Source organism: Anabrus simplex, chromosome 1, assembly GCF_040414725.1.
Source record: "Anabrus simplex isolate iqAnaSimp1 chromosome 1, ASM4041472v1, whole genome shotgun sequence".
In the NCBI taxonomy this organism is placed as follows: domain Eukaryota; kingdom Metazoa; phylum Arthropoda; class Insecta; order Orthoptera; family Tettigoniidae; genus Anabrus; species Anabrus simplex.
The window spans coordinates 1,079,113,778-1,079,257,956 of NC_090265.1; the positions used below are offsets into that span (position 1 = coordinate 1,079,113,778).

The 144,179-nt window shown below is 39.2% G+C and overlaps 1 protein-coding gene across 3 annotated transcripts; it reads left to right on the forward strand.

Annotated features, from left to right (window-relative positions):
* The first annotated feature begins 17,529 nt into the window (after window positions 1-17,529).
* On the forward strand, window positions 17,530-109,220 carry LOC136858012 (BRISC and BRCA1-A complex member 2). Of its 3 annotated transcripts, none has more exons than XM_067137207.2 (4): window positions 17,530-17,880; window positions 52,354-52,667; window positions 66,351-66,638; window positions 106,463-109,220. In XM_067137207.2, the coding sequence occupies exons 1-4, from the start codon at window positions 17,802-17,804 to the stop codon at window positions 107,225-107,227; spliced, it is 1,446 nt and encodes a 481-aa protein (XP_066993308.1). In that variant the 5' UTR covers window positions 17,530-17,801; the 3' UTR covers window positions 107,228-109,220. The 3 variants fall into 3 exon arrangements, with proteins under 3 accessions (XP_066993308.1, XP_066993309.1, XP_066993310.1); XM_067137208.2 differs by having other exon boundaries at window positions 52,555-52,667; XM_067137209.2 differs by lacking the exon at window positions 66,351-66,638.
* Window positions 109,221-144,179: the final 34,959 nt, after the last annotated feature.

The following is a 144,179-nucleotide window of genomic DNA, read 5'->3' on the forward strand; positions in this document are numbered from 1 at the left end:
GAAATGTAGAAGTATTCTTACCCTGAAGAGTCCTCCCTCCCTTCCGAGCTCTCTCTATCTCTCTTGCTTCGCGCCCCTCCGCAACTCCCTCTCTTCTAGAGGGGAATTTCGGTCCACGCAACCGCTGCGCGACTCGCGGTCGTTCTCCTCGGCCGGTCGGGTCATTCTCCTGTTCGCACCGATTGCAGTCTGTTATCTCCCGGGCTTGCCTGGAAACACGTCGAACCCGGCACGCTAGCGCGGAGGTAAGAGAGAGAGAGAGAGAGAGAGAGAGAGAGAGAGAGAGAAGGACCTTGGTATTTTACTGTCCCCTTAAAATGTCGAAATTTGGCAAGGTGCCTGAGGTAAACACAAGATTTGTCACTGTGTAATGATAGGAACTTTGTGCTTTGGATTTAATCCTCATTTAAGATTTCTAGTTGATGTGTTTGATTCAATTAAAAGAAAGTACTTTCATGGCCGAAACATTCCATAGTGCGGTTAAGTAGGTGGTTTTTCTACGTTATTGTAATCCACTACGGATTTTCTATGTGCCTTCGGGCGTTGCGTTGGTTAAGATACTGGAAGGCCATGTTTAATTTATCCTCAATCTCATCGAAAAATATGATGATCTTTCATATTCCTTATTGATCCCCGGCTTATGTTCGGGAAGTTGCAATGCGAAACCCTTCACGTATGCATGTGAACTTGTACCTGATAGAGAGGGCTGGCTCCCTCGTTAGTATTTTGTAATGATTTTGAATGTATATACGGGTATTATCTTCTTAAAGGTAAATTGTTGTTATTTGATGTTCTTAAAGGAGTTAAAGTTTTCGAACTTGTAATTAAAGAAGCTTGGTGAGATCTCGTTGTTAATTGAAGTTGGTATCTTTCGCTTAATACGACCTTTTATCCAGCCCCTTCGGGCCGCCGCTTTTCCTAACCCGTACCTGCCGTACCATGGACAAAAACAGTAACTGCACTTATCTGTAAGCAATGGAACAACTATCGAAGGATTTCGTTGATCAGTATACCATGCAAGGCAGTTCCAAGGGAAAAGGTGTTGGCTGTACTGCAGGTTTTTGGGATTAAGGGTAGATTATTAAAATCAATCAAAGGCATTTTTGTTTACAATTGGGGCTAGGTGTTTGAAATTTATATCATGTTATTATATTTTAATATTGTAATTATAATTTCAATGTTAATTGTTATTGTCATAGGGTATACTGAGTCCTTTGCGGCTACCTCAGTTGGGAGGCAGTTTTGTAAATAAAAATGATGGTAGAATGAATTCGTGGTTCATGCTCGTTATAGGAGTTAGACAAGGCTGTAATATTTACGTTCGTTGTTGCTACCTTGAATGGATCATGTACCATTAGATACAAAGTGTTAGGAGGGATTGGGTTTGGTGGAAATGAAGCAAGCAGTTTGGCCTATGCCAACGACTTGGTCCTAATGACAGACTGTGCTGAAAGGCTGCAATGTAATATCTTAGGACTTGAAGATAGATGCAGTGACCATGATCTGAAAATTACCTTTTCGGAGACTGAAGTGATGTCAGCTGAGAAGAAAACTAAAAGAATTAAATACCAGATCTGGAGTACACAGCTGGATCAGGTAGATCAGGTACATGTGTATTTCCCCAGGATGGGTAGTATATTCCGATTGAAAAAAGGTGCAGCAAAGCTGATGCAGTGAGCTTGCAGTTGCGATCAACAACATTTTCGGAGAGGTCAGCTTCGGGATGAGAGTATATTTACCATGTATTCATACTGGTCTATCTTCACATCATCTTTGCTGTATGAAAGGTGGTTGGACTCAGGATATCTTATTCATAAGTTAAAGTAATGGGCATGAAAGTAGAGACATTGATCGCTGGTACAAACAGGAGGGAAAATGTACTCGGAATGTGGAGGTAAAGAATTAAACTCAGTTGATGAAGCTGTATATATAAAACATCCTCGGTGGTGGGGCTGTGAGGTGAATGGAGGAGGTTAGAGGAGAGGGAGGCCAAGAAGGAAATAGTTAGAGTCTGTTTCTACTGAAAGGTGACAGGAACGGAACTAAGCGAGGCCACATACCTAGTTACAAATAGAAAATTGTGGAGGCATTCATTAATTTTATTGAGGCCTGAAGGGCATAACAGTATATATTGTGTGTGTGTCATTTGTTTCCATTCAATTAAATGAACTTTCATTTCATTCAAACAGTAGGCCTAAGTTTACAAACAACCTGCTCCTACCAGAAAAATTTTTGTTTTTAGAAATTAGTGAAATATACAGTAAAGTATGAAATTAATTTGTACAGGGACTTACATTCTCATGACTAAAGGAGGACATCTGTTATTATGAAATAGCCTAATACCGAATACTTTATTTTTATTTTTCAGATGCAAGCTGTCGTTGATCACAACAGGAAAATCAGGGATATATTTGTAGGATATCCAGGTTCTGTCCATGACAGTAGAGTTTTTACGAATTCTCCAATAGGGAAAAACTTGCCTGAAAATTGTGGACAATATTATTTACTAGGAGGTAGCGGATACCGTCTCCTTTATTTATTGGTCACTTTAAAGGACCGAGGCAACCTCACCCCTCAGCAACAAAATTATAATGTAAATCTGTCAAAAAATCGTATGTCGTTGAACAATTTTTCGGCATATTAAAACAGAAATTTCGACAAATGTATCATATGAAACTAAGATATATGTTTTGCATTGTTAATTTGATGAGAGCAGGCTGTATTTTGCACAATATAGCCATTATCGATGAGGTTCTCTTAAATGACAACGTCCCTGATAATGTCTTACCTCTACAAGAAGGATTAGATATTGAAGATGATGAACGTGAAGATGACAGTGATGTTAGAGAAATAAGAGACCATGTAGCTAATTCATTAAGAATGTAGTTTTGCTGTTGGAGAAAGTTCAGTACTTCATAACAATTTCTGGTTATTTACTTGTTTAAATTTTATGATTTATCACTGATGGTTCATAACTGTTAGGTTTTTCAATCTGCCAAAACTAACTTTGATTAAATTAATTTATAACCTGAAAAAGAAAACATATGCTAACAGAATTATACCTGGGAAAGGAATAACTTAATTAATTGCAGAGGAATTTTCCGCTTTAACGAACAGGAAAATCACAGAACACAACTGTGAAAATAGGTAGAGTGTGTTGGATCGGAATTACAAAAAAATACATGGACAATAAGAATGCAATGGGGAGTGGAAGAAAAGTATTTGAGTATTCTGAAGAGATGGATGAACTTCTTGGCAGCAAAAAGAATATCCACCCTGAACGGATCCACACCTCAGACACTACGGTGCAAAACATGACAATGGGGAAAATGACGTGGAAAGTGGACACAAAATTACAACTTAATTAAATTAAATTAATTTTTCAGGGATAAATCTCTTACCATATGTTTCCTTTTTTGAAGTAGTTTATAAACTTATGTACTGAAAATTAGTTTCGGCAGACTTTAGAACATAACAGTTAGAAATTAAGTGAGTCGAAACTAAAAAGAGATCGGTTCAGATATCAAAAATGAATACTAATTGTTACTATACCCTTCAGTTCTCATTATATTGGAATGCCTGTTTCTCCAACAGCAAAACCTTTCTTTCTTTGAGTAGTATTCTCTTCTTTTATTGCTCCACCCTTCTTTCTAGAAGTGCCAATTTCCTCTCTTCCTGCTCTAATCTCTTCTTCTGGAAGTCCACCCTGTCTTGCCGCATCTGCTACCAAATACTCGCCCTTTTGACACCAGACTTCAGAAGGATCTTTTGTGCACAAGGCGGAGTTACTCCACCGCTTCCCATCGCAGTATTCCCTGTAGAGGGTACTTCAACCATGGTATCCGAACTGAGGACCAGTTCAGGATATACGTTCTTTTTGTTGCCAAAAAGTTCATCCATCTCTTCAGCGTACTCAAATACTTTTCTTCCACTCCCTGTTGCGTTCTTGTTGTCCTCGTATTTGTTATAATTCCGGTCTAAAAACCCTCCACCTGCTTTCACAGTTGTGTTCGGTGATCTTACTCTTCGTTATGATAGACAATTCCTCTGCAACTGTCCTCATTGCCCTCATTGTTCTCATTTTAAAAGAACACACCTTTTTCCTGTGTTTTTGGACAAGTCGATTAGCAGCCTTGTGGTATTGACGTCCCTGGACACCTTCACCCGATGTCCCAGGTGTTCCCTCATGGATGACTAGGAATTCACTTAGGCCTGAAAGTGGATTGAACAGTAAGTTACCATTCTCTTAATTTTGTAATTCTAGTAAATATTGGTATACTTTAAAAGTGTTTTACTGGTAGGCTTAAGGAAATGTAATAAGTTTTAATAAATCATACAAGTGTGCTGTTCATTTCTGTATTGATCTTCCAATTAATCTACTGTTAAGGTCGGTATTACACTGTGAAAGAACTTTCTTACTATTTTGATAACATCAGTTCAGCTTAAGCCACGGTCGAGCGCGGACGTATAGTGTGGTGGGTCCCGGAAGTGGGAGTAAGGAGGGAGAGTGCTGAGTGCTGGAAGGTTGTGTGGAGTTGCATCGACAATGATTGGTGTGGAACAATATAGAGCTACTATAGGAAGATGGCAGGGGAGAAAGAAGTGAAATCAGGTGGGTGTAAAATGGAAATGGAGATTAAAGGAGAATTATTGCTTTCAGCGGCGGTGGTTATGATGTTGCTATGAATTGGGGGGTCGAGCTGAACCCAGGTCCGACATCTAGTAGAAAAGAGGAATGGGTAGACTTTGAAGAATTCAGAAGCCTAGTAAAAGAAGTGGTTGAAGAAGCCTGCCCCTTTGAGCAACTGAAAAATATGATTCAAGAACAAATTAGGGAGTTTGAGAAAATGAAGGTATGGTTACGGGAAAGGACTGACGATATAACATCTCAAGTGAGGAGTAACGCCGAAGAAGTGGCAACATTGCGAGAAAAAATAGGACGATTAGAAGAGGAGACGCAGAAACTGAAAGCAGAAGTGGAGGCTAACACTTTAAATCGAAGGAAGAAGTGCATATTTATATATGGTGTGCCGGAGGAGTGGAGAGAAGACAGAGTGCTTACAACCTATAAAGTAGTGGACTTAATACAGGGGAAATTGAAAGTTAATTTTAGTGAAGTGGACATAGACGATGTGCAGAAAATGGGAAGAATTAGGGGCAACAGGCCGATCAAAGTTCAACTATTTTCTACGCTGATGGCTGCTGCTGTGATAGGCAATGCGGGTAATGTGCAGAGGGAAAAATATGGATTAAGAAAGACGTGGGAAGGGAGGCGATTAGGAATGAAAAAAATACTTAGAAAGCACAGGATTCTTGCTATAAATCAGGGGCTGAGAGCAACTATCAAAGTACAAGAACTGGTGGTGTCAGGCAGCAACTGGAAGAGAATCTGGACTGTGAATAGTTTGATGGACTTAGAAAGGAAATAAAACAAGACGAAGAAAAAGAAAGAAGTGCTGCGATCAGTGGGGAAGAGAGGCAAAATACCATAAGTAACAGTGTACTATGTGAACAGAGGCAGGGAGAGGTACCAAGAGAAAATGTGACCAGAAACAGTGAAGAGGAAAGGCAGGAAAGTGAAGGCAGTGTAGTAAGGGAAGCGCAGGGGAAAAAGGCAAGGTCAGAGACAACTTGGGGGAGTCTTGACCTGAGTAAGAGCAGAAGCTTTAGGGACCTGAAAGGAGCTGAAGTTGGCGGGAAAGGAAGTCAACAGAGTGAAGATAGTGATGAAATGGCGGCCAAGAGAGGTGGTAGAGAAGCAGGAAGGAATAAAAAATTGACAGACATGTGGGGTACAGGTGGAAATGAAAGGGGTGTTATTACGCGAAGTAAAAACATTAGAGTTTTGAATAGTGATGTCAGAAGCTGAAATTGGTTGTATAATGTGTCGTTTGTGGAGGGCTATTTATTGATGAAATATGTGAGTGTTGAGAGTGAGTAGAGTTGGGATTGTGGAGGTTGAAATGTAGTGATGGAGAAGTGATGTTGTAATTGGATGTATAATGAGGAGTGTGGAGAGGGAGCAGAATCATGATTGTGGAGGTTGAAATGTGATGATGGAGAAGTGATGGTATAAGAGAGCTTGGTATGAGTGAGTGAGGATGGGAGTATGAGAGTGGTGAGTTAACGATGTGTGGGTGTTGAATTACGAGTAAATTGTTAGTAAGGAATGAAGTCATAAGTGGATGTTGGTAGAGTGATGGTAGATGTGTTGGTATGGAATTTAAGAGCAAGAGGTGGTATACGTATTGTTGTTGTAGGATTTTTTGATGTGTAGGTATTGGAAATAGGGGTAAGATGTTAATTTGTGGCGGAATTGTGGAGATGGAGTGGTGTGTGGTGTATTTATTGCTATAATGTGGATATCGAGAATAGATGGTAGAGGTTTATCTTTTAACTATATGGTATTTTAGAGAAGTAGTACAAAGGGGTCTATATGTATTTGTGAGAGTTGGGAAATTGTGGTTTTGTGGTCGAGATGGCAAATTTAATGCTGAGTATGGATTGGTATTTTAATTAGATCAAGCATTGTTAAGCAAGGATGAAGTTGTAACAGGAGAGGAAAAAATTTAAACACAGACACGGCGAGTGAGGTAAGGTTGTCTAGGCTCAGCAATCCGGAGGAGGTCAAGCAGAAGAATAATGGCGGTGATGGAATGTGCCGTGTCGACAAGGACAGTTGGGTAGAAGGTGTAGTTTTGCTCCGGGATTGCATATGTGGTATTCTATGTTTATTTTTAAGTATGCGCTGGCCTTCCTTTTTGTCTTTTTTTCTTCTTTCTAGGGCTAACGGTTCTCGAGGGAATTGACCGTGGGCCATTTGTTTGTTTATATGTCGTTCATTATGTAAGGGTGGTCGTAAAGGTAAGGACTGGGTATTTTTGAAGTGATTATTTAAGGCTGAATTTTATGCTGGAATGTGGTGCAGGAGAAGTATAGAGAAATTATGGTGTAGATGGCAAGGAAAGAGGGACAAGGGTCGAGGAGGACTCACCCGTAAGAAGTCGGGGTGGGGAAGGGCGCAAGATAAATATACGCTGTTATTTTTCTCATTCAACGGATCAATTTGGTGTTTGTTTACTGTGATCTAGAGAAAAATAATAATAAAGAATAAAGGAAAAAATAAAGAATAAAGAATACAAACAGAATTTTTGATAACATAATTTCACCAGTGTTAAATGCCATGTTGTAATCAAAGATCATTCTGTACACTGCGTCAAATACTGTATCTTGGAAATATCCACATTCCACAGTGTCCTTTTTCTTATTTGAGTGCGGATTATTTGCTGTTGTTGCAGAATCCAAAATAAGTAGAGGGTCAGTTCACGCTTAATCTTCATCTTTCTGCCACCTCACTTCTTGCTCTTAATGATATGAATAATAATAATACTACAGTTTTTATTTCCGTTGTTCAGTATATTAGTTTTACATGATTCATTCGTTAACAACTTTAATACAATGTACATTCCCATTTGAATATTCAGCTGTATATTCTGGTTGAATTATGTGTAGTGTGTCTGTTATCAAACCCCTCTCTTGTTACAGTGCTTTCCCCACACCCTAGTTGGGCTGTGCGAGCAAACTGTGTTGCATATGTTGTGGAGGGATGTATTTGATATTACATATTTCTTGGTTGGTTGGCAGTGATTTCTCTCAATGAAGCACAGTGTGTTGAGACAAACACAAGCACCCAGTTTCCGTGTCCGTGGAATGAACCAGACCTGGCCAAGAATTGAACCTGGAACTCTATGAAGCGAAAGTTGTGACTGACTTGTGAAAATAGTATCTTATGATGATAAAATTATCAACTATCATAACGGAAATGTAACAATATGAGTAGTTCCCTTACACACTATATTTTACCAAGTGTTAGGAGCTGAAAACGTTTATTTTCTCCTTACATCATCACATGGGTGCCCATTCCCTGGGGCAAGGTGGGGATGTCCCCCCCGCTAGCTCTAAGCGAAAGGAAAATAATCCAATATAGTCAGGTGTTTTTCTTTTAAGAAAATTATTTAAAAATCGGTTTTACTTAGAAGTAGTAGGGGATACCGTCTGTGATATTCTACCGTGGAGTACAAGTCGCCATTCATTTTCCAAATTATTAAAAATACTACATACCCCCAGTCTAGCGCCCCCCCCCCTCCCGCTACAAACTATCCTATGGGCTCCCATGCATCCTCAACCGTAATCTTGTTGCATACTTAAGTGCAGATTATCTGCTGTGGTTGCAGAATCCAAAATGCCACTTCTCTTCTAAATCTTTGTGATGTGAATAATACCATTAGCTCAATCACTGTATTTCCTTCATCGCAAATATTTATGCACATATTTATGTTTGTTTCATCAGTCACTACTGATCTACATTTAGTGCAGTTGCCCAGGGGACAGATTCCTTATTTGATGTTTTCCCAGCCTTTTCTTAAATGATAGAAAAGACATTGGAAATTTATTGAACATCTCGCTTCGTAAGTTATTCCAATCCCTAACTCCCCTTCCTATAATCGAATTTCTCCAAGAGAGAAAGAGAAAACAAGCAGAAACCAGCCTGGACGTTTACTCAACTGATGCTATGATTGACCGCAGCTGGACCGGTCCAAATAATGACATGAGAAGTGCTTTGAATAGGCTGGCGGTACATGGGTTTCACCATCGTCTATGCCGGCGATCAGGCTTTCATGAACTGTCCTTACTTTGTGTGTGTATGTTGTGTGATAAACATTTCGATCGCTACCATTTCAGCGAGTGCAATAAGAGAACAAAATCTTTAGGCCCACTAGAATATGCGAAGGATTAATGTATTTTTAATGCACATTTCTGCGCTATTATATAAAATAAATATTCGAATATTTGCCACAATTTGTCCTCTTGAATTCCAACTTTATCTTCATATTGTGATCTTTCCTACTATTAAAAACACCACACATCCTACTTATCAAATTTCTTTGATCCAAGTTATTCAATCTCGAAATACGAAACACACGAGCAATCTCGTGTGTTTCGTATTTTATTAATTTATTAATTTTTAAAATACGTGATGTAATGTGTGACGTATATATATATATTGAATTTCATCAGTACTTTATGACTAAAATAAAGCACTTACCTACCATCGCTTTTATTTATTTATTTATTTATTTATTTATTTATTTATTTATCCTTTCTTTCTTTCTTTCTTTCTTTCTTTCTTTCTTTCTTTCTTTCTTTCCTTCCACGAATGAACAGAACAGGACAGCGTAAGGAAACGTAAGGTTATGGCAAGACAAGACAAAAAGGTTATGGTAAGACAAGACAAAATGCGCGCCAAACTCTTTGTTTACTAGTGAGATTGCTGTCCAGGAAGTGTTCCAACACGATCAAGTTCGGGACCAGCCGCTGACCAATCCCAAACAGGCGCATGCGCACAGGGCGGTGCATGAATCCGTCGGTGACCGCTGGAAGCTCGTGTGTTGGAACGAACCTATTGCATTTCTATTCGTCGTGGTACCCAGGCCCCGAATTATAAATGGGCGGACTGGTCATTTACCCAGGGTGCTAGTTTTCGAGGGGTGGCGGTCGGGCGGATCGAGTAATTATGGCCTGCGTGAATTACGTCTTAAATTCATTACACTTAAATTAGTTTTACTCTCCACAAATTATTCCATTTATTTTATTGGCCTATATAAAACACTTTAAACTACGGTATTCTAACTTTAAAACCTATATTTAATCTATATATTTAAATTTTATGAATATTAAATAACCGCAAACAATAACAAAGGTATTATTTAACTCCTGCGGATGCTGGGTGGGCATTTGTAGTTGGTGGCTTGGCAACCCTTTTAGTCTAGACACCCCCCTGTTTGTCATTGACCCGTGACGGTTCGTGTGCGTATTGGTGTTTACATCCGCTCACCATCAACCGATAACCTCACCTAGCCAACTCATTGTCTCGTGTAATTCTTATATGTTTTTCGGTATTTAACCATGACTAAAATGTTAAGTGGAGCTGAATACAAACAACGCGCTGCTAGAAAGCAGAGTGACGAACTTGAACTACTTAAGAAAGTGCCTAAAATGGGAAGTTCTTTACTGTAACTTGTTCAAGCTCGGAATATCCGGCTCCGTGGCTAAATGGTTAGTGTGCCGGCGTTTGGTCACAGGGGTCCCGAATTCGATGCCCTGCTGGGTCGGGAATTTTAACCATCATTGGTTAATTTCGCTGGCATGGGGGCTGGGTGTATGTGTCGTCTTCATCATCATTTCATCCTCATCACGACGCGCAGGTTGCCTGCGGGAGTCAAATCAAAATATCTGCACCTGGCGAGCCGAACATGTTCTCGGTCACTCCCGGCACTAAAAGCCATACCCCATTTCAACCTCCGAATCGGAATGCCAAGATGACTCAACAAAAACTTCGTCATCGGTCCCATTTAACTTTACACAAGAGGACTTACAAGGCCTAGATATACAGACTGATCAGCCCTGTGTTAGTATTAAATTAAACGATGAGCCTCAAGTTGTCCAGCAGCCGTTTGGAACTATATCACAATCACAACCTAAGGTAACCTTATCTAATACACTTTCTACTTGGAAGGTCAAATTAAATTCAGTAGTTGAGAATGTTATTAAACATTGTCCAAAACAAATTGTAATGGTCGATTTTTGAAATCTCTGCGAACTTACAATAATGGTAAAATAACATTGTCGATTTTTGAAATCTCTGCGAACTTACAATAATGGTAAAATAACATTGTCTCAAAACATGTTTAAGTGTACTCTTCCTAATGGAGACGTTGTTTTAAGATATTGTATTCATAGTCAACCGTAAAGTATTCTGTATTCCATGCTGTTTATTTCAACCAGACAATGCAAAAACACATTTTTCTACCGGTTTTAATGACTGGAAGCACAGCTACGAACTACTGAAACATCATGAACATTCTCATGACCACAGGCGTAGCCTAATATTCTTACGTACCGTACATTACCAGACAAAAACAGTTAATGCAGGTTGACAACATTCTGTTTACACAGTTTCAAGAAGAGGGGAACTATTAGTGAAGTATAATGTCAAGAACAGTTTCTGTTGTACGATTTTTGGCATTTAGGGGTTTACCTTTCCAAGGAGACAATGAGGATTTTGGATCAACTTCAAATGGTTTATATCTTGGATGTCTCGAGTTAATGAGTGAATGTGACCCTTTTCTTGCCCAACTCATCGGGAAATATGGTAACAAAGGTCACGGGCACACCTTATACCTGTCTTCTCAAATATGTAATGAATTTATTGAAATTATGGGGAATTGAGTGCCGAAAACTGCAGTTGATGAAGTAAGATAAGCGAGATACTACTCTCTCATTGTAGATTCGACGCCTGATTGCTCTCACACTGACCAGTTGGCTATTGTTTTACGATGCGTACCTCAAACAGAGCCAAAGCCTGTGAAATCATTAAGCTTCTGCCTGAAATATCACATGCATCTGATGGACTAGAAAAAGCTGTAGTTGACTGTCTTGAGAGTTTCGAAATCAACATCAACAATTTGTAGGGTCCAAAGTTATTATAATGCATCCAGTATGTTAGTTGCTTACTCAGGTCTTCAGGCCAGAATAAAGCAGTAAAAGCCCCTTGCTGAAAATACACCGTGAGCAGCACATTCATTAAATCTTGTTGTTTCGGCTGCCGCAGGATGCTGCACTGCCACAGTAGTTTTCTTTGGCTTCGTCCAGGAGTTGTATAATTACTTTTCTGTGTCAACGTACAGGTGGAATATTTTGATGCAATTCTTGGCATAAAACGGTACGCCAGTGGTAACATCTTTTATCAGAATCCAGATGGTCTGCAAGAGCAGACGCTGTCAGAGCTTTGGTAAAAGGTTATGAAGAAATACGACAATCGTTGAGGCAGCTATCTGAAGACTCCAGTGTAAAACCTGCTTGTAGACTTGAGGCACAGAACCTTGACACTAAATTTCAGAATTTCGAGACCACTTCTCTGTTAGTTGGTATGGAATGACATTTTGGAAAGAGTTGACAAGTGTTCAAAAAACTTGCAGTATGAAAATCTTAATCTTGAGGGAGGAGTAAAACAATTTAAAACCCTGGAGGGATTCACCAAAGCTAAAAGGGATGAGTTTGACAAATATGAGCAATCTGCTTTGAAAATAGGTGGACGTGATGTTCCAAGCTACTCAAGAGTAAGAAAACGGAAAATATTTGCTGATGAAACACGTGGGATTGAAGGAGACCTAGATGCAAGAACAAATTTCAAAATGTGTTCCTTAAAATAATGGACACACTTATAGGAAGCTTAGCAAGAAGGACAGAAGCACATGAAGTCGTAGCTTCCAGATTTCAAGTGTTACCTCTACTTCTGACTTGCTCATCCGAATAATCAGAAGTGAAGAACGCTGCTTTGAAACTTAGTTCGCTGTGCGCTGAGGACGCCAGTCAAGATTTTGTAAACGAGTGTGTACACCTTCAAATGTATGTTGAACTCGAGGGATTCCAAAACTTGCCAAAAGTGTGTTGTTACATTAAGCAAAACAAATCGTCAAGTACTTTTCCCAACCTTGAAACTGAAATTAGGATGTTTTTGACCGTACCAATAACCAACTGTACTGCAGAAAGGGATTTTTCAGTTTTAAGCAGAGTAAAAAATGCTAAGAGGGTAACACTTCTTAATGAAAAGTTAAGCTCATTAGTCCTTATGTGCACTGAAAAAGATTTAACTTTGAAAACCAACTCTGATGAAATTGTTCAAGCGTTTGCTAGGAATTTTTTTTCTGTGATTTAGTATTATATACAAGTAGGCTATAAACAAAACTTGTATTTTTAAATGTGAACGAAATAAATTACAATAAATTAATGATAACTAATATGTGTATATTTCCAAAATTATTTACTTACACACAAACTATCAAACTGAACCAACGGCTTTTTTAAATAAAAACAAAAACAGCCCGATTCTTATTTGGCTGTTACCTTTATTTGACGTGATAAATTTAATTATGAGAATTAAACTTATTGGCGTAATGTGCTGTTTTAAAACTCATAATCTTCAAAACTGTAATCTTTAATTTGTAAACAGTTATTTTTTTAGAAGAACAGAAAAAAAAGAGCGTGGCTCGGCGGGACGGCTAAACATTGTTTGCCCAGGGCGCTAACTACTTGAAATCGGCCCTGCTAGTACCATGTTAAAATGTTGTAATGAGCAGGCAATATAAGTAGCCATAAGATGCAGATCGATCAGGTAGTGTTATCTAGACTGCCAAATATCAAGCAATATTGCCTACTAAGAGGATTTCCTGCTTAATCCGTCGGATTATATATCCTTCTAGCGGCTAACGGTATTTTTGGCGGAATTTTAATATATCCGTGTATTTTCTAGCGGCTTTGTTAAATGTAATGTCCCATATTTATGCCATAAATAGCATCATCATCATCTGTTTACCCTCCAGGTTCGGTTTTTCCCTCGGACTCAGCGAGGAATCCCACCTCTACCGCCTCACGGGCAGTGTCCTGGAGCTTCAGACTCTTGGTCGTGGGATACAACTGGGGAGAATGATCAGTACCTCGCCCAGGCGGCCTCACCTGCTATGCTAAACAGGGGCCTTGTGGAGGGATGGGAAGATCGGATAGGATAGGCAAGGAAGAGGGAAGGAAGCGGCCGTGGCCTTAAGTTAGGTACCATCCCGGCATTCGCCTGGAGGAGAAGTGGGAAACCACGAAAAACCACTTCGAGGATGGCTGAGGTGGGAATCGAACCCACCTCTACTCAGTGGACCTCCCGAGGCTGAGTGGACCCCGTTCCAGCCCTCGTACCACTTTTTTTTCAAATTTCGTGGCAGAGCCGGGAATCGAACCCGGACCTCCGGGGGTGGCAGCTAATCATGCTAACCACTACACCACAGAGGCGGACTGCCATAAATATCACTGAATCAAATTCATCATCATCATCATCATCATCATCATCATCTGTTTACCCTCCAGGGTCGGCCTTTTCCCTCGGACACAGCGAGGGATCCCACCTCTACCGCCTCAAGGGCAGTGTCCTGGAGCTTCAGACTCTTGGTCGGGGATACAACTGGGGAGAATGACCAGTACCTCGCCCAGGCGGCCTCACCTGCTATGCTGAACAGGGGCCTTGTGGAGGGATGGGAAGATTGGAAGGGATAGGCAAGGAAGAGGGAAGGAAGCGGCCGTGGCCTCATGTTAGGTATCTGGAGGAGAAGTAGGAAACCACGGAAAACCACTTCCAGGATGGCTGAGGTGGGAATCGAACCCACCTCTACTCAGTTGACCTCCCGAGGCTGAGTAGACCCCGTTCCAGCCCTCATGCCACTTTTGAAATTTCGTGGCAGAGCCAGGAATCGAACCCGGGCCTCCGGGGGTGGCAGCTAATCACGCTAACCACTACACCACAGAGGCGGACCTGAATCAAATTAATGGGGAAAATTGTTGGAATGTACCTAGTCCCCGGTGGAAGTACCACTGCTGCTTTTTCTCAGTTGTGTTAGGCCGAGCCTGTAAATCTCCTTCATGTAATTGGGAGGTGTAATTTTTTTATCGGACGAGATCTGTTTTGCTTTGTGAGTGTGTATATTATCGTTCAGTTCTTCACTGGTGTCTATGCGGGACTGAGTCATCCTATATCAGCACCACAGGGGACGTCCGACTCGTTTTCTGAATGGTCAGCGTACTCTCCTTCGATTCAGAGGATCCCGGGTTCGATTCCCGGCCGGGTCGGGGATTTTATCTTTCCTTGGTTAATTGCAATGACCCGGGGGCTGGGTGTTTGTGCTGTCCTCAACATCCCTGCAACTCACACACCACACATAACACTATTCTCCACCACAATAACACGCAGTTACCTACACATGGCAGATGCCGCCCACCTTCATCAGATGGTCTGCCTTACAGGGACTGCACTCGGCTAGAAATAACCACACGAAATTATAAATTATATACCACGGGGGATATATGCTTAAATATTTAGTATTTTATGTTGAAACGATTTACGGTATTAAATATCATATTAAAATTAATGTAAAGAATCTAGCGTTTTTCTAGCGGAAATGGTACAGTCCATAGGGATTGGCGGAATTCGCTCTTACAGTGTTGGAAACCTGGTTCCAAGACAGTCGGCTATGTTCCAAGTAGAGCCATCTACAGTCGGCTATGGTTCGAAGACATTCACACTAGCGCTGTTAACGGTGCGGTTGTTTACGGAGCGTAGGCTCCGGGCGCTTTCAATTGGTGCCTCCGGAGAACCTCCGATTGAATTACAAGCGCGTAGTTTAAACTTGGTACGGGAGATATGAACGAGCATTTGTACAGAAATTTATAACTTGTCGCAATTAATGTGAGAAACCACGCCCCTCCGTTAATACTTTAGTTATTTGGCGATATTACGGATTCTTACGTACAAACGTAATTATGTATCAGAACCTCCGCTTGAATCTCAAGCGCGTAGTGTAAACTTGTTAGGGAGAAATGAATGAGCATTTTCCCAGGAATTTATAACTTGTCACTATTATCTTGAGAAACTAGGCCCCTCAGTTTATATCTTTATTATTCGACGATATTACAGATAGCATTCTTACGTACAAACATTGAATGACAGGCGCGTATTGTGAACTTCATGCGGGAGGAATGTACGAGCATTTTCACAGGTATTTATAACTTGTCGCTATTATTGCGCGAAACTACGCTCCTCCTTTAACTTTTTAAAAATGCTATTTGTTCGGGGCGTCGACCTATGAAGATCTTTTGCCCCTACTTGCACCATACGTGAGGAAACCTGCGTGTATTATATCAATGGCGGAAGTGTAAAGTCTTGAATGTGAGGAAAGGAACGTTAAGGATGACACAAACACCCAGTCCCCAGGCCAGGGATATTAATAATTTACAGTAAAAAAGACCCGGCTGGGATTCGAACCCGGGGCCACCGGGTGACAGGCGGACGCGTTGCTACCTACACCGCTGGGCTGAAGCTTAAACATCATTTGTGGCATGTTTTCCAGCGCAGCACTTACAGACTTGAACCGTTTGAACTCCGTCCGCTCGTAAATAATCATCCCATTCTTCCGCACGTCTTTCGCGTTTTTTACATGTGTCCAGAAATTAAAAGCGAATTCAAATTTAACTTGAAACTACTGTATTCTAGCGCCAATATAATGGGAATATTTCAATAATAATAATAATAATAATAATAATAATAATAATAATAATAATAATAATAATAATAATAATAATACCGAGCTCGATAGCTGCAGTCGCTTAAGTGCGGCCAGTATCCAGTATTCGGGAGATAGTAGGTTCGAACCCCACTATCGGCAGCCCTGAAAATGGTTTTTTCGTGGTTTCCCATTTTCACACCAGGCAAATGCTGGGGCTGTACCTTAATTAAGGCCACGGCCGCTTCCTTCCCACTCCTAGCCCTTTCCTGTCCCATCGTCGCCGTAAGACCTATCTGTGTCGGTGCGACGTAAAACAACTAGCAAAATAATAATAATAATAATAATAATAATAATAATAATAATAATAATAATATATGCAAAAAGATTGCTTGGTATAATTAATTCAAAGAAGGTCATAATAAGCTGGTTTGAGGAAATAAAGCAGGACTTAAAAGAAATGAACATCACGGAAGATGTCATCAGGGATCGCAAGGCTTTTGGGAATCTGGTTGCAAAGCACACGTTCACGGAAAAAAGCTAAAAGAACCACAGGGAAACAATGGACGGAAGAATGCAAGAAACAGCATAGCGAGTTCATGAAGAGATTTTGGGAGAAGAAGAAAGGAAAACCATCATCAAGCTAACAAGTTCCAACGCGCTCTGTAAACGGGCATAACGAAGAAATAATAATAATAATAATAATAATAATAATAATAATAATAATAATAATAATAATAATAAGGTACTGGTCATTCTCCCCAGTTGTATCCCCGACCAAGAGTCTGAAGCTCCAGGACACTGCCCTTGAGGTGGTAGAGGTGGGATCCCTCGCTGAGTCCGAGGGAAAAACCGAACCTGGAGGGTAAACAGATGATGATACTGATGAATAAACGAACACTGTATAAGTTCTGCACAGGTAGGGCCTGCACTTTTCTGAGAAACAACTGAACCTATTTAGATATATTGTTTGTTGTATCTACAGGGTTTATATCTACAGGTATTGGGATATGAATTATATGTCGATATAATTACATTTTCTTGATAACAAATGAGAGGATGCATTAATTATTCTGAATAACTATACCGGTACGTTCTTCGTTAAGGGGTATTGTATGGAATATCGGTGATATAGATCAATTTTTGTGTGTGTACGTAACGATTTTTATAGGGCGCCTACATTCATGGACGTAAGTTTGAAATTAAAGCCCACAACGTCCTTACACTCGGAGCTACTGCTGTCAATAGGAGGTGGTCCTCCGTTTAACCTCCGGAGCTCCGTAACTACTTTGCCTCCGTCAGTAGTACCGGAGATGACCGGAGGAGCGCTGTAATCGTATTATCCGATTCAATCAACAGGAGGACCGCCTCCTCTTCACAGCGCTAAATCACACGAGAGTGCCCGAATGTTTAAAGCACTGTTTATAAAGATAGTAGACAGGAAGTCATCATATGTTCAAAGTTTACAGATACTGGTCAGAGAATTTCGGCTAAGTGCAACCAGAAACGAAGAAAAGAAGAAGAATCATATTCTAGCTCTTTGGCATTAATGGAATATGTCAAACTTTCTCTTGCGTTGATAGGTTAACTGTGTGGAGTTTTTCTATACTTGATTAAGATTCTTCAGTTTCGGGATAGGAAATGAATGAACAGACACTGCGTACTTTTCATCCTAATGTTCGACCTTTTATCAGAGAAGTTATGATCAATGGGCGAATTGGTGAGTTATGACAAATGTCCAGTTTTTGCTAATGGTTTAACGTCGTAATAACACATCGAAGGTTTTCGTTGACGCAAGGATGGGAAAAGGCTAGGATTGGGAAGGTGGCGGTCGCAGCCTGAATTAAGACAGTTCCAGCATTTGGCTGGTGTGAAAATGGGAAATACCGACCGAGCAAGTGGGTGTGCGGTTTGGGTCACGTAACTGTCAGATTGGGTTCGGGAGATAAGTTTGAACCCCACTGTCGGCAGCCCTGAAGATGGTTTTCCTTGGTTTCCCCATGTTGACACCACCAGGCAAAAGTACCTTAATCAAGCTCATATTCGATCCCTTCCCATTCCTAGCCCTTTTCTGCCCCATCGTCGCCATGGGACATTATCTGTCGGTGCGACGTAGGCCTAAAGCAAATTGTAAATAGAAAAAAGAAAGGGAGACAATGGAAGACCATTTTCAGGACTCTCAACGGTGAGATTCGAACCCACCATCTCCCCGATGCAAGCTCACAGCTATGTGACACTAGGTTGTGGTTTGGCATAGATGAATGTGTTTATGAATTTCATGAGCCTGCTTTTCTTTCTGATAATTGTGAGACTGACTGTGGTTGTACCCAAGTAATTGCTTGTACCCTATGAAAGGAAAATTGAAAGACTAGTTTGCTTACTGAGAAGGTGACAAGCTATTATTTTTAATCTTAGACAGTTACCACCTGTATCATCTCTCATGTCTTGAATGAATTTCTCTAACAACCTGCCATATCAAGTTTTTTAAATTATTAATGTGATTATCTAAGTTTTGTAAGCATTGCCCTTTACCTCTCTTTTCTTACACATTTCATGTACATAACAAAGCTGTTCAAATCACAAGCTTCATACCCCTCCCCACCCACATGCTTTGGTGGATATGTATGAATGAACAAACTAATGAATATAATTCTCTTCTCCCCCAATCATGGATGACAACCAACTGGGGAGGGAGTATTCACTTATTGTAATCATAATTAATACAAGCAGTTAGGTTTTATAATACATAATGTTAAAGATAATCCAACTAAGAAAAATGTTACAAAGTTATTTATGCACTGGTATACAGTATATCTGCTAAATAAGAAGTTACTGGGACATATCTTTAATTAATTATTAAATAAAAGCATTTGAGATACGTCGTAGACTTTTAACTGTCACATGCATATCGTTACTAATAGCTACATGCATCTTCTCAGTTTTCATCCTCTTTAGATTTATTTTCCCACATTCCTCTGTTTTCCCTCATATCTTCCTTTTCTTGTTTAATAATTTAACAATGTAAGGTTCAAGTTCATTTTTTATTTTGCCTAGTGTATCACCTTCCCATCTATGTATTCTCTGTAATCTTTCTTGTTTCATTATATAGGGCTATATATATATTTCTTACAATTTGTTTTACGAGGCACCGACACAAATAGATAGGTCTTATGGCGACGATGGGAAAGGAAAGGGCGAGGCCTGGGGAAGGAAGCAGCCGTGGCCTTAATTAAGGTCCAGCCCCAGCATTTGCCTGGTGTTAAAATGGGAAACCATGGAAAACCATCTTCATGGCTGCTAATGGTGGAGTTCGAACCCAGTATCTCTCAGATACAAGCTCACAGCTGCGCACCAATAACCGCACGGCCAACTCGCCTTTTAGTAGGTGTGACACTTCCACATCTTTTTTTGCATAAAATGCATTGATTTTCCTTAACAAAATCTCTTTCTTATTCTTATATAGCCTAATCCCGTCAGCCACCAAATTATTCCTCTCATTTCTCTTTTTGTTAATATTTCAGTCCTTGCTGCCATATTTACTTATTTTACAAAATTCAACAAATATTCTTTTACTAATACATTCTCTCTTTATTGTTTGTCTTTCAATGTTTTTCACTCTTTGGACCACCTTACAAAATCCCAAATCATCCCTTGGTAAATTTCTTTCCCATTGGTACCCCATTTCTATGTCATCAATTAGTTGCTTCATCCCATTCACACAGTAACGCCCATTTTGTTTCATTTGGTGCTGGTATGCTATCTTCAGAATTTCACATCCTGCTCTTGTCTTTAGCCTCAAACATTAATTGTTAGTTTAACAATATCTGCCCGTAGGTATATTCAGTATGCTTTGGCAATCCCATTAATATTTTGGAAAATTTACTTTCAACCATATCTAATACCACACTTCCATCATCTACTCCCCAAATTTCTACTCTAAATTTAATTTAACTACGCTACTGGATTATATACATTTTTCTTAATTATATTAACAACTTCTAGCTTTGTCTTGTCCATCCACCATTGTTCACTTTTTGAGATGGTGTCACCCCTTTTACATAGCATAACTGTGTTTTTCTGTGGATTAATTTCTAGATTCCACTCCTACAATAATTTGCTATCTCAGTAATACCATTTTGCATTTTGACAGATGTTAATGTTAGCAGAAGGATATCGTCCACGATTCATTCTCGAGACATGGAGATGTTCCTCTCTCAAAGCCTTTCGATTAGAAAATAACATATATAAAAATGACAATTTGCAACCCTGTTTGAGACCTTAGATGGGTCTTATTTTCCTTGAAATTCTGATCTCACTTACGGTAATTTATACAGGGAGTATAATTTAATACTTCTTAGCGTAGTACCGAGGCATAGGAGTGCAGAGAAGTGGTGACAGCGAGCACAGTGCCCGAAATGGATAGTGGACGTAGTCTCAAAGAAGTGGCATGATTACGCCTATAGAAATTAAACATAACTGAACTTGCCAGCTATGTGTTGCATACTCAGAATAAATAAATAAATAAATAAATAATCATTCAATCAAACAGATAAACTAGTAAATGAAACTGAACTCTCCAGTATTTACAGAATATGTTGAAAGTGATCTCCTTGAGCTGCAGTGTAAGTTTTACATCTCGTAATGAGATTTTGAAACACACTTTGCAGTTCATGGACACTGTTAGAATGCACAGTGTTCCTAATTTTAATTTTAAATTCTTCTGCAGTTTGAGAAATATTCTTGTAAACTTTTCCTTTCATATTTCCTCATAAAAAAGTCACAGGTGCTTAAATCAGCAAACAAGGGAGCCATAGGCCTTTGCTGATGATCTGATCATCATCAAAATACTTCTGCAGCATCGTGTTGAGCTACGCATTGTATGGGGCATGCACCATCCTGCTGGAAATAGCCGTACCTTCTTATCCTCTTCAGTTAGTTCAGCAGAATATGGTTTGAGAATACTGTGACTGTAACGGTCAGAAGTAATAGTGTTCTGAAAAAATATTGGATTGGGTCTTTGCTGTAAAGATCTGGTTCGATAATTGTGTGGGTTTCATTGTTAGCAATTGGCCACAGAATGCAATTCTTCTTCTTCTTATTCAGTTATTTCAGACAATGTTTCTTACACTCTGGTAGAATGCATTGCCTTGTACCCTTCTGCCAGTCTCCATGTCCAGCCTTGTATTCTGCATTAATTCACCCTCCCTAGGTATTTTAAACTGTCAACAATTTCAAGGCTTTGACAACCAATTTTCACAATGCTTTTCCCTTGTCTTTCTCCTCTTAATATCACCATGATCTTGCTTTTCTGTCTGCTGATTTTCATACCATACTTTCCAATTTCCTTGTTCAGTGCATCAAGTTGTTCTTGTACTTCTTTGCTGTTTGTTTCCCAGACCACAGTATCGTCTGCAAATAGTAATAACTTCATCTCCCTATTTGCCATATGCTTCCTTTGTCTCCTTCACAATTTCATCCATAACCATCAGAAACAACAAAGGAGACAACACACTCCCCTGTCTTAGCCCAGTTTCATTTCTAAACCATTGTCTTTTCAAACAGTCTGTATGCTTCTGATACAGTTTTTGTACCATTTCTACAGTTTGTGTACCCAGACTCTTTTTGACCATGGCTTCCCACACCTTTTCCCTCAGAACACTATTGTATGCCTTTGTTAGATCTACAAGTGTCTTGACCAGATCTTTTCCATATTCATTAATTGCCTCATGCTGAAGATTGGGCCCACTGTAGATCTTCCACTTGTAAAGCCATAGTGTTCTTCTTGCAACTCTCCTTCTACCTAATTCTCCTCTCTAATATTCTTTCGAGTATTTTTGCCACTTGTGATAAGAGTGTGATTACTCTATAGTAATCACACTTTTTTTGTCCCCCTACTTAAAGACTGGGGTTTGCTTTCCCCAGTCTTCTAGCACACATTTCTCTCTCCATACACATTTTTACAATCTATACACCCATTATAGTCCAAGTCTAGCAGCCTTTATCATTTCCACACTAACTTCATACATTCCTCCCCGTTATAATGTTATGGACTGCTAATTGTACCTATGGTTCACGGTGTAGGTTAATCATGGGCAATGGCTGAGTGGCCTAGTAGATGGTCCTGAGAGTCGGGATACCAGTTGCTATGGAATGGGAGTGGGTATCTCGGACATATTCTGAGTCATGGCCCTCTTTGTGCCCAGGTGGCTAGGACTATACAATCCACCGGTGGTCCCTAACCTGTTAGAGGAGAGATCTTCACTTGGACTCTGTGCAAGTAGGGTAGCATCATGTTTTTGAATTTACCGAGCTCAGAACATTTTAAGCAAGCCTCGGACCTATGGGAGTAATGGAGTCCCACTCTCATTTGACAGGCAAGGGACTCCTTGGAAACAACTTGGCGAACAAAATGGAATTCGATGGGGAGCTATCAATATTAATGGGGTTTATGGAAGAAAGAAAGTAGAACTGGCTGAGTTAGCAAAGAGGAAGCATCTGGATATACTAGGAGTAAGTGATATACAGGTATGGGGAGATAACGAGGAAGAGATAGAAGATTATACAGTGTACTTGACGGGTGTTAAAAAGGGAAGGGCAGAGTATGGGGTAGGATTGTTTATCAGGAATACTATTGCCCACAACATAGTTTCTGTTAGGCATGTAAATGAGCAAATGATGTGGGTAGATTTGGCAGTTGGAGGAATTAAGATGAGAATTGTCTCAGTGTATTCACCATGTGAGGGTGCAGATGAGGATGAAGGTGACAAGTTTTATGATGCATTGAGTGACATTTTAGTCAGGGTGAACAGCAAGGATAGGATAGTGCTAATGGGCGATTTCAAAGTGAGAGTTGGAAATAGAACTGAAGGATACGAAAGGGTGATTGGTAAATGTGGGGAAGATGTGGAAGCTAATGGAAATGGGAAGCGTTTGCTGGAATTCTGTGCTAGTATGGGTTTAGCAGTTACGAATACATTCTCCAAGCATAAGGCTGTTCACCACTACACATGAGATGCTAGGGGTACCATATCCATAATAGACTATATCTTAACTTACTCCGAATTCAGGAAGTCTGTTGGGGATGTTCGGGTTTTTCGGGGATTTTTCGATGATACAGACCACTGTCTGATCTGTAGTGAACTAAATATCTCTAGGCCTAGGGTAGAGAAAGTGAAATCTGTCTGCAAACGAATAAGGATGAGGAAATTAGACAGAAGTACATGGATATGATTAGTGAGAAATTTCGAACAGTGGACAGTAAGCAGGTTCAGGATATAGAAGGAGAATGGGTAGCATACAGGGATGCTGTAGTACAAACAGCGAGGGAATGCCTAGGAACGACTGTGTGTAAAGACAGGAGAAAGTGAACATCTTGGTGGAATGATGAAGTGAAAGCAGCGTGTAAACGTAAAAAGAAGGCTTATCAGAAATGGCTCCAAATAAGGGCCGGCGCAGACAGGGAATTGTACGTAGATGAAAGAAACAGAGCGAAACAGATAGTTGTTGAATCCAAAAAGAAGTTGTGGGAAGATTTTGGTAATAACCTGAAAAGGCTAGGTCAAGCAGCAGGGAACCTTTCTATACTTTCCTAAAGAATATTAGGAAGGGTGGGAAAAACGAAATGAACAGTGTTTTGAGTAATTCAGGTGAACTCATAACAGATCCCAGGGAATCACTGGACAGGTGGAGGGAATACTTTGAAAATCTTGTCAGCGTAAAAAAATCTTCGTGGTGGTGTCGTGAACAACCAAGCTCATGGGGAGGAAGAAAATGATGTTGGTGAAATTACGCTTGAGGAAATGGAAAGGATGGTAAATAAACTCCATTGTCATAAAGCAGCAGGAATAGATGAAATTAGACCTGAAATGGTGAAGTACAGTGGGAAGGCAGGGATTAAATGGCTTCATAGAGTAGTAAAATTAGCATGGAGTGTTTGCAAGGTACCTTCAGATTGGACAAAAGCAGTAATTGCACCTATCTATAAGCAAGAGAACAGGAAAGATTGCAACTTTTATCAAGGTATCTTATTGATTTGTATATCATTCCAAGTATTTACTGGCATCTTGGAAGGGTGGTTGGGATCAGTGGTTGAGAGGAAGTTGGATGAAAACCAGTGTGATTTCAGACCTCAGAGGCGCTGTCAGGATCAGATTTTCAGTATGCGCCAGGTAATTGAAAAACGCTACAAGAGGAATAGACAGTTGTGTTTATGTTTTGTAGATCTAGAGAAAGCTTATGACAGGGTACCGAGGGAAAAGATGTTTGCCATACTGGGGGACAATGGTATTAAAGGTAGATTATTCAAATCAATCAAAGGCATTCATGTTGACAATAGGGTTGCAATGAGAATTGATGGCAGAATGACTTCTTGGTTCAGGGTACTTACAGGGGTTAAGGGTTTTACCTTTGCTGTTCATAGCTTACATGAATCATCTACTGAAAGGTATAAAATGGCAGGGAGAGATTCAGTTAGGTGAAAATGTAGTAAGCAGTCTGGCCTATGCTGACGACTTGGTCTTAATGGCAGATTGTGCCGAAAGCCTGCAGTCTAATATCTTGAAACTTGAAAATAGGTGCAATGAGTATGGTATGAAAATTAGCCTCTCGAAGACTAAACTGATGTCAGTAGTTAAGAAATTCAACAGAAATGAATGTCATATTGTTAATACAAAGCTGGAACAGGTAGAAAATTTTAAGTATTTAGGTTGTGTGTTCTCCCAGGATGGTAATATAGTAAGTGAGATTGAGTCAAGTTGTAGTAAAGCTAATGTAGGGAGCTTGCAGTTGCGAACAACAGTGTTCTGTAAAAAGGAAGTCAGCTCCCGGGCGAAACTATGTTTACATCAGTCTGTTTTCAGACCAACTTTGCTTTACGGGAACGAAAGCTGGGTTGACTCAGGATATCTTATTCATAAGTTAGAAGAACAGACATGAAAGTAGCGAAAATAATTGGTGGTACAAACAGGCGGGAACAATGGCAGGAGGGTACTCGGAACAAGGATATAAAGGCTAAGTTAGGAATGAACTCTATGGATGAAGCTGTACGCATAAACCGGCTTCGGTGGTGGGGTCATGTGAGATGGAGAATGATAGATTACCTAGGAGAATAATGGACTCTGTTATGGAGGGTAAGAGGAGTAGAGGTAGACCAAGACGATGATGGATAGACTCAATTTCTACCAATTTACAGATAAGAGGTGTAGAACTAAATGAGGCCACAGCATTATTTGCAAATAGAGGATTGTGGTGACATTTAGTAAATTCACAGAGGCTTGCAGTCTGAATGCTGAAAGGCATAACGGTCTGTAATGTTTATGTGTGTAATGTATGTCTAATTGTTCCTCAGACATGGTTATGTAATTTCTTATTGTTGAGTTATCACACCATATTACTACTATCTCCTCTGCACAATTTCTTACATTCATCAGTTTATCAAAATACTCCTTCCATCTTCTCTTTGATTTCTTCTGGACCAAGCTCGATAGCTGCAGTCGCTTAAGTGTGGCCAGTATCCAGTATTCGGGAGATAGTAGGTTCGAACCCCACTGTCGGCAGCCCTGGAAATGGTTTTCCGTGGTTTCCCATTTTCACACCAGGCAAATGCTGGGGCTGTACCTTAATTAAAGCCACGGCCGCTTCCTTCCCACTCCTAGCCATTTCCTGTCCCGTCATCGCCATAAGACCTATCCGTGTCGGTGCAACGTAAAGCAACTAGCAAAAAAAAATCTTCTGGATGTATTATCAACTCTCCACCTTCCTCTTTCATCAGCTTTGTAGAAACTCTTTCTTTCCTATTGCTTCATCTAATTCCATACAGCATTCTTGTACTGTCAGCTCCATCTGTTTCCATCTTTTGTGTAAATTCTTCCAAACTTTTCTTCTCTTTCCAATTTCTTACATTTCCTTTCATTTTCAAGATGCTTCCATTTGATATCTTTTTTTTTTTTTGGTCTCTCTTCCATTCTTGCCATGCTTTCTTCCTTTCACAGCTTTTCTTGCCTCATTCCACCATGGCGTCTCCTTCCTTGATGTTCTACCACAAGCACACTCTGCCCCACTTATAAATGCCCTTTTGAAGTTAGAACCATCATCTTCCACATTTCTTACTTCACTAACTGGAATTCGTTTTTTCAGTCTCTCCAGAAATTCTTTTTGTACATTCTTAATATCTTGTAATTTTCCTGGTATTTTTCTTTTGAAACCATGTGCCCCATGTGTTGCCCACAATCATTCCATTCCTCTCACAAAACCACGAACCTACTACGCTGGCGTAGCAGGGGGAGAGGTGATACTCCCACATGGCGCGTCCCAGGTGGCGGATAGGCGGGTTCTAACCGGCTTGCCGGTGGACTTGAGGGAAATAAAATACCTCTCGTGGACCAAATACACAACCCCCTGTGGGTGGGGGACACGGTCGAAGAATACACCTATTGTATCCCCTGCCTTTTGTAAGAGGCGACTAAAAGTGGCAACCAAGGGATGATTGTCTTAGAACCATGAAACTACTTGTGATTAGTACCACCACGCGGGGAACATCGTGGGTCGCTTTTACTTGCGCGTAGTACCATTTATTAGGTACCAAATAGGTTTGTGATTAGTTGCACACAGGTGCACCATGCGGTCGGCTTTTGCAGTACCTGTGATCAGTACCACCATATGAGCAAGACCATGGGATGATAGCTACCATGGTTCTGCCTTGCCTATGATTAGTACCTGCTGTATGAGGAACACCATGGGATAGTGCAGGTTCCTGTGGTTAGTACTCTTGTGTGATGAACACCATAGGTTTGTGTTGCCTGTAAATGGCGCCGCAATGTGAGAAACGCCATAGGTCTGTATTATATGTCGAATATCATAACATGTGAGTAGGACCATAATGTGTGGAATACCGCGAGTCTCTGCTACTTTTGATTAGTACAGCAACATGACAAATACCATGGTTCTACTTTCCTAGCGATAAGTACCGTTATGAGGGGCCGATAACTTGGATTTTGGACATCCTTTAGACTGCAAGCATCATCGATTCGGTGTTATGCTATAGCAGCAGTCCCTTGGTCAGTAATACTATTGTTTTAACGTCAGTTTCTGTGAATGTACGGCATTGCAGCTTGCATCCACTGATTGTTTTAAATTAATGTTCATCCATTCATTCTTTGTCCTCACGTTTTGAATTCTGGTTAGTGGAGGATTTTGGACTTTTAATTTGTAATTCCATTTAATCTCATTTCGTAGCATTAGGGGCCGATGACCTCAATGTTAGGCCCCTTTAAACAACAAGCATCATCACCTCTCAAAACTCAACTAGTTTCTCTCATAATCAATTCCTTTTCCCCTATCCGTATAGTCCAATTACTTCTTCCTTTCCTCATCTTTCATTTCCAACCTGTGCATTTAAGTCTGCCATGAAAATCACTTCCACATCAGTTATCTCCTTTCTAGTTTCTCCAGAAATTCCTCAGTATCCTCCACTTTGTACCCTCTCTGTGGTGCATACACTTGTATGAGGGCCTGGACTTCGTTCCTTATTCTCAGTATAATTTTTATTATCCTGTTGCTGATGTACTTTACCATATTTACATACTTTTCCTGCTGTTTTGAAATTATCAGATCAACTCCATTTTTTGCCTCTCTGTCACCACTCCAATATAGTGTATATCCTTTCCTCATTCTCTTCTTTCCTTTCCTTTTTCATTTAACTTTGTTCAACCCCACGATTTCTGCACCCTCTTTCTCCATAAAATCCATCACTTCTTCTCCCTGTTCTGTCAGGGTTATAAGGTTGATTATGCCCACATTCATGATGTTGACTACTCGTCACCAATTTTTTATAGTTCTCCTAGTGCTCAAGGAACTGTGCATTGTTTGCAGTAGGGTATGCCCTAACCTTTTCTGAGGCAAGTTTCAAAGTACCATATTGTATATAGGCTGTTATTACGGTGGAATTGCCACTCCCAGAGGTGTTTTATACCTACTACCAGGAGTAACTTTAGGCCGCTCCTCAGGAATACACACGCTTTTTGAAACCGCTTTACTGAAATACAGGCTTTGCTGACAGGAGAAAGTTCTTCAGTTTTATCTGCTGTTGGGACTGGGGACCTCTTCTTCCACCTAAACCGTTGACCCTATTCTTTCCAGTGGTGAATTTATATAACATTTCCTACACAAAGACTTCACCTGGCCTCCAAAGGGAGGGCTCTTCCACCCATAACCATTGGTCCTCCCTTTGGGTGTCAAGTTTGGTAATGGCTACTTGACCCTCGGCCAGGCAGTCGCAGATAGTACCATCTACTGTCACATACGGTAGCAGGATGATCCTGGCCTGACATTTCTTGTGCATATAACACTTGACCAGAAATATTCTCTGCTCTGTAGAGTACTTAAATATCGCAATAATAACCTTACAACTCCAGTAGTTATTAGTGAACTTCTAGTCTGGATGGCAGAGTGGTAACCTGCCATGACAGTAATGATAGCCAGTTAAGTAGCTAAGCCACCGTAGTAATTATTGTTATAAATGCATGAAGTGAAAGTGACAGATATACATTGACAAATAAAATCTTTACATTTAACCGGTTACAACCTTTTATTCCATAATTACTGTATACCTAATTGAAAATGACAATCCAAAGCCTGTTTCCAGTCATTCAACCGGGTCAGGAATGGAATGAATGAAGCCCCCATCTAGCGGCGAGGATAGGAATTGTGCTGGCTGCCGAAGCCTGTCGCACTCCTCTGGGGCAGTGATTAATGAATGATAGATGAAATGATATAGGAGAGTGTTGCTCGAATTAAATATGACAGGGAAAACCAGAGTACCCGGAGAAAAACCTGTCCCGCCTCCGCTTTGTCCAGCACAAATCTCAAATGGAGTGACTGAGATTTGAACCACGGAACCCAGCAGTGAGAGGCCGGCGTGCTGCCGCCTGAGCCACAGACGCTCTGTACTGTATACTTAATTAATAGATGTTATGGCAGCAGTAAAAATCTAATGAATTATACCTAATAACAATGTGCTGTTGTTTGACAGATGTCTCTTCAGAAGTTCTTTAACAATTTACTTGCTAGAACATTGGAGAAAGTCTAAATAAAATATAAAATGATTTAGGCTACAACAAAAACATCACACAGGGAACAAGAGATAAGAAAGTAACAGATGATAGATACCTCAGGAACAAAAAGGTATAGCACAGTTTGTGTTTTATAGATTTAACATAGATTTAAACTTGCCAAGTTCTGTAAGAAAAAAATGCCAGAAATTATGAGTTCCTAATAATTGTGCTCATAGTGAGTGTATATCTCAATACAAATTGCCCAAGAACTTGACATTTTTTATTTATTGAACATTTTATTTGCAAGTATTTGATTATTTGTGACCTCTCTTATAGCTGCCTCTGTTGATAGTAGTAAATTTTCTGTAACTTATCTTCCCCTTTTTACAATAATATGAATACAATATTTCAAAGTTTACAGCATAATTTCACATCAAAACTAACATAAATAGGTAACCACCATTGCACAAAAAGTCTCAGAACCATCATTCGTGCACATTCGAATGTGGGTTGATAACTTCATCTTTTTCATAATTTATCATATTCCAGTACATTTCCTACTTTTCTTTTCGAACAGCATTTTTTAATTTATGCTTAGGGATGAACTAGCAATGGTCAAAATTGTAAAATTATCTTGGAGAATTCCGTAGCTCACGTCCTCAGAGATGTTCATGATCAGTTTAGGCAGCCCTGATAAAGAGCAACAATATATCTCATGGAAAATGCTAAAGATACTGCATTGTCTGGCCATTTAACATTTTTTCCTTCTCCTCACAAAGAATAATATTTATTTGACCTTCCATGAAAACTGTGGCTTGAACTCTTTTAAACACACTGCTTTCATCAGCTTTCATGTTTTATTTTAAGAATTTAATTTTTTAGTATGTGGTGTCTTGCATGAAACCCTACAACTGGTTATTAACTAGTGTCAACAATATCAAAGCTAATTCCCTCAATGACTGTCTGTTTGGACAACTTTGCCATGAAAATGATCAGGAATTTGAACGTTTGCTTCTACATACGACCGTGAGGTGGCTCTCCAAAGGAAACTGTTTGCGCCGTTTCTTTGAATTATTTGACATGGTTATTGATTTTCTCGACATGTCTGATCCTGTTTTAAGTGAGAATTTGAAGCAACGCAATTTGGAACTTGCATACTTCACAGATATTTTTGAAAAAATGAACGAAGTCAGTATAAGGCTTCAAGGAAACAAGATGAACCTTATCAAGGCCAAAGGAATTATTTCATCATTCATCGCTATGTTTGATATTCATAAGGTAAATATTAGCCGTAAAGAGCTGATTCGGTTTCCAACCCTTAAAAGGTGTTCAGTGTCAGATAACGAGACTCCTGAACGCCCAGAAGACAAAATCATAATATTTACTGATCACCTTGACCAGTTAAAAACTGACTTGGAATCAAGATTTGAAGATTTGACCAAGTTACAAATTCCGGATTGGATTCTAGATCTCGTTTGAAGCTGTGGATAAGCTTGATAACTTTTTGCAGACAGAGTTTCTGGATCTGAAGTATGACTGTGAGGCGAACATTATTTTCAACCAGAGTGGTTATGAATTAGCCTGAGTGAAGCTTTATGGACACGTATCCACAACTGTGGGGAAAATCTGAACCACTTCTCATCTCGTTCCCGTCAACATATTTAATTGAAAAAGGATTTAGTTCTGTTGTCCAGCTCCTCACAAAACAAAGAAATAAGTTGGTCATATTCCTCAAAGTAGACTTGCGCCTGAACTTGATGAACATAAAGCTGGATATTCAAGCTTGAACTAAAATCCACCAAGCACAAGGCAGCCATGGAAAAAGGTAAAATAAAACAATAACAAAATCTTCAAACTTTCATTTATTTTTTCAAATTTTTACTGTCACCTTTTTCAATTTTTCCAGATTCCAATTTTAAAATGATAACGTACTCCTGTTTTTTAAATGTACGTCAATGATCTTCGTTTATTATTTCACTTCTTTGTTCTTAAAAAATCTCTGTAAAAATGTACAAAATAATAAAACTGCTTTATTATTGACACTTTACTTTGAGTTAAAATTAGGCATACAATGAAAATGAAAAGGGGGCGATAGGTGTTAGTCGACCTCCAGAAAGGGGAAATGGGTCTCAAAAGGTTGGGAACCACTGCTCTAAACCCTTTACTTTGGCTTTCAGTATTTCTAATTCACTAGTATTCTACATAACCTTCTCCATTATTATTCTAAGTTCCTCTTTTACACACACGTTTATCTCCTTCATTTCGTTATATAGTTCCTGGATAAGACCTCTACGTTGTTCCACCTGACAAACCTCTATGACACTTTCTTTGATCTGCTCCATCTCTTCCCAGCTAATTGATCTCACTGGTCCAGGACCAAAATTCATCTCAACAACTCCTGTTACAAGTAGTACTGCCACTACCGCCATCAGAGATACCTGCAAGTCATATTGCTGCCAGTTACTTTTCACACTTGTTGTACGCACACTTCCTACATCCATGTCATTGACCTATGGTGACCCGATACTATGTTGAACATCAATCCCCATATTCCTTACTTTGTTAGATCTTTTACAACTGCATTGGATATATATGCATATAATTCTTTACTACAGAACTGACCCTCAACAGGCTTGCAATAAGACACAGCATAAGGAAAATGTATTACCCCTGGTAAATATAAGGATGGTTTCTCAGGACTTATCCCTGCCCCAGTGATTGCTGAAAAAACTCTCCTTTAACCAATATTTCCTCCAGATAGTAACTATCAATTTTGGTAGATTTCCCTCTGCAACCACAAATGTGTTTTAATGTATGATAAATCATAAAAGCTTGTTATGAGTAGATGAAGCTTGACATTTTTTTGTAAATTTTTCTAAATTTGACTTCCTACAAACTTCTAATAATCAAAACAGTTGTGAAAAGGGTTTTGAGAACAGTTGCTAGAAGGAAAAGTTTGATACATGAGTAGATCTGCCAAATTTCTAGAAGCAAAAATACAGACTTTTCTCCGCCAAATCAGGAACTTTGGAAATTATCGTACCACCAATGCAGAAATACAAACTGACGAATAATTATCACTCAGCGTTTATTGTTAATGTGGTAAAAACAAAATTTGGACTACTACTGTAATTTTCATATTTATTTTATAGCACTTTATAGCCGCTGCTGTGCCCTGTCCTAACAGTGTGTCTTTCCCTGGTGCATTTTCTTTCTCTTTTTGTGTTTACATCTTTCTACCTGGATTCTTTCATTAAATGCAGAAACAGTCCTGCTAGGACCATCGGAAGGAATTAATGTACAGGGTGGCTGACTTACAATATGATTTTCACCTCAGATATCTTAGTTGAAGATAGTGATGGGCAGTTTTTACCTTAGAGTAGATTAATAGCAGTAAGAGACACATGAAAGAACATACAATGTCTATTGCCTGCTTTCATAAGCATTGAGACAACGATGCAAATTTAAAAAAAAATGAAACTATAAAGACAAGGGTTGCCTATGACTCATTCTTAGTGAATGAACATACAAACAACTTGTAAATCACCACCTTTCCTATGTCTACTCAGTTGACATCAGAGTGGAGATTGAATGAACGTAGCCCTTACTTCATTCGTTTTGAAAGACCGTACTGTCACTGTATGTGCTACAGTAGCTCCAGGAACATTGACAGCAGCGAGTAGATAGGTGATAGTGCATGCAGAAGCGTGTTGCACATTGCAAGATCATCTCTTTGAACACACTCTCTAAACCACTCATTATGAGGGTGGGGTTGAGGCTCTCGTCATAGGTGACTCAATTATCAGGCATGTGGAGGAAAGGGAACGAGGGTAGAGTATTATCCAGGAATCAGGTTAAGGCAGATGTTGAGGGAAATAGAAGGGAGGTAAGAGGGTAAGGAGAAGGTGGTAATTTTCCATGTTTGTACCAACAACGTAAGACAAGCAGGACTTGGTACTAACGTAGTTGGAGACGTTTGGGATTTGGATACAGCAGCACGAAAGAAGTTTTCAGGAAGCAGAGATTGTTATCAGTGGGATACAGAATGGGATGTAATTGTGGATTTAAGAGACCATTTGAATGTGCATGTGGGAAATAGCGAGTGAGATTTGTAGATCCTAATGGGTGGGTTGGAGATAAGGATCTACGCTCAGATGGCCTTCACTTGAACCGCAATGGTACATATAAGTTATGAGGTTTGTTTGGGCGAGTTATAGGGAGGTACATTCAGGGAAACTGGATGGACCAGGGAGCGGTGATGACAGTATAGGAAGCATGAAGTCGAGTAAGGATGACACAAAATTGTTAGTGTTAAACTGTAGAAGTTTTGTAAAGAAAGGAATAAAATGAAGCAGTTTGATAGATACATATTTACCAGATATTATAATAGGAATTGAATCATGGCTGAGAAATGATATTATGGATGCGGAAATTTTCTCATGGAACTGGAGTGTTTATCGTAGGGACAGGTTGGGAATGATAGGAGGGGGAGTATTTATACTGGTGAAAGAATTTGTAAGCTACAAAAATGTTAAGGATGAGGAACATGAAATTCTGGTGTAAACTCCTCTCTAAAGACAATAGGCAACTTGATGTTTTTGGGGTGTACAGACTTGGCAAGGCTGGCACTGATGCTAATGCAGAATTATTTGATAAGATAATCAGCTGTGTGGGGAATGATACAGAGTGGAACGTTATTATAGCGGGTGATCTGAACTTGCCAAATGTTAGCTGGGAAGGGGATGCAAATGGCAGAAAGCATGACCAGCAAATGGTGAATAAGTTATTATGGGAAGGACAGCTGAATCAGAAAGTGATGGAACCAACTAGATGGAAAAATACTCTAGACATGGTGCTGATAAAATCAGGTGAGCTCTATACGGAAACTGAAGTGATAGATGGTATAAGTGATCATTAAGCTGTCTTTGTCAGAGTTCAAAATAAATGTGTTAGAAAGGACTATTTAGCAATACCATATGGCTGATAAGAGGGAAATAGGGATATTTAAAAAAAGCAATTATGACCAATGGTAAATAAAAATGTAAACAAAGTGTGGGATGGGTTTAAAGCAATTGTTGAGTAGTGTATAAACAGATATGTACCTTTAAAATTGGTAAGGAATAGCAAGGGCCCATTATATTACAACAGGGAAATAAAGAGATTAAGAAGGAAGTGCAGATTAGAAAGAAATGGCGTAGTTATGAATGGTTGCGGGAGTAAGGAGAAATTGAAGGAGCTCACTAGGAAATTGAATTCAGTGAAAAAAATCAGCTAAGGATAATATGATGGCAAACATAATTGGAAGCCACATGAATTTTAGGGAGTAATGGAAGGACATGTATAGATACTTTAAGGCAGAAACAGGTTCCGGAAGGACATTCCTGGGATCATTAATGAATAAGGGGAGTGTATATGCGAGGACTTACAGAAGGCAGAAGTATTAATTCAGCACTTTGTAAGGGTAGTTGGATATAAGGATATTTGCCTGGTAGAGGAGGTGACAGATAATGGAGAAATATTGAAATTTATCTATGATAATAAAAACATTTATAAAAAGATACAAAAGTTGAAAGCTAGAAAGGCAGCTGGGGTTGATATGATTTCTGGCAATATATATTAAAGGCGATGGGTTGGGATATAGTGCCATACCTGAAATATGTATTTGATTACTGTTTGCATTAAGGAGCTATACTTAATGAATGGAGAATTGCAAAAGTAACCCCAGTATAGAAGGGATAGGGTGACAAACATAAATCAGAAAATTACAGGCCAGTCAGCTTGGCATGTGTAGTTTGTAAGCTCTGCGAAAGCCTCTTCTTTGTGTCAGCAATTATTCGTTGTGAGTTGAAAAGATATGACTGACACTGCTGCTTTCAGTGAAGCTAGATCAGGAAGTCAATTCAAGAAGCATGATTGAGTGTAGTCCTTCTTATTGAAAGGGAAAATCGAAATTAACCCCATACTTGTGGAGATACTTGGCTTCCACATTGACAGCCAACCAAAGTTTAATACCAAACTTGTCTAGTTTATTGGCCATATACTACATGAATGGACAAGTAGCTTTCGATGGAAAGAAATGAAATGGCGCATGGCTTTTAGTGCCGGGAGTGTCCAACAACAAGTTCGGCCCGCCAGATGCAGGTCTTTTCGATTTGACGCCCGTAGGCGACCTGCGTGTCGTGATGAGGATGAAATGATGATGAAAATGACACAAACACCCAGTTTCCTGTGCCAACAAAATTAACCAATTATGGTTAAAATTCCCAACCCTGCTGGGAATCAAACCCTGTGACCAAAGGCCAGCATGCTAACCATTTAGCCATGGAGCCAGACTTCGATGGAAAGAGCTGTTCATCCACGGTAATGTTCTCACCTGGTCTATAGCAAATAGTACAATTAGATATAAATTTTTCCCACACAATGGATACAAGCGCAAATCTATCAGTTTTCAAGCGATCCTGCAAATCGATGGAACCTCATGATTTCCAGGAAACGATTTCATGCCATAGTTTGGGAGAACATTCCAGGACCCCACTTTTGTGACCACAGATTGAGAATGTTTGTATCAGCTCCATAAGTTTTGCATGCATATAAAAGACAAATTAAAGTGACCAATTCTTCTAAAGAAGGTGTCCATTCAGGATTGTTCAAAACTTTGTGGGCTGTAACCTCAGTACATCGTTTGACGTGACGCAGCATGGATTCTTCAGTAAAAAGATGCTGAGCAGTAGCGGGACAAGTTTCTTCAAAGTGGCGTTTTGCATGTCCTGTGGGACCCAGGATTTCCCTGAGGATATTTTGCTGTCCTCGACGGCCTGGCTGGCTTTGTAGATCAACGCGAGTCCACACTATTCCATCCAAAGCAACCTCTTCCTCGCCGACCGCCACGTGCTGACCACACCCATATGTTGACTTACCACAACCTTTGGTCTCTGATGATAAACGTGTCATCGACATAGCGCAACCATAGGCTTAAACCTTGTATTTTCGTTTTGATGTTTGTGTGTTCTATGGGGTCAAAGGTAAATGTCTGCTAAGATACCTAAAGTCGGATCTCCATTGATAACCCTATCTGACGATATATTTTCTTATTAAATGTGAAGAAGTTATTGTTGAGTACAAAATTTAATATGTTGATAAATTTATCGATTTTCGTTACGCTGAGATAGACCAAAGGTTCAACAACAGTAACAATATTTTGCAATACCTTAACACATTAGATCAAAATGTAAAATTTACTGCAGAAGATGAAACCAATAAGTCCATATTTTTTTTTTTTAGAAATCACCATCATACGTAAAGATGATAGATTCGAATATCAAATGTATAGGAAGCCAATCTTTTCACCAAACATAATCAAGAGCAACTCATTACATCCCAACACTCAAAAACAGGCAGCGTACATAGTTTAATACGTAGAGCTTTTAAAATACCCCTTACACCTAAAGACCTCAACAAGGAATTATAACATACTAGCAGTTTCCCGCTGGCTCCGCACGCAATGTACAAAGTATGGTGTTGTTCGTTACTATCCTCACAGATGTATTTGCAAAATTTCGAGTTAATGAAATAAAGCACATGATCTGCTGTGGTAATAGAATGTAATATTATGTCAACAAAACACTTGAAAATACATCACACAAAGAAACTGAATTAAACGTTCCTTGGAATAACACTACGTGCCAAACTGTTAAAAAGTCCTTCAGAGATCTTCGTCATGGAGACAAATGTACTCATAACTTTTCTCAGAATTTACCAATTTAAGTAGTTATTACCTCAAAAGAAAGCGCTTAATCTGCTGAGTGTTTTTGGACCAAAACAAACTGCGTACCTTAATTAGAACAAAAGATATGATTGCTTCAATGAGAAAAAATGTTGAAGAAATGAGATGTCAAATTGAATGTGCACTCATAACTTTCCTCAGAATCAACCAATTTTAATAGTTAAGAGCTGAAATGAAAGAGCTTGATCCACTGAGTGTTCTTAGGCCAAAACGAACTCCGTACCTCAATTAGATTGCTTTAAAGAGACAAAAAATTGAAAAAACAAATAATTTGAGGAAGGCAGAAGTTAAGTGATTTATAGTACCTGATGACAAATCTGTGCATGAATACCTTTCAGTTTAAAAACAAAATGAAGGAAATCGACCGGATAGAATGGTCGGACTGACTGACTTTAGTTTTCATAATTTTTTAAAAATATATAGATTAGGAGCATAGCCATGTTCAGCGGGTTTAATGCAGAAATGGTTAACCAAATAACGAGAAAAATCAGAAATAGACAAATGTCAAAATTAATTTTGGAAAAATAAAAAAGTTCAACTTTGCCACATTAACTTACAATAATCCCAACATACATCAAGTTTCGAACCCATTCAAAAAACTTGACTTCAAAATTTTGTTCAAAACACCAACCAAAGCATGTTCCTAAATCACAATAGCGTTAACTCTTACAAAGACCAATACTCAGGTTTCAGGATTTACAAACACACATGTATTCAATGTTTCGCCACATACATAGGACAGACAGGACGAAGTTTCTCAATGAGATATTTAGAACACTATAATGCAAACAAACAACATAAATTCTCAGTCATGAGCATACATATGAAAGAAACTGGACATACATACATGACCATAGAACAAGATTTAACCATTCTAAAGAGTTTTTTCTCTTGCTATTTGTTTTACGTCGCTCCGACACAGATAGGTCTTATGGCGACGATGCGATAGGAAATGCCTAGGAATAAAGAGTATTAAAAAAAAGGAAAATTAATGAATGAATACTAAAACACCTACATTTTTATAGACCAGTTTTTTAGTAGAAACTATCATTTAAATGACATCATAGAGACTAAAACTCCTTTATACGATCAAATCCCACAATTATTAAAAAAATAAAAGAAAGCATCTTTCAAAACTAATAAATCGCCACAGAAAATAACCCTCTTCTAAGAACAGCCAGTACCTCATCCGCCCACCCCTCCCCAACCCATACCCCTCCGCGTAACACACACACATACAACACGAGGCGCACAGAGTTAGCCATAGTCAGTTGAACAGAAGGTGTCGCTAGAGCAAGCCAGCCGCAAGAGAGGCGAGGGGGTGAGTAAGAATTAGCTTTACTTCCCCATTTTATACTTCAGTACACACAAACTTCACAACTAAAACACATTTTTTTCGTTATAGACTCTCAATCAACTAACATCAACCACTAAATTGAAGCAACACTACAACACTTTGTTATAACAACTTTGAGAAGTCCCCTCTTCGAACCTACATAGTGTTTATAATTTTAGGCACCACAAGTAACATTCAGCCAATGGATCATATAACATCTTACAAATACGCCAACAAAATTTAAGTCCTAAGTTGAAAGTACGCAAACATTCCAGTGAGAGCACGAAAATCGGACATTCAAGATCAAATAACCCAACCAACCAGGAGAACACGCTCATTGGATATTAAAGACTGAATAATTCAGACTAACTAATGTCATTCACAAGTTATAAAGCATAACAGTTAGGTTTTTAAAAAATGTTCAAGTGTAGACTCACTTTTTTTTTAACAGAATAATTGTATGTAATCTATTTTTAAAAAAATATATAGCACATTTCACCAGTCAAAATAATTAAAAGCAGCCGGATGTTTCTACAGACCACATATTTACACAAAAACATATTTTAGTTAACAAAGAATCCATGTTAGCTTGACAATTTTTAGTATTTTATCAGTAAACAAATGCCCAGGACCCTGAATATTTTGATCTTAGAGTGTAGGAACAGCAGCTGAAGATACCTAAATAAATAGGCCAATATGTCCTGCTTAAGACATAATAATGTAATTTTTTTATGTAAATCAATGAAAACATATAGAAAAGGTGGACTCTCAAAAAAATTTTATTTAGAAAGGTATACGTTGCTCAATACGGACCCAGCGATGAGATGTATAACTTGTAACATCTCTATGTAGTGCGGAATTTAACCCTAGATGTCACGAGAGGTGGACCCGCCAGTATAAAAGGAGGTGGGGAGTATGCATTGTCAGTAGAGAAGCAGTCACGGCGGAATGGGTCAGTCAGGAGAGCTCAGTGACTTGAACGTGAACTATTCGTTGGATATCACCTGAGTAACAAATCTATCAGGGACATTTCAACCCTTCCAGAGCTGCCCAAGTCGACTCTTGGTGATGTGATTGTGAAAAGGAAATGTGAATCAACCACAGCTAAACCAAGACCAGGCAGACCTCATTTAATGATGCATAGGGACGATCAAGCATTGTGGAGGGTGGTTGTAAAAAATCACAAGAAATCAGCGGAAGAAATCACTTGTGAGTTCCAAAGTGCTACCAGCAGTCCAGCCAGCACAATGACTGTGCATCGGGAGTTAAAAAGAATGGGGTACAATGTTTGAGCAAACATTTTTGTAGTTAATGCTAAGCGACACTTGAGGTGGTATAAAGAGCGACGCCACTGGACAGTGGATGACTAGAAACGAGTGATTTGGAGTGATGAATCTTGCTATACCCTCTGGCAATCCGATGGAAGGGTTTGGGTTTGTTGAATGTCTGTAGAACATTACCTGCAATCATGTGTAGTGCTAGCAATGAAGTATGGAGGAGGTGGTGTATTGGTATGGGATTTTTTTGTGGGTAGGGTCTGGTCCTCTTAATTGCGCTTAAGAAAACTCTAAATATGGAAAGATATGAACACACCTTTTTAAACCGTTGTGTATAGCGTACAGTAGAGGACCAGCTCGGAGACAATGATTGTATCAGTATGACAAGGTATCCTGTCATAAAGCTGCATCTGTGAGTAATGATTTGTGGACAGTAACATTCCTGAAACATACTGGCCTGCCCAAAGTCCCGACCTGATCATAAAGAAGGAACACCTTTGGGATGAGTTAGAGGATCGACTTCACTTCAGACCCCAGCATCGGACACTACTACCTTCTCTGATATCGGCTCTTGAGGAAAAATGGGCTGCCATTCCTCCACAGACATTGACACCTCATTGAAAGTGTCCCCAGCATAGTGAAAGCAGTCATAAATGCAAAGCACGGACCCCACCCCACATTAATATCCAGTAGTAGAGAACGAGACACCGGTAAAGTCTAAGTGCAATTTCAGATAGGTGTATAGCTACCATCAATCATAGCATACATATTAATGGCAAATTATACAGGACCATATGATTTGCAGATGATATAGCACTGGTAACTGAAAATGAGAAAGATATGGAAAAGGCTCTAAATCTAATGAACGAATTGTTAAAAGAGAGGTGCAGCATGAGAATAAACAAAAAGAAGACCAAGATAATGACCTTACAAGGGATAATGACCAAATTGCCAATGTGTTGATGGATGGAGAAAAACTAGATCAAGGAATTCAGATATTTAGGAAGTCTGATCACATCTGATGGAAAATGTATGAGAGAAGTAAATGCTGGGATTGTACAAGCAAAGAGAGCTTTCTCAAAAAGGAAGTGTCTGCTAACATCTAAGACCATCGGCATGGAGTTAAGAAAGCACTTCGTGAAAAGTTTTGTATGGGGTGTTGTAAGCTATGGGTCAGAAACCTAGACCCTACGAAAAGTGGAAGTGCTGAAATTGAACGCCTTTGAGATGTGATGCTGGTGTCGACTATTTAAAAGTACCTTGGACTGATGGATTCATAAACGAAAAAATTCTCAAAAGAGCAAATGAGACATGCACCTTGGTTGAAATTTCTTACAAAATTGTACAAAACTGTTTTAATCCTCCTAGTCAGTACTATATATTTTACATCCAATTAAGGCAAAACTTCACACATAAATAGACATGTTTTGACTCGGCATTGGGTCATCCTCAGTAAGGCATGTATAAATTAAAATACATAAGAACACACAAAATGAAATGTTAGTGGAAAAGATTTTTAAAAGCATGAAGAAAGTTAAAAACTGTGAAATGTTGATTATTAAAACAATCTTGGGTTGGAGGTCTTTCTGTTTCAATGTTTTTGTTGTCCTTTGATGTGTTATAACTGGTATCTGTATAACGTTGGCTTAATTGTTGTGTTCCAACATGGGTTGATATACATAAGCATTACTGAAGTTGAATAGTCTGATATTTTGGCCTGCTTGCATCACCCGTGTTCTCTGACTGTGGAGTCCAGCTCTTGATTGAACCTTGGTTGAAACCTTAAACAGAAGAAGAAATAGCTTGCTTTATCATTCTGACTGGTACACTACTCTGTTTGAATGGATACTGGAAGCCAGGGGGAGCAAAGGATGATGTAGACAGCATTAAAGGCAAGCACACTTATTGCCACTTGAAGCTGTTGACAAACAAAAGGAAACGCTTAGGGTTGAGGAGGAGAAGAACGTAAATTATTTTATTCTTAAACACCCTAACCATTATAGATTAAGTCAAAGCTAAAGAGAAGTGACTTCCACTAAACAGAACATTTTGTCTCGTATGAAATATGCTCCACTGTTAATCTTCCATTTCTGAAATCGAACTGCTGCTCTTTACAATTGCATGTACACCTTTTTTCTTATGAATGTGGGATATAATGGTGATTCTTCTTCTTTTACATATTTCCTTTCGTACCAAGCGAGTTGGCCACGTTGTTGGGGCGCATAGCTGTGAACTTGCATTGGTGGGTTCACATCCCACCGTCGGCAGCCCAGAAGATGATTTTCCATGGTTTCCCCATTTTCACACCAAGCAAATGCTGGGGCTCTACCTTAATTAAAGCTATGGCCGCTGCCTTGCCAATCTTAGCCCTTTTCCCATCCTTGGGTTGCTGAAAACCTTTGTGTTAGTGAGTTGTTAAACCACTAACAAAAAAAAAAAAAAATCCTTTCTTGAAAAGAAATGTAGTATTCCCTTTTGCCTATCTTTTGGGACCTGTGTCTTTTTCCATACTCTCTTAATCAGTTTTCAGATCCACTGTAATCCCAAACATCTAGTTTCTTTTCGCATTTCATCTATTCCCACAGTGTTCCCACCATTCGTTTCTTAACCTGCCATAGTAATCTTTGTGTCAGTTTCTTCAGTTGATTGGATATCATCCTTTGTTTCATTACTGTATGCTCTTACATTTAACAAGTCATGGAAATAGGAGTAATCCTCAACATCTGCTTGTGTTAATCATTAATATTATTCCATATTTATTCTTTATAAATCTAGTGATAATACTTTTACTCTTTGTGTGTTTTTTATCATTTCATATAAGTTTCTTTCCATTATTCAGATAATAATAATGTTGTTTGAGTAATCAATCCATAGACTGATTCGATGCAGCTTCCACGCCACCCTCTCTTCTGCTAACCCTTTCATTTCTACGTAACTTCTGCATCCTACATCTGCTCTAATCTGCTTGTCATATTCATACCTTGGTCTATCCCTGCCGTCCTTACCACCTGCACTACCATCAAAAACCATCTGCACAAGTTCTGGGTGTCTTAAGATGTGTCCTATCATTTTATCTCTTCTGGTCAAATTTAGCCAAATCGATCTCCTCTCACCAGTTCGATTCAGTGTCTCTTCATTAGTGATTCGATGTATTCATCTCACCTTCAACATTCTTCAGCACCACATTTCAAAACCTTCTAACCTCTTTCTTTCTGAGCTAGTTATCATGCATGTTTCACTTCCATACAATGCCATATTCGAGAGAAAAGTCTTCAGAAACATCTTTCTAATTTCTATATCAATGTTCGAAGTGAACAAATAACTTTTTTCTTTTCTTAAGAAAGGTCTTCTTTGCTTGTGCTAGTCTGCATTTTATGTCCTTCTTACTTCTGCCATCGTTAGTTTACTACCGAAGTAACAATATTCATCTACATTACATCCTTTAAGACTTCATTTCCTAATCTAATATTTTCCTGCATCATCTCACTTCATTTGACTGCACTCCATTAATTTTGTTTTGGACTTATTTATTTTCATCTTGTACTCCTTACCCAAGACTCTGTTCATACCATTCAAAAACTTATCCAGATCTTCTGTAGTCTCAGATAAAATAACAATATCCTCAGCAAATCTCAGGGTTTTGATTTTCTCTCCTTGGACTCTGATTTCCTTCCCAAAATCCTCTTTGATTTCGTTTACTGCCTGTTCTATATAAACATTGAAAAGGAGGGGGAGGGGACAAACTGCAACCTTGCCACACTCCTTTCTAGATTACTGCTTCGTTTTCAAAGCCCCCAGTTCTTACCACTGCGGACTGATTTTTATACAGATTGTGAAGAGTTCCCAGCTGTTCATCAGTAACCAGTTTTGTACACATTTCATTTTCTTCAGTGTAGCCTACTTCTTACCTTCTTCATTGTTTGCTGTTTTCCATTCTCTTCTAAATTTCTTTTTTAACTGTACTTTATTTTTATTTTGTCTCCTTCTGTATGGCTTGGAAAGAACTAAGACACATGGGAATAGGTAAACAAAGAGATGATCATCCTATTGACATATCCCTAGACTCCCTCAATACGTATTTTACAACTCCCAGACATACCATTGAAAGGGAAAGGAAACATAGAACACTATACAGCAATTACAACCCCCCTGCATCTGACAGAGAAAAATTCTACTTTTCACATGTGACACCCTCGCAAGTTAAACAAGCCATATTTAGAATAAAATCAAAGTCTAAAGGAATAGACAGCATAGAACTTAAGACAATAATTGACATAATTTTACCTACTATAACTCACATATTTAACCATTCACTAATGACTGGTGTGTATCCCTCCTTATGGAAAGTTTCCGTTGCCGTCCTGCTCGCCAAAAAATCACCGCCTGAAGACTTAACCGACTATAGACCAGTGAACATATTATCGGTCCTTTCAAAAGCCCTAGAATTCATTGTACACCAGCAAGTCTTCAACTACTTGCAAACACACAATATTCTTGATGAACACCAGTCTGGTTTTCAACGTAACCACAGCACTAGTACTGCATTATTTAAGGTTACAGATGACATTCGCAATGCGATGGACAAAAGACAAGTTACCATCCTAACCCTTCTTGACTTCTCTCAAGCTTTCGACTCAGTTGACATAAACATACTACTTTCCAAACTATTTAAACTCCAGTTCTCGACAAACAGTCTTCAGTGGATGAATTCATACCTCCGCAGTTGTCTGCAGTGTGTAAGAAATAATAATAATAATAATAATAATAATAATGAATATTCATCCTGGCAATCTGCAGATGTTGGTGTTCCACAGGGGTCTGTCCTAGGACCGCTTCTATTTTCTGTCTATATCAATTATATTACGTCGTCGGTAAACAGCTGCAGACACCACATGTACACTGACAATATGCTACTATACAGTAGAGTCTCGCTCAACCGACCTTCGCTTATCCGACATTCCGTGTTATCCGACACTGGTAGACTTCACTTTACAATGGCAAAAAATGAGGGTATCCTCCTATTCAATACATCATATATTCCGTCATTAGACGGAGCAAACAAATTCAGACATGTTTCGGCTCGCTTGAACCATCTTCAGTGAAAAAAATTAGGGGGTTGGAATAATTTACATAATATAAGTTGAAAAAATGCTAAAAAACATAATGAAAGAGTAAACAAAAAAACAAAAGAGAGCTTAGACGGAAAACAAAATTAGCACAAATATACACTATTTACATCAATATGCAGGGCAAAAAACTTACTGCGACAAAATTCAGCAGGTGTTAATTTGAAATAATAATTGATACTAAAAACTGCATTAACCTAAGAAACAAGGGAATGAGAAAACAAATTATGCAGATGGAAACAAATGGTAGTAGCGCATGGTGAGGTTGTGGACCTCATAGTTTTTTGCCCTGCATATTGATGTAAATAGTGTATATTTGTGCTAATTTTGTTTTCCGTCTAAGCTCTCTTTTGTTTTTTGTTTACTCTTTCATTATGTTTTTTAGCATTTTTTCAACTTATATTATGTAAATTATTCCAACCCCCTAATTTTTTTCACTGAAGATGGCTCAAGCGAGCCGAAACATGTCTGAATTTGTTTGCTCCGTCTAATGACGGAATATATGATGTATTGAATAGGAGGATACCCTCATTTTTCGCCATTGTAAAGTGAAAACCGTCAATACGGAATGATTCTAATATCTTGTAACTGGTAGACTTGATTTGAACTTTTGGTAGAGACTAAATTCAGGGACACCCGGTGTGGAGGGTGCGACCGTGGGACAAGCACTGGCCTGACTGATGGTGGTAGGACCGGTTTCTTCTCAAGGACAGGTGCAGCGAGTCTTCAGCCATTGTTCAGTGTAGTATTGGTTGGGTGCAGTTGTTATAGTTTTCATATCCTCTGTGAGTATGGTGAGTAAACGGAAGAAAGTGACTGTCTCTATGGAAGACAAGTTGAGTGCGTTAAAGAGACTGGACAAAGGGGAAACTCTTCAAAAAGTTGCTTCAGATTATGGTATTGGCTGTGTTACAGTAAGAGACTGGGGAAAAAAAAGAGGAAGAAATTGAAAAGTGATGCTCTACCAGAGCAACAAGGGATGTACTGAAAATGAGATAAACAATGAAAAATGTGAGTACGAAAAATAACGTGAAGCACTATTTCTTTCGTTCACTCAAAACGGGGAAAAGGGGATGCCAATATCTGGCCCCATTCTTCAAGGAAAGGTGGTGTATTTCCAGAAGGAGTTTAATGAAGGGGACACTAATTATATGCCAGTGCTGGGTGGCTTGTTTGGTGGAAAAACGGTACGGTATTAGGCAGCTTAATATCTGTGAAGAAAAACTGTCAGCTAAATCCGATAAGGTTCTGAATTTAAAAAAAATGAATTTCAAGAAACAATTCTTGCCGAAGGATTAACCAGTGGTCAGATTTTTAATTGTGATGAGACTGGGCTAAATTTCAAGATGCTGCCCTCAAAAACTTTTGCAGCCCAAGCCTAGATGTCCGCACCTGGCTACAAGCGTAATAAAGAAAATGTTACTGGAAACTTCAAGCAAAATTGTTTGTAATCGGTAAAGCAAACATCCTAAGGCATTTAAAAACATTTCTGTTAATGCTCTTCCAATCCATTACACGAATCAGAAGGCTGCCTGGATGACTGCTGACATCTTTAAAGGCTGGATTTTTACACAGTTTGTTCCAGATATAGAAAAATTTCTGGCTTCAAACAATCTCCCTAGAAAAGCTCTTCTTCTACTAGACAACACTCTATCACACCCATATGAAGAGCAACTTAGAAGTGGTGACATCAGAGCTATGTTCCTCCTTCCTAACGTGACGTCATTATGCCAGCCAATGGACCAAGGTGTGCTGGAAACATAGAAGAGGAAATATTGGCAGAAACTCCTTTTACCCCTGGTAAAGGAAATGGACAATGGCAACGATATGATAGAAAAGTTAAAACGAATCAACATGAGAAATGTGGCATACTGGATAGCCCAGTCTTGGGAAGAAGTTGAAATGACGACATTACTAAAGTCTTGGAACGTATTGTTGAGTGAGGTTGAACATGGAGAGGAGGTGGGACAAGAAGACATGGAAAACGTTGTTCCCTTACTGAACTACATTCCTGGCTGTGAGGATGCTACGACTCAAGGTGTAAGTGTGTGCACAATATCAGCCATTTGAACTAACTGACCCTGATATTATTGATTTTGTGAATGTTAATGAAAATGAGGATGATGAAGAAGAAGGAGGCATTGCAGAACAAAAGGAGAAAAGGATGACTCAGATTGAAGGATTAAGTGCATTGGAAATGGCATTAACCTACATTGAGCAACAGCCGGAAGCAAGCGCAATGGACGTGTTGATTTTTTGTCAATGGCGGGATCTCGCAACAAGGAAACGTGAATGAGCAGGCAAGCAGACATTGTTGAAAAGTTTCTTTTCGTAAGACATTTGGAATGTTTTCGTTCAATACTGCATGTACTGTACAATTGAATTGATAATTCAATAAATAGAGTACCGTAAAACATGTCTTTCTTTTAATAATACAGTATAGCCTTCCTGTTTGTTTTAGTTCATTTTCAAAGTTATTCTGTATTATCCGACATTTTCGGTGATTCGACATACTCCAGGTCCCATTTAGGTCGGATAATTGAGACTCTACTGTACTTGCACTGTGAACCGGAAAGACTAACCAATGAAATTAAAAATTTCAATAGAGGCTTGCAAGAAATCTGTAACTGGACTGACATGCATGGACTTATATTAAATAACATAAAATCTCAAGCTATAATAATTTCACATCCTCGGCTTTGTTCAAAAACCATAAGCAACTTCACTTTACCAAAACTCTACCTACAAAATTCAACCATTGATTTCAGTTAATCTGGCAAAGATTTCAGTGTTATGATAGATGAACATCTTTCTTGGAAGCAGCAGGTTACCAGCACATCCAGGAAAGTATTTGCAACACTTAACTCGCTTAGAAGATTCCGCAACATATTTTCTCGAGTATTAAAAGAACGCCTCATTTGCTCTCTGGTATTACCTCATTTTATCTTCTGTGATGCCATGTACAACAACCCAATTGCTACTCTTAATGACAAACTACAGTGCGTGCAAAACACCTTTGTTCGCTTTATATGTGACCTACGTTACTTTGACCATGTTACACCTGCCTGCGGTGAAGTCAGTTGGCTAAAACTCAAACAGCGCCGTAATCTTCATGCTTTATGCCTTCATCAGATACTCTCCTCATGCTCATCTTCCTGTTTGTACAGTCAATTTCACCACCTCTCATCCAGTCACAGTTTCAGAACACAGTCAAAATCTGATACACTCTTATCTATTCCACCTCACCGCACCACACGATACAGAAACTCATTTGTTATTTCTTCGGCACGACAATGGAATACATTACCCGTCTCTGTCAGAGGAACCTCACATGCTAGTTTTAGGCAACTTTGTCACCGATACCTACTAAGTAATAGATGAAGTCCTAAATTGTTATTCGTATGTTATGGAAATATTGTAAATTTAGCCTTCCTCAAACTATAGACTTTATATACCACTGTTATTATCAAGGTTAATAGAAATTAGGTAATCATGTCATAATTATGTAAATAATCATCATAATCATTTTCCTATTTTTTCCTATTTTTTATTTTTGCTCCTTATCATAGTATTGTATTGTTTAGTAGTTGCAAGATATTTCAATTGTAAGTCTATGTATTTTAATTTTGCACATGTAGATACTGTATTTTCAGGTTAGATGGAAGGGAGGGCCTAATGAATGGCCTTAATCTTGCCAGACAAAATAAATCCATTGTATTGTATTCCCTTCTGGAATGTTTACTCTATCTCTATGGTCTTTCTGAACTGGTGGCTAGTACATTTTAAAAATTCTTCTATTTCTCTTCAGCATTCTTTATCTCTATATTTTGTATTAGTTTGATCATTCACAAACTTTCCATGCCTGTTCATATTTTAATTTTCATCCTCTTATTCTCCCTCCCTGCCTGTTCCATAATTGTACATCTTCATCTGCTTTCATCTTTGCACTGTTTTGTGAAAACCACCAAAAGCTTTTGCAGGTTTGGCTTGTAATATCATCAGTTTATTACAATTTAACTTTTCAGTCAAATGTAGTCGCTCAAGGTTTTATTTCTCACCTCTCTCCCCTTTCATACCTGGTAATCTTCCTGAACCATGTGTTCATTGTGATCAGTTAGTTTTTCGTTTAGAAATCAATTGGTGCGGCTCCTCCTTGATTCGTCGTTCCCTATCTGTAGTATTCCAGGATCTTTTCTCATCCTTTACTGTAACTTCCCAATACTGCATTATCATGCCTTAAATACATATCTCCTCATCTTACAGGAATTACTACTGCCTATCTTCTTTATTTCCGGTTTGTGGGACATATACTGGAAACGCATTCTTTCTTTCTTTCTTTCTTTCTTTCTTTCTTTCTTTCTTTCTATTTCAAAGTCCTCAGTTCTTATCACTGCAGACTGATTTTTATACAGATTGTGATGAGTGATGTATCCACAAAGAAGCACTCAAGATGCTGTCAGTTGTATACACTTATTTACAACTTATTTCACATTATACACACATAACCTAAATCAACTGCCATCATAAACAAAACACGACTATGGAGAATAAGAAGAATGCGACTGCCATCTTGAAAAACATTTGATTGTTACAATAACATGTCATCGGGATCACATCACAAGCTCACGAAAACAACTCCAACTAAACAATAAATCCACCCCACCATCAAGACCGCCTCCTTATGTATGTGCCTGGCCAGGCTACTAGAAGGATATGTCACAACATATCTTCTTGTGAATTCTACATTGTCCAATCGCATAGTTACAATGTAAGGAAGGTTCTACTACATAGTTCTTGTTGTACATTCTGGATATTACTGTGTGTTGCACAATATTGTAGTGGATCATATATACAGGTAATAATAAATTATATACTATTACTTACGGATTCCTACATTAACTAAACACTTATTAATATATATGCAGCGCATGCTTCATGACATAACCTCGCAAATAATATGATCATCCGTAAAGAATAATAATAATAATAATAATAATAATAATAATAATAATAAATGGATGTAAACACTTCATAGCCATATCTCACAAGTCACAATAATAATAATAATAATAATAATAATAATAATAATAATAATAATAATAATAATAATAATAATAATTTGAGTTTGATATTGGCATTATTACCCATGGGTTAAAGATTATTGTTTTCAAGTTATATCAGTCTATTACACTTGCGTGAAGAGTTCCCAGCTTTTCTTCAGTAACCAGGTTTGTACACATTCCATTTGTTTCAATGTACCTCTTCTTATCTTCTTCATTGTTTGCTGTTTTCCATTCTCTTCTCAATTTCTTCTTTAACTGTACTTGATTTTTATTTAAGACCATAGCGGACTTAGCATTCTATTTAAACACTAAAAATATTCATTTTACTTGCATATTACTTATCTACAGGCACTTTTATGAAGAATGAATTTGCTTAAGCAGATTTTTCCTTAACTGAGTGAGTTGGCCGTGCAGTTAGGGACGTGCAGCTATGAGCTTGCATCTGGGAGATAGTGGGTTTGAACCCCACTGTCAGCAGCCCTGAAGATGGTTTTCCATGGTTTCCCATTTTCACACCAGGCAAATGCTGGGGCTGTACATTAATTAAGGCCACGACCACTTCCTTCCCATGCCTAGGCCTTTCCTATCCCATCGTCGCCATAAGACCTATTTGTGTCGGTGCGACGTAAAGCAAATAGTAGATTTTCTCTGGATCTCAATTCGTGACAAATTCTTGACAGGCCATATTGAACGTTGTTAAGACGGTAAGCATAAGCTTATGTATTTCATGTGTGAAAAAAAACTGCTGAAGACTTCAACATGGAAGCAATATCTCTTGTACATTGAAGCAAATTTTTCATTCTTGCCTGCAACAATATCAAACTAGAAGGGGAAGGAAAATATTGATCTGTCTAGATATGATTTCCATTCTTTATACTTGCGTACAAACAAGAATACAAAACTACTACCTACTATTGGCTGGCCATTTGTAAGGTTTTAGAGCTGATAGGTTTTTTTTCATTTCTCACTTGCAGAAATCTTTTTAAGTGTACCAGTAGCTAAAACATATTAGAGATTGAGATCTTTTGAATGTTTACGTGTTACAGATTGAATTCTTTTGGATGTTTTATCTTGTTATATTTGCTGTATGCACTTCGACAAGGATTGATCAAAACATTTAGTACTTGTACTTCTTATAAAGTATTCCAAATTATGGTGGAAAACAGCTTTTTGAAGTAAGATCAGGATACTCCAGTGAAACTTTTACACACAGTATTCAGGTTTAATTTTATTTATTTATTTATTTATTTATTTATTTATTTATTTATTTATTTATTTATTTATTTATTTATTTATTTATTTATTTATTTATTTATTTATTTATTTATTTATTTATTTATTTATTTATTTATTTATTTATTTATTTATTTATTTATTTATTTATTTATTTATTTATTTATTTATTTATTTATTTATTTATTTATTTATTTATTTATTTATTTATTTATTTATTTATTTATTTATTTATTTATTTATTTATTTATTTATTTATTTATTTATTTATTTATTTATTTATTTATTTATTTATTTATTTATTTATTTATTTATTTATTTATTTATTTATTTATTTATTTATTTATTTATTTATTTATTTATTTATTTATTTATTTATTTATTTATTTATTTATTTATTTATTTATTTATTTATTTATTTATTTATTTATTTATTTATTTATTTATTTATTTATTTATTTATTTATTTATTTATTTATTTATTTATTTATTTATTTATTTATTTATTTATTTATTTATTTATTTATTTATTTATTTATTTATTTATTTATTTATTTATTTATTTATTTATTTATTTATTTATTTATTTATTTATTTATTTATTTATTTATTTATTTATTTATTTATTTATTTATTTATTTATTTATTTATTTATTTATTTATTTATTTATTTATTTATTTATTTATTTATTTATTTATTTATTTATTTATTTATTTATTTATTTATTTATTTATTTATTTATTTATTTATTTATTTATTTATTTATTTATTTATTTATTTATTTATTTATTTATTTATTTATTTATTTATTTATTTATTTATTTATTTATTTATTTATTTATTTATTTATTTATTTATTTATTTATTTATTTATTTATTTATTTATTTATTTATTTATTTATTTATTTATTTATTTATTTATTTATTTATTTATTTATTTATTTATTTATTTATTTATTTATTTATTTATTTATTTATTTATTTATTTATTTATTTATTTATTTATTTATTTATTTATTTATTTATTTATTTATTTATTTATTTATTTATTTATTTATTTATTTATTTATTTATTTATTTATTTATTTATTTATTTATTTATTTATTTATTTATTTATTTATTTATTTATTTATTTATTTATTTATTTATTTATTTATTTATTTAACACACAACATTTTAAAATGTAGATTAGTGTGGAAGTCTTGCTGAAGAAATAATTGACATGGTCTGTAAATTATATTTGGTCTTGTGTTTTGCTTGAGCTTTCACAGAAGAGTTGGTAGTCATTTTGACCTTTTTTTATTTTTTAAAATTTTTTTTTCAGGTATTGGTGCGGGCAATTTGAGGATTGCTGATGTACAGACTGGGAGACCTACTATTGAAACCTCCGAAAATGGGGATCGATTTAAATTATCTATCCCATTTGCTGGACAGCTTATTTCATGGGAAATAGTATTTAACAGTTATAGACCAAGCTTTCCTCCAGATTTTTGTTTTCATGATGAATCTTTCTTGTCTGATCCAGAGGTCAATATACTTGAAGAAAATGTGCCAAGCCTAGCAAAGTGGGATGCTGAAGACCCAAAATCATTACTGCATGTCATCTCTGAGCTTCTTGCGTTATACAGGAAACATCAGGTATTTTACTTCTATCTATAATCTTTTCTTCAATTCTTGAATTTTAGTTATAGTAGCAGTAGTCTTACCTTATTTTGATTTTGTATTGGCTATATTTATAATAGTGTTGAAATTCATTATCATACATACATACATACATACATACATACATACATACATACATTATCATTATAGACTGTTATGCCTTTCAGCGTTCAGTCTGCAAGCCTCTGAGGATTTACTAAACGTCGCCACAATCCTCGATTTGCAACTAGTGTTGTGGCCTCCTTTAGTTCTATACCTCTTATCTTTAAATCGTTAGAAACAGAGTCTAACCTTCGTCGTCTTGGTCTCCCTCTACTTCTCTTACCCTCCATAGCAGAGTCCATTATTCTCCTAGGTAACCTATCCTCCTCCATTCGCCTCACATGACCCCACCACCGAAGCCGGTTTATGCGTACAGCTACATCCATCGAGTTCATTCCTAAATTAGCCTTTATCTTCTCATTCCGAGTTCCCTCCTGCCATTGTTCCCACCTGTTTGTACCAGCAATCATTCTTGCTACTTTCATGTCTGTTGAAATCGCCCATTAGCACTATTTTATCCTTGCTGTTGACCCTGACCACGATGTCACTCAATGCTTCATAAAACTTGTCAACTTCATCCTCATCTGCACCCTCACATGGTGAATACACGGACACAATTCTTGTCCTAATTCCTTCCACTGACAAATCTACCCACATCATTCGCTCATTTACGTGCCTAACCGAAACTATGTTGCGTGCAATGGTATTCCTGATAAAGAACCCTACCCCAGACTCTGCCCTTCCCTTTCTAACACCTGTCAAGTACACTTTATAATCTCCTATCTCTTCCTCCTTATCTCCCCTTACCCGAATATCGCTTACTCCTAGCAAATCCAGATGCATCCTCTTTGCTGACTCAGCCAGTTCTACCTTCTTTCTTCCATAAGCCCCATTAATATTGATAGCTCCCCATCGAATTCCATTTCGTTCTCCAAGTTGTTTCCAATGAGTCCCTCGCCTGTCAAATGGGAGTGGGACTCCATTACTCCCATAGGTCCGAGGCTTGCTTAAGGTGTTCTGAGCTCGGTAAATTCATGAAGCAGGATGCTGCCCTACTTGCACATAGTCCAAGTGAGGATCTCTCCTCTAACGGGGTATGGACCACCGGTGAATTTTATAGTCCTAGCCGCCTGAGCACAAGGAGGGCCACGACTCTGAACATGTCTGAGATGCCCACTCCCATTCCATAGCAACTGGTATCCCGACTCTCAGGACCACTTACTAGGCCACTCAGCTTTTGCCCATGGTTCACGAACTAGGACGTGACTACAGTAACCCACAAACATGAACCATATCATTTTGTAAAAAGCATACAGTTCTTGAATCAAGTAATCCTGGTGAGGGTCCCATACACTGGAATCATTTCCTAGTTGGGGTCTTACCGGAGACTTATATGCCCTCTCCTTTACATCCTTACTACAAACCCTAAATACCCTCATAACCAAGTGCAGAGATCTGTACCCTTTACTAACAATCATATTTATGTGATCACCCCAATGAAGATCTTTCCTTATATTAACACCTATGTACTTACAATGATCCCCAAAAGGAACTTTCACCCCATCAATGCAGTAATTAAAACTGAGAGGACTTTTCCTATTTGTGAAATTCACAACCTGACTTTTAACCTCGTTTATCATCATACCATTGCCTACTGTCCATCTCACAACATTATTGAGATCATTTTGCAGTTGCTCACAATCTTATAAATTATTTATTACTCTGTACAGAATAACATCATCTGCAAACAGCCTTATCTCTGATTCCACTTCTTTAGACATATCATTGATATATATAAGAAAACATAAAGATCGAATAATACTGCCTTGCGGAATTCCCCTCTTAATTATCACAGGGTCAGATAAAGCTTCGCCTACTCTAATTCTCTGAGTTCTATTTTCTAGAAATACAGTATAGCCACCCATTCAGTCACTCTTTTTTTCTAATCCAATAGCACTCATTTTTGCTAGTAGTCTCCCATGATCTACACTATCAAATGCCTTAGATAGGTCAGTCGCAATGCAGTCCATTCGATCTCCTGAATCCAGGATATCTGCTATATCTTGCTGGAATCCTACAAGTTGAGCTTCAGTGGAATAACCTTTCCTAAACCCAAACTGCCTTCTGTCAAACTAGTTATTAATTTCGCAGATAGTTTTCAGATAGTTATGGTTTTTATTCGCTACAGAGTCAGTTTTGCACCATTTTGCCAATAAGTTTTGCATTGCAGACTTTGCCTAAGGTTTTGCCAAAACACTTCTGGTCTTAAACTTTTGCGCTAACAATTCCGCACAGGTTTTCCTCGAATCGTGCTTCTAATAACACTCAACAATGAATATGGATGTTTTATCACGAGCATCATTTTGTGTTGCATTCAATTGGTCTCTGAACACATCTGCTCCTTCCAATCACTCCCACATAATGACACAGTGACGTACTCAGGGCAGAACATGCAGGAGATGTACTTGCGCACACGTGACAGAAGCTGGTTGATGTATCAAAATCATGGTTTCCAGCATTTCCTGTGATGGGCAGTTCTCCCGTTCATTAATAAGGGTCAATTCCGCGTCAGTCTTATAAATATTTTCTGGGCCGGTTTTATTTTGCCCACCTGGTACATTATTTTGAATCTCTGCTCTAAATGTTTGAAGATAATCTGAGCCTAATCTGTTGTAACAGGGATTTTTTTTAAAGAGGTCACTGCATTAGTGCTCACACCTGAATCAACTCCATCTGCTGGGTAAAGCGGCACTCAGATGTTCCCCTTCACTGAGGGGGTAACTGATAAAATTAAGGATCCAGCACCAATTGAATCAAGTGAATCAAACTAGATTGAAGGTGGGTTTTAACATTAATTCGTCAAAAATAAAATTTATGTTCTTTAGTCATGAGCAGCATCTAGATGCCAATGTATACATCACCAGTTATCATGTAAGAAAAGTGAATTCCTGCAGACATTTGGGCTCCTACGTCACGAACCAGGTGGATTCTGACAAAAAAATTAAAGGATAGGGATAGCAAAATTAAAACTTTAAATGAAATCTATGTTTTGTAATAAAACTCTAAATTTGAAGCAGAGATAAAGAATTCATAAGGGCTCTATTTGGTCATTGTTGTTACACGAGTGTGAAATCTGGACACTGAACACAGTAGTGTTCAGCCAAATAGAAGCATTTATAATGTGGCTGCACAGGAGAATGTTTCGTATTCCATAGATAGCTTTAAAATCCAATGAAGAAGTGCTAATGAAAGCCAATGTTGAATGAGAACTTCTGACATCTGTAAAATGTAGGAAATTGGCATGCTTAGGACTAAGGGGTGATCATTTTAACTTTGAAAGTTAATCCTACAAGGGAAAATAGAAGATTGTAGAAGTGTTGAAAGAAGATAGGCTTCCTGACTGGGGAACATTTTAGATATGACGGGTATACAAAATCCTCAGAGGTTATTCTGCCTTGCAGGAAACAGAGACGAATACACCAGATTAATAGACAATGTCAGGGGAACCTGATTATGGCACATTCAAGAAGAAGAAAATGTGATTGATCCTTGCAGACTCAGTTGACACTGTTGTCCAGGAAAATGAAAATTGAATCCAAGTCTTGAGAAAAGCCACATTTTCTTCTTTAGCATCTTAAATAAATCAAAAGGTAATTGTCATAGTATTAGTTCAGTTTCAGAGTTTTCTTCTTGTAGTAGCATGTAATCATCCCTTCACAGTTATAAAATTTCTCTTGATTTTTGTATACTTCCCTGGGGGAAACCTCCAGTTGAGGAAAGATGAAATAAATAATAAAATAGTAGTACAACAAAGCAGTTGAGACTACCCAGTGCATTACTACTGGCTGGCCTCCAGAACATCTTGTTTAGTATTTCAGCTTCGTTCTTTATTTGCAAGCCTTTCATTGTCATAGAGAATGTTACAGTACAGTATACTGAAACTCAACTAACATCACGGATAACCATATTCTACATTTCCAGTTCTTTTAAAACTGCAAAATAGATTAGTCCATTGGCTGTCTTGAATTCAAGAAGCAGCTTGTAGAAGAAATAAAAAATCAATGGGAAAAGGTGGTATGTATATGATATTTTCATAGTGCTGGAGTATTCTTGTGATACCTACCACATAGTCTAGCCTTCTGCACTCTTTAATTTCCTGCAAATATCAAATGCTGCAGTATTATACAGTTTTATATCTCCATGCTGAATATTCCACAATCTGGCGATCAGAATATACAGGTTTATTCAAAAAGAACTCTCTAGTTTAAACAAATGATTCTGTTTATTGTAAACAGATAATAACGTATAATGTAAAATATGCATAGAACAAACTCTGAAAGTTCCTTGCAACACACAACACATCAGTGTATTCTAATTCTCCCCAAACATCACATAGCATGTCCGTATCCATGGTGGTAATTGTAGTGTTAATGTGATCTCTGAGTTCATTCAAAGTGGCTGATAAAGGCAGTACGAAGACCTATCTTCTACTTAGAGACACAAACAAAATTCACTGGGTGTCAGACCTAAAGTTCTGGGAGATCATGCCATCAGCAAATTACGCTCCGCTGCCATGCATTGCAGGAGAATTTCGTTTAGGTGCTCTAACACAGGGTGATAGAAGTGAGAAGAGGCACTATCCTGTTGGTGAATAAAATCATTGCTGTTGGCCTGTAGCTGAAGCATGAGCCACTGTTGCAACATACCAAGGTACACAATGCCTGTGACTGTAGCTTCCATAAAGAAGTGAGCATACATTTCAGCTTGTGACAGTGCACAGAAAACAGTTATTGTTGATGAGTCACGTTTAAGTATTCAAGAACCGCATGCAGATTTTCAGTGCCTCAAATTCTAATGTTATTGACTGTACCGTTGAGGGTAAAGGTGCACTCGTCATTAAACACTAGGTTGTCCATAAAGTCACCTTGTACTATTTGTTGCTGGAAATCACAGCAAAATTCAGTCCACTGGATGTGATCATTAGGAGTCTGTATCTGCAGCGTTTTCAAACGTTTTGGCTTCATTCGTAGACATTTTCGGACATTTCTCCCAACAGTTGCTTGTGGAAGCTGAAGATGTTGACTTCTCTGATTTGTTGATTTCCATGAGCTTCGTTGAAGACTTGTGCAGATCCATTCTACAGTCTTGTCCAGCACTAATTGTCAACCACTGGATTTCCCTTTGCACAACAGCTTGTTGCCAGGAATAAATTGTCTGTAGCACTTACAAAGTTTTTTCTCCGTTGGTGTTTCTTTATGAAAATTAATTCTTCACCAGCATCTCATGATATTAACTGACTTTGTTTTATGGAACTTCAGGACATAGAATGCTTTCTTCTCTCCGGATGCCATCATTTTGCATTAAAAGCCTCTGATGGCCAAGTATAGTGCCAGTGGTGCATGGGCCTATTCAGATAAAAACTTGTGTAGTATATTAGCCACAAACATCCGTTCATATCGAAACAATATATTCCACATGTTTATCATGATAAAATCACAAAACCAGGGAGATATTTTTTAATAACTGTGTACAATCTTCATCCAAGTTACACCATGTCAGGGTGTTACGTCTATTATATCTACCGTACTTCTTGACATAAGAAATGATTGCCTGAAAAAAAAATTCTAAGGCCGGGGTACAGGCATGACTGCAGGGAAGGAGCATATTATCGTAGAGATCTCTTACCTAGTTAATACATAGAGCAGGGGTTTTCAATTATATTTCCTTGGGGTCGAAACTGATGGTATTATTGCAGTAAAGGGGGGCTCTGGGATCCAAATATTTGGTTGAGTAAGACCATTGGTGGTCTTGCTTACAGTGATTGGTTACTCCGTATAATAATTACAGAGAGAAAGTAAATATGGTATATGTTAGTATCAGTTAACACTGTACTTCCATGCATTTTTAAAATTGGGTTGGGAAAATGAATCATTTCCTCCAAGTCTTGAATATAGAAATCTAAATTAGCTCAAAAGAGTCATACAGCACTGTGAAGTTCATGTACCAATTTTCCTTATCCCTGTAAAAATAGGGGCAAGATTGTTTAAGAGGTAAAATATGTCACTCAAGTAAGAAACCTGCTGGACTGATTCTTCGTCTTTGAGGTAGTTGATGAATTGATGTTTCTGGTTACTATCTTAAACGCAGGGGCGTATTCTCCTTGAATGCAAGGCATTCATTGCATGCGTTATGATAACACAAAGAACTGTCTGATTTACGATTTTAGGTTGTTTCAGGTCAAATATTAACGATTTCATCTCTCAGAAGTTCAAAAGGTCCGCGCAACTGTACTAGTTCCGTTGCGTGATTACGTGTGGTGCTGGTGTAGTCTCGCCGTCTACTCCACTCTCGGAAGAAAGAGACAGCAAATGCAGGAGTTAACGACGTAAGGCATTCAATCTTAAAATTGCATTCAGTGGCAGACGTAGTTCTGAAACCCTCCGAACGATGTCGCTGCAATTGAAACTTTGTCAGAATTTGTCACCCCATACCCGTGCTACCCTCTGCCATCTGTTAGCAACTTGGAGAAAGTCGACATGTTTACAGCGAACGGGACACACAGATTACCCCCTAGCGAGAACCCAACGTGACGAAACTGACCAATGCCACTGGGGTGACTTACCTCCAGTGCTTAAGTTGTGGCTAACTAGTGAGTTAATTCATTGTGTGTTTTGCTGATTAGTGAGTTCATTCTGTGTGTGCTGTTCCTGTGCTATTCTTCGTTTATGGTGTTATTATATTTTGCGCAATGTGGTATTAACGATGGATGAGTCTAAAACGGATATAATTGTAAATCAGTTTGAAAAGCCATTTACTGGCCGTTCGTTTGATGAAAAGATGCAAATAGTTAAAGCCGCGAGACCTCTACCTTCCCTCGTAAATTTCTTCTTCTTAATCTGCTTACCCTCCAGGGTTGGCTTTTCCCTCGGACTCAGCGAGGGATCCCTCCTCTACCGCCTCAAGGGCAGTGTCCTGGAGCTTGAGACTCTGGGTCGGGGATACAACTGGGGAGGATGACCAGTACCTCGCCCAGGCTGCCTCACCTGCTATGCTGAACAGGGGCCTTGCGGGGGATGGGAAGATTGGAAGGGATAGACAAGGAAGAGGGAAGGAAGCGGCCGTGACCTGAAGTTAGGTACCATCCCGGGATTTGCCTGGAGGAGAAGTGGGAAACCACGGAAAACCACTTTGAGGATGGCTGAGGTGGGAATCGAACCCACCTCTACTCAGTTGACCTCCTGAGGCTGAGCGGACCCCATTCCAGCCCTCGTACCACTTTTCAAATTTCGTGGCAGAGCCGGGAAGCGAACCCGGGCCTCCGGGGGTGGCAGCTAATTACATTAACTACTACACCACAGAGGCGGACCATCGTAAATTTAAAAAGAGAAAACAAGAATTGTGTACGCACGTTCAATCCAGAAACTTACAGTAAAACCGTTTGGCTCGAATTCACCTACATGTAATTAGGGTGAGTAGAATTGAAATTTACTTAATACATTGTGTTAACTGCATGGTTACTAGTTGCATGCCTCAGTGGAGATTCCAGGATACGCCACTGCTTAAACGTTGCACGAATTGAGAGAACTTCCGATTTTGTCTGTCAATTCAAAGAAAATGAAAAGTGTGTTTCCTTCATTAAGCCAGCGAACGTTCATTGCTCTCAAATGCGATTTTATTTGACGTAAATAAATATCACGCGAGAACACGTTCACTTCCTTGTGTAAAGTACTTTGTCACTCTAAGACACAACACACAATTACACACATTAGCAAGTGACACTACAACACTTAATAGCGGAGTACCCTGAAGTAGATTCTGATAAGTACAGATATTAACAACACTGACTTGCTCATTATAACATACACTCTCTTGAACTGACTGATAGCTCGATATATACTATATACTGTTTGATCAACCGTCTAGAATTATCGATTTCTGGAAGGGTTCTTACAACACTCTAAATGGAACACACTCGAAACATCAATCGACCAGCTAGTCGAATGGAGTACTCCAGTATCGGATCCAGCTCGAACTTCCGATTACTGTTTACCAGTACACATGGAGATCTCTCCAACATTCTTATTGTCTCTACGTGTGTCTGGATAATAAACCTTACAGTAAGTTTTCAGAACCCTCCATATGTACCAAATAATAGCAGAACACACCTAATATACGAACATTATAGAGTTTTCTACAGCTTTCGACTATACAGATTTTGAGGTTAGACTATACACAATACGTATTTGAGGTTATACAAATTCATAATACAGTACATTTTTACAGGTAAAAGATGTACACTGAATGACAGAGCAAATGCAACACCACGTAGCGAACGATAAATGGGACACGGCGGTGGCGAATGGCCCACTTCGTACCGTGATTTCTCAGCCGACAGTCATTGTAGAACGTGTTGTCGTGTGCCACAGGACACGTGTATAGCTAAGAATGCCAGGCCGCCGTCAACGGAGGCATTTCCAGCAGACAGACGACTTTACGAGGGGTATGGTGATCGGGCTGAGAAGGGCAGGTTGATCGCTTCGTCAAATCGCAGCCGATACCCATAGGGATGTGTCCACGGTGCAGCGCCTGTGGTGAAGATGGTTGGCGCAGGGACATGTGGCACGTGCGAGGGGTCCAGGCGCAGCCCGAGTGACGTCAGCACGCGAGGATCGGCGCATCCGCCGCCAAGCGGTGGCAGCCCCGCACGCCACGTCAACCGCCATTCTTCAGCATGTGCAAGACACCCTGGCTCCAATATCGATCAGAACAATTTCCCGTCGATTGGTTGAAGGAGGCCTGCACTCCCGGCGTCCGCTCAGAAGACTACCATTGACTCCACAGCATAGACGTGCACGCCTGGCATGGTGCCGGGCTAGAGCGACTTGGATGAGGGAACGGCGGAACGTCGTGTTCTCCGATGAGTCACGCTTCTGTTCTGTCAGTGATAGTCACCGCAGACGAGTGTGGCTTCGGCGTGGAGAAAGGTCAAATCCGGCAGTAACTGTGGAGCGCCCTACCGCTAGACAACGCGGCATCATGGTTTGGGGCGCTATTGCGTATGATTCCACGTCACCTCTAGTGCGTATTCAAGGCACGTTAAATGCCCACCGCTACGTGCAGCATGTGCTGCGGCCGGTGGCACTCCCGTACCTTCAGGGGCTGCCCAATGCTCTGTTTCAGCAGGATAATGCCCGCCCACACACTGCTCGCATCTCCCAACAGGCTCTACGAGGTGTACAGATGCTTCCGTGGCCAGCGTACTCTCCGGATCTCTCACCAATCGAACACGTGTGGGATCTCATTGGACGCCGTTTGCAAACTCTGCCCCAGCCTCGTACGGACGACCAACTGTGGCAAATGGTTGACAGAGAATGGAGAACCATCCCTCAGGACACCATCCGCACTCTTATTGACTCTGTACCTCGACGTGTTTCTGCGTGCATCGCCGCTCGCGGTGGTCCTACATCCTACTGAGTCAATGCCGTGTGCATTGTGTAACCTGCATATCGGTTTGAAATAAACATCAATTATTCGTCCGTGCCGTCTCTGTTTTTTTCCCCAACTTTCATCCCTTTCGAACCACTCCTTCTTGGTGTTGCATTTGCTCTGTCAGTCAGTGTATTAGTCATATTAAACATTTAATAAAAGATAATTTAACATCCAATAAAATATAATTAAAATACATTAAACATAATAATTGAAGGTTTTACAACAATTAGGATGTCGTACCTATGACATGTTGTTGTGCTTCACTGATCGCCCGCTAGATGGTGACAGGTGACTACTTGTTCTGACACGGAGGCAGGACGTAACTTGACTCAGCCAGGTCATTTTGTTTTGTTTACATTCTGTCAGCTTTTGGATTGGGAACGAGGCGGCGGAGAAAAGTTAGGTTACAGCCCACGCTCCTTTCCGCAAGGTCTCGGCCCCAGTGAGGCACGCCTTCTCTATTACTTGAGTGTGTAGAAACTCCCAGCGCGAAGGCGACAATTAAGTATCGTATTGTTGATTATGTGCTATTCTTTTGAATTAGTAGGCAATCCGTGCCTTATTGGCATTATTTGGGACAATTCAGTCATGGAAAATGTCCATGTTTCCCAAGAAAACAAACATCAACATGTCTCTCAATAACAAGCCGATTTTGTTTCACGACTTTGTTTTGTTTAACGGCTTGAATTCTTGCACCTTCAGATAATGTTCTATCCTCCAGCTCCCTCAGTAAATGGAATCTCTCTTCATTCTGAATATGTTTATTTGAATTTTGATGCTTTTCTAAGATTTTTTTTTTTCTTGTAATAATTACACCATTTAAAGTCCATTCCTTTTCACCACCAAACAAAACATACGTACAACGAAAAAGCTTCTTGCTTTTGGAACAAGCTGTTAACCTCCCCTGCGAATCATGTGACCTTGCCATGGTGAGGAGGCTTGCGTGTCCCAATGAAGCAGATAGCCGAGCCGCAGGTGCAACCATATCGGATGGGTATCTGTTGATAGACCAGACTAAGGAATGGTTCATCGAAAGGGGGGTAGCAGCCTTTCGGAAGTTGCAAGGGCGGCAGTCTGGATGATTGACTGATATGACCTTGTAATAATACTCAACATGGCTTAGCTGTGTTGATACTGCTACACGGCTGAAAGCAACGGGAAACTACAACCGTAACTAACTCCTGAGGACATGCAGCTCTCTCTATATGAATGATGTACTGATCATGGCTTCCTCCCGGGTAAAATATTCCGGAGGTAAAATAGTCCCCCATTCGGTTCTCCGGGTGGGGAGTACACGAGAGGGGGCGGTCATCAGGAAGATCGATACTGACATTCTGCGAGTCGGAGTGTGGAATGTTAGAAGTTTAAATCATTGTGGTAGGTTAGAGAATCTTAAAAGGGTGATGGATAGACTAAAGTTAGATGTAGTTGTATAAGTGAAGTACGTTGGCACGAAGGAGAGGATTTTTGGTCAGGCGACTACCGATTTATCAACACAAAATCAAACAGGGGAAATGCAGGAGTTGGTTTAATAATGAATAAGAAAATAGTGCAGCGGGTAAGCTACTACGACCAGCATAGTGAAAGAATTATTGTTGTCAAGATAGACACCAAACCAATGCCCACCACATTAGTGCAGGTCTATATGCCTACTAGCTTAGCGTATGATGAGGAAGTCGAAAGAATATATGAAGAGATAGAAGATTTAATGCAATATGTAAAAGGTGACGAGAATCTAATTGTGATGGGAGACTGGAATGCAGTGGTAGGCGAAGGAAGAGAAGGTAATACAGTAGGAGAATTCGGATTGGGACAAAGGAACGAAAGAGGAAGTCGGCTGGTTGAATTCTGCACTGATCATAGTTTAGTCCTTGCCAATACTTGGTTCAAACACCACAAATGACGGCTGTATACGTGGACGAGACCTGGAGACACTGGAAAGTATCAAATAGACTTCATTATGATTAGGCAGAAATTCAGAAACCAGGTGTTGGATTGCAAAATTTTCCCAGGAGCAGGCGTGGACTCTGTCCACAACTTGTTGGTCATGAAATGCCATCTGAAGCTGAAGAAATTGAAGAAAGGAAAGAATGCAAAAAGATGGGATCTAGGCAAGTTGAAAGAAAAGAGTGTGAGGGATTGTTTCAAGGAACGTGTTGCACAAGGACTAAATGAAAAGGCTGAAGGAAACACAATAGAGGAAGAGTGGATAGTCATGAAAAATGAAGTCAGTAGGGTTGCTGAAGAAATGTTAGGAAGGAAGAAAATATCAGCTAAGAATCAGTGGATAACTCAGGAGATACTAGACCTGATTGATGAACGGCAAAAATACAAGAATGCTAGAAAGGAAGAGGGCAGAAAAGAATACAGGCAATTAAAGAATGAAGTGGATAGAAAGTGCAAGGTAGCTAAGGAAGAATGGCTGAAGGAGAAGTGCGTGGATGTTGAAGGTTGTATGGTCCTAGGAAAGGTAGATGCTGCATACAGGAAAATCAAGGAAACCTTTGGAGAAAGGAAATCTAGGTGTAATGAATATTAAGAGCTCAGATGGAAAGCCACTCGTAGGGAAAGAAGACAAAGCAGAAAGATGGCAGGAACATATCCAACAGTTGTATCAAGGTAAAGATGTAGATAATTTGGTTCTGGAACAAGAAGAGGCTGTTGATGCTGATGAAATGGGAGACCCAATTTTGAGGTCAGAGTTTGACAGAGCTGTGAGCGACCTAAATATGAACAAAGAGAGTAGAAGCTTTTGAAATGTGGTGTTACAGAAGAATGCTGAAGGTGAGATGGATAGAATGGATCAAGAATGAAGAGATAGAATCGAATTGGCGAGAGGAGAAGGATTTGGCAAAATTTGATGAGAAGAAGAGATAGAATGATAGGACACATCTTAAGATACCCAGGACTTGTTCAGTTGGTTTTTGAAGGAAGTATAGGTTGTAAGAACGGTAGGGGTAGACCAAGGTATGAATATGACAGGCAGATTAGAGCAGATGTAGAGCAATAGTTATGTAGAAATGAAAAGGTTAGCACATGATAGGGTGGCATGGAGAGCTGCATCAAACCAGTCTATGGACTGATGACTCAACAACACATCATGTATACCAAGAAAATTGAAATTGTCTCACTACTTTACTGTCAAAATACTTAATATCTAAATTAGGTATACATTTTTGTTTTTGGCTTCACATTTCTCTTCATAAGTCCAAGATGAGAATGGTTTACATGTTAAAGAGTTCAAAAGATTCATTAAGTTACCAAAGGGGCCCTACTTCATTCATTATTTTGAACACAACCAACAGAAACTCAAATTTTAATTGGTTATTAAATAACCAATTAAACCATGTCACAAAATAAATGGTAAGATAAATGTAGGTGACAGGACATTCCAACTGCTGAAAATTTTAACATATGAAGTTCTTGACACCTTAATTATGCAAATGGAATTACAGTTCGGCAATTTTGAAAGAATTCAGTTTGTTGAGTTGTTGGATCCATCTCACTTCATAGTTTACAAAGAGAGCTTCCGTACTATAAACTGAACAGTCTTTTGAACATTTACCCCTTTTTCCAATAAAGAAAGATTGGAAAATGAATTGATTAAAATTGATTTGATTAACAACCTTCTGCATTAAAATTCAGTGAAAAGAGGGGTTAATAAGAAACATAACTGAATCTAAAAACTGTGGGTTTTTTTCCTCCACATGATGTAAATATTGTATATTGTGTTGTTTTTATTTCCATCATGTCTCTCTCTTGTTTTTTCATTTGTTCCCTTAAATATTGTATATTGTGTTGTTCTTATTTCCATCATGTCTCTCTTTTGTTTTTTCATTTGTTCCCTTTTTTGGCATATTTTCAGCTTGTATTATGTAAATTAGTTCAACCCCTCCCCTTTTTTCACTGAAGATGGGAGAGTGAGCTGAAACATGTTTGAATTTGATTACGCCATCTAATGATGGAATTATATGATGTATTGAATTAGGAGGATACACTTAATTTTACCTTTGTCAAGTAACCAAAATCGTCATCAGTTTGTAGTATTTTAACATTCAGAAAAATTTCTTGAGAAATTTGAGTTTTTGTTTATACGAGAGTAAAAAGATAATTTTTCTGGTTTTGTAGATGGGATGCCTGAGCAAGAGTCAGGGGCAGATAAAGAAGCAGATGGAATTATTAAAAGCTGAATTAACGGAAGGACAGATTTGTATGACTACTCAAGACATAGAACCTGTTGATAAGAAAATAGAAGACCAGGGTAACAATTATGGGAAAGTGAAGAAGCAGATAGGATTATTAAAAGGAATTGCCAAGAAAGAACAGAAGTATCATAGTCATGAAAATGAACCTATTCAAGATAAGAAAATAATAGAAAATCTGAACAATAACTTGTGGAGTGCGAAGAAATGCAAGGTAATAAAGGATGATTCAGAGTGTGAGATTTTTGAAAGGAAAAGTAAAACTGAGAGAGAGTTGAGGCCTCAGAGGAGCACTTTGGCAAGTTTACATAAGCAGAAGGAATCATTAAAAGCTAATGTTGTCAAAAGAAAACGGAGCCAGGATACACAGAGGGATTGTGGTAAACCTATTGTAAAGAAAGTAGCAAAATGCCAGGGTAACAACAGTGGTCGAATAAAGAAGCGGGTAGGATTATTAAAATATTGTACCAAGAGAGAGCAAAATTGTTTTAGTCATGAAAAGGAACCTGTTCAAGGTAAAGAAATAATAGATGATCAGAGCAGTAGTTGGTGGAGTGCAAAGAAGTGTAAAGTATTAAAGGACGAGTCTCAAAGTGAGGCGTGTGAAAGAGAAAGTAAAATTGAGGGAGAGTTGAGGCCTTGGAGGATTACTCGGACAAGTTCAAATAAGCACAAGGAATCATTAAAAGCTATTGTTGTCAAAAGAAAACAGGTCCAGAATACAAAAAGAGACTGTGATAAACATAAAAAAAGAAGAAAGATACAGAAAGCAGCAACTAGACGGAAGTTTAAAGAAAGTGTAGGCCAAACGAGGAAAAACTGACAGAGAAGCCATCAGTCGTATTAGTGACTCCAAACAGTAATTCAGGTGGCTAAACAAATAGATTAACAGAAGACCATCGAAAATCATTCTCATGTTTTGCTTAAGGACTTTATCTTATAGTAGAAATAAGTAAACTGGCCTTGAGAATATAGTTAATAAAAAAGTTAGTTTTCTTTTATAAACATCCTGAACTAATGGCTATTGTATCTTTTGGTCACCGTGCAGTCGCAGTATGAGAGAATATTTCTTGGTGCAAAAGTGAAGAGAAATACGGAAATTAGTGATTTGTTGGATCTCATAATATTATTTATTTGTATGGTTTTTACACATATACACATTAAAATTGGAAGTGTAGGGCAATCAGGATGGAGGTATAAATGGAACCCTCAGGACATCGTTCAAATTACCCTCAAACTGGTGATTTGGGCACTCTTGGATGATACAAGTTATTTTGTGCTCTTCGGCTCCACTATAACAAATTGTGGAATAGAGTTAACCCCACTTGAGGAGCAACACACATCATCTCCTATAGCCTGTTCATGCATGGATCAGTTGGCACTATGTTGCTTTTGGCAGTTGAGTTCTTAGCTGAGGTTGAGTGAGGTCATTTAGCTGGACTTTGCAAGATCTGGGATCGTTTTTCCACATTTCCTGCCACTTTTCCTTGATCTGAAATGGTTTCAGTTGTTTAATGGAGTCGTCATTTCAAAATAGCTTCCTGGATTTCAAACGCAAGTTTGGTGGATTACACAGTAATGAGCGAGACCACTCTAAGCCTGGCATTACTAAGTAAGACGCTGACAGTGCCTGCATGATGAATGTTCAGATTATTATTTGTGAAGATGAAGTCTTTAAAAAATGGAGTTTTGCAGTAGGTTGGAGAAGGTTTCCTCAGGTTTTGAGGAGCCTTCAGGTTGTCCTGGATGACAAGGAGAGGCACTTGGTGACTCATGTTATGCCACCTCAAACCATTGCTGAGTATTCATCATGCTGCGCTTTTGATACACTAAAATGTGCACCATTTCTGGATCTCCTTGTAAGTTTTTGATAGTTGCTGAGTGCAGGATATGAGATTTCTATTGAGAAGTAATACCGTGTTCCAATGCCAAACAGTCCCATCTTGCATGGTATTTTGCCTATCTGGAACTTGCCCTGCGATGTCAAGGTGTAAAAGCTGGGTGATTCATAACCATCGACAAAAGAGTGGCATCAAGCCTCTGTTTCGCAGAATTAAAGTACTGTTGTCAGGAATCTCTACTTTGTGTATTAGCATGATATTAGTAATTGAATACTTTTGAATCGGAAGTTACAGGAAGCAGACATTTTCTGCAGTTGAAACCCATGGACATACGTGTGAAGCAATGCTTCATGCATTCATGTAATGATACCATCTTTGAATCATATCACTTTGATTTACTCTTACACATCTAGTAACTTTCCTCATTGTTTACCCTTCCTGGTGTGTAGTAAATGTATGAATATAATCAGTTTTTTTTTTTAAATCTTGCCATAGCTAACTTCTATACAGGGTTCACAACAGAATTACAGTGCTTCATTTCTGTTGGTACTACTTTGAATGATATTTTCCATCCTTTGACTTCATTTTGTTCTTGAGAGGATGTGCTATAAGCTAGTTTGTTAATATTTACAATCAGATTAATGGACTACTCTTGTGACATTCAACTTACCTTCATTCTTGTAGATTATTATTATTATTATTATTTAGCGTATGACATTAAAAATAAAAACAGACAATCACAAATTAAATATATAGTACACTATGTAGGTTACAATTTCACCATCAAGCTCTGACTTGGGTCAAGAAAGTTTTTTGGGCTACCCTGATAAGCACTCAGGGGGCACTGTTCCACTATATGACGAACCGTTTGCTTAGGGGCACCGCAGCTACATTCCGGGGAGGGAAGTTTGTCCCATTTATAGAGGAAGTCAGCGCACTTTCCATGGCCTGTCCTGATACGATTGAGGGTTGTCCAGGTTTTGCGAGGTAGGTCAAATCCTTTTGGTATACTGATACTCAGCTGGAGCCATAGAAGTCCATTCTTGAAACCAATCCTGCTGCAGGCTGAATTTGTCAACGAGGATTTTGGCAGTCCTTATTGGTGGGATGTAAGGAGAATAGTTCAGAACTTACACAAAATTGTGGTACTACAGATATGTTTCTATTACCTCTTTTGGTCTGTCCTCCTATCTTCCTTTGCAGGACACGTGCAATAAGTGTGACATGTTGAAGATTACAATCAAAAGTAGTTCAGACAAATCTAGAATTCAAGAGGACATATCATACAAGAACAGTTCCTGCCCGTGGTGCCCCTGCTAAGGTAGTTGGAAAATATTTTCCATTACCGAACTGAACGTCAGCATTTGACAGCCAGATAATCCTAGTGATCTCCTGGCTTAAAACTCATCACAATGACAATTCTTGTAGATATTATTGCATCACTGGGGAAAGATACATTATGCATTTTGGAACTTAGCTGCATGGGAGCAGAAGTTTATGGGGTGGATGTGAAAAGACCAAGAACAGACACATCATCCAGGAATAAGTATAGTAAGATAGTGATACTAATGAACAAATGGGTAGAAATTATTCTTGAAAATACTTGGCATTTCAAACTTCACGTTCAGTACACATTTCAACAGCTCAGCTTCATTGGGTGTCTCCCAAAGGGAGAAAATAGGTAGAGTTGCACCCCTCCACCTCAAAAAATCAGTCAAGTGAAGAAAGCAGCCAAAAATCACAAATTGTGTACTTTCTGTAGTATATCAGCCATTACCAAAAAAAAAAAAAGACTACCCAGACAGAAGATACTTTGCTCAGTCTTACAGCAAAGAGAATTTTTGCTTTGCTATCATGAGGGATGTAAGAAGAATAGTTCAGAACTTACACAAAATTGTGGTACTACAGATATTTTTCTTTGACCTCTTTTGGTCTGCCCTCCTATCTTCCTCTGCAGGACACGTGCAATAAGTGTGACATGTTGAAGATTACAATCGAAAGTAGTTCAGACAAATCTAGAATTCAAGAGGACATATCATACAAGAAAAATTGTATTGCAAAATAACTTCATTTAAGTGTAGTTGAGAAGGAAGAGAAAACTTAGCATGAGTAAAGGGTGAAGCTAAATGAGATTCTAATGTAATGTGTATCTGCTTTAAATTGCAAAAGACCCCATCAGCTTCATTGTTAACTATGAAGTGTACTTCATGTGGCTGCTCTAAACTTTGGAATTTGACATACGAAAAGGACGAGGCTTTATGTATGTTTTGAATGAAACTGCAGAAAGAATCCTGTACTGGTCATAATAAGAACTGGAACAAGATCAAGTCTTAATACATGTAACAGAGCATACTGTTGACCACCCATCACAGATTATATGACTTTGGCCACTCATTTATTCGCTGTGAATATGGTGGCTATTAGGAAGTTCAAGAAATAGTTGCAGTATGTTTTTGTTCCTGCAAGACATACTGTAACAAAGTGATGTAGGCAGATTTTGCTTCAGTCCTCACTGGATATAGTAAAGCAAAAAAAAAAAAAAAAAAGATAAGAGTAAAGTGGTCATTTGGAGAGATGTACAAAAGATCAGGTAGTGAAAGAAATGCAATTTGCCATTTTGTTTAGGTATTCTTTAAATGAAGACCTATGATTGAATTCATTTGGTCAAAGACTAGACCTACTGTTAGAGGACCAGTCATCATCAGCATCCTACAACTAATCTATGTCAAGCTGATATGTCTTCAGTATGCAAAGTGGAAAAGCTTTTGATTTGCTGAATTATGTGTTACCTTGCCATCATATTTTCTATAACAGTTTATTTCATCTTCCTGCCCGGTCCCAATAAGGCATCAGTGGGGGAGAAGGAAAACCGAAGACAAGGAAAAAAGAACACAGCAGAACAAACAATGGCTGCAATATTCTTTCATGAAATAAGATGGTTCATGAAGGTGCCACCAATGATGAACTGTTTTTCTTCAGTGATGTTAGAAAAAGCAGAGGACTGCAATGTTTGTAAAACTGTTTTTTTTATTAACTCAAATGTTGTAATTTAATTCAGGTAAAATTTTAAGTACCAGGACAAGAATATAAGTGTTTAAACTTAATTTATTATAACTTAACAAACCTTTTGCTCCATTTGTTTATCCATATTATTAGAAAGCATGTGTAACACAATCCAAGTTTTTCCTAAGATGACTGTAGTAAAGCAAAATGGTTGGACAAAATTAGTTTAAATCACTTGGACTACTTTTCTCTTGACACAGTTTGGTGCAGAATAGTCTAAGCAACATTGTAACTTCAGATTTTAAATTTTTTTCAATGATTTGCCAAATGATATCAAATGAAAAGGCCCTTTAAACCCAAATATCTCAAAATGTAAAAGTTGTTACCCAGTGTGAAAAACTATAAATGAAAATTGTTGATTAAAATTACCATGAGATGAATGTGCAGTTAGCCTTTATTTTCTCTTTTAGAAGGCAAATGGTAAACAGGAAAAAGATATTTACTTGTAAGTAGTATATAGAAAGATAGGAACATCAGTGAGCTCACATAGTAGGAAAAACACCATGATGCCAGGCTGAATAGCTCAGATGGTAGAGCGCTGGCCTTCTGACTCAAAGTTGGCAGTTTTGATCCTGGGTCTGTCCTGTGGTATTTGAAGGTGTTTAAATACGCCAATACCGACACACAAAAGTACTGTGGGACAAAGTCCCAGCACCTCTGTGTCTCCGACCATAAAATTATTTGGTGGGATGTAAAACCATTAACATTATTATTGAGCATCATGAGTCCGACTCGTTGGCTGAATGGTCAGCGTACTGGCCTTCGGTTCCGAGGGTCCCGGGTTCGATTTCCGGCCGGGTCGGGGATTTTAATCACTTCTGATTAATTCTTCTGGCTCGGGGACTGGGTGTATATGTCCGTCCCAACACTCTCCTAATCATATTCAGACAACATACTATACTCCCAACCACCACAGAAACACGCAATAGTGCTTACATCCCTCCATAGAGGGTTGGCGTCAGGAAGGGCATCCGGCCGTAAAACAGGGCCAAATCCACATGTGCGACCCCACAGGTGTGGGAAAAGCGGCGGAAAAGAAGAAGATTGAGCATCATGACAGGTCAGCATGGGAAGTGAAAGCAACAGAAAGACAGAAAGGACAGACATGAAAACACAAAAGAACAAGGACAATCTTCGTATCTTCTAACACTGTCTTCTCTAAGTAGATAGGTTCTCCTTCTCCTTTCATGCTCGATCTGAGTTTCTAGTCTTTTACCACTTGTATTCATCTTTTTTTGTTTTGTCTCAACCTTTTCTATGTATTTTTCTAGCTTTCTTCTTATCCTGCACTTCCCACATAAAGACTGGAGATGTATCAAGATGGCCTCTTAATTAATGTTGAAACCCGTCATCCTGGTGAAGCTGGGAAGCTGAAACTATCTCATTTGGTGGCTAAGAAGAAATGAATATAGAAGAACAGAGACTGATGGGGAGAGCCTATATATTTAAAGATAGCCATGCACGGAGATTGTTCCTCCTTTCAAGTTTTCATGTTGGTCCTAGTCTCCTCTTGCTTGATCTTCTGATGTTGGCTTGTTCATTCTATTATCTGTTCATGTTAGTGTTCCTATCTCTCTATATATGACTTGATTTATTTATAATTTTCTATACTGAATGCCTTTGCTGGCGAGATGTAGTGTTTATAGTGCACTATGTCTTCTGGTATGGGCTATATCAAATTTGTTACTTTCATTGACCTGTCTCAGTCTCATCCTTGGCTTTGACAATGTGAAAGTGACTGAGGTATGAGTGATGCTAGTAATACCATTCCTTATGCAGCCAGTCCCTGTTATGAATGATGTGAAAATATCGCTCAGAGGGTTGGTTGGTGCATGCATTTCAGTGGGCTTGGCAGACTGATATGTAATAGCAACGGCTGGCTCAGTGAGGAAAGCAACGGGAAACTACCTCACTCCTCATTTCCCTAGTACGCCTCTTCAGTGACGCCTAGGCTATTTATGACAGCTGTTGGCGGAGCTGCAGAGGATCAAACCAGCCTTTGGGCTGAATACCCAACATACATTCTATACTGATATTGACTCTAGTGGATTGTTGTATTACAATTAACAAAGCCAATTGCATGGAAAAGTAAGAGTTTAGGAAGAAAGGTTCACATTGGAGAATTCAACCAAAGGAAAGTTATACCAAAGAAAATTGTCCCAAATGTGTTCAGTTAGTTCATGTTCCCTTTTACATTTCTTTTAAGTATATAGTTCTATCGAATAACATAATTCACTTTGCCATATTATGACCACAGGCATGCAGATATTTAGCAATATTACCATGATCTCTGAAATCATCATTATGTTCAAAATCCCTCTTGTGAAAACTTTCTTGTACTGTAACCTGGTATGTAGATGGAACTATCCATACAGCTCCAAATATATTTACACAAATTGTTACTATTCATGGTGTATACGCAGGCAGAACCCGAGTTTTTGTGTACAGTCTTATGCCAAATAAAAGAAAGGAATCATACCAGCTTATCCTCAAGTCTGTCATGCAGCAATGCTCCAATCATGGATGGGATAGACCAAAACCATCTGTAAAAAATTTTTAACTTTGAAACAAATGAGTAGTTACGAGTGTATTTCCTTGTGATAGAATTCATTCATCTAAAATGAAGTGCTTGGAGAAAAATCCAAGAAATGGGGCTTCAGGCCACATACAGGGATCAAATAGAATAACACAAAAATCGGCGAGTTACTTATTTTGGCCTCATAACCCGTAGAGGATGTTCTGCCCAGTTTTGATGTTTTGCTTTCGACCATCTCCAGGCAAATGACAGATTTTGCTGAAACCAAACAAGTTGGCCGTGCAGTTAGGGTCACGCAGCTGTGAGCTTGTATTCGGGAGATAGTGGTTTTGAATTCCACTGTCGGCAGCCCTGAAGATGGTTTTCCGTGGTTTCCCATTTTCACACCAGGCAAATGCAGGGGCTGTATAAAAAAAATTGCTGAATACTCTGAGGACATATATTGGCGTTCAAGCAAAGGAAAGCAACGGGAAACTACCTCACTCCTCATTTCCCTGGTACGCCTCTTCAATGACGCCTAGGCTATTTATGACAGCTATTGGCGGAGCTGTGGAGGATCAAACCAGCCTTTGGTCTGAATATTCAACATACAACAAGCAAACAGTCGTCATCCTGCAGTTGAAGCTTGATACAAGCCGTATAATGGAACCACTCTCAAAAAGCTAGAAACAATGAACCTTGTACAAATAATATCACAGAATCATGGCATACCAGGTTCACAAGCATTGTAGTTAAATACACCCATCTTTATACAAGGTAATACACCACATACAGAAGGAACAATCAGATGTTGATATGATGGCCCGGGAGTTAGATGCAAGGCATTGAAGCAAGTAGTATTTTGATCAAAATAGTCTTCATCATCTCTATTGTGGTCATCAAAACTGTAAAAAAATAGTACTATTCACCACTTGTTATGCAAAATTCATGCATTAAAGCACAAATATCTGCTAGTGACTTTGGGTTTGAGGGATATTTTCTGTGGCATTTATGATTCATGTTCCTGTTCAGTGACTCATGCAAATGAAGGAACAAAAGCACTCTTAATGGATACCCCCTCCAGCTCACGTTGGATTATTTGTGATGGACCCGGGAGAGGCTCGTTGTCTACAGCTTTCTGTATGCTAAGTTAACACTGTAGGGTTTTACACTTCTTGCAGTGGTGGATGTTCTTGATAAACAGCCTAAAAAGCCTGTACAGCGTTAGCATATGAGCTATTGTAATAGCCTGTTTCATGCAATTTGGTTTTATTCTACAAAGCGAATACAATTTACTCCTGTTAGAATTTTTTATGAGTGCAGGTTGTATAGATATCCTTTGTAAACCAAAATCAATCCCATTACTTTCATTTTGGATAATTTCTCCCTGATTGTCCATAAGACCTGAATTATCTACAATTAATATAGTAAGTCTTATTTATAAGCAACTTGAAACTTTATCAACTTGTGAAAATTTGGATTTTTATAATTCCATCTTTACAATACTGTAATTGTCTTTATTAAAATGACTACAATAAATTACACTTGTGAAACATGTTTCGTCCACTTATGAGACATCTTCAGTCACAAATACAAATACAGAACATTAAAAATAAGGCGAGGACATGTTGAAATAAGTAAATAAAAAGTAAGGAAATAAATAAATAAATAAATAAATAAAAAGTAAATAAATACTTTTTCTTTACTTATTTACTTATTTCGTATTAAAGATTTAAACATGCAATCGAACCATAAGATGTTTTCATTTGGCGTTAAAAATATGTTCTCGAATATTCCAGTATCAAAAATGATAAATCTTGTAAAGAATAATCTACTTAAATACAGTAATTTGAGTAGGCAAGAGATAGCCGATTTCATTAATATTTTGGAGTTTGTCGTCGCTAATAATTACTTTACTTTCAATGGCCAAATATATAAACAGGAAGGTCTTCCTATGGGGGCCCCAGCTTCGGAAATTATGGCAGAAATTTATATGGATTTTCTTAAAAATAGCAAAATTATCAACATTAAAGGAATAATAAGCTGGTTGAGATACGTAGATGATACGTTTACAATAATTGACCATAGCATTACTAATGGACAGGAGGTATTAGAACAATTAAACAATATGGATTCACAGATTAAATTTTCTTTCAAAAGTGCAAATAATAAAGCATTAAATTTTCTTGACATTACAATTATTAATGACTAATAAACTTAGGTTTAAAATATTCAGGAAACCCACTCAAAGAGCAAATGTAATTAGACAAAATTCCGTACACCTGGCAGCACAGTATGATTTATAGAGCTTATAATATACCCGTGTCAGAAGCAGATCATAAAAATGAATTGGATGCTATTTATTTTATAGCAAAAAGAAACAGGTTCAACAGGCAATTTGTGGATAAAATTATTAGCAAAATTGAGAAAAAATCATTTTCCACGTTAACCAAGGATACCAAAAGGAAAGAAGATAGTTTCGCCCTTTTTACCTATAGTCACAGTAAAATATATGAAATCACGAATATTTTCAAGAATCTTAATATGAAAGTTTCTTTTAAAACAAGCAGTAACAATGCTCATCTTTTCTTCAATCAGCACACTATCAATAACAGCAGTAGCAAATTTCAGATCAGGTGTTTACAAATTAAAGTGCCAGCGGTGTTCCGCCAGTTATATTGGACAGACAGGCCGCAATTTTAACATAAGGTATAATGAACATGTTAATGCATCAAAGTACGGCAGATTCTCAGCATTTGGTTCTCATATGGACGATACCAATCATACATTCACGGGCATACAACAAGACCTTCAAATTCTCCATTTATGTAAGAAAGGAAATCTATTGAATATTTTAGAAAACATTTTTATAGATATTGATCAAAAATGCAACCCGATTTATAATCTTAATGAGATATCAGAGGATATCAATATACTTTTCGAGGAGTTAATCAATAAATTCTTTTCACGAAGGCACATGAGTAATACTTTACCTCACGCCTCACCACTTACATCAGGGCCTCTCAGGGTGCATGCTCTGTGCACGGTGCATAAGACGACCGCTTGGTTGACCAGAGTGCAGACCCCCCACTCCTCGATTTGGAGCGATAATGCTTACTCTCTCTTTCCTCACGCCTGTCTTGCTCACTCCCACTGCCTCTTCCCCACTTGCCCCGTAGTGCTCCAAATCAGAGCCGAGCTTAGCCGAGTAGCCCAGAAACGAAGCGTTGGTCGGAGCCAGCCAAGTGGGACCGATGGGCAGTTTACGGAGCTCTTGTGCCTCGATTTGCACGCGTGAGATTTTGGGCGTTTGAGAGGCCGTGCCTTACATCAAACTCCCCTCAACGCCCCTCACAGTCAGTCCTCAACAACCTTCAAGAACGTCACTCAGTTAGCTTTAGCACTTGAGGTGGAGTGGTCGACATAGGACGGGCAAGGAGGTGAGTGACTGGATGGGCACTTAGTTCACATTTTAATTGAATTTTATTCTTCAGTTCGTTCATATTTTCTTTTTCTTTTTTAGGCCCCTATTGTCAACACACAATCAGGTTCAACTTGCATCATCAGTATAACTCCAGCTATTTTAATGTGGCATCACCACAACACTGTTTTATGTACAATATGCACATAATTTTATTCGCACAGCCACTTACGGTGTTTTATAATTGACAATTCGTTGTTTTGAACAACAATTTTAACCTATGATTTGAATTGGAGTTAATACTTCATATCATGTTCACGCCGCACCATTTTAACATTGAAGATTGACAAAACACCATCACGCCGCGTCACAGGATACAAAGACTTTGTATTTACTTATTTCAACATGTCCTCGCCTTAATTTTAATGTTTTGTATTTGTATTTGTGACTGAAGATGTCCCATAAGAGGACGAAACATGTTTCACGAGTGTAATTTAATGTAGTCTTTTTAATAAAGACAATTACAGTATTGTAAAGGTGGAATTATAAAATCCAAATTTTCACAAGTTGATACTTTGACAATACAGGCTCTAATATGAAGTTTATAACGTGCAATTGAAACTTTATAACAGCATTACCATGGCATTGGGAATATTGTTAGGTGAATATTCCTATGGTGAGGGTAAGAATGGAATATGTTGGGTGAATTATCAATGGGTTAATATTTTTGGATAACTTCTTTTTTTCTCTGGGTGAATTTACCCTTGTGTAAAAAATTCATTGATTAAATTATCTGACCTCACGAAAAAATGTTCCTTACAATTCCATTCATCAAAATTTTAAAATATGCAAATGGTTGTAGGTTTTCCTAATGCAGACAGGCTTGTGGATCCCTTCTGGAGCTTTTTTATTTTTACAGTTTAAAATATTTTTTACATAATTTTTTGATTGTTTTGGCAGTTAACTTTTTCTCAGCTATTTAATCCTTACACTGCCAAACTAAAATGCTGTAGCACTGCTAAATCTCATCATCATCATAATTTCTTCGCTCCAGCCGGATGCGGTTGTGTACAAGCCTTCTCCAGTATGTCCTATCCATCCACAGATGCTGCTCATACATGTGACGCCAATTCACATCTCTAATTTCAAGATTCTTCAATATCTGTTTTTCCCAAACATCACAAGGTCTTCCTCTTGGTCTCTTCCCAGGAACATAGTGGTCAAAATATGTTCAAGGAGTCCTGTGAGGGTCCATTCTTTTCATGTGACCATACCATTGCAATGTCTTCACTTCTAGAGTCTCCAGCAAGCTTTTTTCCAACCCAATCTGTTGCCGGATATCCACATTCCTTATTTTATCAATTTTTGTTTTCTGTAGACAAGAACAAAGGAACTTCATTTCTGTTGCCTGAAGAAAACTCTTTTTTGGTCCAGTAAGTGTTGCTGCTTCCAGGCCATACGTCAATATAGGCACTAGATATATTTTGTACAAGCTGATCTTGGAAACTAACGGAAATGTTTCATCTCAAAGTATTTGACGTACAGCGTGATAGAAGTTGGAAGCTTTCTGTAATCTGGTACTAATCTCTTGATGTATGGTATTGTCTGATGACAGAACACTACCTAAATACTGGAAGTTGTCTACAATATCCAATTCTCCAATTCTTAGATGAACAGTTGGAGAGTTTCTAATCATCACCAAGCCAGCTGTCTTCGTTTTGCTGATTTTGAGACCTAAGGTTGTAAAAACTTCAAGCCAGAGATTAGTTTGTACTTCTGCTTGTCTCACCCCATACCATTACATCATCTGCAAAAACCAGGGCATTAGTTGTTGGATCCTTTCTTTTAACTGCTTTCAAAACTTCATCCATTATGATTTTGAAGAGAAGTGGTAAAAGACAACTTCCTTGCTGGACTCCATTATTTGTTTCGAACCAACCTGACCTTCCATCCTGGACCTGGACACAACACTTGGTTTCATCATATAATCGTTGTACTCGTGCTATGATGTCATCGGGCACTTTTCTTATGTCTCAAACATTCCCATATATGCCTGCGTGGTATATGGTCATATGCTTTCTCGATGTCCAGAAAAACAGTTATGTGTTTTACCTTTCCCCCAATACTTGTCATAGAGCATTCTGGTCTATAGATGATCTATGAGGTCTAAATCCATGTTGTTCCTCCTCAAGTGTAGGTTCAACATATTTTCTAATCCTGCTCTCAAGGATGGATTCGTAGATTTTGAAGCCATGTGACAGCAAAGTTATACGTCTGTAGTTAGTACATTTCTTTCTATCACCATTTTTCAATAATGGGATGATGACTCCTTACTTCCAATCATTGGGTATTACATTCTCTTTCCAGATTCTATTTAGTACCCTGTACATCCACTGTTATTCAACCTCTCCTAGTGCTTTGATCATCTCAACACTTAATACATCTGATCCAGTTGATGTGTTGTTTTTCAGCTTAGATATTGCTGTCTCTACTTCAACCATGTCAGACTAGTGCTGTTTGTGCTGCCAAAATCATAAGGTTCGTCGTCTAATGGAGTGACATTTCCATAACAGTTCAGCAAAGTTTCTAAGTTCTTTTGGAACTCCTGTAATATTTTGGTCTTATCCCTAGTCACCTCACAATTAGGAAGTTCTACAGATTGGATAGATTCATTTTGAGTTCTTCTATTCTTAACAATACTGTATAACAGTTTTTAATTTCCATCCTGCCTTATTTTGGTAGCCAGATCTTCCTTGCATTTCTGCTTTTCAGCTACACCCAACGGTTTGACCTGTAATTTTTTCTTTATGTAAAGTGACAGCTTCTCCCCATGTTCTTGCTTGATATAAGGATCTTACACGGTTTCTGTCATTGATAGCCTTTTTAATATCATTCCACCAGGCAGTTTCTTTAGGTTTCCTTATTTGACTCTGTTGTCCACATACTTTTTCTGCTGTACCAACCAAACCTTCTTTAAAGTATCCCATTCTTCATCTGCTAATTTCAGTTCTTCTCTCGGCAACAACTTGCAGACACCCTCCCTGAATTCTTCCTTTACACTTGGCTCGGTTAGTCGCCAAGTTTTTATTATTGGGACTCTTTTGTTACAGACTTTGGGAGGTCTTTTCTCTGCAATAACTGCAACCAACAGTCTATGGTCTCCACCAAGGTCTTCACTTGGAATGACTTTGACTTCATTGACATTTTCCACACATTTTGATCCATGAGAATATTATCTATTACTGTACCTATTTTATCATCCCAGCTATATCTTGTGATTTTATGGGAGTCCCTTTTCTTGAGCCAAGTGTGACTCACCATCAGGTTGTTTCTCATGCATAGATCTAGCATATATTCTCCCTCTTCATTTCTGTTTCCCATTCCATGAGGGCCCAGTGTGGATTCATATCCTGTTCATGGTGAGCCAACTTGTGAGTTAAAATCACCCATTACAATAATTAGATTGTCATACTCAGTGTGTTCTTCCAAGTTATTAAGGAAGTTGGCCTTTTCCTCTTTTGAGCATCCTACCTGTGGAGCATACACTTGGATCACATTGTACTTTTTCCCCCCTAAGTTCACAGCTAACTTAATTATCCTTTCACTAACAAACTCAACTTCAGTACAAGCATCTATGTCTTCATGTATTAAAAATCCTACTCCATTCTTAGACTCTGCTTCATTTCCAGACCAGTAGAGACTATAGTCCAGTCTGATATTCATTTTCCTGGTTTTCTTCCACTTAGTTTCACTCGGGCCCATGATCAGAAGTTTCCTCCTTTCCATGAGGTCGACCAGCTCTTCAGTTTTGTTTGTCAATGTCAGGATATTTAATGTTCCCACTCTGATAATTTGTCTTTGTTTGGTTTGGGTAGCTGGTGTAACACGGGGCTGTAAACGGTTATTCGCACCAAACTGATGTCGTGAATTCTTACATCCGAGGCTCATATTATTCTTGAAAGCAACTTCTTCACTAATCCCTCCATTGACCTGCTGAGCCTAACGCAGACAGAGATTTTCTTTCAGTGTTTTCTCCCTTAGCTTTTGGTGTCCGGTCACCTCAACCTACAAGGCATCAGATTGTACTCACATTAATCCCTGAATACTGGGCTGCCTCTTCTGCCATCTCCACCATACTGAAGTCCATCTTCTCTGCTGTAGAAGTCGTTAAGGTCTTCACTCGTAATCCTGAGCTCAGACCCTTACCAGATGTTACACACCAGGTCAGTGTGCTCTGGGACTCGCATAGGCAGGGGCGCCACTCCCTGTGTAGGACTGCCTCCGAAGAGGGGGTCCCTATCTGCCAACCTAAGTTAAGGCAAAATGTAAGGTTTTACTGAAAATTTTGTACTCGCACTAATTTTGACACTAGCTTAGTGAAATTGTTTTTGACGATTCATGATACGAGAGTAATCCTAAAAATAAGGTCTCCAATTTTTTTAAAAATAAAGAACTCTGTTCGTGTGGCTGTTGGTCACAATATTGTGAAGAGTGTTTCCCGCGCTCGCATATAAACATGCGCACGCCGCACTGAGGCACTCAGTCTTGGCTTGGCAGCCGTTGAGAATGAAGCTCCCGTTGGATGTTACCGCCAAGTGCATGGATGTCAAAAATGTTCGTAAGTGGTGTAGAGAGTTTGCAGCCGGTCAGACTGAAATTCACGATGAACAAAGGAGCAGGAGACCGTCAATTTCCGTTGAGACAGTCGTGAAGGTTGAGCAAATCGTGCATGAAGATCGGCAGATCACGCTAGATGATCTTTGCACTTTGGTTCCTGAGGTTTCCCGACGCACTGCTCACATAATTTTAACGGAAAAGTTGAAATACCGGAAGGTGTGCACAAGATGGGTGCCAGCACCGACAACGAGATGAAGGATGAGGTTCACAACTTCTTGAACAGCATGGCGGCGAGCTGGTATGACACGGGCATACAAAAACTGTCACAGCGTCTACAAAAATGCATCGACCGAAATGATTATGTAGAAAAATAGCTAAATGTTCAAGCTGTAAAATGATGTAAATCAATGTAGAAATAAAGAGGTTTATGCATTTATAAAAAAATAGGAGACCTTATTTTTGGGATTACCTTCGTATATCCATGTATATGCCCTGTGATTTGCTTTATTGTCACGTATGTTTCTTTGTTCAAAACAAATTAATGAACTATTAATTGCCAGTTTCTATACTAAAATGAATTTTTAATGTTAAAAGTTTGAAATTTCTGTTTAAAAATGTCTTCTGTTTTTTTTATTTTTTAAAACTTTTTTTTAAATTTTTGGCAAATGTCATCGAATAACTGTGATCAGGAAAACAGTCTAGTCACTGTAATTTCCTAATAATGTACCACTGGGCAAGTTGGCCGTGCAGTTAGAGTCGCGCAGCCGTGAGCTTGCATGCGGGAGATAGTGGGTTCGAGCCCCACTGTTGGCAGCCCTGAAGGTGGTTTTCCGTGGTTTCCCATTTTCACACCAGGCAAATGCTGGGCCGTTACCTTAATTAAAGCCACGGCCACTTCCTTTCCACTCCTAGGCCTTTCCTATCCCATCGTCACCATAAGACCTATCTGTGTCGGTGCAACATAAAGCAAATAGCAAAAATAATAATAATAATAATAATAATAATAATGTACGCCGGGCTGAGTGGCTCAGGCGGTTGGGACGCTGGCCTTCTGACCCCAACAGGGCAGGTTCGGTCCTGGCTCAGAACGGTGGCTTTTGAAGGTGCTGAAATAAATTGGCCTCGTGTCGTTAGATTTACTGACATGTTAAAGAACTTTTGTGGTTCTAAATTCTGGCACCTGAAAACCGTAATAGTAGTTATTGGGACGTAATGCAAATAAGATTATTATTATTAATAATGTAGCCTTGAATGTGTTCATCACACAAGTGTGCTAAATAATATTTTGCCATTTTACCCTACACAAATTCACAGCATAATATGCAAAAATAAAATAAAATTAAAACCTTATGCAAAACACACAGACCATGTGCTACAAGGCTCGCCGTACAATCTTTGTAGCGCACATGACAATCTCTTTTTCAGAGAGAAAGTAGTATGTACTTGCTGCCAGAGATCAGACAACATACATAGGTGAGACATCTGTTGCGTTAATCCTGAACAAATTCTATTTGAAAACCAGCCTCTGCGGGATTGGATCTTATCACATCATGGCAGTATTGACTCGTTGGCTGAACGGTCAGCGTACTGGCCTTCAGTTCAGAGGGTCCCGGGTTCGATTCCCGGCCGGGTCGGGGATTTTAACCTTCGTTGGTTAATTCCAGTGACCTGGGGGCTGGGTGTTTGTGCTGTCCCCAACATCCCTGCAACTCACACACCACACACAACACTATCCTCCACCACAATAACACGCAGTTCCCTACACATGGCAGATGCCGCCCACCCTCATCGGAGGGTCTGCCTTACAAGGGCTGCACTCGGCTAGAAATAACCACACGAAAAAAAAAAAGAAAAAAGGCAGTATTACTATTGACGCAAGTTTGATACTGATATAACTTGAAAACAATATTCTCTCACCCATGGGTAAATAATGCAAGTATCGAGCTCGAATCATCATCATCATCATTATTATTATTATTATTATTATTATTTATGTAGTCAGATGATCGCATTGTTTGTGAGGTACTGTATATAGACATTTATACGCGTCCAGTTAATGTAAGAACCTGTATATAATTCATTATTACCTGTATATATGATTTGTAATCCATTACAGTATTTTGAAACACACTATAACATCCAGAAATCACTAGATAGATGAGAACTATGGAGAATATTCCGTACATTATAACCATGTTGTTAGGCACTCGAGAATTTACAAGGTATTTTGTAAAGTATCTTTCTAGAAGCCTGGCTAGGCACCTATATAAAGAGGTGGTCTTGATGGTAGGGAGGAGTTTCTGTTTAGTTGGAGTTTTGGTTTAACAGGAGGTATACTTGTGACCACGTGTTGTGGATGGCATGCTTGTAAGCAGTCAGTTGTTTTAAGGTGGCAATCTCCTTGTGGCATGTGCTTAGTGATAGGCATTTGTTAAAGATGTTGCTGTGTTGATGTTTTCGTAGTGAAGTGTTCTGTTTGTGACGGCCGTGATTAAGGTTATGTGTGTTTAATTTGTAAATAATTGTGAATAAATCCGTATACCAACTGACAGCATTTACCATAGTTTTCTGCGATCTATCTTTTACTTTATATGGATGATCTGTCCTACTTACGTAACAGGGCTTTTTCTAGTCGACTGTCAACTCTCCCCAAGCTGGCGTATTCGTGTAAGCATGGCACATTACCATGTTTGTTTCCTTCTAGTCCCAAGTGTCTCCTACTCAAGTTTTTCTATCATACTTGTCACGCTACTTCTAGGATTGAAATCATTAAGCACGAATCTTGCAGCCTTTCACTGTACCATCTCAAGTTCCTTAATGAGTCCTGTTTGATATGGATCCCATACGGCTACTCCATATTCCAGGACTGGCCTAATGAGTGATAATGTAGCCGTGTGCCTTCGCCTGGAAACTGCTGCCCTTTAGCACTTCCACCACAAGTGTAAGGATTTGTGCTCTTTGGTAATTACACTTCCTACATGGGTGTCCCATTTTAGATCTTTCTTTACGTGGATTCCTAGGTACTTGCATGAGTCACTCTCAACCTGAGTGTCCGATCCAAGACAATATTGTTACGAATAAAACTCCATCTGTTTCATTACTCTAATTTATTTCAGGATGGCCTAATAAATGCACACACACAACATATTTAAACACAAGCAATTCTAACCAGTTATGAATGGCCATACTACTCTCTACCTTACGGCGCAGCAAGGGTCCAGCCCGTTCCTTTACCTGGGACGCTAATCCTTACTTTCACTTTCCCAAAGTCCAGTCACCTCCTACAGCCGCTGTGCGTAGACACCTGGATTTGAACACAGTTCCACTGGCTATACAATACACGACGACTGTTCGTTGGTTTGGCTCCACACATGTACTTCACACGGTCCCATGCAGTGAGCGACTGAACAGCTCAACAGTATTCAGCAGCAGGACGATACAACGGCGAACATTCATACAGGTCCATTTATCCTCGCACTCACGATAACATGTTTCCTCGCTGGCTCATGGCGATTCTCAGTCCACAGAATTGCACGAACACACAGTGCAGCCTACCATTCTGTCTCCTCCAGTTACTCACTCACTGGACTCTCCGACACCACAACAACAGCTCCTCATTCAGACCTTGGTGGGACACTGGCGACAGCCAACACCTCTGTCGCCCACAGCCCAGCCACCAAACCCCAGCTCAATGAGTGTCACACTGACTCCCCCACGGAGTCCAACTCTGACTGACAGCCCGCGGCTAGCCTCCCTTTTTATAGCTTGTGAGGTTTGATCCAGAAATTTCATGATGTCACTACAGGCAGAACATTCCAAGGAACTCACAGGTAAACCGGCCGCCGAGAACAATACACTGAAAGGCCAGCTCCACCCCACAGGCTAGCTGGGAAATTCCAGGTCGTCTGAGTCACCAGCCCCTTCCTGGAAGTACTGAAAGGAGCTACCATGGGGCTGTCGTGTAACGTTATTGAAAGTCCGCTTCCCTATGTTTCTTTCCCATTCTTATGAGACTGCATTTTCAAGAATTTTTCATCATTTTGTTATTGAGTGCCCACTTATGGATTATATTTATATCGGCTTGTAAAAACCTATTATCGCTAGCATTCTGTATTTTTCTGTATATTATACAGTCGTCCGCAAACAGTCTGTATTAACTTTGAATTTCGCACGGCAGATCGTTGATAAATGCCATAAATAGGAGTGGCCCTAATACACTACCCTTTACCACTCCCAATGTTATAGAAACTTTGTTGGAGTATTTACTTCCCACCTTTACCCTCTGTATGTGGTGTGTCAAAAATTCCCATATCCACAGAACCACCCTTTTCTCATTGTTTGTTTCCACCATTTTCGGACCAGAACATCATGTGGTACTACATCAAATGCTTTAACAAAATCAGTTACAAGAGCATCAACTTACACTCCTCTGTCTAATGACTCTCTAATATCTTGAAAGAACGACAACATCTGGCTCTCACAGAAGAAACCTTTTCTAAAATTGTGTTGACATCCATTAATCCATGAACGTTTATCCCATTGTTCTCTTGGATATTCTGAAATGAGGTGTTCCATTTGTTTGCTTACAATGGATGTAAGGTTAATGGGTCTATAGTTGTCCATTAGCAGTCTGTGGCCCCTTTAAAAAATTGGGACTACAGTTTCTTTCTTCCATTCATCTGGTCAGGTACATCCCGCTACCGTATGCGACAGACGGTACTACCTGCGACTGTCTGGCTGAGGGTTGGGTGGCTGTTACCAAACCTGACAAACTAAGGGAGAACCAATGGCTATGGGCAGAGGAGTTCACCCTTAGGGGGCTTGTTGAAGCCATTGTGTAAAAAATGCCACATAAATTCAACTAGAAGCTGCTGCCTTGCAGATGTGGCAGGGGAGTGCTAAAGGCTAAGAGAGATAACCCTGACAGAAAATCTTCTCTAACGTTAGGCCTAGCAAGTCAGTTGAAGAGTAACTGCAATTGCTTTCAACACTTATACGAGCCTCGGATGCAAACAACTCGGAGTAGACAACAGCACCTGCAGACCCATGCCAAGTATGATGGCTTACAGCCTAATGATAGGCCAGGCCTTGTGATTTTGCAATAACCCCGGAGAAGACAACACACTCGAATAGGAACAGTCAGTGTACTGAGTTTGACTGGGAAATGTGAAGAGTTATTGGACATCATGGAGAGAAGGAAAATACCAATCCTAGGACAGTGAAACTAAATGGAAAGGTAAAGGGAAGAAAGATTTAAGGAAAAACTATACCCTCTACTGGAATGGTAACAACAGAGAGATGAGAAATGGAGTAGAATTGATATTGTCTAAAGTGTTAGATGGTGTTACAGAGATCCGGTACATCAAAGAGAGGATTATAAAGGCAACAGTTCACCTTGTGAAAGAGAAGCTTACACTGGTGCAAGTGTATGCCCCTCAGACGGGTGGCAGTCAAGATGAAAAGAACAAGTTTCTCAAAGACCTAGAAGAGCCATCAGTGAAGAGAGGGCAATTATCATCGGGGACCTCAGCGCACAGCTCGGGACAGACACTAATAGCTATGAGAAGGTGATGAGACCACATGGCTATGGGAGAAGGAATTCAGAAGGGGAACATCTCCTAGACTTCTGCATAAGAAACTGTTTGGTAGTAAAAAACAGTTGGTTCAATAAAAGACTCAGTCACAAGACTACCCGTTATAGCTGGGATGGAAAGAGCAAGACGATCATTGACTATGTCTTTACAGATAAAGTAGACTTGTGACTAATATCAAGGTGATTCCTAGTGAGAACCTCAATAGCGACCAGTGGTTATTAGTAGCAGATCTGAAAGACATTAATGTACCAAAGATGATAACCAGGGAATTACCTAAGGTGTGGGAACTACAACAGATTGGAAAAAGGACAGACTATCAGGATCGTATAAGAGGACAACTGCCTACAGAAGAAGTGGTGAGGTAGAGTGGACAAGATTTAAAACACCTTGATAAAAGAAGCAATAGAGGTTTGTAGGAAGACAAGTGTGAGAGTAAGGGAAAAAGAGACCTGGTGGAATGCAAGGGTAAGAACCTCAATAAAGGAAAGGAACATAGCACAAAAAGAACGAGACAGAGAGAAATCCAAGCCAGAACAGGTAAGGGACGAGGGGAAGATCAGATACCTCAAGCGAGTTTACCGGGACAAGAAATTGAGAGTTAAAAGTGTAGTAGAAGAGGAGAAGATAAAATGCTGGGTACTCAAAAACTGAAGGAAGACAGCAGAGGCAATATGAAACTATTGTTCAGAGTGATCAAAAAACAAAAGCAATTCAGTTGAAACCATCAAAGCAGTTGAGGATCCTAATGGAAACCTGACCAGGAAAGAAGAGGACATCAGAGGTTCTGAGGAATCATTTTGATCACCTATTGAACAGGACAGAAGCAGATCAGAGAACAAAAGAACCAGCTGTTGAATCTTGCACAGAGGAACCTCCCATTACATGGGCAGAAACAGAAGCAGCCCTTAAGGAGATGCTGCAAGGGAAATCCCCAGGAATCAATGATCAGCATGGACATGATTAAAGCAGCAGGAGTCCAAAGTCTACAGGGGCTACACAGAGTGCTCAATGCAGTTTGGAAAGATGGCAAGATACCTACTGATTGGAAAAAAGCTGTATCTCAATTAAAATATTGTCTTATGAAGATAATAGGATAAGAAAGGACTAGGAGTGTGAAGGAAGCGGCCGTGGCCTTAATTGAGGTACAGCCCCAGCATTTTTCTGGTGTGAAAATGGGAAACTACGGAAAACCATCTTTAGAGCTGCTGATAGTGGGGTTCGATAGCACGATCTCCTGAATGCAAGCTCACAGCTTGCTCACCCCCAACCGCACAGCCAATTTGCTCGGTGTTATATTATAGAGTTTATACTGTATTTGTAGCCTAAATTTGTTTACAATTGTAAGCGCTTCAATAAATAAATAAGTAAATAACTGTCACATGCCAAGATAAATTGATATAATTAGAGCAATCAATTTGGTTCATAAACCATTTGGCTTATTAATTTAACATGGGTGACCGAAAACTTGGGTTGGAGAATACTTTAATAATTTGCATTAACTTATGCACTGTTTATTACTTTCACTTCCGACTCCATGGCTAAATGGTTAGCTTGCTGGTCTTTGGTCACAGGGGTCCCAGGTTTGATTCCCAGCAGGGTTGGGAATATTAACCACCATTGGTTAATTTCGCTGGTACGGAGGCTGGGTGAATGTGTCGTCTTCATCCTTTCATCCTCATCACGATGCACAGGTCGCCTATGGGAGTCAAATCAAAAGACCTGCACCTGGTGAGCCGAACATGTCCTCAGGCACTCCCGGCTCTAAAAGCAATACACTATTTCATTATTACTTTCATACTCCAATATGTAATTGAAGAATTTTATTAAATAATAATGGATCAAACTTAAAGTTTTACCATTAGAATAGCAGACATGGAAAAAGGATGAAAAGTTTAAACAAATTCAGTTTTCATTAAAATGATTTTCACAGCAATCAGCTGTAGATTTTTTCGATATATCACTGGCATTTCTTCCTAGTTTTACTGTTCTTTGGCACTTTGATAAATAATTTGGAGAGGTATGCCATGTATTTTTTCACATTGGAACTATACACCATTTATAAATTTTTTGCTTCACTGTCTGCACAGGATTCATTTTAAGAATGAAAAATAACACTGAAATTATTACACACTGTATAGAAATTGAACCTAACTTTACCACACACTAACATAAAGGAGAAATACGTGAACTGTTACCTGTTTTCTCTAAGCACACTATATATTATTTTGTCTGCTAATACAGTCAACCTGGACAATGACGTCAGACCAATGAAATTGCGTACTTGCTTAGCGTGACATTTTCGTACTTTAATTTGATTTGGATTTTGATCATGTTTGGAGTTATTATTTCTACATTCTGACAACTTTTTGTAATTCTGCATGAAATTTTGAATCAGATTAGCACATTTTTAATCAAAACCCCAGATCATGCATGTTCTCTATTGTATTGTAGTGTAGTTATTTTTTTTCTGGATTCTCGTCGTTAAATTTTATAGTACTCAGTATTTCTTTCATATATACTGTACACATTTCGCCCCCATTTTCCGGATTGTTCAACCGGCAGACACGAGAAATCCCATTGTGAACCATTAGTGTGTGGAGGCTTAACCCTTTGCCATTCTCCATTTAAAGGCAAATGCCCAGCCGTAATTACAGTGTTTTCTGACATGAGTCCTTTAAATCCCAATAAGCACAGCAGCATAAATACCACCCTTTGAAAGAAAATAACTAGAAGTCAAACGAATAAAGATATAAATGTAATTTCTTTTGCATTTTGTTCCTAAATGATTAGTGCATATAAATGTGTACTCACCCTAATTTTGAATATCCACATTTTGCTCCAGATGGTATTCCAAAAAAGCACCCCATCGTGCACAGTGGTAGATTGCACTGCTTACTTTTGAATGTTGTTTGTTTGCCTCTCCCAGAGACTGCTCTATTTTTCATTTGTAAACACAAAGCACACACTTTGACACAACCAGGTATCTTCACAAGAGAATAAAATAATTTAGGGGATGGAGAGCCGATGGGTAAACTTCTTTTCCTGCCCATACGTTTGCGAGACATGAAGTTCCCGATCAGCTGTTGCACTAAGTTGCGCTGGAAGTTCAACTGTCTACTTCCATGAGCTGTGAGACTTAGTTGGTTACTCATATCATAAAGAATGAAACTGTTCACAACGCACACATTGATCACAAAATGAAAAATAAATTTCCACCATTTTTAGACGATCGCCCAACCACTTATTATTCTCTTTTCTGATCACTGATGTCCACGCCACCCATATATTTTGTGTAATTTATGACAGCACAAGGACAGGCAATTTCTATTTCTTCATTGCCATTACCTGATTTTCGTTTTGCTTTAACATCATTCACAGAATATGAATTTGTTGACAACATAAGAACCTATTTAAAGTTAAACACATTTTGTTCTGTATTGAACTGAGATCACAATGTTAAAATTTTGGGTGAAGGTTCAACCTTTTCAATACAATGCGTGTTGTACAGGAATGTTATTTACAACATATTTTGTGTAAGGTAGCGGTTTCGACACCTATATATGGTATCATCATCAGCCTAAAATTACAACCAAGCAAAAGAACATACTGGAATTGTCTTTACAATGTATGCAAATGACATAACACATGTTATAAAATCACATACTACGTTAAAATAATATGAAATATGTAGCACTTGTTCTCTTACAACGCGTTAAAGCGTAATAGTCCTGTGTGGTTTTGTGCAATTAAAATCACTGGCAATGGAACCAAGATGTGGTTAAATATGAAGTTAAAAGTCAGATGTACAAATTAAAATCTTCATGAGCATATTAAAATCATGTTCAAGTGAACATGAGGAAGAACAGTTGTTGTTGTTGTTGTAAGCAGGTTCTTCAAAATCTTAGTATTACCGGCACAATTATGAGATAGTGGGATTATACAATTAGGCCTCAGTTGGTTGGGCTGCCATTGTTCCCAGTCCAATAGGGATTACAAATCCTATAAGAAAGAGACGCTTATTTAGTATAATGTAAGTTTAAGACGGGGCAAGACGAACGTGTGAAGTAAGACATGTATAGGGCTCACCTTGTGCAGCATCCCTTGCAACTTGTCGTGTTGAGAGGAGGAGTGAACAGGAGCGTGTGTGTTAGCACAAACTGGTTGGATGTGTTGGGGAAAGTGGTAAGAGTAAAGGTTAGGAGGGGGAAGGGGAAGGTGTTTAAGGCTGGTCCGGAAGGCGGTGAGGTAGGGGCGTGATGCGCAAGAGGGTATTGTTCATAGCTTGAAAGATCGTACGCCTATTTGAAAGCTTAATGCTTTTAAAGACTCTGATTAAGAAGTCAAAGAGGATGTTAGTTTGTTCTGAAATATTGTTAAGATTTGAATTAGGGTTGAAAAACTGGTCCAAGTGAATAAAACATTTTTCTGTAATGTCAAGGAGGGGGCCTTTGCTTATGTTCCTAGAATTTCCATATCCTGATCTATAGTACAAAAGTTAAGTTTTGCTTCATGAATATGCTGACCCACTGCTGAAAACCTGTTATGTTTGATGTTGTTGACATGTTCCATGTATCTAATTTTAAAGTGGCGTCCAGTCTGTCCGATATATGAGAATTCACAGTCGTTGCATTTAAAACGGTAAACACCTAACCTTGAGAAGATGTTGGATTTAACTGACTTTTGAATTGTGCATAATTTCCAAGTTCCTGTTGTTGGTTTTGTAAGAAATGCTGATGTTCTGCCTCTTGAAGATTTATACGACACTGTATATGTTGATGATATAGATGTTGATTCCCATGTGATGGTCAAGCAGGCATCAATGTTTTGGTAAAGAGACGACGTCTCTCATAGTGCATTGTCACTGCCGGTGGCTCCAAGTAGCCTACGCGGTGTCCTCCACGGTATGCACTAGCTAGCGGCTTGGTGGGTGTGCTAGGTACCAACTGATAAGCCCAACGTAGCACACGGGAGAGAAACGCTGGCAACCAGGAATGAGTTAGCTAGGAAATTTATAATGTTCAATAACGGACCCTTTATATTGGTATTACTGTATATGTCCCTGTTAACTCCTTGAGTGCCAACATTGATTATATCAACGCTCGGAAATTATGCGAGAAGTTCAATGCTCGGAAATTATGCGAGAAGTGCCGGCGTTGATATAATTAACGCTTCGTTTAACTTGACATAGTTCCTTCTGTAATAGCTAGATGGCACTAATGTCATGCTTTCTCAATAGCAGGGTCTTTTAGCTTCCTCATTTGGCCACTTGGAAGAGTCTGTAGTTATTTTGCTTTGAAATATTAAATTTTCTTTGGAGTGAGTGACAGCTGACTCACATACAACATGGTGGCGTCCAGCAGTGGTCGGCTTGAAGAACAAGAAATTAGAGCTGTTTTAAGTGAATCCTCGGAGGAAGGGGAAGTTTTCTCTGACTTTGAAAAAGTGAGTTAGTTTGATAATAGTGAACATGATAGTGATTCAGGAACATCATATCAGGAAAATGATAATGGTGCAAATTGTCATAATATCAGTGATAGTGATTACGATAACATTGATGACTGGAAGGAAATGAAGGTAGGTGAGGATAATCCACCTCAATTTACAGCGCCTTTCATGGAAGTACAGGGTCCTAAGCATTGTCCTCCACCAGATTCAAAGCCATCGTCTTTTTTTTTTTAACGAATTTTTTACTACTTCAGCCTTCAATATTCTTGTGACAGAAATCAACCGCTATGCTTAACAGTTCCTCATTTCTCATCCCAATCTTATTCCAAAATCCAGAGCAAAACTGTGGAAACCAGCAACATTGCAGGAGATGAAGACATTTGTGATCTGTATTTTGAACATGGGCATAATTCGCAAACCATCCATATTTAGCTACTGGTCAGTAAAAGGTTCCATGCTAACAACATGGTTCCGACAAATGTTTTCTCGCAATAGATTTCAACTTATTCTCCACTTTTTTCACATGGTAGATAATTCTAAACTTTCTCCACCTGGTCCCTTCGTATGTTCCATATGCAAAATTTCAGCCTATAGTAGACTAAGAAAATCTGACCTTCAGGCACTTTTACACTCCGCATCAGCAGCTTAGTATTGATGAGTCTTTGATTGGAACTAAATCACATACCCAGTTATTAAAAGTAATAAACTTCATTGTTAGGTTCCGTATTGAGTTGAGACTATGCTTAAAGTAAATACAAAATTTTAATATTCCACCTTCTCAATACTAAAAAATCATGTGATGTTTTTACAAAAACATTACAATGACATTAAAATGGTACTAGTTTCGGTCCACTGTGGACCATCATCAGCCTAGCCAAATTACAACAGTAAAAGACATAGTGATAAAAAATAGTATGGAGAAATGAGAGGATCTAAAAGGATGGGATGGTGGTGGAATGACAGATAAAAGTGAAAAAACCGTATTTGCAAATAATGATAAAAGTAGCAGAAGTGTTCACAATGACAAGTAAAATCTTGTGAAGTCACGTAAAAACCCTTGATGAGATAGTCAGGTTGGCAGTTGCTCCTCTGTTGCACGATTGACATATATAACTACGTATATGCTTCTAGAAAGTTGTAGATGTGAGTTCCACTTTTGCGTAGAGGGAAGAATTGTCCAATGAGACTAGCACCAGATTAAAATTGACAAAGTTGAACCTGTTCTATGGTGGAATTAAAGGCTTTCTGTGTTGAACAGAAGTCTCAGTTCAATCGGGACCCCAATGAACCTGGGGAGAGAAGATAGTATTAACGCGGTAATCGGATAGAGAAGAAGCGAGGCACCGGAAAATATAAACGATGACTCACCTTGCGCTGCGTGGAACAAACTTGCTGGATTGAATGCAACTTACGGAGTGAGCGTAGCGCGGAGTAGATCAGCAGAAAAGGGGTAGGTGAATACGGAGGAGAGGAATGACGTAAGTAGTGGAGGGTGGGAGGGATGGGAAGGTTCAAGGCGGGGTGGACGGGAGAGGAAGTGAAGGTGTTTGTACTGTCGGGGGACCCTTGATTGACTTAAAGAAAGAATTTTGAACGACCGATTTGTTTTTTCTGTAATAAGTAATGAAAAGGTCAAATAAAATATTGGGTTTCTCAGTTATTTCGTTAAGGTTATAGTTGGCATTAAAGTATTGATCTAAATGAATGTAAAAGTTCTCTATTATATTGAGTAGAGGTCCTTTCTTAGCTATTTTGAGAATGTCCATGTCTGTTTCAATATTCGTGAATTTGTGGTTATAGTCGACCATATGTTGGCCGATGGCTGAAAATTTGTTGTATCTGACTGCATTGAAATGTTCTAAATATCTAATGTTGAAGCTCCAGCCGGTTTGCCCCACATAAGAAATATTAGAGCATGTATTACATTTAATCCTGTAGACGCCTGATTTTGTGTACCTATTTATTTTATTAACACGTGATGTGTTATGTAAGATTTGTGTGTTGTTGTTGTTGGTTTTAAAGGCTATTTTCATACCTTTTTTCTTTAAAACGTTGGTGATCTTGTGAATTCCATTGACGTAAGTGAAGATGGAAAAAGTCATGTTTAGGTGGTTCTTTTTTAAGTGTGGTTTTGGGGCGAAATTTATGTTTGTTAATGATGTTTTCTATGAAACTTCTGTTCAACACAGAAAGCCTTTAATTCCACCATAGAACAGGTTCAACTTTGTCAATTTTAATCTGGTGCTAGTCTCATTGGACAATTCTTCCCTCTACGCAAAAGTGGAACTCACATCTACAACTTTCTAGAAGCATATACGTAGTTATATATGTCAATCGTGCAACAGAGGAGCAACTGCCAACCTGACTATCTCATCAAGGGTTTTTACGTGACTTCACAAGATTTTACTTGTCATTGTGAACACTTCTGCTACTTTTATCATTATTTGCAAATACGGTTTTTTCACTTTTATCTGTCATTCCACCACCATCCCATCCTTTTAGATCCTCTCATTTCTCCATACTATTTTTTATCACTATGTCTTTTACTGTTGTAATTTGGCTAGGCTGATGATGGTCCACAGTGGACCGAAACTAGTACCATTTTAATGTCATTGTAATGTTTTTGTAAAAACATCACATGATTTTTTAGTATTGAGAAGGTGGAATATTAAAATTTTGTATTTACTTTAAGCATACCCAGTTATTACAATATCTCTCAAATAAACATCATCACCAATGGGGAATCAAATTCTGGATGGTATGCGATTCTGTTGTGGGTTACTGTCTTGATTTCTATCCATATCATGGTGCAAAAAGTGTAAAAGACAAAGAAAATATTAGAAAAGATGGTCTTGCTTTCACTGTTGTAAAAAATCTTCTCTCTAAAGGCAACTACTTGAAGAAAGGGTACCATGTTTTCTGTGATTAATTTATTCACATCCATTCCGCTAGTTGAGAATTTATACTCGCTTGGAACCCACTTAACTGGCACAATCAGATGAAACAGTAAATCTCTACCTCTTCAGATTCTACAGAAATTCAATGTTGGGGACAATGGTTTCTTTCGGAAGGCCTTTCTGCTTCTCTGTGGCTTCAGAGAAAAGAAAATACACAAAAATCAAGTTCTCCTCCTTTCTGCCAATTCCTCAGCTGCAATTTCTGAAACTCCATCGAGAAGAAATCGTCAGGTAGTGATGAAATCAGCTGTTGCGTAGAACTATTTATTTATTATTCAGCGTTTGGCTGTACATATCAATATTAGTCAGGAAGAAAAAAAAATACGTATTTACATTATTTACAGTTTGACTTTCAAGTTGTTAATAAAGTCTATTACAGCTGGACCTGCTTCCACAAAGTCACTGAAGTTGCCACTATAGGAATACATCGGGCAGTCATTCACTATGTGCCGTATGGTCTGTCTGGGAGCACCACAACTACATTCTGGCGAAGGTATATGTCCCCACTTGTAGAGAAGATCTGCACATCTGCCATGGTTTGTTCTTATCCTGTTCATTGTCGACCATGTTTTCTGGGGTAGGTGAAAGCCACTTGGTGGTGTTGTGATGTCTTGCAGCTGACATGGAATGTTTTTTACTAATTCATCCTTCCAGGTTTGCAAGAGGTTGAAATTATTGTTCACCAGGTGTCTCGCTGTCCAGATGGAGGGGTTCCGCGAACGTAAACGCCTGGCTTCAGCAGCAATGATGTCCTGGTGTATTGGTAGCTGGTCCTTTGCATTTATCTTCTTATACTCCCGGAGTAAGGCGTGTTTTCGTTTAAGTTCCGCTGGTGGAATGTGACTCGGTGCTGGTAACCAGAATTTAGGTGTTGATTTTACTGTGCCAGATACAATTCTCATTGCCTGATTCAATTGGGCGTTGACAAGTTTGGTATAGCTGCTATTGAGCCACACTGGAGAACAGTACTCAGCTGTTGAGTAGACCAGACTGAGGGCGGTGGTGCGTAAAGTGTCAGCTGACGAACCCCATGTAGTGCCACACACTTTCTGAAGTATGTTGTTTCTAGACTTCAGTTTTTCAGCCGTTTTCTTCAGGTGTTTCTTGAAGGAGAGGGTTCTATCTAATGTGATTCCCAGATAGTTTGCTTCATTGGTGTGGGTCAAGCGATTTTTACCCAGGTACACTTCTAGTTCACAATTAGCTAGCTTATTGCATAAGTGGAAACATGTCACTGTAGTTTTGTTTGGATTTGGCATCAGCCTCCATTTTCGGAAGTATTCTTCAAGAGTGCATAAGTCAGTAGTTAGGGTATGTTCTGTGTTTTCGATCTGTCTATCCTGAATAGCAATTGCCCAGTCATCTGCATAACCAAACTTTCTTGATATGGTTGCAGGCATGTCAGAGATATAGAGGCTGAAGAGAAGTGGGGCCAAGACAGAGCCTTGAGGCAGCCCATTGTCAAGTTTCTTCTTATTACTGATGGTGTTTCCCAAAATTACTTGGAATCTGCGATTCGTTAACATGTTATCCACAAGTCTGGCTATTCTTCTACAAGGTATTGTGCGTAGGAGTTTATAGATCATGCCACACCTCCAGACAGTGTAGTAAGCAGATGTCAGGTCAATGAATGCAACTGATGTCTTAAGTCTTTTCTGGAATCCGGCTTCAATGTGGGTGGTCAGTGATAGTACTTGATCGACACAGCTGCGATTTGGTCGAAATCCAGCTTGTTCCATAGGTACTTGTTCTAGAATTATAGAGCTTATCCTGTTGTACACCGAGCTCGATAGCTGCAGTCGCTTAAGTGCGGCCAGTATCCAGTATTCGGGAGATAGTAGGTTCGAATCCCACTGTCGGCAGCCCTGAAAATGGTTTTCCGTGGTTTCCCATTTTCACACCAGGCAAATGCTGGGGCTGTACCTTAATTAAGGCCACGGCCGCTTCCTTCCCACTCCTAGCCCTTCCCTGTCCCATCGTCGCCATAAGACCTATCTGTGTTGGTGCGACGTAAAGCAACTAGCCTGTTGTACAGAAGTCTTTCCAGTAGCTTATACACTGTGCTGAGTAGTGCAATAGGTCTGTAACTTTGAGGTAAGTAATTTGGTTTGTCTGGTTTCAATATGGCGATAACCTTTGTTCTTTTAAGTGCAGGAGGTATGTTCCCTGTTTGCAGATATCAGAGAAAAAGCGTGCAAGCCATACTTTTGCATATTTTCCAAAATGAAGCAGGAATTCTGGGTGGATACCATCAAAGCCTGGAGCTTTACCCTTTTTAACATCTTTTAGTGCCTTTGAGATGTCCTCTGATGTGAATGGACAAGATACTTCATTATCCTCTTGACACTTTGCTTTTAAGACTTTAAGCTCTCGTTTAATCTTGATGGTGTAATCTCTTTGCTTGGGTGCTTTTGATGTTGACACCATGTGTGAGGCTATAGTATCTGGACTGATGGTGCTGTTATCACGTAATATTTTGTTTCCACCTCCCAGTTTTCGAAGAAGGGACCATGCTTTCCTGCTTGAGTGTTTGAAGTTGATATTCTCGACGGTTTCAGTCCATTTCTGTCTTCTTGAGGCATCAAGGCTGTGCAGGATATTTCATGGTCACCAGTTGTGAGGAACTCTTCATATAATTTTTCGCTGACTTCACTCCATCCAGGAATATACTCCTTCCTAAAACCTCTAGGAATAAACTTTTTTGCTATACTGGTCACTGCGCCCACAAATCTCTCATAATTTTCACTGACAGGTGAAATCCAACCCAGACATTTGTCAAGATTCTCAGAAAATTCAGGCCAGTTTGCCTTTTGGAAATTCCATCGCGGTCATGGAGTAGAAGTGATAATGGGCACTTTCACACTTGTTTCAAAATGACTGGTCTGTGTTGACTGTGAGGAAAGGCACGTAGGACTTTGCGTGATGTTGGTAGGGGCAGACAGTTATCGTCCATTGATACAAAGCATAAATCAGGGTTGTAGTCCCGTTTCCATAAAGCTGATCTAAAAGTAGACAAGTCTTTCACATCAAAAATAAGGTGCATGTGACGTGCGTCGGCCCAGGTGACCAGAGCTTCGCCATTGTCGTCATTAACACTATATTTTCATTCGGTGTGATGACTGTTGAAATCACCAAGATAAACAGATGGATGTGGGTAAATTGGGACTACAGAAGGAGGCCGCTGAACGGCAGGTGGTTTGTAAACATTTATGACTTTTGTCCCACTTACATCTATGACAACGGTGTGGATGTCGTCGTTGGTGTTAGTAGAAATCAGATAGGCATTCTCTATAGCATTGTGAACATATGTAGCTATACCATACACCTTGTGATATGTTGCCCCTATGAGATCATATCCTGGAATATTTCCTCTTGAGTTTAGTTGGCCTATATCTTCCTTATGCATTTCTTGAATGGGAATTACGTCAATGTTGTTTTCTAGAGCAATTTTAGATAAGTATTCTCCCTTTGCTCTGCTTATGCCTTCCACATTGATCTGTAACATATGGATACCAGGTCCAATTCTTCTGAAGTGTGAGTCCTTAGAAGGACTGTTTGTGTTAGATTTCCTCATGGTATTGATATGTAAATTGGCCAGGAGATCGCTAAGATTGTTTGGCCGCCAAAAGGCTGTTGCTTGCTTAGCACCACCCAGGGGACACGTGTAGGGGATCTTCGGGTTAAACCTACGGACGTGAGCAACACTGGTCCTCCTGTAGAACTATAATAAGTAAGCTATATGGGGGGCATTGATTCATCAGACCAGATGCTGTGTTATTATTTGGATGAAAGAAAGACTAAAATATTGGAAAAGGGTAACTTTCAATATAATGGCAACAATGTTACTAAATTCTTACATTTTTTTTACAAACATAACCATACTGTATGTGTTAAGAGAACGTCACGATTATCTTTCAATAATTCTGTAATTGAGGAATTTGCAAATGAGTGGTGTGATGTACAGAGGGAAAGTAACTGTGGAAATGCTTCTCGTTCAACAAATGCAAGCCCTTCATTGTCTTTTGGTGTATTAGACTTTTGAACAGGCAAACAAGGCTATGTACAGTTTGCTCCAATGACAAAACTAAGAAAAAGACTGTTACTGGGTGTGCACGTTGCCAAAAAGGATTGCATTCAGCCTGCATTGCAGGGCATAAATGTGAATTTTGAAAACTTTTGTGTGATGTGAATGTTGGAATGTGATATTGGGGTTTGTTTCATTCTCTTCTTGTAGTTAGTAAGTTGTCTTTTTTCATAGTGTTTTTTCATGCAATGTAGTACTTTGCTAATTTATTTGCTGATTCTAAAAGAACACAGTCAGATGGATGAAATGTTGCATTTCTGTCAAGTATTAACTATTCTGTGTTTTCAATTTGGGTATAAGACTGAAACATAATATTTAGTGCCATTTTTGGGCTCTCAAACTAAAAGAAAAGAAATCAGAAAAAACAAATTTTAAAATTATAGATTTTTCCTATACTCATCATTTATTACATTTAAAGTTTTGGAATGTTAAATGGGAAAATGGAATGTGGAGCACCTTTCAAAAAAGGATTCATGTGATTAACTTCAGTAGTTAAAAAATTATGAACACTTATCCAAACCTCTGCATATTTAGGAAACTGGGCCTGGCACTTTTAGCACTGTACTAAGCAATTTCAGCCGGCACTCAAAGGGTTAAATGTGAAGGTGGAATAAGCAGTTTCTAGTTTCTAGATTCTAGTTATTCTAGATGACAGAATCATTAATGCAACCTCCACTTTAAATAACTTAAATAATATTGATCCTCATATCAAACTTATTTTGGAATCCGAATCTAACAGAACAATAAATTTCCTAGACCTTACGATAAATAGACCAACTTCTTCATTAGAATATGAAGTATACAGAAAACCTACGCGAACAATAACCACTACTAGGAATGATTCATCACACCCACACGCACATAAGCGCGCCACATACAATAGCATGGTTGACCGAGCTTTCAAAATACCCCTTTATAAAGAAAACCTAAATAAAGAAATGAACATTATCCACGCCATAGCCAAAGCCAATGGATACAACAACTCTTTCATAGAACGAATGATCAATAAATTCAAACATTGTTCAAAGTCAACACTACAAAAAGAAAGACTTAAACCATCTGCTTATTCCACCTTCACATTTAACGAGGACATGTACAGTGTCGTAAATATCTTCAAGAAGCATAACATCAGGATTTCGTATAAAACCAACAGGAACTTAGAAATTATGCACAATTCAAAGTAAGTTAACAAATCCAACATCTTCTCAAGGTCAGGTGTTTACTGTTTTAAATGCAATGGCTGTGAATCCTCATATATCGGACAGAGTGGACGCAACTTTAAAATTAGATACAGTAGAGTCTCGCTCATCCAACCTTCGCTTATCCGACATTCCGTGTTATCCGACACTGTTAGACTTAATTTCAACTTTTGGTGGAGACTAAATTCAGGCACACCCCCTGTGGAGGGTGCGACCATGGGACAAGCACTAGCCTGAACGCTGGCGGTAGGACTGGGTTTTTCTCAAGGACAGGTGCAGTGAGTCTTCAGTCATTGTAGTATTGGTTGGGTGTGGATGTCATAGTTTTCATATCCTCTGTTAGTATGGCGAGTAAATGGAAGAAAGTGACTGTTTCTATGGAACACAAATTGAGTGCATTAACGAGACTGGACAAAGGGGAAATTTTTCAAAATGTGGCTTCAGATGATGGCGTTGGACGTGTTACAGTGGGAGACTGGAAAAAACAGAGGGAAGAAATTGAAAAGTTGTGCTCTACCAGAGCAGAGAAAAACAGTGAAAAAATGTCAGTACGAAAAAGTAAGTGAAGCACTATTTCTTTGGTATCTCAACACCGGGAAAAGGGCCTGCCAATATCTGGCACCATTCTGCAGGAAAAGGCTGTGTATTTCCAGAAGGAGTTTAATGAAGGGGACCCTAATTTTCCTGCCAGTGCTGGGTGGCGTGATCGGTGGCAAAAACGGTACGGTATTAGGTAGCTTAATATCTGTGGAGAAAAGTTTCTTTTCGTAAGACATCTGGAATGTTTTCGTTTAATACTGCATGTACTGTACAATTGAATTGGTAATTCAATAAGTAGAGCACCGTAAAACATGTCATTATTTTAGCCTTCCTGTTTGTTTCAGTTCATTTTCAAAGTTATTCTGTATTATCCGACATTTTCGGTGATCCGACGTACTCCAGGTCCCGTTTACGTCGGATAATCGAGACTCTACTGTACATGGAAAATGTCAACGCCATCAAACATAAGAGGTTTTCAGCAGTGGGTCAGCATATTCATGAAGCAAAACATAACTTTTGTACTATAGATCAGGATATGGAAATTCTTAGGAATATAAGCACTACAGAAAAATGTTTTATTCACTTGGACCAGTTTTTCAACCCTAAATCAAATCTTAATGAAATTTTGGAACAAACTAACATCCTCTTTGACTTCTTGATCAGAGGCTTTAAAAGCATTAAGCTTTCAACTAGGCATACAATCTTTCAAGCTATAAACAATACCCTCTTGTGCATTACGCCCCTACCTTACCGCCCTCCGGACCTGCCTTAAACACCTTCCCCTTCCCCCTTCTAATCATTACTCCTACCACTTTCCCCAACACATCCAACCAGTTTGTGCTAACACACACGCTCCTGTTCACTCCTCCTCTCAACACGACAAGTTGCAAGGGATGCTGCACAAGGTGAGCGCTATACATATGTCTTACATCACACGTTCGTCTTGCCCCGTCTTAAACTTACATTCATCTAAATAATCTTCTCTTTCTTATAGGATTTGTAATCCCTATTGGACTACCAGGTGAGTTGGCTGTGCGGTTAGGAGCGCGCAGCTGTGAGCTCACATCTGGGAGATAGTGGGTTTGAACCCCACTGTCGGCAGCCCTGAAAATGGTTTTCCGTGGTTTCCCATTTTCACACCGGGCAAATGCTGGGGCTGTACCTTAATTAAGGCCACGGCTGCTTCCTTCCCATTCCTAGGCTTTTCCTGTCCCATCGTCACCATAAGACCTATAGCGAGGTAAAAACAGGTAGCAAAAAAAAAAAAGTCCTATTGGACTGGGAACAGCAGCAACCCAACCAACTAAGGCCTACTTGTATAATCCCACTATCTCATGATTGTGCCGGTAATACTAAGATTTTGAAGAACCTGGTTATAACAACTACTACCGTTCTTCCTCATGTTCACTTGAAGATGATGTCTTCTGGCACCCATTAAACTTTTAAATTTTTATCCACATCATTCCATCAACAAGTGATTTCACTTTTAAACGTTCATGTAGTAATGAGAGAGCATTTTAAAGACTTTAAATTACTTACATTCATTCACACACATTTTTAATTTTGTAATATTTTAATTTGTATTCATGCTATAACATGCCAATATAATGGCAAAAAAATTGTAAACATTTCAGAACAATTGTATTTCTTTAGCTGAAGATGGATCAAAATGAGCCAAAACATGTCCTAGTTTGTACGATGACTGTTTAAATGTGAATGGTGTAGAGAAGTATTGAATTGGTGGATCAGGAAGTATATATTCTGTTAAGGAATAAAATTGTTTGTATTAATGTCAATACAGAACCCAGGATGAAGTCCTACTCCTCAGAGACCCAAAAATCTAAACCAAGGACTAACACATTCAGAGGTCTCTCTAAAGTTGATTACAGTATCTTTACTGTAGATGCTCTGACTGTCCCATGGCACCATGTACTGACAGTTGGCAATACTGACTGACTAAAGTAAACAAATTTAACGAATATCTGACCACACTCTATGACCTACAAGACATGCCCTGCTGAAAACAGTATGGATAACACGAGCCTCAGCACCGTGGCTGAACCTAGAGCTTACAGAACTAATGGGAAGATGAGATGCTGCACATACGAAGTTTAAGTGACAGTCGATACAAGAAAATGTTGTTGCATGTAAATGGCTAGGAAATAAGACATTGCAAGCAGTACGCAACACTAGAATCAGACATGCACCTGCCTGTCAAAGCACAATTCTAGACCTGCAATGGCATGGAAACAACTAAGAAACAAGGGTATAGGCAATCAAAGAGACCACCATCCAGTTGATATACCCCTGGACACAAACTGACAGATAAAAGAAACATAGAACACTACACAGCAACTACAACTCCCCCCACCCAACAGAGAAAATTGTGTAACTCCCTTGAAAATTAAAGAAGCCATATTTAGAATAAAATCAAAGTCCAAAGGCATAAACAACATTGAAATACAATAGATCCTATTAAAGAGAACACCGTAATTGACATAATTTTACTTGATATAACTTACATATTTCACTAATGACTGGCACATATCCCTCCTTAAGGAAAGCTGCCATTGTCCTGCTCCCTAGTCTGCTGACTACCAACCAGTGAGTATATTATCGGATCTTTCACAAGGCCTAGAATACATTGTACACCAACAAGTTTCCAACTACTACAATATTCTTTACAAACTCCAGTCTGGTTTTTGATGCAATCATAGCACTAGTACCACATTACTTAAGGTTACAGACTCTTGCAATGCAATGGACAAAAGGCATTTTACAATCGTAGCTCTTCTTGACTTCTGTAAGGCTTTTGACTCAGTTGACATACTACTTTCCATACCACAGTCAAACCCCGATATAGTGCCACCATCCGTTGGAATAATATTTTGTGGCATAAAGCAAGGATGGCACTAAAGTAAATGTAGAGTCTGGCGTTAAATATCTCTTTTTTAAATCTATTATTGCAATATAACAGGGACTTTATTGAAGGACAATTTTATTATTTTGCTGTGTAAGAGGATAATACACTAAAACTTTTTTTTTTGCCGGGATGGCCTTCTGACCCCAACTTGGCAGGTTCTTTTTTTTTGCTAGTTGTTTTACGTCGCACTGACACAGATAGGTCTTACGGCGACGATGGGACAGGAAAGGGCTAGGAGTGGGAAGGAAGCGGCTGTGGCCTTAATTAAGGTACAGCCCCAGCATTTGCCTGGTGTGAAAATGGGAAACCACGGAAAACCATTTTTAGGGCTGCCGACAGTGGGATTCGAACCTACTATCTCCCGAATACTGGATACTGGCCGCACTTAAGCGACTGCAGCTATCGAGCTCGGTACTTGGCAGGTTCAATCCTGGCTCAGTAGCTCAGTCCGGCGGTATTTGAAGGTACTCAAATACATCAGCCTTGTGTTGGTAGATTTACTGGCACGTAAAAGAACTCCTGCGGAACAAAATTCCGGCACCTCAGTGTCTCCGAAAACCGTAAAAGAGTAGTTAGTGGGACATAAAGCCAATAACATTATTATTATTATTATTATTATTATTATTATTATTATTATTATTATTATTATTATTATTAAAACTTTTTATTATGGTTGCACGTTAATACAGTACTGTATGGAAAATGAAGTTGCACTGTTCATGTTTTTTTAACATTAAGAAATTTGTGATTTTTGCTTGCTTCTTATTCTTCTTTTTATTTAATTGTTCAGCTGTATCAAACAGGTGATGAATCACAGCCCAATCACTGGAATGTTTCTCTAAATATGACGCAAGTGTGATAAACTGATATAACTTGAAAACAATATTCTCTCACCCATGGGTAAATAATGCAAGTATCAAGCATGAATTATTATTATTACCTGTAATGTATGGCCGTGAGGTTATGTCATGAAACATGTAAACCCAAAAAAAAAAACATGGCGCAACAGCCCCGGAGGGTCATGGCCTAGCAAGCGACCGCCGCTCAGCCCAAAGGCCTGCAGATTACAAGGTGTCGTGTGGTCAGCACGATGGATCCTCTTGGCCGTTATTCTTGGCTTTCTAGACCAGGGCCGCCATCTCGCCGTCAAATAGCTCCGTAATTGTAATTACGTAGGCTGAGTGGACCTCGAACCAGCCCTCAACCTGGTTGGGAATCGAACTCAGGGCTGCATAAAACGAGTTGTACATAAATATTTATATGAGTTCAGTTAATGTAAATACCTGTAAATTAATATTATATAATTATTACCTGTATATGATGTATAATCTGCTCCAGAATTGTGAAACCCACTGTAACATCCAGAATGGCTCTAGATCAGACAAGATGATGGTAGAATATTCTGTACATTATAACCATGTTATTAGGCACTCGAGAATTTACAAGAAGGTATTTTTCTAACATATCTTTCTAGAAGCCTCGCATGTAAGGAGGCGATTTTGATGGTAGAGACGAGTTATTGTTTAGTAGGAGTTTCACTGGTGAACACATGTTTTGGTTATGCTGACATGCCGATGTAGGCAGTCGGTAGTCAACTGTTTCAACTCTGTTTTCAGGTTACAACCTCCAGGTGCTGTGATAGGCAATTGTTAAAATGGTGGCTTCTTGATGTTCTCGGAGTGAAGTGTTTTGTTTGTGATACAGTGATTAAGGTTATGTGCTTGTTTACTTGCTTCTTCATTGCTTCTTCCACGCCATCATTTTACTAGATCTTACCCTCAAGTCTGGCTTTTTGTATTGCCCAGAAATGACATTTTTTTAATGTTTTATGTCTTGCAGGTATCACTTCTGAATGGTGTGGACTATTCTCGGATTTATTTTGAATATTCATCATTAGTTTGCCAAGCTCAAGTTCTTGAAGAGGATGTGGAAGTGCTTATTGGAACTAGAAATAACAAATCTCGTTTGTTGAGTGGTGCTGTGAACTTTTTGATTAAATTGAAAGTTGACTTTTCGAGCTTGCCTCCTATTGTAAGTAATGAGAACCCTGGTGAGAATGCTGCCATGTTACTGGTAACATTCCACTCTCCAGAAGGGAGTCGTATAACTCCCCAGCTCCATCTGGCTCCCAGTGTGGAAAAGGCTCTGGGTTCCTTCCAGCTACCACCATTCCCACCAGATGGGAGCTGTCTCATGGACTATGTTCCTGTGGTTGTAGAACAGCTTCAGGAGAAAGTTTCTAACATTGCTAATTGCTTTGAGAAGAAAAAGGAATATTTCGCTGCTCTCTTCTATCGACTAGGAAAGAGTGTAGTGGAATATGATGGTGTTACATTTACCCGTGCGACCTTCATTTTGGAATGGCGGGACTTCTACTTTCTTGTGCATTTTACATTGCCTGCTCAGTTTCCATTGGATCGTCCTATGTTGTTGTTTCAATCTGTGTACCATATCGCTTATGGCAATCCTTACCAGACATGGGTAGATGATTATCCTTATAGCCCTCGCTGGCTTCCTAACGAGATGGTTGATAGAGTGTACAATTATATTTTGGAACATGCAGAAGTGTTTCAAAAGAAGTCTATCCAAAGTAGTCAAGGTTGAAGGATTTCCTTTCCTATGTAAGGAAAAACATTTGTATGTGAATATAAAATCAATAATGAGCATTATTTATAAAGTTCTTTTCAACTAGAAATCTGTAAAAAAAAAAAAAAAAAAAAAAAGATTTTGTATGATTAAATGTACCTATTATTTCAATCTTTGGAATGTGCTGTACCTGATTACATGCTCCATATCTTTTTTTGTAACTATTTGTAACTGCAAACATTCCAGGAATATTAAAAGAAAAAATTATGCATGATATGAAGGAAATACTGTATGGCAGCAGAGTAGGCTGAAATAATAATGTAACTATGGGGAATCTACCTAGGTAGATAGGCTGTAGGGATGTCAGAAAACAGAATAATGCATTGATAGTATTAAGAATTCTAGTGGCTGATAAGGTAAACTTTTTTTTTTTTCAGTTATTCTTATTTACTATAGTATTCTGTAACTACAAGTACTTACTTGAGAAAATTAAGAAAGTGTGTTATTATTTTTTATTAGCTAAATTTTATTTAATTGGGCCTTATGTAGAGATAGCAACATGTGAAGAGCTCCCTGGAATAATGTTGTAAGTGCCACATTTTGTCAAAGCAATGTTTCAGTGGAATAAGAATTGTTTATCCGTAACCTCGCATTCTACTGCACTCTTGTGGCAATACCTGAACTAGAAGTCCATACAGTCGATGCTCAGATGTTCGTATGCGTGGAATAATGTTGGATATCCGTACAAGATGGCTGACTCTTCAGAGATATGTGTCTCCGCGCACATTGAAAATTATAAATAGTGGTAAGAAGAGGACCATAAACGTTAAAGAATGGAAAGATAGCAAAAGGAAGGTTCTGAAGAGCAGCGGAAAGTCATAACTTACAGAAGCAGAAATGGTGTTATTAGAGATGAGAAATCAAAACCTAACCCGGTAAGTGGAATAATGTTATTTATCCCTGATCCTTTATTTTCGGTGCTTTCCTGAGGCATGTTAAGTTATTCTGAAAATTGTACACAACATTCATAAGATATGCGTACGTAAATGAGTAACATTATTCCCGAAACCTAACGCTCTTTTTTCTAGCTAGAGTGTGTAAATGTCAAGCTGCTATATTACAGAGTCACACTCACACCAGAACAAAAGGAAAGGGCATTTTTAGCATTCTATAAAATGTCATATGATGAATAAACAGCTTTTATAGCACACAAATGAATGGAAATCCAATCAATAAAGTGAAGAACGGTACAAGAATCTATTTCCAAGAGGGACTGTACCTTTTACCATTTCATTAGCATTGAACAAGGTAAAGGTATTCCGGTTTGTTAGAAGGTGCTTTGCAATGTGTATGCTGTTACACCCAGTTGACTTCAGGTTATATAGAACAAATTGAAATCAAATTTGGATCTTAAAGACCAGTGAGGCACGCCTTATAACAGACCTCACAGAATACCTGATGAGGATAAAGAATTAATTCAGCAGCACATCAGGTCATTCCCACTACAAAATAGTCATTACAGTAGGGACAAAAATTGCATGCAATATTCACCATCAGAGCTATCAGTAAAGAAAATGTACAATTTGTGTACGGAAAAATACCCTGAGACTAATGTTAAGCTTGATCTGTGTCGGGAAGTATTTCACACTGACTTGAGTTTACAGTAAACCTTGCCTGCCAACACCCAATCAACTAGGAAGATTATATGATCATCCCCTACCAATCACCCTGGCAAAAAAAAAAAAAAAGGGATTTTATCTTGCTGACAAATTATATACTACATGAAAGTGCTAGAAAGTTTTACTTTGATTTGCCTTCAGAGTAATGTATAGCAATACTAAGTGTATGAAAGAAACATTTTGACATTAATGTATGCCTTGTTTGAAAATATTTCCCTAAACAAGTTACTTAGAGTTTAATTTGTACTTGAACAGTTCATATCATTTGTGTAGCAATTAGTTAATGTCATGGTGTAATTACAGTGAGCATAAGTTTACATTAAAAACCATAATTGAAGTGTTTCAATATTATTTTGTAATCCACTTGGTGGTAATAGTGATGGGCATATCGAATTTTTCCTGCTATCGATTGTCGAATGATAGTCCAGGAACACAACGGAATGTTTTAATTCGATAGTTTCATTCGGTTTCCATGTTGCTGATGTTTGTTATGATAGTTACTAATTACTACAATATACACGCTTGTTACGGTGTACGGGCGTACATTTACTCTGACCTTGCAATTTCAGCTGCCCTAAGATCTGTGCTAATCATTAGGAACAATTTATACAGTACTCATTAACAGTATGGACACTGGGACCACATACTTATTTTAATACAAAATATTTAATGGTGCGCTTGGTCAGTTTTAAGTTAGGCAGTCTGTTTTTGTCAGAGTAGATTTGTTGTAAGGTGAGTGCGGTGTAACATGATAGGCATTGAGCAATATTGAGCGGCGATCGGGAGTTGGCAGCAAAGGCAGAAGAAGACTACAGGGCATGTGGTAAACGAGGGAGAGCTGGGGAAGATTGGGGAGGTTGTCTTGGCAGTGACGGTGATAACCATGCTACTAATTATAGGGCGCATGGAGATTAATCCAGGGTCTGACATGAGCTGGTACCGGGCGAGTTGGCCGTGCGCGTAGAGGCGCGCGGCTGTGAGCTTGCATCCGGGAGATAGTAGGTTCGAATCCCACTATCGGCAGCCCTGAAGATGGTTTTCCGTGGTTTCCCATTTTCACACCAGGCAAATGCTGGGGCTGTACCTTAATTAAGGCCACGGCCGCTTCCTTCCAACTCCTAGGCCTTTCCTATCCCATCGTCGCCATAAGACCTATCTGTGTCGGTGCGACGTAAAGCCCCTAGCAAGAAGACATGAGCTGGGAGGACTGGGAGAGAATCAGGGCGCTGATAGGAGACACTATGAAAGGACATACTGGAGATGTACTGGTAAAGAAAATGAGAAAGGACCAAGCTAAGGAATTTGAAGATATGAAGCCATGGTTCAAGGAGCAGTGGGGAGTCACAGAAAAAAAGTAGAGGAGAATGAGAGAACAACGGGTTCGGTCTCGTTAACCAAGAAAGGATGAAGAAATGCATATATATCTGTGGGTTACAGGAAGAGCGGAGTGAAGATAAAGTGAAGCTTATATATAAAGTAGTGGACCTCGTCCAAAACAAGCTAGGGGCCTGTTCCACCTCCTCCCAGGAGGCCTTCCCAGGGGCCTGCTCCTCCCGTGGGAAATTTGAATTGGTAAACACAGCCACGTGCTTTTTGACAGACAACGCATCGCTAACCTCAGTACTGCCATCTTGATGGGCCTAAACCTTAGTGGTGCCAACTTAACCTCATTAGCGCGAGATTTGAATCGGTAAACAAATCCACGTGCTTTTTGACAGCTATCATCGACAACATCGCATCGCTAACGTCAGTGTAGATATCTTAACGGGCCTAAATCTCAATGCTACCAACTTAACCTTACTAGCGCGAGATTTGAATCGGTAAACAAAGCCACATGCTTTTTTTTTTTTTACAGCTGTCATCCGCCATCTTTAATCAACAGAGCACCGTGCTGCCCTCTTTAGCTACATACCTTTGAAATGTGGTGGCAGATAATTTGAATAATGCTTTTTGACAGCAGCCATCTTTAATCAACACAGCATCGTGCTGCACTCTTCAGTTGAAATGTGGTGGTGGAAAATTCCACGTGCTTTGTTTTGACAGCTGTCATCCGCCATCTTTAATTAAGTGAGCACCGCGCTGCACTCTTTAGCTACTTACCTTTGAAATGTGGTGACGGTAAATTCCACGTGCTCTTGTTTGGAAACAAATCTACGTGCTTTTTTTTGACAGCTATTATCCGCCATCTTTAATCAACAGAGCATCGTGCTGTCCTCTTTAGCTACTTACCTTTGAGGCGGGGCAATTTAAAAAAATTCTATTTGACAAGCTGCCATCTTTAATCTACAGAGCACCGTGCTGCTATCTTGCGGGCAGTTTCTATGTAAGTTGTCATCTACCATCTTGCATCGCTAACTTTAGTGCTGCCCTCTTTAGCCACTTACCTTTGAGGCAGACAATTTGAAACATTCTATTTGACAGCAGCTATCTTTAATCAAGAGAGCACCATGCTGCCCTCTTTAGCTAAAATGTGGTGGCGGACAATTTGAAAAATTCTATTTGACAAGTTGTCATCTTTAATCAACAAAGCATCGTGCTGCACTCTTTAGGTACATACATTTAACATGTGGTGGTGGATAATTTGAAAAATTCCGTCAGCTGTTATCCGCTATCTTGCATCGCTTAACTCAGTGCTGCTATCTTTACGGTACTAACCCTTATCGTGGTGGTGGTGGGAAATTTAAAATCTACATGCTTTTTGACAGCTGTCATCCTTCATCTTTAATCATGAGAGCACCGTGCTGCTATCTTGCGGGTAATTCCGACTACTGTCATCTGCCATCTTGAATCAACAAAGCATCGTGCTGCTATCTTTAGCTACATTTAACATGTGGTGGCGGATAATTTAAAAAGAAACTTCCGTTAGCTATCATCCGCCACTTTTAATCAACAGAGCATCGTGCTGCTATCTTTAGCTACATACATTTAACATGTGGTGGCGGCAATTTGAAATTATATCCAGATGACATCTTTAATCAACAGAGCACCGTGCAGCTATCCCTTTGAATTGTGATGACGGGTAATTTGAAATTCCGTTAGCTATCATCAATTTTAATGCATTTGCGAACTTAACCTCTCATCTACCATCTTGAAGGGGAGCATACAACATGATGCCCTTCCCGACGCTAATTACTACTTAGAGGTTACTACACAAGATGGCGGTGGCTGTTATCTCTACCACCTCGTCCTCCTCCTCTGTCAAGGAATAGCTTTATCGAACATGCATAGCGAAGGCAAGAGTGTGCAGCGATAACATCATCGTGCATGATTAGACTTGCGGATTACAAAAGAAACATAACGAGACTGAAATCGATGTTGTTAACTTCAACATGTAATTAGAACATTGATTGATGTGTTGAGAACACTAACTAGAATCGAACACGGTACTCGATAGAACATGTCAGGGGATACCTTTGTTCTAAGAAGATTAGATTAAAACATAACGAGACTAGAATCGATGCCGTAAACTTCAACATGTGATTAGAATATTAATTGATGTGTTCAGATCACTAAACAAGTGATCAAGACTAGAATCGAACACGGTACTCGATACAACATGTGTTTGGAACTTGCCAGGGGATACCTTTGTTCTAAGAAAATCAGATTAAAACATAACAAGACTAGAATCGATGCCGTTAACTTCAACATGTGATCAGAATATTAATTGATGTGTTCAGATCACTAAACAAGTGATCAAGACTAGAATCGAACACGGTACTCGATACAACATGTGTTTAGAACATGTCAGGGGATACCTTTGTTCTAAGAAAATCAGATTAAAACATAACAAGACTAGAATTGATGCCGTTAACTTCAACATGTGATTAGAATATTAATTGATGTGTTCAGATCACTAAACAAGTGATCAAGACGAGAATCGAACACTGTACTTAATACAACATGTTAGGGGGTACTTTTGTTCTAAGAAGATCAGATTAAAACATAACAAGGCTAGAATCGAACACTACACTCGATGTTGTTAACTTCAACATGTGATTAGAACGTTGTTTGATGTGTTCAAATCACTAAACAACTGATCAAATCTAGAACCGAACACTGTACTCGATACAACATGTCAGGAGATACCTTTGCTCTAAGAAAATTAGATTCAAACATAACAAGACTAGAATCGAGCACTGCACTCGATGTCGTTAACCTTAACATGTGATCAGAACACTACATAAGTGATTAAGACTAGAATCGAACACTGTACTCGATACAACATGTTAGGGGATACCTTTGTTCTAAGAAGATTAGATTGCAACATAGCAAGACTAGAATCGAACACTGTACTCGATACAACATGTGATTAGAACTTTGTTTGATGTGTTCAGATCAAAAGTACGACTTCAATGATTTACTTAGTGTAAAAATCAAAAAAACACTGCACAAATCGCGTAGCTATCTCGCTTAGTAAACGATACAACTTTAATGATTTGCCTACTACAAAAATCAAAAACACACTGTGCACATATCGCGTAGCTAACTCGGCAACACTTCAAATGATTTGCCTAGTGCGAAAATCAAAAAATATACTGCGTAGCTAACTTGTTCACCGCACTGCTAAGACGCTCAGTAATTGTAAATACACTGATATATGTCATGCGAAAATCAAGAAAGCACACTGTGTAGCCAACTCACTCGGTCACACTGCAAATACATTACAATACGTCACTTTTTTTCGAAACACACACACGGATACGAATGTTGCGAGATACTACGTACGGGAAGGGGGGATGAAAAATCATAAATTATTTCTACACATGTTGTCTCTTCCAAGTTGTAAGACGAAATAGACGCAGTACTGCGAGTTTCTGCTATAGCAAGCGAACGGAAGTAGCATGTTATCTCAGCGAAAAAATACGCATGACCTTGCATACACGCAAGTCAGACACAATGATGGATACCGCGATTCAAATCCTGGCAACTTATGCCGTCAGGAAGGGCATCCGGCCAGATCGTGCAATTACACGTGACTATCGCGCAGGTCCCCGTTGATTAAATATGGCGGATGACAGCTGTCACGTGGACATTGCCGCCACCACATTTCAAAGGTAGTAGCCAAAGATGGCAGCACTGTGCTTTGTTGATTAAAGGTGGCCGCTGTCAAAAAGAACGTAGCTTTGTTTACAAACAAGAGCACGTGGAATTTCAAATTGCCCTCTACCGCATGCATAACAGCAGTCGCCATCTTGCGCAGTAGCCTCTAAGCTAGCTTTCTTCATAAGAGCCTGTGAATAACCGCCATCTTGTGCGAGCACCCCTAGGCCGTCTCATATGGAGCTGTGTATAGCCGCCATCTTGCGCAAGCAACTTCAGGGCGTCTCATAAGAACAGCAGCCATCTTGTGAGAGCCCCCTTAAGCCTTGTGCAGGCTTTTTCGGCAGGAGTAGGCTATGTACCGGCACCGGGACATCTAGTTATAAAACCCGCTTCAACAAATTTGTCGCGTATACTGCGATTTAAAATCCTAGTCCTTTAACGTCAGGAAGGGCAACCGGTCGTAAAACTATGGTGTGTGATGTAAGAGGCTAGATACTAACAGTTTATGCGTCAAGAAGAGCATCTAGCTGTTATACGATAGTTCGTGATGTGAAACACAAGATACTGCAATTTAAAATCTTGTTTCTCGCATCAAAAATAACACTCGGCTGTAAAACAAATTCTTGCGATTTAAAATCTTAGTTCTCGCGTTAAGAAGGGTATCTAGCAGTAAAATAGATCCTAGCGAGTTAAAATCTTAGTCCTCGCGTCAAGAAGGGTAACTAGCCGTAAAACCATGGTGTATGATGTAAGAGGCTAGATACTGCAATTTAAAATCTTATTTCTTGCATCACGAAGGGTAACTAGTCTTAAAACAAATTCTTGCGATTTAAAATCTTAGTTTTGCGTCAGGAAGGCCATCCGGCCGTAAAACAGTGGTTCGTGATGTGAGATACTAGATACTGCGATTTAAAATCTTAGTTCTTGCACCAAGAATAGCATCTAGCTGTAAAACCCCGATTCTCGTGTTAAAAAGGGGCAACTAGTTGTAAAACAGATTCTTAATCCCAGTCCTTTGATGTCTGGAAGGGTAACCGTTCGTAAAACTATGGTGTATGATGTAAGAGGCTAGATACTGCTAGTTTTGCGTCAGGAAGGGCAACCAGTCGTAAAACAATAGTTCGTGATGTGTAGCACTAGATATTGCGATTTTAAATCTAAGAAGAGCATCCAGCTGTAAAACCCCGATTCTCGTGTTAAAAAGAGCATTTAGTTGTAAAACAGATTCTTAATCTCAGTCCTTTGGTGTCAGGAAGGGTAACCGGTCGTAAAACTATGGTGTATGATGTAAGAGGCTAGATACTGCAATTTAAAATCTTATTTCTTGCATCACGAACGGTAACTAGTCTTAAAACAAATTCTCGCGATTTAAAAACTTAGTTCTCACGTTAAGAAAGGCATCTAGCTGTAAAACAGATTCTTGACCCCAGTCCTCGCGTCAAAAAGAGCATCTAGCTGTAAAGCAATAGTTCGTGATGTGAGACACTAGATACTGCAATTTAAAATCTTAGTTCCTGCACCAAGAAGAGCATCTAGCTGTAAAACCCAGATTCTCGTGTTAGAAAGGGCAACTAGTTGTAAAACAAATTCTTAATCCCAGTTCTTTGACGTCAGGAAGGGCAACCGGCCGAAAACAATAGTGTATGATGTAAGAGGCTAGATACTGCTAGTTTTGTGTCAGGAAGGGCAACCAGTCGTAAAACAATAGTTCGTAATGTGTAACACTAGATACTGCGATTTAAAATCTAAGAAGAGCATCCAGCTGTAAAACCCCGATTCTCGTGTTAAAAAGAGCATCTAGTTGTAAAACAGATTTTTAATCCCAGTTCTTTGACTTCAGGAAGGGCGACCGACCGTAAAACAATAGTGTATGATGTAAGAGGGTAGATACTGATATTTAAAATCCTAGAAGGGCATCCAGGTGTAAAACAGATTGTGATTTAAAATCTCGCGTCAGGAAGGGCAACCGGCCGTAAAACAGATTCTTGCGATGTAAAAAAATATTGCGTCAGGATGGGCACTCGGCTGTAAAACAGATTTTTAATCTCGGTCCTGTTACGTTAGGAACCGCATCTAACTGTAAAACAGGAGCTCCTAACATTTACAGTGTTAAGCTTTAGGAGCAGGCTAAGTGCTCACACCGGGTTACATCATTTGTTGTTCGAATTTTGTTCCGCTGCTTAGAACACTGTCTTTGAAGTTGTATCAGTATAGTCAGTCAGAGTGAGGTAAGGAATGCATGCGTTGACTGAAATTGTACGCTAGTCTTCCGGCTGTAGTAACCTTCAGCGAGGACACTGCGTGCATGATGAGCTACTTGTAACTCAAAGAACATTTTCTTAGGCGTATAGGTAATTCCTTCTAGTGTAAGTTCCTAAGATAAAATATTGTGATTGTGCGAAGAGGGTAAAACCGAGTGCCAGCATATAGCCTACTCCTATCGAAAGAGCCTGCACGGTGCCGGCACATAGGCTACTTCTGTTGAAGGAGCCTGTACAAGGTTTAACGCCCCCATCAACAGCGTTATATGCCCTTACTCTTACAGAATTTAATGCTGGCTTTTTGCACACCCTCTGGTTATTCGAAACTGCCTAGGAATGTAATATACAACAGTAGGGAGAGGGTAAAATCCGGTGCCGGCACATAGCCTACTCCTACCGAAGAAGCCTGCACATAGCTTATCGCTAGTGATGGGCAACGCTCTCGCTCGAGACTCTCGAGAGAATCTCGAGACCGATCCTCCTGTGGTGCAAGCTGTGCGACGCACCAGTGACTACGACTGTAAACTTGATAGTATATCAATGGCAGTTATTGCGTGAAATAACGTTCTCATATGAAAACGTGTGAGCCAATACATTTTGTCAAAAGCCAGGAAAACCGGGCGAGTTGGCCGTGTGCGTAGAGGCGCGCGGCTGTGAGCTTGCATCCGGGAGATAGTAGGTTCGAATCCCACTATCGGCAGCCCTGAAGATGGTTTTCCGTGGTTTCCCATTTTCACACCAGGCAAATGCTGGGGCTGTACCTTAATTAAGGCCACGGCCGCTTCCTTCCAACTCCTAGACCTTTCCTATCCCATCGTCGCCATAAGACCTGTGTCGGTGCGACGTAAAGCCCCTAGCAAAAAAAAGCCAGGAAAAGTACTGCATGTTCAACTATGACCCTCTTAATACCATTAACGAATGTTAAAACAGAATGTCAGTATCTTAAACTGTTCACAACTTATTTGGGGTGGACATCTTAGCTGAATAACTGTAGATAGGATGTACACCTACTTTACTACTAGAGGCGTGCATTATTCGAACCTGAGACGGGAAAGATGTGCTTTCCTACATATGCAAACCCCATTACACATGCGTGGAATGTGTAACCTAAAATGTCCGATTTTACTCCAATTCTTTCAGCAGGGGTGATGGGCAACGCTCTCGAGACCGATTCTCGTGTGCCGCGAGCTGTGCGACGTCCCAGTAACTACTAGTGTAAACTTGAAAGTTATCATCAGCAGTTCTCATATGGAAACGTGTGTTACGAAATATTTTGTCAAAAGCTTAGGAAAGCACTGCATGTTGAACTATGAGCTCCTTAATACCATTAACGAAAGTGAATACAGAATGCCAGTATAGTAAACTGTTCACGAGTTATGTCATGTGGACTTCTTAGCTGAATAACCTGTATAATTTTTTTAATTGTCATTAGGATGTAAACCTACCTGGATGCCTTACAATAGTTGCCGGCAGTGTAGCTTATTGTGATTAAGATCAGGCCGGAGTTCTTGTGACGATTCCTCTTCATTGACAAGTATTTCCTCCGATGTAATTTACTTCTTTTGAATAAGCAACACAGCGGGCTGTGCTATGTGATATCTCTTAAAAATAACCGACATCCACGACTTACGTTGCGTTTCGGACATAGTCTTCAACTTGTCGCGTACAACTAGACACAATTTCACATTGCACCGTCATATTTCGAAGTACCTAATTATGACGCGAATACTCTATAACATAGTAAGGAATTATTTTCCTTCGTCGCCAAAATCGGTATACACAAGCAGTGGTCATACGTTATTGAATGGGGGGTCTAATAACGATGTACATCTACCTGTCGAAAGAACTGGAGCAAACTGAAGCATTTTAGATTACACATTCCACTCATGCGTAATGGTGGTTGCATATGCAGCAAGGCGCACCTTGCCTCGTCTCGAGTTCGAATAATGCACGCCTCTAGTATCCAGGTACGTGTACCTATAGTACCCGTCAGGTTCTGTACTTAAACCACTCATTCCTGTACCTACCAGTGCATACAATGCCAAAATGCGTATCCTTTATAATTATGTCATACTGCGTCAAAATAGACCTCGGTAGAAATGAACGCCCTAGTCGCTTGTTGACACGTATTTACGAAGTTGAGAAGGTCCATGGTTGGCTATTCGCATACTCGGCACAAACAACATTCAGCTCCGACTACCTGTAGGCCTACGACACGCGGGGACAGAGCTCTCGAGATCTCTCGAAATTTCTCGACAAAAATAGTGCCTGCGCTATTCTCGAGAAATCTCGAGACCTCGTCTCAGACTGCCCATCACTACTTATCGCCTCCATCCGACAGATGAATCATCATCAACATCTTGTACTCACAATCATTTTCGAAGGAGCCTGCACAAGGTTTAACGTCCCCATCAACAGCGTTATATGCCCTTACTCTTATAGAATTTAATGCTGGCTTTTTGCACACCCTCTGGTTGTTCGAAACTGCCTAGGAATGTAATATACAACAGTAGGGAGAGGGTAAAACCCGGTGCCGGTACATAGCCTACTCCTACTGAAGAAGCCTGCACATAGGACCAGTCAGAGCTAATAAACAGGGAATGCAGAATTAATCGAATTGAAAATATGGGAGAATAAATATGATTAATAAAGGAGGGAAGGGACTGAAGAAAATTAATACTTGATTATGTACATTGGGTGGCATATTTTAGCGAGCTATTAGGAGGAAGAGACGATTGGGAGTATAAGGAAAGAAAGCAGGCCTTGTAGTCTAATGTGGAAGTAAGTATACACGAACTAGATAGGGACTTCACACTAGAAGAAGTACAGGGTCTGATTGGGAAAGTGAAGGTGAAATAAGCGGGGGGGATGGTATCAGTAATGTTTGCTGGAAACAAATAAGTAAATACAGGCAGATGGGAGAAGGAATTGTAAAGCTATTCAACAGGATTTTCACTGGGGCGAAGGTACCAAAGAATGGGAATATGGGATAATATGCGCAATATATAAAAAGAAAGGGAATAGAAATTTACCTAACAACTACCTAGGTATAACTCTTTTAGATTCATTGAGCAAAATTTACACAGGAGTCTTAGCTAAATAGACTACGGGATTGGGCTGAAGATAGCGGTATAATCTCCAAATATCAAGGAGGGGAGGCAAACAATAGATAATATCATGATTGTGAAATTGATAACTGAAAAATACATAGTGCAGAAAAGAGGCAGCATATTTTTGCCAGCGGTCGATTTTGAGAAAGCGTTCGACACCGTGGGTAGAAGAGCGTTAATATAAAAATGAGGGAGGCTGGGAGTCTCTAGGAAAATGATATGTGCGATAGAGGCGCTGTGTCAGAGAGTATATAGTAGCGTCAGACTAGAAGATAATGTAATAAGCAAACCGCTAGAATGCAAGTTGGGTCTTAAACAAGGCTGAAAATTATCGCCCATATTATTTGTACTATATATAAATGATATACTGGACGGGCACGGAAGAGCTAGCACGGCTGTACCGGCGATGGGCAATATATAGATATCCCAGGCCTGATATTCGCTGATGATATTCTGTTAATGACGCTGACTATGGGTGGATTGCAGAAAAGCTTGGATAAACTTGCCAACACGCTAATAAGTGGTCGCTGAAAATTAACTGTAACAAATCGAAAGTGATGATTATAAGTAAGGGGAAGAGAGTACAAAAAGGTACCGGTAAGGGAATGGAGGATCCAGGGGGCAAGAATAGAGGAAGTAGATAGATTATAATATCTAGGAGTGCTACTAAATAGCAGAGGAGGATGGGATGACCACATCAAGAGATGAAAATTGAGAGGGATTGCAGCTCTCGCTGCAACAAAAGTTCTGTTCGCCAAATACCCAGGGGTAAGCTATAAAATACTGAGGCTAGTGCTAAGAACTTTGGTCCTAAGCAGACCTTTATGTGGGGTTGAATTACGGGGGGTTTGAAAAGAAAAGGGTTAGCCTGAACCAAATAAGATATAAATTCAGTAAGGCTGTTACTAGATTACCGCAATATACAGACAATGTGGGGGGGAGACATTAATCTTATGCGTTGAGTTTATCGAGATACATTGCGTTGAAAGGGTATTAAATTATTGGTCTAGACCAGGGCTGGACACAACGAGGCTCGCCAGCCTCATGCGGCTCCTGAGTCAGTCTTGTGCGGCTCTTGACACCGACCTATGAGTAAATTAAATGATATACAGTAATTAATGGAATCTAAGGACATCTCGCGGCTGGCGGCAGTCAGTAGCAGTGATGTGCGGCGTAACGTTATTAGCGCTGTAGGTCAGTGGTATGATATGGGAGATGAAGATAGTTCCGGCGCCTTCTATTCGATAGTGCTTTGAGCGGGAGTGTGTATCGTGAGGTGAAGCCAGTCGCGTTCACGTATAGGCGGACACGACTGGCTTCACTTCACGACACTGGCTCACTGACACACTCTCCCGCTCAAAGCAATATCTTCCTTGTAAAGATATTTTTGAATTGGCCCAGACTGTATTTAACTTTCATAGCAAGTTGAAGCTTTTTGGGAAAGACCTTCAGACTAAAACATTTTCTCACTTGAAATGTTTGAAAGAAATTACTAAAAGCCTTCCTGACGTTCAGGTGGAAACTGAAGATTACATGAGTAAAATGTCTGGCTTTGCTGAAGAAATCAATGGTAGATTTAATGATCTGAGATCACTTAAACCTTCATTTTCATTCCTGGAAAATCCTTTTTCTGTTGATGTTGTGGGCGATGGCAGTCCTGTTTCATCACCAATAACAAAGGATACAGCAGCTGTAGAGTTGGAGCTACAAGAACTGCAAGAGGACGAAAGGACTAAAAGGACTCAAATGAAGTGGCATTTCTACCATAGAATTTTGGAAGAATGTTCCAGAAGAAAAATACACACTAACAAAACAGTGTGCCAAAAGACTAATGTCAATCTTCGGGACTACTTATGTGCGTGAATCACTGTACTCAACGATTAAATTCATTAAATCTACATATCGATCTGCACGAAGTGATGAACATTTAAGTGAACATGTGCGAACTGCGCTTACCAATTATCAGCCAGATTTAAAAAAATTAAGAGCAAAAATGAACACTCATAAGAAAAGCACTTCTCAAAAGTAAAATCTCATTCCTTGATGTGTACCTGAAAAATAATGTTCTGTGTAGTGTAGAAAATAAATGTTCCTTCATTTATACTTCTATACTAATATTATAAAGAGGAAAAATTTGTTTGTTTGTAACGAATAGGCTCAAAAACTACTGAACCGATTATAAAAATTACTTCACCTATAGAAAGCTACATTGCCAGTGAGTAACATGGGCTGTATTTTATTTTCGAAACAATTCGTGGTGGGGGGCACGGGGGGAGATATAAAATAATGGGCTAATATAGGCAAAATATCGAATTTGTCGTATAAGGATGAGATAAAGCTCAATTTAATCCTCTTGACGTAAAGAACAAAACTCGGTAAGCCCTACGGGCCCGGAAAACATGTTTTAAGGCCCTAAAACCAACCTTTACGGAGATACTGGCACCACACTACCCCTGCTCTAGGAATCGCATAAAGTACCTGTCGTAACAATGGCAATGTCAGCTCCAGGATTCTACAGCAGCGAAATTATCCACAATAAATCACAAAAACCTAACATGTTACAGACATGAAAATTGATATTTGGAATCCCCTTTAAAAATAAAAGAAAACACATATTCGTTTTCAAAAAATCCACTTGGGGGGAGGGAGGGTGAAAAGAAGTGAGGAAGGATTTGAATTATTTATATGAGGTAACATATATCTCAAAAAATGAAGATGTTACAGACTTAAAAATTGGTGCTTGGAATCTCCTTTAGAAATGAACACGCTCTTTTTGGAAAATCCACCTAAGGGTGTGAAAAGAATAAAAAGCGGGTTAATTCTTAAAATGAGTATCTTCTTCTATCGCTTTACCCACACCTGTGGGGTTGCGGGTGCGAACTGTGTCGCACATTTGGATTTGACCCTGTTTTACGGCTGGATGCCCCTCCTGACGGCAACCGTATGTGTAGGGATGTAATCTATACTTCTATACTAATATTACAAAGATGAAAATGTGTATATTTGTTTGTAACGGATAGACTCAAAAAACACTGAACCAATTTTAAAAATTACTTCACCTATAGAAAGCTACATTGCCAGTAAGTAATATGGGCTTATTTTATTTTCAAAATAATTCGAGGGGGGCGACGGGAGAGATATTAAAATATTAAAATAATAGGCTAACATAGGCGAAATCGAATTTTCTCGAACAAAGACGAAACAAAGTTTCTTTTAAGCCCCTTGACGCAAGAATAAAACTCGGTAAACCCTTCGGGCCCCAAAAACCATGTTTTATGGCCCTAAAACCAACCGTTATGGAGATAATGGAACCACACTACCCCTGCTCCAGGAATCTAATAAAGAAACGAAAAGCCGTAACCATGGCAACGTCAGCTCCAGGATTCTACAGCAGCTAGAATATGCATGTACGTTTGGGCATAGCTGCCAACCAAAATTGATACACATATGACTTACTATCTGGAAAAAATAAACTGTTGTGTAAGACGCTCATAGCACTCCTTTGGGCGGGGATGGAAAGGGAGTGAAGTGTAAAAATAATAGCCCCGGAGATCTCAGTAGTACAGCGACCAGCGGTTGCCGACGGGCCTCCGTTTTTACGTACTGTTGCGGAGTCTGTTAAGTATAGTTTAAAGTATTTTCTATCAAATCATGGAGTAGTAGGATTACTGATGTTATTAGTGCCGATATTTTGGTCCACTTTCACGATCATTGTAACCATGAAAACAACCTATATACTGTACACAATTGTCAAGATGGTGCGCCCATGACTTGAAAAAATTTCTCAACATTTATACTCAGATTCATTATATGATGTGCGACATGAGTGACAAGCCCTGAGAATTATAATTCTCGATATTTATAGCAGTTTCTTTTATGCATCGCGTATTTCCTTGATCAGTTACGAAATGTCGGATCAAACAAATACATTCAATAATATTTATATTTGTGGTCCTATCTAGCGGAAGTATACTAAACCTGCAGCTTTTTGAAGGAAGCAGGTATACCTAGGTGGGAATGAAGGAAAAACATGATAGCATAAGATCTTAGAGGTCGACGCTAATTACGAACTAATATTTAGAGGCCGCCTCTATAATTCCTAACATGACAAATAATTTCTACGTACTTAAGTAAATACACCAGTGTTATAAATATCTAATGAAGTCGCTCACACCGAAAGTATGAGTAACTAAAGCCAGTTTCTGATAACCCGTACGAAGAACGGGTACTTCTGCTAGTTTGTTATAAAATGAAAAAAGTGTCTTCATTTTATATACCATTTTCTAAACATGCTCTCTATTTTTCGTCTCCTAAATTTGCGGCTCCCAGAAGTAAGATTAGTGGCCACCCCTGGTCTAGACTAAGAAGGGGTAGAGGTGGGATTTTGCTGCAGGCAGCATATAGATATGAATTGGAAGGAATGTATGATGAGTGTTGGCTAGCAAAAATTAAGTTACGTTGATAATTTGGGTATGGGATATTGCTCCCCTACGGTCAGGCGTCGCGCCCCACGGTTGGGCGTCACAAAATGTACCCCTGGCACTGGGAGAGCTCTACACTCAGGTTCTTGACGGGTTCTTCTCGTTGTGGGGCTATTTCAGGGAGTCGCACTACCTCGGCTAGCTAAAGTGTCGGGATAGGTACGTAACCTTAGTTGGTTCAGGTGTCTACGTTCTAAAGGTAGCGAATCGCGTCTGTCGTAGGAGGTTGGAATCCTTCGGGCTACGTAGTTCCCGAGTCTAATTCGCAGAGTATTTCTTCAATTTCGTGACATGTCTATGCATTGAGGTTTCCAGTTCGTCGCTGTTCCGTTTGGGTTTCCTACTTTCATGACTTATACGATGCGTGTAGCAACATTGGCTTTTTTTTTTTTTTTGTTTCTCATAATTCATTGTGACCATGAGGTTAGACCTTGATTTGGTTTACAGGTAAGGTTATTTACGGCTAATTATGAATGAAAGGATGGAGGTATTCTGGGTTGGAGTCCGTTTATTCATTGAAAAAATCCTAGCTAACTAAGACGAAACCAAAGTGTAATCTAACTTTTTACTTATGAAATCATCTCCATCGAAACCAATTAATTGACTTGTCCCTATCTCAACATACTGCAGTGATATTGGTTTAAGCAATTCTTATTCTCCAAGAGCTAGTCGTGAACACGAACACAAGTTTACAGTTTACAATTTACATTAACCTTGGAATTGATAACCATTTTTGAGATCTCATTTAACCTGTTCCGTCAGGATGAATCAACCTATCTGATAATATTCTTTGCTTAATTTCATTGACATATAGGCATATTTTGTGCAAGGCGTTCATTATATGGAGCTTGCGTTTACTTGCGTCGAATGAGTCCAGCCAATAATGCCTTTTCATGTGTTAATTACCCTAACTGAAATCAGTGATCATTAGGCCTACTATATCCTAATTAAATTATATTGTCCTGAGGATGCTCGTCTTAAGGCGACAAAAACTGCACGCCCATCCTCACACATACATTCGAGGATAACCTTGAGTTAACACTACTGCATAAAATGATTGATAGGAAAACAACACATGGAACAACAAGAAATATTTACACTCGTGTGTCAATCAGCACCACATGATATCTCTACTACTTAAAATTTATTACTACGCCCATGAAGTTCTACATTTAACCTAATTGATATCATGGTACGTATCCTCGCAGCCGTGTGTGTGGTAAGCTCCCTAAACACCGCAAGCATATCGTTATCGTACCGGCCAACAATCGTAAAAGCGGAAAGTGGATTTCAAATACGGTGTCTGTAATGTCGCGGTAATAGATGCATCACAGTAACCAACATCGCATCGCAATTTGTAATCATCATCATCATCATCACTACCTTAGCATACACTTACATATGAGCATTACCATCTCAGTATACACTTACATATGAGCATTACAATCTTAGCACACACTTATATATGAGCATTACGTATCCATTTACATGATCTAATTCCATAATAACCATAACACATTTGAAAGGCACGCTCTTCGTAACGAATTTCGAGGTGAACTTCCACTATCACATCTCAAATTATTTCACAACTTTCATTGCACAGCACATTTCACTACATGAATCACTTAAATACACGTGAGTTCACCCACGCCTCATTAGCATACCTCGATATCACACTGCACTGAATTATTTATCACTACAATAACTATCACCATTGCAGGCACTTTAATACACGCTTGGCACTCACATCATCATTACTATATTCACTTCACGGCAACTCATATTCTTATCATCACTCGTAGCTTCACTGTTTATTGTATTACTTACCTGTACAATATCTTCTTTGATACCACGATATGCCGTAGCCTCCTTCTCATTATCATAAACATAGTAAACATGCTGCATTTAATCATTCGAAGAATAATTCGTCCTTGAATTCACGAAGTTCATCATCTCACTACTCGAAACAATTCACATCTCCATTACCATGCATTACCGGTACTGCTCTAACACATGTCACATATGCACGTATAAGCTCGTACCTTTCAGTAATTACGATACAACACAATGTAAACAGTGCCGACGTCGATTCCTACCATAAACAATCATACTCACAAGATACCGTAAAATTTCTAACATCGTGTCGCCAAACGCGTATTTAAATTACTACAGGCCAACTAACTCAATATCAAATCGCTCATTGTGCTCTTATTCTCGCGTCTTAACGAACTACTTCATGACTACTAAGAAATGCAATACAATGGAACATGAAAGCATTATTATTAAGATGAAGATTACTGACTTGGAAACCAGGGTGGAGGAAGCACATGGTTAATCAATCAATCAATCAATCAATCAATCAATCAATCAATCAATCAATCAATCAATCAATCAATCAATCAATCACTACTGATCTGCATTTAGGGCAGTCGCCCAGGTGGCAGATTCCCTATCTGTTGTTTTCGTAGCCTTTTCTTAAATGATCGCAAAGAAATTGGAAAATTATTGGTAAGTTATTCCAATTCCTAACTCCCCTTCCTATAAACGAATATTTGCCCCAATTTGTCCTCTTGAATTCCAACTTTATCTTCATATTGTGATCTTTCCTACTTTTAAAGACACCACTCAAACTTATTCGTCTACAGATGTCCTCTCACGCCATTTCTCCTCTGACAGCTCGGAACATGCCATTTAATCGAGCAGCTTGTCTCCTTTCTCCCAAATCTTCCCAGCCCAAATTTCGCAACATTTTTGTAACGCTACTCTTTTGTCGGTCTATGTGATCCTTCTCCGTAACCACGCCATCGTCTCAGCTGGACCCGCCTTTACAATTTAGCCCTCCATGCTTTCGTATTTGTTACCTGGGTACATCATTGTAATTCCTATCTCACTCTCATGTCGATCACACCTGAAAAAGGCTAACATTAGATTATCAAGTACACACAAATTCATTGTTAATTTCAACAATGCATATACTTCCAGCTATATGAAACTATTCATAAGATACCGACATTCTTTTTCAAGTACCACGTTGATTTTCCTATAATGGCTCGGCCATGCATACTTCCAATATTTCGTTGCTATTTATCACTACTGACCACTCATTTACTGCTTACATCGTATATTACAACTCCCTTTATACACTCAACTTGCATACGCTTCGATTCCTATTAATATATACCAATAATGTGCTTCTTTGCGCGTCGGCCTCTCACCGCTGGATACCGTGGTTCAAATCTCGGTTACTCCGTGTGAGATTTGTGCTGGACAAAGCGGAGGCGGGACAGGTTTTTCTCCGGGTACTCCGGTTTTCCCTGACATCTTTCATTCCAGCAACACTCTCCATTCTCATTTCACTTTGGGAGTGGCGACCCCATCGTACTAATAGCCTATACATGGGTGCCCATACCCGGGGGCAAGGTTGGGACGTGCCTCCCCCCCTAGCTCTCAAGGAAAGGAAAAAATCGAATATAGTCAGCTGTTTTTCTTTAAAGAAAATGGTTTAAAATCGGTATTACGTAGAAATGATAGAGGATACCGTGTGTGGTATTCTACCGTGGAATACAAGTCGGCATTCATGTTCCAAAATATTAAAAATACTACATACCCACAGGTCTAGTCCCCCCTTATAAACTATCCTATGGGCGCCCATGAGCCTATATCTGCTTCATTCATTACATCCCTGACCCGGTCATCGACTGGAAAACAGGTTGTAGGTTTTCATTTTCAATTTGCTTGTTTAACAACAACCTTCCTTGAGCTTCACGTATATCGACTGCACACCAAGGAACTTAGAATACTATACAGGTAGGCCATTCCGGGCATGTGTGCTGCCATTGTTCAGCGGCTTGTGACGTCATCGGGAAGAACACAACTGCGGTCTGTAATATTCTCTTGCATTAAATGCTGAATGCAAAGTAATATTTATCGTATTTTTGCGCTTTCAAACTGGAATGTTTTTCTTTCTTGACTTGGAACATATATTTAAATCATGAATATGTTTAATGAATGAGAGAAAAATAGAAATATTTATCGTAGGGCAAATTATAGTGCATAATGTATGTGCCAGCCTCGTAAACCTTAGTTAGGCACGTTTTTTGTTAATAACCATATTACAATGAATAGGTAGTTCTTGAAATTGTTTTAACATATTTCTTTATCGGAAAAGGCGGATGTGGATTTCGCAAGGCTATCCTTCCACTACCTGCAGGCTACCACGACTTAGCAGGCTACGGCGCTCAGTAGGCTGTTTTTGCCACGGAAGGTTTTGTTAGCGACTGTCACCGGCTAAAGCATATTTTTTATGTTAAGGCAGGAAATGTAATCTACGGCTGTTAAGAAGACACAACCCAGAGTGGGTGCTTCTTTACTGCATTCTTCTTCATTGCTTCCCATTTGGCCTTTTTGCGCAAATGTCTCATACGAATGAAAGTCCTTGTCCTTCCATATAAGGCAATGATTTTCCTATCGACTTCGGGAAATTTCGAGTGTATATTTGATGTTAATGTTTCCATTACTTTGCAGCACCTTGAAATACAGTGCCCGTGGAAGGAAGCAAAAATAACTTCAAGCTCCATTGTCGTAGCCAACCACTCAGGGGAAGAAGAAGTGAGGCCACGTTTAGTAATGATAGAGATCCGGTCTTGTTCAGAGGATAGTATCGGATCAAGACGATATATATCCGTTTATGTGCCCAGCGAACTGTTTTTACACTTGTAGGCGACGTATCCTGCCAAGTATTTTAAAGCATCGTCTCTAACATCTTCATTGGGAATCGTTAAACTGCTTAGGTCAGTATCAAGAAGCAAATTTTCTTCACTTCTGTCAAAACTCAAAACATCGGACGGGTTGTCAGTCACTTCGATGCAAAGTTCGCTAGAAAGGAAATTCTGGAATTCTTCTTCAGTTCCTTCGTCAGCTGTCAGAAAATGTAGAAAGTTGGCTTCTGTCCTGAGCAACAGAGGATCCACGAGATAGAGGCATGTCGTTCGCGTTCCCAGTTAGTATTAAGAGTCGCATTCTGTTTTCACTTCGAAAGGATTGGGATTGTTATAAAATATACCGAGTTCCCGAAGTCTAGAAAAATAATTTTCCAGACAGTCTGATTCAGTCTGGAAGTCAAAATGTACTTTGCCCTAATGCCTTTCACATCTCCAAAGAGTCCAATAAGGGAGTTAAGGACCTTAAAAACCCTTTCTGGAACGGAAGGAGACTGCTTCTTTTCCCCAGCCGCATATTCGGGCAAATGTCAAAAAATCTTTTTAAAGTGTTTTCTTGACTTCGATGTTTGAGGCCATAACCACTTCTAAGAGGAGCTTTTCCGTCGTTAGGGACCCTTGAGTTCAGAACAACGAATACATCATTTACTAATGATGTTTTTGTAGAATATATTTAATTCCTGGTCTTTCATTAATATATCTGGATCAGGAGCGCGTTTTGTGTTGCTTGCCTGGTCTAGTTTCAGTTTCTTCGGAGATAAGGAGTCTAATACTGTTACTGCCCTTTTCCTAATTGATCTCATGTCACCGCGGTGTTCTCCCTCTGTTATAACCTAAACAGAAAAGAAAGGTATTGTGGTTCCTGAGTATGGTACTTTTTTTTACAATTGGCTTTACGTCGCACCGACACAGATAGGTCTTATGGCGACGATGGAATAGGAAAGGGCTAGGAGTGGGAAGGAAAACCATCTTCACGGCTGCCGACAGTGGGATTCGAACCCACTATCTCCCGGATGCAAGCTCACAGACGCGCGGCCCTTAACTGCACGGCCAACTCGCCCGGTATATGTTACTATTAATAACAAGCATTTCAAGTCTGAATGTAATTTTAAATTTAAAAACATCAAAATAAAAGCCGAGATTAAGGAAAGTGAATATGACTTACTGCACTAGCCTCAGTTTTATTATTATTCTTCTTCTACTTCTTTTTAATCCCTTACCCTCCAGGTTTGGTTTTCCCTCGGACTCAGCGAGGGATCCCACCTCTATCGCCTCAAGGGCAGTGTTCTGGAGCTTCAGACTCTGGGTCGGGGGATACAACAGGTGAGAATGACTAGTACCTCGGCCAGGCGGCCTCACCTGCTATGCTGAACAGGGGCCTTGTGGAGGGATGAGAAGATTGGAAGGGATAGGCAAGGAAGCGGTCGTGGCTTTATGTTAAGTACCATCCCGGCATTTTCCTGGAGGAGAATTTGGGAACCACGGAAAACCACTTCGAGGATGGCTGAGGTGAGAATGGTACACACCTCTACCCAGTTGACCTCCAGAGGCTGAATGGACCCCGTCCTATTCCTCGTACCACTTTTCAAATTTCGTGGCAGAGCCGGGAATCGAACCCGGACCTCCGGCTGATAGTTATTCACGCTAACCACTACACCACAGAGGCGGACCTCAGTTTTATTTCCATGCCAATTCGGTATTTTCTGGGATGGAACAGCGTCCGATTTCAATATCTTCCGTATTGGGAGACCCACTAATTCATTTTTCAAGTCTCGTTCAAAATCATCCGAAAGAAAATGTTCTGAACATATTCTTGCATTACCGATATTTATCTTGCCCATTCGCTTGCACCGAGCTACCCATGTATTTTGGAGTGCCTCATTCTTTGGGAATCGATGGTAAATTATGACCTCAGTTTTGTAACCAATATTATTACACAGAGCAACGGCACAGTTAGTTCTATTTTTACTAATTTTACTTAAATACGTAGAATACTAAAGCAACCAATCGCCTGTTAAATGGGAAACGAAGTGTTTACACCGGCAAGTTAGATTTTATAATATATACTTTACTATTTATCACCCACAAACTCAACGCAACCAAGACTTCAAAGCGAGTGGCGAGTTCAAACCTCACTGTATCTTCCCAGTGACGTCACGTTAGTCATGACTCGTTTGCCACCAAATGCGCTGGAAGCCGGAATACACCCCCTGACTGCACACTACCATTACATCAACAAAAATGGCAAAGATTCATACTCCGACTTTCTCATCCAAACAAAGACATGGAACAGAAGTGTATCATACCAGATGCGGAAGTTCATCTTAAGTACATACTTATGTCTATCGATATCTAGATGTCGCCACCGCCACTCTTACCAACTCTCGCTGTTCTACAATACATTGCCCAGTTTGTATGATCTTTGGTTTCGTCCTACTTAATACATTCTATATTCTACATTTAGCTTAAATTTAACATTATATACATGATTTTACACATCTTTCCGCTTGAATGTAAAGTCTCTATCTTCACGCTCACTGCCGCGCGTTTTCGTCGTATGTAGCTGAGTTCATGTCCAGACTGTTCCAGCGCCATGTTTCCGGACCTCATGTTCGCTGTCGTCAATCACGCTGTGGCGCTCGTTCCACATGGAAACGGCACAATATATTTGGCGGGAGGGATGGATGGGGAATAATAGCAGAATGCAGAGGGCCCTGACAATGAGAATTAGGACATTCAGATGCAGAATTGTTTGGAAGAAAGTAGAGAAAGGCCTTCGCTCAGCCTATTCTATAAGGTCTACCAGATCTCAAACTTAAGTACAAGATTCGGAAATGGAAGATTAATGGGTGGGATATTATGGTGGCTGATGGGGTTGCATATGGATCAGAAGCAAACACAGCTCTCAGTGCATCCTATGTGAGGTTAAGTATGATGATCTACATTTACGTTGTGATTGTATAGGGACAGAGAAACTAAGGGCAAAGTTTCTAAATGCGAAGCAGCAAAAAATGTTTAGGGGAAAAGATGAGCAAAAATTTACTGTATGGATAACGAACCAGTGGAGAAACGACAGCGGCCTGAATAAGTTCTTATGCGCAGTTAAAAAAACAATGTCTAAGGAAAGTGCACGGTAGTATATCATGTAATAACCTGGAATGTAAACAGAGGAATAGCCAGCATAAGTAGGTTAGTATGCGATTGACACTCAGCACTTTAAATGTTATGATAACATCGGCGTGTAGTGATAATTCTGCTAGACATGCTGACAGGGTAGGATGGAGAAGTAGGTCTTACATGGTTGCGCCATCTTGCTCTTTTACTATCTTTTGTCTTAACTTTACTCGAAGATTTACACGGACGGGCAGTAGTTTTAGGGATCACACCTCACATGGGGTCTGGTCATCCGCTGGTGTGAGGTGTCATTTAATACTCAGTATATTTTTATTTATTATATTGTTTTGTATTTATTAAAAATTTATTGTTGTTTGTAAGAAGGGAAAGGGGAGGGAACGTCATAAGAGGGAGGGATAGGGCGGTCCTGTCCCTAGTGTGGTTGACAAGTGTTAATAGATAGAGGTTGAGAAAGGAGAGAGAGAGAGAGAGAGAGAGAGAGAGAGAGAGAGAGAGAGAGAGGCAGGTAGGATATGTGACCTGCCGCCAAACGAAATGGTGAGGATCTAACTATGTCAACTGCATTGGGGGGGGGGCAGGTTGTATTATTCCAGGGAGGGTGGTTTCCTTTTTTCCTCACTAGGGTAGAACAGCACGCCCGGCCAGTAGCTATACGTGTGGCGCCTCACATGTGGATTGCTTACCGCCTGTGTGAGGGGTCACAAGATTAAGTTAAGATGTTTAGGCCCGGTTTCATCAACACATGTTAGTACTTAATAAGGTGTTAAATCATTTTTACATACAATTTAAGAAAATTTGCGTTTCGTCAACAACTGTTAACATTAACATATGTTAAACTGCGAATTAAAGTTAACATCAGCCATTTCCCATGTTAAATGGTTAACATTAGCAGTTTTTAACCGGTTCCAAAATGGCTGCTGTGAATCTCACTTTAGATGCGGAATTGCTCTATTTAGGTCTTTTACACAATAATCCTGAGCAAAGAAGAGTTCAGCGACGTAATGACTTTGAATATTTGACGGATGCAGAATTTATTCATAGATACCGTACAGGTTATCGAAAATAGTCGTTGCTAAGGTTGTTGACGAAATTCGAGTGATGTTGGAATATCCTACGAAGAGAAACTTGCCTCTTTCTCCAATGTTGCAGGTACTGATAACATTACGATTTCTGCTACAGGGTCTTTTCATTTAATGGTCGGAGACAATGTTGTAATTTCTAAAGCCACTGCTAGTAGAGTTGTTTGTCGAGTGTCTGCAGCAATAGCATCCATGAGAAGGAGGTATGTAACATTCCCTTCAGTAGAAGAACATCAGCAAATTATCCGCGACTTCTATGGAATAAGCCGTTTTCCTGGCGTTCTAGGTGCAATAGATTGCACACATGTAAGAATCCAATCACTTGGAGGCAATGGGGCCGAAATATATCGTAATCGGAAGGGATATTTCTCTGTTAATGTTCAGGTGTTTATTGATCGTAACTTCCAAATCAGGGATATAGTTGCTAGGTGGTCTGGTTCTGTACATGACAGTACAATATTTAATAACTTCCATATTAGAGCACAGTTTGAAGTGGGGACAAAAACGAAAGGTTTTGTTAGGTGATAGTGGATACCCGCTAAGAAAGTATTTGTTAACCCCATACTTATATTCTGAAGGAAGACCTCAAAACCGCTACAATATAGCGCTTATCAGGACACCGAACTGCGTGGAATGATAGCGGTCTGGAAAAGATGATTTCCTGTTCTCAGCCTGGGGTTACGGATCAAATGCCAATCAGCCTTAACCACTATTGTGGCGACATCTGTTTTGCAAAACATCGCAGTGCTGACTAGGTATGAACTTCCTCCAGATGACTTACCATTATACCAGTACATAAGGCAAAGGGGAAATAGGAATGAAAGGATGGAAAATCATCCCATTTACTAATTCAATTAACAACTCCTTTTCAAAGGTGGAAAAAATTAGAACTACGACTTCATTTCACTTCTCGCGTCAATATTTAACAGCTGTACTCAAACAATGGCGCATGTTCGTACCACTGTCTCCTTGATTCGCACCAGTTCGCAACGTTGGGGAATTAACAGTCGATTAGTTAACATTTCACAGGAAAAGTTTGATGAAATGCAAGAAACCTAACAAGATGTTACATTTTTAACTCAGTATTAACTAACTACTTGTTAGTATATATTTAACATGTGTTGATGAAACCGGGCCTTAGAGTTATAGGGGTGGAGCTCATATTAGGTACAGTTTTCTGTCCTTTGAGGGGCCACACAGTATAGGGGTGGCACTTACATGTGGCTCGGTCTCCTGCCCATGTGAGTGCCCACATAGTAGATTTAGAATGTTATTTTATTTCATTTCATTTCATTTTAATTTATTATTTGGTTTGGAATGGGAACATGTTCAGCAAATAAATTGTAATTGTATAATATAATCAGAATCAGTCTCTCTTTGTAGGAGAAAGTACAGTAAAATACATTTTATTTATTTAAATGGTATCATGTCAAACAATATGCATATGCAAACAGCCGTTAAACATAGCTCTCTTCAAAGTTAAGTCATAGAATTTCAGATAATCACATTAATATTTTTAAAAATACATTTTAACATGAAAAAATACAACCAACTCGCAAACTGAATTAAACATTGGTAATAAATAGAGCATTAAGCATTTATATGTGCAATCACTTATAATATGTCGTGGTAAGAAGTACATAAAGTAGGCAGGTCAATTTTTCATTCTGAGCCCATAGAAGAACATACTAGGATAACTGAAACAACATATCATACTTGCAGTATAATTAATCAGACACTTAGGCTACCACTGTCTTCCTATAATCAAAAATGTATGTTCAAGAATATTACAAGATCTAAATGTTTCGCTTTCAGCCTTTTTCTTCTTTCACTCATAATCTGCCTAACTTTGGAAAATGGTCTTTCTGCTGGAACAGATGTTGCAGGAACTGACAAGGGAACATCGGCAATGGTTAAATTGCCGATCGCGATGAAATTTGGAAAACGTATTGAAATACACGTAAAAAAAGATCTTCGCATCAATTTTGGGTGCCAACATTCATTAGGGGGTCAACTAAGGCGCCTAAACGTTGCGACATTTCAAATCCTGCGCGATCAGCAATGCATACCTGCTGGCCAATGCTATCCGGCACACTGCGTGCCTGGAGACACGCCTCTGCACCCCCTCCCCTCCCCAATCCAACTGGTTCGCCAACGTATGTTTGCCTTCTTCCGCGCTTGCCGGCTGCTTAGGTGTTGAACGGGACCGGCTCTATACTTTGCTTTTTTCGTACTATAATTATTGAAATCCTTTAAATAACGCTCCGTTTCACACATAATGATAATAAATAATCTAAAATAATATACCCATATTTTATTCAAATGTTATATTTTCATTCCTGCTCATTCCGGTGAGTTGTCACATTCGTGGGTACAACTCCGAGTTAAGTACCACCGGGCATGGTCAAACGTGGGATGGGGTACGACGTCCTACCTATGCTTAAATTATTATTTACTTCTAAAACGCCTTAAAGTTGTCGGTAGTGTCCTTTAGAGTGGACATACATATGGAATTAATTAAATTAAGTCACCCATCACTAAATAAATCTCCCAGCTTTTGACAACGTTAAATACCGTTTTATGTAAAGAAATTACGTGCCAGGGTAGAGGATCTCAATAAATGTAATGAGATTCGGTACCTCGGAATATCAAAACCTGGTTATATTTCCAGATCTTCTTTTTATGTTCCCTTCCTCCCACCCATTTTATGTACGGTATCAGTTGTCATAACGAAACGACATCGCGGACGACAACAACAATTATAAACTCCGAGTTTGAAACTACTGGTATTTTCCGTATTGCGTACTCTGGTATAAGGAATAGGCCTATAGGTAGAATGTTTTTATTTGTGCTTGTACTGAACTATTTATTTATATTTTGCCGTGACAGGCACAACGCATTTCAATTGCTGCAATGGTTGTCGAATATGAATAAATTTAATGCATAGGCAACTTTGATATTATTATGACATGGAATGTAGTAAAGTTTGACGTAATAAGAAAGGCCTTGAAAAATAAAAAAGATGTGCATTTATATATGCAGTAGATATACAGTAATCACAGACAGACCTGTAGTCTTACCTTACCGGTACTTTTGCGTTATAGCTGACGAAGGTCTATGCATTCAACAAGTACCGATATTAAAGTATTACACTACAGTCTTCTGGGTATAATGGCAGTTACATACGCAAAAAGTTAAATGGCTATTGTACGAACTGGTACAACAAACAATTACAATGCAACACAATAAATGACTCCGTATAAATTACATCGGACAAACTCCCCTTCAATAACTGATAGTAAACAAAAACAATCTTTGGTAAATTGGAAACATTAAAAAATAGTGAAAAGAAAACCGAGAAAAACACAATTAACAACAGGCAGCATACTATTTTTTGCTAATTGCTTTACGTTGCACCGACACAGATAGTTCTTATGGCGACGATGGGATAAGAAAGGCCTAGGAGCTGGAAGGAGTGGCCTTAAGGTACAACCCCAGCATTTACCTGGTGTGAAAGTGAGAAACCACGGAAAACCATCTGCAGGGCTACCGACAGTGGGATTCGAACCCACTATCTCCCGGATTCAAGCTCACAGTCGCGCGCCTATAACCGCACGACCAACTCTCCCGGTGCAAACGTTTTCATAAACATTTCAGAAAACATAAACTGACTAATACAATGTGGAAATTACAAAGGAGAGATATGAGGAAGGCTGATAGAGTACGCAAAGTGTAGCACCGGTTCCCTTCGACAGCTAAGAAGACGGGCAGGCGCGGGGAGAAGGGAAACCTGCGGTGGCGAACCAAGAGAAGGGGCGGAGGTGTGTAGGGGAGGAGGTGCAGAGGCGTGTCTCCAGGCAAGCAGGGTGTGCCGGCTTAGCATTGTCCAGCAGGTATTCATTGCTGATCGCACGAAATTTGAAATGTCGCAACTTTTAGGCCTCTTAGTTAACGCCCGAATGAATGTTGGCACACAAAATTGATGCCGAACATCTTTTTTACGTGTACCTCAATGTGTTTTCCAAGTTTTAGCGCGATCGGTGACTTAACCATTGCCAATGTTCGCTTGTGAGAGATATTTCTATGATGATGTGTCTAAGAGCTCCATGGCAGACTTGTGTTTCTTCCCCAATTCTGCTGGACTGATTTTTTTATGTCCACAAATGGCTGGTCAATCTACTGTTGCAGCATGATGGTTGCGTTTCTAGTTGGATTGATTCTGCATTTGTAGTGTGCTAGCTTATCTTCTAGGAAGAACCAAATATTGTCATTAGTGCTGGTAGTGGCAGGATAGACAATTAATTCTTCTACTGTAATATGTCTTTCACAAAGTATTGACAGCTCACTAATCAGATGTTTTTGAGACTGCTCGGCATTTGTCTCACATCCAAATCCTGCCTTCTTAAATCTGATTTAACTTTATTAAACATAATGTGTACATATATATTACATTTGAGTTAATCTTTCACCATTCTATTGTTAATGTGTTTAGTGTTTGAGTTCTACTTTCACATTTCGTAAATGGCATTTCGAGCAAGGCTCAATGCAAAGTTTACAGATGCAGTCCTCCTTAAGGCCGGTCTTAACTGATTAACATTTAACAACAACATGTTAAATGTTAAAAGTGTTAAATGTTAACTGGTGACACCATTAGCATGTTAAATGTTAAATGTCAAAAACTGTTTCATTTAACATTGTGTCCACACTTAATAAACATGTTAAACTTGACATCCTTTGTTTATATACAGGTAGTTCATCATATCAGTTTATGGTAATACATTTAGATGGTGTCTAGTATTTTTAAATAAGGACAATGGACTCAGATGAAGAGGAATTGGCCTTTGTTATTGCCACTGTTGCTTCTTGTTATGATTTAGAAATGCAGTTTTATTAGGCACATTTTCTCCCCTCACTCTGCTCATTGCTTCAAAAGCAAACCACTTTGAAGTATAAACTTCGTCCGCTCCCGACTACCGAATTTTCTGAACTTTCTGCAATTCTCGACTGTACTGGGAGCGGAAGGACGCTAGTTTTTTTTTTCGATTTACTCGCGGGAACAATTATAGATATTTTCGAGTTCCAGGAAACTGTCGGCTTTCTTCGCTTTATATCTGTATTCCTCTGATGAGACATCCCACAAATAAGACCTTTATATTATATCATTAATTAAGTCCAGAGTAATCTCCTTGCTCTACTCCATTTCTGATTATACATTTTAGTATAGTGCAGAGAGAACGACACACGTGCGTGTACTGTATTTGTAGCTTATAACAAAGAGAAGGAGTGTTGCGGAGTGTTGTAATTATAATCCTACTATATGAGGAGCACGTCGTTTGCGTCGTTTAGGTTATGTGTTGGCATGGAAACATCATGGAAGTTGCCGAAGCTGTGCCGACATCGCACGAACAACGAATTGACTTGACATGTTTTCCACTTGGAGCGGAAAACACGCCAACATGTTAAAAGTGTTAACTCAACATTCTGAGTTAACATGCAAAGTCAATTGGAAGACACAATCACAATATACATGTCAACTGTAACATGTTAAATTTAACATGTTGGTGTTAAATGTTAAACAGTGGAGACCGGCCTTTAGGGTCGTGATACGCTTCATTCTCACATTTCTTCCCATGGAAACCATGGACGACAAAACGTGTGTATAGGTGGCTTGATTGAAAGTTCGGTCCTTTCCAAGAACCTGTGTTCATCGCGTCTATTTCCATTATTTCCTTCGGCACATTCCTGGATTTGCTCTGTCTCTCCGCAATGACGGTTTTATAAGCTTGTGTTTCTGAAAGATTGAAGCATATTCTAATATCTTCTATGAAGGAAGATTCCTGCTCTATTATGTAGGCGTAGCTATTTCTTGTGATCTTAGAGATTTACAGAGCTCTGTTTAGGAATCTGGCTTTAACATTCTCTAGTTTCTTGAGATTTTTCACGGTCAGGTAAGTCCATGTTAGCTGGATGCCGTATGTGGCACCTGGCATAACTTTGAGTTTAAACAGCATTATCGCAATAGGCAGGGGTAAGCTTTGCAGCTTAGTGGTGTCGTAAATGGCTTTTGTAGTGGCCGTTGCTCTCTCTTGTATATGCACGCAAAATGTGGTTCCAGTTGATATACAGTTACTTCCAAGTATTTAAAGCTGGGTACGAATTCTAATCAGTGGCGGCTCGTGAAAAAATCGTCCTACGTGCTACAAGAAAACAAGTTAAATACGCTGTTTTAAATCTGCATATTGCCATGATGAACAACGCATACTTCATACTTGGTACTACTACTACTACTACTACTACAACTACTACTACTACTACTACTACTACTACTACTACTACTACTACTAATAATAATAATAATAATAATAATAATAATAATACAACTTTTCTCACAATTTATAACTCAGAACAAACAAAAACAACATTAATTTGGAAGCAGATGAATTCTTCGACAACTGTCTACGAGATAAATAATTCATTGGAGAAATATTGTTTTTACTAACCTAATGGCGCAACTTACATCAGTGCAAATAGAATCGTGGGAATATAGATCCCCACTAATAACACTAATTTAATTTCACTTTATATACACTGCAGTGGATAAATAATTTGATAAATCTTCGTATAAACTTTAGCACTAACACAATGACAGAAAAAACACGCACCAGTAATATAACTGCGAGATTAAAAACCGCACAAAGCAACTGAAAGAGCTGCCAACTGATTCATTGAGATCTCCCCTATCACCAGAGTAAATGTCCGGCTCCATGGCTAAATGGTTAGCGCACTGGCCTTTGGTCACAGGGATCCCGGGTTCGATTCCCCGCAGGGTCTGGAATTTTAACCATAATTGGGTTTACGTGTTGTCGTCATCATCATTTCATCCTCATCACGACTCGCAGGTCGCCTACGGGTGTCAAATCAAAAGATCTGCATCTGGCGAGTCGAACATGTCCTCGGATACTTCCGGCACTAAAAGCCATACGCTATTTCATTTCACCAGAATAAATTACATTGTAATGCGGGATAACATTTAGGGTCAGTCAAAGATTCTTTGACTCACCTACGAATTCCTTATTTTTTACACAAAAGGAAGATGGATATTTTAATAAGCATGTGTGAGATAGATTGCCTCCACTTACGCTTTACTTTCGAACCCAGACGATGCTACTCTCTAGTGGCAGATTCGCTAACCACGTTCAACATAAGCACGGCCGACTGGATCCCTCGCTGGGCTCCGGGTAGCAGGAGACATCAAGTAATTCTACCCCCTTGCGGGAGAGGAAGTAACTATAAACGGGATCAGTGAAAGTTGATCCCGGTTTACGGTATACTCCGCCCGCTAGGGGGAGTGTTGCAAGCTTGGCTGCGCCTGCGTATTGCTTCCTTCAGGCTACAGGCAAGGGCTCACTTCACATGAGCACGAGCCTTGTTCCCCGGGAGAACGGCGCTAGGTGTTCGACAGATCTCGTCCTGATTTGCACAAAACACAAATTCATATCGTACTCAAAACAACGAAAAGGCACCAGGATAATTGTACTGTACATAAATAATATTCCTTACAGTTCCAAGCTACGTGCTGGAGCCCGGTAGCACGTACTGACCGGCCGCCGCTGATTCTAATGTTGATCCGCCGTACGTGAGATGGTCCCTATTTGATATTCTGCCTCCTCTCCAGAAATTCACAGCTTACGTCTTCGAGTTGTTTATTTCCATTGAGGTTTCTAGTGCCTATTTCCTGATGCTTTCCATGGTAGTTTATCGGTTTTCTAAGCTGCTGGAGAGGATGGCCATGTCATCTGCGTACATGAACAGTTTAACGTCACTTGTGACTATGAGCTGGTAGTAGATAAAGTGGACAGTTCTAGCGCCACCGACTCCGCCGAGCTCCCAGGGGCCCGCTCCACCGCCAGCGCACGGGAGGCCTTCCCAGGGGCCCACTCCTCCTCCCGCGGGAAATTTGAATTGATAAACAAAGCCACGTGCTTTTTGACAGACAACAACGCATCGCTAACCTCACTGCTGCCATCTGGACGGGCCTAAACCTCAATGCTGCCAACTTAATCTCACTAGCGCCAGATATGAATCAGTAAACAAATCCACGTGCTTTTTTGACAGGCACGTGCTTTTTGACAGACAACAACGCATCGCTAACGTCAGTGCAGCTATCTTGATGGGCCTAAACCTCAGTGCTGCCAACTTAACCTTACTAGCGCGAGATTTGAATCGGTAAACAAATCCACATGCTCTTTTTGACAGCTGTCATCCGCCATCTTTAATCAACAGAGCGCCGTGCTAACCTCTTTAGCTACATATTTTGAAATGTGGTGGCGGATAATTTGAAAAATGCTTTTTCATAGCAGCCATCTTTAATCGACAGAGCACCGTGCTGCACTCTTTAGTTGAAATGTGGTGGCAGGCAATTGCACGTGACAGCAGCCATCTTTAATCAAGAGAGCACCGTGCTGCATTCTTTAGTTGAAATGTGGTGGCGGCAATTTGAAAACCTCTACGTGCTCTTGTTTGGAAACAAAGCCACGTGCTTTTTTGACAGCTACCATCCGCCATCTTTAATCAAGAGAGCACCGAGCTGCACTCTTTAGCTAGATAATTTTGAAATGTGGTGGCGGCAAATTCGAAGTGATTTACAAACTCACGTGCTTTTTTGACAGCCGTCATTCGCCATCTTTAATCAAGAGAGCACAGTGCTGCACTCTTTAGCTACATACCTTTGAAATGTGGTGGAGGCAAATTCGAAGTGCTTTACAAACTCACGTGCTTTTTGACAGCTGTCATCCGCCGTCTTTAATCAAGAGAACACAGTGCTGCACTCTTTAGCTACATACCTTTGAAATGTGGTGGCGGCAATTTTCACGTGCTCTTGTTTGGAAACAAAGCCACGTGCTTTTTTGACAGCTACCACCCGCCATCTTTAATCAAGAGAGCACCGTGCTGCACTCTTTAGGTACTTACCTTTGAAATGTGGTAGCGGCAAATTCTACTCGCTCTTGTTTGGAAACAAAGCCACGTGCTTTTTTGACAGATGTCATCCGCCATCTTTAATCAACAGAGCAACGTGCTGCCCTCTTTAGCTGCATACCTTTAACATGTGGTGGCGGACAATTTGAAAAATTCTTTTTTGACAGCAGCCATCTTTAATCAACAGAGCACCGTGCTGCTATCTTTATCGTAGTAGTGGGCAGTTTCTACGAAACAGCTGTTATCCGTCATCTTGCATCGCTGACCTTAGTGCTGCCCTCTTTAGCTACTTACCTTTGAGGCGGAATATTTGAAAAATTCTATTTGACGAGCTGTTATCCGCCATCTTGCATCGCAAACCTCAGTGCGGCACTCTTTAGTTACTTACCTTTGAAATGTGGTGGCGGACAATTTGAAAAATTCTATTTGACAGCAGCCATCTTTAATCAACAGAGCATCGTGCTGCCCTCTTTAGCTACTTACCTTTGAAATGTGGTGGCGGGCAATTCCACGTGACAGCTGTCATCCGCCATCTTGCATCGCTAACCTTAGTGCTGCCCTCTTTACGACACTGCTGGTAATTTAAAATTCACGTGATTTTTAACAGCTGTCATCCTCCATCTTGCATCACAAACCTCAGTGCTGTCCTCTTTAGTTGAAATATAGTGGCGGATAATTTGGAAAATTATATTTGACAAGCTGCCATCTTTAATCAACACAGCTACCGCTATTTTACATCGCTTACCTCGGTGCTGCACTTTTAGCTACTTACCTTTGAAATGTGGTGGCGGACAAATTGAAAAATTGTATTTGACAGCAGCCATCTTTATTCAACAGAGTACCGTGCTGCTATCTTTACGGCTACTACATCGCTAATTAGCACTTAGAGGCAACTACACGAGATGGCGGTGGCTGTTATAGCCTCTTCCTCTGTTAAGGCATAGCTTTATCGAACAAGTTTAAACATGCATCGGGATAGCTAGAGTAAGCACGTGCTGCAGTGAAGACGTCATTGTGCATGTTTAGACTTGATCGTTTTCTTAAGAGTAAGTAGGTGTAAGGAATGCAATAAGTACCACATTTTGAATGCTATCAAGTATTTATTTACAATGCACTACAACGGTGTTCGTTTTGCTGCTGACAAGGATGGTAAGCTTCTTAACAACGTTTTGCAGTATGCTTCTGAAATGCCTCCTGCAACATTCAAATTAAGCAAAACATTTTAAAATATATTGTACTAAGTATGTTATGCTTTACAGAGAATATTATACACTTCTTACCTTGTTGTTATTCCTTTTCTGAATCATCATCATCATGAGGTACTAGAGAAAGTTCATTCATACACTGTGTACAGTGTTCAATCCTCGGATTTGGTCCACCCCAATCATCATAACCATTTTCTCCTCGATGGTTGTAATGTCGTTGACAAGTTCTGCATAAAGCTACTGAGATCGACATCTTACTGTGTAGAGGAAGGATGTCCGAAAAATTATGTACGTAAGAGGCAGAGTACGTAGATAAAAATCCTGTGCTAAGTATTGAATAAGATGTTTCGGCATCGACGTTCTATGTTTATAGAACATATTAATAGCCTCACTCATTCGTGTAAGATAAGTAAGTTGTTGCGTATGAGCATGCGAACAGCACGCACATTTACAGTTTTGTTCCATAGCGTTCGATGTCGAAGCACACACTAATGTTAATGATAAAGAGCTATCCTTATATATAATCTCGTAACAATATTCGTTAGCGGATGGTAAGTAACATCACATGAACAAGGGGAGTGTGTATGTGAGGATCTTCAAAAGGCAGAAGTTTTCAGTCAGCAGTATGTAAAGATTGTTGGTTACAAGGATAATGTCCAGATAGAGGAAAAGACTAAGGCCAAAGAAGTAATAAAATTCACGTATGATAACAATGACATTTACAATAAGATACAAAAGTTGAAAACTAGAAAAGCGGCTGGAATTGATCAGATTTCTGGGGATATACTAAAGACAATGGGTTGGGATATAGTACCATATCTGAAGTACTTATTTGATTATTGTTTGGCTGAAGGAGCTTTACCAGATGAATGGAGAGTTGCTATAGTTGCCCCTGTGTATAAAGGAAAGGGTGATAGACATAAAGCTGAAAATTACAGGCCAGTAAGTTTGACATGCATTGTATGTAAGCTTTGGGAAGGCATTATTTCTGATTATATTAGACATGTTTGTGAAATTAATAACTGGTTCGATAGAAGGCAATTCGGTTTTAGGAAAGGTTATTCCACTGAAGCTCAACTTGTAGGATTCCAGCAAGATATAGCAGATATCTTGGATTCTAGAGGTCAAATGGACTGTATCGCGATTGATATGTCTAAAGCATTTGATAGGGTGGATCATGGGAGACTACTGGCAAAAATGAGTGCAATTGGACTAGACAAAAGAGTGACTGAATGGGTTGCTATATTTCTAGAAAATAGATCTCAGAGAGTTAGAGTAGGTGA

Excerpts from the sequence above, each read along its gene's own strand:
- LOC136858012 (XM_067137207.2), top strand. The coding sequence starts at position 17,802 with ATGAATGAACAGACACTGCGTACTTTTCATCCTAATGTTCGACCTTTT. Across the intron at positions 52,668-66,350 it reads CGTTATACAGGAAACATCAG|ATGGGATGCCTGAGCAAGAG; the intron begins GTATTTTACTTC and ends CTGGTTTTGTAG. Across the intron at positions 66,639-106,462 it reads GGAGTGCGAAGAAATGCAAG|GTATCACTTCTGAATGGTGT; the intron begins GTAATAAAGGAT and ends TATGTCTTGCAG.